Source organism: Mobula hypostoma, chromosome 1 (assembly GCF_963921235.1).
Source record: "Mobula hypostoma chromosome 1, sMobHyp1.1, whole genome shotgun sequence".
Classification (NCBI taxonomy): Eukaryota; Metazoa; Chordata; class Chondrichthyes; order Myliobatiformes; family Myliobatidae; genus Mobula; species Mobula hypostoma.
Genome location: NC_086097.1, coordinates 1,844,075 through 1,988,253, shown reverse-complemented (window position 1 = coordinate 1,988,253; position 144,179 = coordinate 1,844,075). Strand labels below are relative to the sequence as shown.

The 144,179-nt window shown below is 45.0% G+C and overlaps 1 protein-coding gene across 5 annotated transcripts; it reads right to left on the bottom strand.

Moving 5' to 3' along the window:
• Window positions 1–22,732: 22,732 nt before the first annotated feature.
• On the bottom strand, window positions 22,733–125,402 carry golga5 (golgin A5). 5 transcript variants are annotated; one of them, XM_063043100.1, is made up of 14 exons: window positions 125,215–125,402; window positions 90,282–90,619; window positions 85,393–86,010; window positions 78,637–78,864; window positions 62,421–62,640; window positions 59,862–59,985; window positions 56,553–56,756; window positions 50,500–50,670; window positions 42,044–42,172; window positions 33,985–34,083; window positions 29,335–29,557; window positions 27,324–27,426; window positions 27,092–27,155; window positions 22,733–23,109 (listed from the first exon to the last, which is right to left on the bottom strand). In XM_063043100.1, the coding sequence occupies exons 3-14, from the start codon at window positions 85,976–85,978 to the stop codon at window positions 23,023–23,025; spliced, it is 2,238 nt and encodes a 745-aa protein (XP_062899170.1). In that variant the 5' UTR covers window positions 85,979–86,010; window positions 90,282–90,619; window positions 125,215–125,402; the 3' UTR covers window positions 22,733–23,022. The 5 variants fall into 5 exon arrangements, with proteins under 5 accessions (XP_062899170.1, XP_062899159.1, XP_062899141.1 ...); XM_063043089.1 differs by lacking the exon at window positions 90,282–90,619 and adding an exon at window positions 87,384–87,556; XM_063043071.1 differs by lacking the exons at window positions 90,282–90,619; window positions 125,215–125,402 and adding exons at window positions 87,384–87,556; window positions 88,849–89,029.
• Window positions 125,403–144,179: the final 18,777 nt, after the last annotated feature.

Below are 144,179 nucleotides of genomic sequence, written 5' to 3'. Positions count from 1 at the left end.
ATAGGACATACATGGTAAATGGTAGGGCATTGAAGAATGCAGTAGAACAGAGGGATCTACTGTTACATAACCGGCAACAATGAATATCAGTCGAGACAGGTTATATAAAAACAACCAAACATTAATTAAACATGGATAAAAGATGAGGAAAAAAAAACAAACGAAAACTTCAACCGGAAGTTAACCGTTATGCAGCCGTTCAACAACTCGTCATTCGGCACTGGTTCTTAAAGTATTAAATGCAAAAACAGTTCTTAAAGCAATAAAATCAGATATAGTTCTTAAAATGGTAAATTCAAAAGTCCAACAGCTTTATACGTTCAATTGGGAGAGACTTCTCTGGAGAAGGATTTCTTCATAGATGCGACTTTCCTGCTGGTTCTGTCCAAAGGATTCACGATGCAGTAAATAAACAGTTTAAAACAACTGACCTTAAATTCCTTTTAGATAGAGCACCTTTCATGAACTCTTTTCTCTTTTGGCAAGAGTTATCTCGATGCAGGTCGCTACTCCTTCAACGAAGACTCAATATGGTCGATCCTCTGTTAAACTGCCGACCGATGCCGACTCCTCTCAATCCTTCGGTCCTGTACTTCGATAAAGCCTTCACTCTCCCTTCTACTGCTGGAATAGGGTAAATCAGCACATCTAGCCAAAAATTTCCAGTCCAATAATATTGTATCTTGCAACAGAACGCAACACTCCGTTTTAAAAATGAAACTGCGTCACAAAAACAAACACGCAACAGAAACGGAGACACAGCACATTCCACCTGGAAATCTACAAACTAAAAACTGACTGCGTCATCTGGGATCTTCCCTTTATATACCCGTGGTACACATGTCATCACGTGACCTCAGCGGTGGGAAAATTACATCAGGTGACCTCCAAAAGACCATTACATCATTCTCACACAAAAAAACAGATCTCCTTGAGCATGTAACACTAGGAATAATGGTGCATAGTTCCCTGAAGGTGGAATCTCATGTGGATAGGGTGGTGAAGAAAGCTTTTGGTATGCTGGCCTTTATAAATCAGAGCATTCAGTATAGGAGTTGGGATGTAATGTTGAAATTGTACAAGGCATTGGTGAGGCCAAATTTGGAGTATTGTGTACAGTTTTGGTCACCAGATTATAGGAAAGATGTCAACAAAATAGAGAGAGTACAGAGAAGGTTTACTAGAATGTTACCTGGGTTTCATCTCCTAAGTTACAGAGAAAGGTTGAACAAGTTGGGTCTTTATTCTTTGGAGCGTAGAAGGTTGAGGGGGGACTTGATAGAGGTATTTAAAATTATGAGGGGGATTGATAGAGTTGACGTGGATAGGCTTTTTCCATTGAGAGTGAGGGAGATTCAAACAAGACACGAGTTGAGAGTTAAAGGGCAAAAGTTTAGGGGTAACATGAGGGGGAACTTCTTTACTCAGAGAGTGGTAGCTGTGTGGAACGAGCTTCCAGCAGAAGTGGTTGAGGCAGGTTCGATGTTGTCATTTAAAGTTAAATTAGACAGGAAAGGAATGGAGGGTTATGGGCTGAGTGCAGGTCGGTGGGACTAGGTGAGAGTAAGAGTTCGGCACGGACTAGAAGGACCAAGATGGCCTGTTTCCATGCTGTAATTGTTATATCATTACATGGTTAAATCTCCCGGACCAGATGGAATGCACCCTCATGTACTGAAGGAAGTAGCTGTGGAGATTGCGGAGTCTGTGGTGGCCAGTGCTATCATGTTTGCTGTTGTGTGCTGGGGCAGCAGGCTGAGGGTAGCAGACACCAACAGAATTAACAAACTCATTCGTAAGGCCAGTGATGTTGTGGGGATGGAACTGGACTCTCTGACGGTGGTTTCTGAAAAGAGGATGCTGTCTAAGTTGCATGCCATCTTGGACAATGTCTCCCATCCACTACATAATGTACTGGGTGGGCGCAGGAGTACATTCAGCCAGGGACTCATTCCACTGAGATGCAGCACTGAGTGTCATAGGAAGTCATTCCTGCCTGTGGCCATCAAACTTTACAACTCCTCCCTTGGAGGGTCAGACACCCTGAGCCAATAGGCTGGTCCTGGACTTATTTCATAATTTACTGGCATAATTTACATATTACTATTTAACTATTTATGGTTTTATTACTATTTATTATTTATGGTGGAACTGTAACGAAAACCAATTTCCCCCGGGATCAATAAAGTATGACTATGACTATGACTATTAGCGATGATCTTTCAAAAGTCGATAGATTCTGTCATGGTTCCGGAGGACTGAGAGATTGCAAATGTCACTCCGCTATTTAAGAAGGGGGCAAGGAAGTAAAAAGGAAATTATAGACCTGTTAGCTTGACATCGGTGGTTGGGAAGTTGTTGGAGTCGATTGTCAAGGATGAGATTACAGAGTACTTGAAGGCATATGACAAGATAGGCAGAACTCAGCATGGATTCCTTAAAGGAAAATCCTTCCTGACAAACCTATTGCAATGTTTTGAGGAAATTACAAGTAGGCTAGACAAGGAAGATGTAGTGGATGTTGTATATTTGGATTTTCAGAAGGCCTTTGACAAGGTGCCACACATGAGGCTACTTAACAAGATAGGAGCCCATGGAATTACGGGAAAGTTACATACGTGGATAGAGCGCTGGCTGATTGGCAGGAAACAGAGAGTGGGAATAAAGGGATCCTATTCTGGTTGGCTGCCGGTTACCAGTGGTGTTCCACAGGGATCTGTGTTGGGGCCACTTCTTTTTACATTGTACATCAACGATTTGGATTATGGAATAGATGGCTTTGTGGCTAAGTTTGCTGATGATACAAAGATAGGTGGAGGGGCTGGTAGTGCTGAGGAAACAGAGAGTCTGCAGAGAAACTTGGATAGATTGGGAGAACGGCCAAAGAAGTGGCAAATGAAATACAATGTTGGAAATTATATGGTTATGCACTTTAGTAGAAGGAATAAATGGGCAGACTATTATTTAAATGGGGAGAGAATTCAAAGTTCTGAGATGCAACAGGACTTGGGAGTCCTCGTACAGGATACCCTTAAGGTTAACCTCCAGGTTGAGACGGTGGTGAAGAAGGTGAATGCAATGTTGGCATTCATTTCTAGAGGAATAGAGTATAGGAGCAGGGATGTGATGTTGAGGCTCTATAAGGTGCTGGTGAGACCTCACTTGGAGTACTGTGGGCAGTTTTGTTCTCCTTATTTAAGAAAGGATGTGCTGACGTTGGAGAGGGTACAGAGAAGATTCACTGGAATGATTCTGGGAATGAGAGGGTTAACATATGAGGAACGTTTGTCCACTCTTGGACTGTATTCCTTGGAGTTTAGAAGAATGAGGGGAGACCTCATAGAAACATTTCGAATGTTGAAAGGCATGGACAGAGTGGATGTGGCAAAGTTGTTTCCCATGATGGGGGAGTCTAGTTCGAGAGGACATGACTTTAGGATTGAAGGGCGCCCATTCAGAACAGAGATGCAAAGAAATTTTTAGCCAGAGGGTGGTGAATCTGTGGAATTTGTTGCCATGGGCAGCAGTGGAGGTCAAGTCATTGGGTGTATTTAAGGCAGAGATTGATAGGTATCTGAGTAGCCAGGGCATCAAAGGTTATGGTGAGAAGGCGGGGGAGTGGGACTAAATGGGAGAATGAATCAGCTCATGATAAAATGGCGGAGCAGACTCGATGGGCCGAATGGCCGACTTCTGCTCCTTTGTCTGATGGTCTAAGTGCAATTATGAAGAAAGCACCTCTACTTCTTTGAGAGTTTGCAGAGAATCAGCATGACATCTCAAACTTTGACAAACTTCTATCCATGTGCAGTGGAGAGTGTATTGACTGGCTGCATCATGGCCTGGTATGGAAACACCAACGCCCTTCAACAGAAAATCCTACAAAAAGTAGTAGATACAGCCCAGTCCATCGCAGATAATGCCCTCCCCACCATTCAGCACACCTACACAGAGCGTTGTCATTGGAAATCAGCATCTATCATCAGGGACCCCACCACCCAGGACATGCTGTCTTCTCAACACTACCATCAGGGAGAAGGCACAGACCTTCAGGACTCACGCTATCAGGTTCAGGAACAGTTATCAACCCTCAGCCATCAGCCTCTTGAACAAACGGGGATACATTCATTCAGCTTCACTTGCCCCATCATTGAAATGTTCCCACAACCTGTGGACTCAATTTCAAAGACTCTTCGTCACATTCTTGATGTTTACTTATTGTTATTATTTCTTTCTTTTTGTATTTGCACAGCTTGTTGATTTTTGCATTCTGGTTGAACACCCAAGTTGGGTGGTCTTTCATTGATCCTGTTATGGTTATTATTCTATGGATTTATTGAGTATGCCTGCAAGAAAATGAATCTCAGAGGCAGATGGAGTTCAACTCAGATAAGTGTGAGGTGGTTCATTTTGGTAGGTCAAATATGATGGCAGAATAGAATATTAATGGTAAGACTCTTGGCAGTGTGGAGGATCAGAGGGATCTTGGGGCCTGAGTCCATAGGACTCTCAAAGCAGCTGCACAGGTTGACTCTGTGGTTAAGAAGGTATACGGTGCATTGGCCTTCATCAACTGTGGGATTGAGTTTAAGAGCTGAGAGGTAATGTCACAGCTGTATAGAACCCTGGTCAGACCCCACTTGGAGGACTATGCTCAGTTCTGGTTGCCTCACTACAGGAAGGACTTGGAAACCGTAGAAAGGGTGCAGAGGAGATTTACAAGGATGGTGCCTGGATTGGGGAGAATGCCTTATCAGAATAGGCTGAGTGAACTCGGCCTTTTTTCCTTGGAGTGACGGAGGTTGAGAGGTGACCTAATAGAGGTGTATAAGATGATGAGAGGCATTGATCCTGTGGATAGTCAGAGGCTTTTTCCCAGGGCTGAAATGGCTAGCATGAGAGGACATAGTTTTAAGGTGCTTGGAAGCAGGTACAGAGGAGATATCAGGGGTAAGTTTTTTACGCGGAGAGTGGTGAGAGTGTGGAATGGGCTGCCGGCAATGGTGGTGGAGGCAGGATTTTTGTGTACTTTATGCAGTCCTGGGTAGGTCTGTAGTCTTGTGCAGTTTTTGTGTTGTTTTACATAGTTCAGTGTAGTTTTTGGATTGTTTCACATAGCACCATGGTCCTGAAAAACGTTGTCTCGTTTTTACTGTGTACTGTACCAGCAGTTATGGTTGAAATGACAATAAAAGTGACTTGACTTGACTTGAAACGATAGGGTCTTTTAAGAGACTCCTGGATGGCTACATGAAGCTTAGAAAAATAGAGGGCTATGGGTAAAGCCTAGGTAGTTCTAAGGTGGGGACATGTTCGGCACAGCTTTGTGGGCCGAAGGGCCTGTATTGTGCTGTATATTTCTATGTTTCTATGTATATGGTGACATATATGTACTTTGATAATAAATTTACTTTGAACTCTGAAGTTGTACAGTCAAAGGGGAAGCCACAGGACCAGCCCAGGAGAGAGGTCTCTGGCGAACTGCATCACTGGGAGTTTAACATCAAAGGATATACTTCGTATAGAAAGGACAGGGAGGAAGGCATAGGTGCTCCTGTGGCTCTGTTGGCAACAGATGGAAATAGATCTTTAGAAAGAGATGACATAAGGTCGGAGAATGTTGAATCTTTGTGGGTGGAGTTAAGAAGTTGGAAGGATAAAAAAACTATTATGGGAATCATATATAGGCCTCCAACTGGTAGCCAAGATGTGGGGTTGAGATTGAAAAGGGAGCTGGAAAAGGCCTGTAATAAGGGTAATGACGCAATTGTAATGTGGAATTTCAACATGCAAGGGGATTGGGAAAATCAGGTTGGTGTCGGATCGCAAGAGAGGGAATTTGTTGAATGCCTATGAGATGGCTTTTTAGAGCAGTTTGTGCTTGAGCCTACTCTGGGAAAGACCATCTTAGATTGGGTGTTGTGTAATAACCCAGATCTTATTAGGGGGCTTAATGTAAAGGAACCCTTAGGAGGCAGTGATCATAATATGACTAAATTCATACTGCAATTTGAGAGGGAGAAGCACAAGTCACATAGAAACATTGAAAACCTACAGCACAATACAGGCCCTTCAGCCCACAAAGCTGTTCCGAACATGTCCCTACCTTAGAAATTACGTAGGGATACCCATAGCCCTCTATTTTTCTGAGCTCCATGTACCTGTCCAGGAGTCTCTAAATGGTTCAAACAGCAGAGGTGCAGAGGGACTTAGGAGTCCTCGTCTAAGACTCTCAGAAGGCTAATTTACAGGTCAAGTCCGGATAAAGAAGGCAAATGCAATGCTAGCATTTATTTCAAGGAGAATAGAATATAAAATCAAGGAGATAATGCTGAGGCTTTATAAGACACCAGTCAGGCTGCACTTCAGAATCAGAATCAGGTTTATTATCATCGGCACAACGTGAAATGTGTTAACTTAGCAGCAGCAGTTCAATGCAATACATAATATAGAAGAAAAAAATAATAAATGAATAAATTACAGTATACATATATTGAATAGATTTAAATTGTGCAAAAGCAGAAAAATATATATTTAAAAAGTGAGGTAGTGTTCACGGGTTCAATGTTCATTTAGGAATTGGATGGCAGAGGGGAAGAAGCTGTTCCTGAATCACTGAGTGTGTGCCTTCAGGCTTCTGTATCTCCTACCTGATGGTAGCAGTGAGAAAAGGGCATGCCCTGGGTGCTGGAGGTCCTTAATAATGGACGCTGCCTTTCTGAGACACCGCTCGGGAGTATTGTCAACAGTTTTAGGCCCCATCTCATCTCAGAAAGGATGTGATGTCATTGGAGAGAGTCCAGAGGAATTTCACGAGGATGATTCCAGGAATTAAGGGGTTAACATATGAGGAGCATTTGGCAGCTTTGGGTCTGTACTCACTGGAATTTAGAAGAATGTGGGGGGGGGTCTCATTGAAACCTACCAAATTTTGAAAGGACCAGATAGGAAACATCCTCCCTACATCTGCCCCATGTGTCCTGAAGTAGAGGGCACAGCCTCAGAGTTGAGGTAGCAATCCTTTAGAACGAGGTAAGGAGGATTTTTTTTAGCCAAAGAGTAGTGAATCTGTGGAACGCTCTGCCACAGACTGTGGTGGAGGCCAAGTCTGTGAGAATATTTAAGGCAGAAGTTGATCATTTCCTGGTCAGTCAGGGCATCAAAGGACACGGCAAGAAGGCAGGTGTATGGGGCTAGTGGGATCTGGGAGCAGCCATGATGGAATGGCAGAGAAAATTCAATGGGCTGAATGGCCTCGTTCTGCTCCTATGTCTTGTCGTCTTACTCTTGCCTCTCTTTTACACTTTATTTATCTGAAGAAACTTCCAGTATCCTCTTTAATACTATTGGCTGGCTTACTTCTGTATTCTATTTTAACCTTTTTAATGTCTTTTTCTGTTGCCTTCTGTTGGTGTTTAAAAGCTTCTCACTAATTGTTGCTGTATTGTATGGCCTCTCTGTGGATTCTGTACTGACTCACTAAACTGTTACACAGTGGAATTATGTTTAATTAGTGCAGGAGAACTGCAAAAAGGAAGATTTTTTAAAATGTCCAGCAGATATTGAGGAAGTTGTACCAGATTTACAAACGTATAAAAAACCAAATGATTAAAAATAAATCTAGTCAAAGATAATAGAGACAATGACAGCAGAAAATTATTAAATATTTTGTGAAGGGGAAGATTCGGCACGGACGAGAAGGACCGAGATGGCCTTTTTCCGTGCTGTAATTGTTATATGGTTATGTGGTTGGAGGCATCGGATGAATGGGCAAGGGAAACTTAGACAAAATTTTCTTTTGCTCTCTTTTTGCACTAATTTTGTATTTATGTATTTATAGTTTTTATGTATTACAGTGTGCTGCTATCACAAAACAAACTTCATGACATATGCCAGTGATAGTAAACTGGATACTGATTATCTCCACTTTTGGCAATTGTTCTTTCTTACCAGTCTTAAGTGTCTTTAACGTTATTAGGTGGAGGCATGGTTACCACACTGAGTGTTTTTGTGTATTTTTCAGATTACACATCAGTGTAAAATTGGAGCCCACTGGAATCTGGGGAAGGACATGCACACAGCTGTGAATCCAACAGTAGTACCGTCATTGCCCACGTGAGGACAGCTGTGAGCACAGGAACATGAAATGACGAACAATGGGCACAAAATGCTGAAAAACTCAGCAAGCCTAAACCATCGACTGTGCTCTTTTCCTTATACGCTGCCTGGCCTGTAGAGTTCCTCCAGCACTTTGTGTGTGTTGCTTAGATTTCCAGGATCTGCAGATTTTCTCTTGTTTGTGATTAAATTGCTAGCAATGACAGGAAGACTTTCCTAATGAAGGCTGGAGACACAAAATCCATTCCTCTTTCCGCAGAAACTGCCTGACCTGATGAGTTTTGCCAGCATTTTTGATTTAAACTAACCATCTGTACATCCTCACTGGATTTAGCACTCCTGATGTCGGTGGTGGGGAAACTGCTGGAGTCAGTTATCAAGGATGTGATAACAGCACATTTGGAAAGCGGTGAAACGATCGGACAAAGTCAGCATGGATTTGTGAAAGGAAAATCATGTCTGACGAATCTCATAGAATTTTTTGAGGATGTAACTAGTAGAGTGGATAGGGGAGAACCAGTGGATGTGGTATATTTGGATTTTCAAAAGGCTTTTGACAAGGTCCCACATAGGAGATTAGTGTGCAAACTTAAAGCACACGGTATTGGGGGTAAGGTATTGGTGTGGGTGGAGAATTGGTTAGCAGACAGGAAGCAAAGAGTAGGAATAAACGGGACCTTTTCAGAATGGCAGGCGGTGACTAGTGGGGTACCGCAAGGCTCAGTGCTGGGACCCCAGTTGTTTACAATATATATTAATGACTTGGATGAGGGAATTAAATGCAGCATCTCCAAGTTTGCGGATGACACAAAGCTGGGTGGCAGTGTTAGCAGTGAGGAGGATGCTAAGAGGATGCAGGGTGACTTGGATAGGTTGGGTGAGTGGGCAAACTCATGGCAGATGCAATTTAATGTGGATAAATGTGAAGTTATCCACTTTGGTGGCAAAAATAGGAAAACAGATTATTATCTGAATGGTGGCCGATTAGGAAAAGGGGAGGTGCAACGAGACCTGGGTGTCATTATACACCAGTCATTGAAAGTGGGCATGCAGGTACAGCAGGCGGTGAAAAAGGCGAACGGTATGCTGGCATTTATAGCGAGAGGATTCGAGTACAGGAGCAGGGAGGTACTACTGCAGTTGTACAAGGCCTTGGTGAGACCACACCTGGAGTATTGTGTGCAGTTTTGGTCCCCTAATCTGAGGAAAGACATCTTTGCCATAGAGGGAGTACAAAGAAGGTTCACCAGATTGATTCCTGGGATGGCAGGTCTTTCATATGAAGAAAGACTGGATGAACTGGGCTTGTACTCGTTGGAATTTAGAAGATTGAGGGGGGATCTGATTGAAACGTATAAGATCCTAAAGGGATTGGACAGGCTAGATGCGGGAAGATTGTTCCCGATGTTGGGGAGGTCTAGAACGAGGGGTCACAGTTTGAGGATAGAGGGGAAGCCTTTTAGGACCGAGGTTAGGAAAAACTTCTTCACACAGAGAGTGGTGAATCTGTGGAATTCTCTGCCACAGCAAACTGTTGAGGCCAGTTCATTAGCTATGTTTAAAAGGAAGTTAGATATGGCCCTTATGGCTACAGGGGTCAGGGGGTATGGAGGGAAGGCTGGGTTCTGAGTTGGATGATCAGCCATGATCATAATAAATGGCGGTGCAGGCTCGAAGGGCCGAATGGCCTACTCCTGCACCTATTTTCTATGTTTCTATGTTTCTATGATGTGATCGCTTCTAGTGAGAGCAAGTTGCAGCGTGCACTGTCTGGAATGCCCAGCCCGAGTTCCCAGGCATGCTTCATTTCAACTTTGTTTCTCCACACTGACCTAACAGCCTTTGGTCTCCTCCACTGCCAGGGTGAGGCACCACCTCATACTCCACCGGGGCAGTGTACAACCCAATGGTATGAACATTGAATTTGTTATTTACTTAGTGATGAGGCCTCTCCGGCCCACCAGGCCTTGCCACCCAGCAACCCACCTATTTAACCCTGGCCTAATCACAGGACAATTTACAATGACCAATTAACATAAGAACATCTACTTCTATCTTATCTATCCCTTTCAAAATGTTGTATGTTTCTATAAGATCCCCTCTCATTCTTCTGAATTCCAGACAGTATAGTTCCAGGCGACTCAATCTCTCCTCATAAGTTAACCCCTTCATCTCTGGAATCAACCTGGTGAACCTCCTCTGCACTGCCTCCAAAGCCAGTATATCCTTCCTCAAGTATGGAGACCAGAACTGCACACAGTACTCCAGGTGCGACCTCACCAGTACCCTGTATAGTTGCAGCATGACCTCCCTGATCTTAAATTCAATCCCTCTAGCAATGAAGGCCAACATTCCATTTGCCTTCTTAATAACCTGTTGTACCTGCAAGACAACTTTTTGCGATTCATGGACAAGCACTCTCAAGTCCCTCTGCACAACAGCATGCTGCAATCTTTCACCATTTAAATAATAATCTGTTCTTCTAATATTCCTCCCAAAGTGGATGATCTCGCATTTACCAACATTATATTCCATCTGCCAGACCTTGGCTCACTCGCTTAACCTATCTATATCCCTCTGTAGACTCTTCACATCCTCTGTACAATTTGCTTTTCCACTCAGTTTAGTGTCATCAGCAAATTTTGCTACGCTACACTCAGTCCCCTCTTCCAAATCATCAGTGTAAATGGTAAACAGCTGCGGGCCCAGCACCGACCCCTGCAGCACCCCACTCACCACTGACTGCCAACCGGAGAAACACCCATTTATACCAACTCTCTGCCTTCTGTTGGTTAACCAATTCACTATCCATGCCAATACACTTCCTCCGACTCCATGCATCCGTATCTTATTTATAAGTCTCTTGTGTGGCACCTTGTCGAAAGCCTTCTGGAAATCCAAGTATACGACATCCACCTGTTTCCCTCTATCCACTGCACTCATTATGTCCTCAAAGAACTTCAGTAAGTTTGTCAAACAGGACCTGTCCTTTCTGAATCCATGCTGCGTCTGTCTAATGGAACTACTCTTTTCTAAATATTTTGCTACTTCTTCCTTAATGACAGCTTCAAGCATTTTCCCGACTACAGATGTTAAACTAACTGGCCTATAGTTGCCCATCTTTTGCTTACATCCTTTTTTAAAAAGTGACGTGACATTTACTGTCTTCCAATCCGCCGGGACCTGCCCAGAGTCTGGAGAGTTTTGATAAATGATTACCAACGTATCTACTTTGGCACTTTGGTTCCAGTGATCATAACACCATTAGTTTCAATTTGATCATGGACAAGGATAGATCTGGTCCTAGGGTTGAGGTTTTGAACTGGAAGAAGGCCAAATTTGAAGAAATGAGAAAGGATCTAAAAAGCGTGGATTGGGACAGGTTGTTCTCTGGCAAAGGTGTGATTGGTAGGTGGGAAGCCTTCAAAGGGGAAATTTTGAGAGTGCAGAGTTTGTATGTTCCTGTCAGGATTAAAGGAAAATTGAATAGGAATAAGGAACCTTGGTTCTCAAGGGATATTGCAACTCTGATAAAGAAAAAGAGGGAGTTGTATGAAATGTATAGGACACAGGGGGTAAATCAGGTGCTTGAGGAGTATAAGAAGTGCAAGAAAATACATAAGAAAGAAATAGGGAGGGCAAAAAGACATGAGGTTGCCTTGGCAGTCAAAGTGAAGGATAATCCAAAGAGCTTTTACAAGTATATTAAGAGCAAAAGGATTGTAAGGGATAAAATTGGTCCTCTTGAAGACCAGAGTGGTCAGCTTTGTGCGGAACCAAAGGAAATGGGGGAGATCTTAAATAGGTTTTTTGCGTCTGTATTTACTAAGGAAGCTGGCATGAAATCTATGGAATTGAGGGAATCAAGTAGTGAGACCATGGAAACTGTACAGGTTGAAAAGGAGGACGTGCTTGCTGTCTTGAGGAAAATTAAAGTGGTTAAATCCCCGGGACCTGACAGGGTGTTCCCTCGGACCTTGAAGGAGACTAGTGTTGAAATTGCGGGGGCCCTGGCAGAAATATTTAAAATGTCGCTGTCTACGGGTGAAGTGCCGGAGGATTGGAGAGTGGCTCATGTTGTTCCGCTGTTTAAAATAGGATCGAAAAGTAATCCGGGAAATTATAGGCCGGTGAGTTTAACGTCGGTAGTAGGTAAGTTATTGGAGGGAGTACTAAGAGACAAAATCTCTACAAGCATTTGGATAGACAGGGACTTATTAGGGAGAGTCAACATGGTTTTGTGTGTGGTAGGTCATGTTTGACCAATCTGTTGGAGTTTTTCGAGGAGGTTACCAGGAAAGTGGATGAAGGGAAGGCAGTGGATATTGTCTACATGGACTTCAGTAAGGCCTTTGACAAGGTGTCGCATGGGAGGTTAGTTAGGAAAATTCAGTCGCTAGGTATACATGGAGAGGTGGTAAATTGGATTAGACATTGGCTCGATGGAAGACGCCAGAGAGTGGTGGTAGAGAATTGCTTCTCTGAGTGGAGGCCTGTGACTAGCGGTGTGCCACAGGGATCAGTGCTGGGTCCATTGTTATTTGTCATCTATATCAATGGTCTGGATGATAATGTGGTAAATTGGATCAGCAAGTTTGCTGATGATACAAAGATTGGAGGTGTAGTAGACAGTGAGGAAGGTTTTCAGAGCCTGCAGAGGGACTTGGACCAGCTGGAAAAATGGGCTGAAAAATGGCAGATGGAGTTTAATACTGACAAGTGTGAGGTATTGCACGTTGGAAGGACAAACCAACGTAGAACATACAGGGTTAATGGTAAGGCACTGAGGAGTGCAGTGGAACAGAGGGATCTGGGAATACAGATACAAAATTCCCTAAAAGTGTCGTCACAGGTAGATAGGGTCGTAAAGAGAGCTTTTGGTACATTGGCCTTTATTAATCGAAGTATTGAGTATAAGAGCTGGAATGTTATGATGAGGTTGTATAAGGCATTGGTGAGGCCAAATCTGGAGTATTCTCTTCCTTCAGTTAGTCCTGACGAAGGGTCTCGGCCTGAAACGTCGACTGCGCCTCTTCCTATAGATGCTGCTTGGCCTGCTGCGTTCACCAGCAACTTTGATGTGTGTTGCTTGAATTTCCAGCATCTGCAGAATTCCTGTTGTTTCTGGAGTATTGTGTTCAGTTTTGGTCACCAAATTACAGGAAGGATATAAATAAAGTTGAAAGAGTGCAGAGAAGGTTTACAAGGATGTTGCTGGGACTTGAGAAACTCAGTTACAGAGAAAGGTTGAATAGGTTAGGACTTTATTCCCTGGAGTGTAGAAGAATGAGGGGAGATTTGATAGAGGTATATAAAGTTATGATGGGTACAGATAGAGTGAATGCAAGCAGGCTTTTTCCACTGAGGCAAGGGGAGAAAAAAACCAGAGGACATGGGTTAAGGGTGAGGGGGGAAAAGTTTAAAGGGAACACTGGGGGGGGCTTCTTCACACAGAGAGTGGTGGGAGTATGGAATGAGCTGCCAGACGAGGTGGTAAATGCGGGTTCTTTTTTAACATTCAAGAATAAATTGGACAGATACATGGATGGGAGGTGTATGGAGGGATATGGTCCGTGTGCAGGTCAGCGGGACTAGGCAGAAAATGGTTCGGCACAGCCAAGAAGGGCCAAAAGGCCTGTTTCTGTGCTGTAGTTTCTATGGTTCTATGGTATTATAACCTCTGCCAATTCCTTCAGTACCCTGGGATGCAACCCATCAGGACCAGGGGACTTATCTACCTTCAGGCCCTCTAGTTCGCTCATTTTATCGTGGTGCTCACCTCCCATTTCATCCATAACATCATTCTTTGGCATATTAGACGTGTCCTCCACCGTGAAGACCAACACAAAATAGCCATTTTATGCCTCAGCCACTTCCTTATCACCCAATATCAATCTCCCTTCTCGTCTTCCAAGGGACCTACGTTAACTTTAGCCACCCTTTTCCGCTTTATATATTTATAAAAACTTTTGCTATCCGTTTTTATATTTTGGGCTAATTTACTTTCAAACTCTATCTTCCCCTTCCTTATTTCTTGTTTCGTTGTTCTCTTGTTGCTTTTTAAAGTTCTCCCAATCCTCCAGTCTCCCACTACTCTTTGCGACTTTGTACACATGAGCTTTTAATTTGATACTATCTTTTATATCCTTAGTTATCCAGGGCTGGCTCTCCCCACTTACTATCCTTACTTTTGACTGGAATATACTTTTGTTGAGCACTGCGAAAAATCTCTTCAAGAGTATTCCACTTTTAAAGAACACAGAACATAGAACAGTACAGGCCCATCAGCCCACAATGTTGTGCTGACCCTCAAACCCTGCCTCCCAAATAACACCCCACCTTAAATTCCTCCATATACCTGTCTAGTAGTCTCTTAAACTTCACTAGTGTATCTGCCTCCACCACTGACTCAGGCAGTGCATTCCACGCACCAACCACTCTCTGAGTAAAAAACCTTCCTCTAATATCCCCCTTGAAATTCCCACCCCTTACCTCAAAGCCATGTCCTCTTGTATTGAGCAGTGGTGCCCTGGGGAAGAGGCGCTGGCTATCCACTCTATCTATTCCTCTTATTATCTTGTATACCTCTATCATGTCTCCTCTCATCCTCCTTCTCTCCAGAGAGTAAAGCCCTAGCTCCCTTAATCTCTGATCATAATGCATACTCTCCAAACCAGGCAAATCCTGGTAAATCTCCTCTGTACCCTTTCCAATGCTTCCACATCCTTCCTATAGTGAGGCGACCAGAACTGGACACAGTACTCCAAGTGTGGCCTAACCAGAGTTTTACAGAGCTGCATCATTACATCGCAACTCTTAAACTCTATCCCTAGACTTATGAAAGCTAACACTCCATAAGCTTTCTTAACTACCCTATCTACCTGTGAGGCAACTTTCAGGGATCTGTGGACATGTACCCCGAGATCCCTCTGCTCCTCCACACTACCAAGTATCCTGCCATTTATTTTGTACGCAAACAACAGGAATTCTGCAGATGCTGGAAATTCAAGCAACACACATCAAAATTGCTGGTGAACGCAGCAGGCCAAGCAGCATCTGTAAGAAGAGGTGCAGTCGACGTTTCAGGCCGAGACCCTTCGTCAGGACTAACTGAAGGAAGAGTGAGTAAGGGATTTGAAAGTTGGAGGGGGAGGGGGAGGGGGAGATCCAAAATGATAGGAGAAGACAGGACGGGAAGGGATGGAGCCAAGAGCTGGACAGGTGATAAGCAAAAGGGGATACGAGAGGATCATGGGACAGGAGGTCCGGGAAGAAAGACAAGGGGGGGAGGGACCCAGAGGATGGGCAAGAGGTGTATTCAGAGGGTCAGAGGGAGAAAAAGGAGAGTGAGAGAAAGAATGTGTGCATAAAAATGAGTAACAGATGGGGTACGAGGGGGAGGTGGGGCCTTAGCGGAAGTTAGAGAAGTCGATGTTCATGTCATCAGGTTGGAGGCTACCCAGACGGAATATAAGGCGTTGTTCCTCCAACCTGAGTGTGGCTTCATCTTTACAGTAGAGGAGGCCGTGGATAGACATGTCAGAATGGGAATGGGATGTGGAATTAAAATGTGTGGCCACTGGGAGATCCTGCTTTCTCTGGCGGACAGAGCGTAGATGTTCAGCAAAGCGGTCTCCCAGTCTGCGTCGGGTCTCGCTAATATATAAAAGGCCACATCGGGAGCACCGGACGCAGTATATCACCCCAGTCGACTCACAGGTGAAGTGTTGCCTCACCTGGAAGGACTGTTTGGGGCCCTGAATGGTGGTAAGGGAGGAAGTGTAAGGGCGTGTGTAGCACTTGTTCCGCTTACACGGATAAGTGCCAGGAGGGAGATCAGTGGGGAGGGATGGGGGGGACGAATGGACAAGGGAGTTGTGTAGGGAGCGATCCCTGCGGATGCAGGGGGGGGGAGGGAAAGATGTGCTTAGTGGTGGGATCCCATTGGAGGTGGCGGAAGTTACGGAGAATAATATGTTGGACCCGGAGGCTGGTGGGGTGGTAGGTGAGGACCAGGGGAACCCTATTCCTAGTGGGGTGGCGGGAGGATGGAGTGACAGCAGATTTACTTTGTACTCTGCTTTGGAGTTTATCCTTCCAAAGTGTACCACCTCACACTTCTCCGGGTTGAACTCCATTTGCCACTTCTCAGCCCACTTCTGCATCCTATCAATGTCTCTCTGCAATCTTTGACAATCCTCTACACTATCTACAACACCACCAACCTTTGTGTTGTCTGTAAACTTGCCAACCCACCCTTCTACCCCCACATCCAGGTCGTTAATAAAAATCACGAAAAGTAGAGGTCCCAGAACCGATCCTTGTGGGACACCACTAGTCACAACTCTCCAATCCAAATGTACTCCCCCCACCACGACTTTCTGCCTTCTGCAGGCAAGCCAATTCTGAATCCACCTGGCCAAACTTCGCTGGATCCCATGTCTTCTGACTTTCTGAATAAGCCTACTGTGTGGAAACTTGTCAAATGCCTTACTAAAATCCATATAGATCACATCCACTGCACTACCCTCATCTATATGCCTGGTCACCTCCTCAAAGAACTCTATCAGGCTTGTTAAGACACGATCTGCCCTTCACAAAGTCATGCTGACTGTCCCTGATCAGACCATGATTCTCTAAATGCCCAGAGATCCTATCTCTAAGAATCTTTTCCAACAGTTTTCCCACCACAGACGTAAGGCTCACTGGTCTATAATTATCCGGACTATCCCTACTACCATTTTTGAACAAGGGGACAACATTCACCTCCCTCCAATCCTCCGGTACCATTCCCGTGGACAATGAGGACATAAAGATCCTAGCCAGAGGCTCAGCAATCTCTACCCTCGCCTCATGGAGCAGCCTGGAGAATATTCCGTCAGGTCTCGGGGACTTATCCGTCCTAATGTATTTTAACAACTCCAACACCTCCTCTCTCTTAATATCAACATACTCCAGATTATCAACCTTACTCATATTGTCCTCACCATCATCAAGTTCCCTCTCATTGGTGAATACCAAAGAGAAGTATTCATTGAGGACCTCGCTCACTTCCACAGCCTCCAGGCACATCTTCCCACCTTTATCTCTAATCAGTCCTACCTTCACTCCTGTCATCCCTTTTTTCTTCACATAATTGAAGAATGCCTTGGGGTTTTCCTTTACCCTACTTGCCAAGGTCTTCTCATGACCCCTTCTTACTCTCCTCAGCCCCTTCTTAAGCTCCTTTCTTGCTACCCTATGTTCCTCAATAGACCCATCTGATCCTTGCTTCCTAAACCTCATGTATGCTGCCTTCTTCCTCCTGACTAGATTTTTCACCTCACTTGTCACCCATGGTTCCTTCACCCTACCATTCTTTATCTTCCTCACTGGGTCAAATTTATCCCTAACATGTTCCTCAACTGTCCTACCAAATAGCCTGTGCTCCCAATCCACATTAGCCAACTCCTCCCTCATCCTGTTGGAGTCTCCCTTGTTCAAGCATGATACACTGGTTTTAGATCTAACTATTTCATCCTCCACCTGTTTGCAAATTTCAGTCATACTATGATCGCTCTTTCCAAGAGGGTCCCTGACTACAAGATCGTTAATCTTACCTGTCTCATTGCACAGGACTAGATCTAAGATAGCATTTCCCCTTGTAGGTTCACTAACATGCTGCTCAGGAAAACCATCACGGATGCATTCTACGAAGTCCTCCTCAAGACTTCCTTGACCAACCGGATTCAGCCAATCTATGTGGAAGTTAAAATCCCCCACGACAACTGCCGTTCCGTTCCTACAAGCCTCAGTTATTTCTTGGTTAATTGCCTCTGCCACTGCAATATTTTTATTAGGTGCCCTGTAGACAACACCCACCAGTGATTTTTTTTCCCTTTACTATTCTTAATCTCTACCCAGGTGGACTCAACATTCTGCTCCGTAGATCTTATATCGTCTCTCACAATCGCCATGATCTCATCCCTAATCAAGAGCGCCACCCCACCTCCTCTGCCTTCCTGCCTATCTTTCCGTGTTACCTGATACCCTTGGATATTTAATTCCCAGTCATCTCCACCTTGCAACCAGGTTTCTGTAATGGCCACTAAATCATATGCCTTGGTACTGATCTGTGCCACAGGTTCACTAACCTTGTTTCTAATACTACGGGCATTTAGATAAACTGCCCTTATACTCATCGTCCTTTTAGAATTTAGTGACCTATGTGATTTTTGCTTTTTACTTTTATGCTCTCTACTCTTACTTTTTTCTACACTAACTCTAGCTTTGGTCTCTGCATCACTTCCCTCTTCTTTTCTGTGTGGGTTCCCATTCCCCTGCCATATTAGTTTAAAATCTCCCCAACAACCTACTAACCTAATTAACTTACTAACCTACTAATTAACCTGCTAACCAGCACGCCTTGGGACTGGGGGAGGAAACCAGAGCCCCCGGAGAAATCCCAGGCACTCGTGGGAAGGAGCGTACAAACTTGCTTACGGAGGATGTTGGAATTGAACTTTGAAGTCCTGAGCTGTAATACTCTCAGGCTAACTGCTACACTACCATGGCACTCCAAGAAAACACCTTATCCAACTTAGTGCTCAAACGCACAACTCTGAAATTAAACAGCTCACGCTCCACTGACTGAGCTACCTGGGCTTACAGGTAACTCCCTCCCTGGTGTTTTCCTCTCTATCTCTGCAATCCACCTCCCATCTTTTGTTCCATTTCTTACAATGCGTTCCGACCCCCCCCCCCCCCATCAGCCATTTCTGTCCCCTTCCTGACTCTGGTCCTCATCTCCTCCCCCTTCTGGGTCCACCTTCCCTTTACGGTTCCCATTATCACCTTCCTTACTGCTCAGGCTCGAGCACTTGTATCAACTTATCACCCAGGACGTGCCCTCTTCTCTCTGCAACCATTGAGGAGGAGGTACAGGAGCCTGACAACACACACGCAACATTTCAGGAACCATTTCTTCCCCTCCACTATCAGATTTCTGAATGGACAATGAACCCATCAACAACACCCATTTTCCTTGCTCATTTTTGCACTACTTGTTCTATTTCTTACATCCTTCACATACATGAGTAAAAATTTTTACATTACGTCTCCATCTAAATGTGCAATGAGCAATCATAGTAATTTATAATAATTTATAATAGATAGAACAGTCAATGTAATATAGAGTACACTCAGATCAGCGTGAATTAATCAGTCTGATGGCCTGGTGGAAGAAGCTGTCTCGGAGCCTGTTGGTCCTGGCTTTTATGCTGCGGTACCGTTTCCCAGATGGTAGCAGCTGTAATAGATTGTGGTTGGGATGACTTGGGTCCCCAATGATCCTACAGGCCCTTTTTACTCACCTGTCTTTGTAAATGTCCCGAATGACAGGAAGTTCACAATTACAGATGTGCTGGGCTGTCCGCACCACTCTCTGTAGAGTCCTGCGATTGAGGGAGGTACAGTTCCCATACCAGGCAGTGATACAGCCAGTCAGGATGCTCTCAATGGTGCCCCTGTAGGAAATTGTTAGGATTTGGGGGTCTATACCAAACTTCTTCAACCGTCTGAGGTAAAAGAGGTGCTGTTGTGTCTTTTTCACCACACAGTTGGTGTGTAGACCACATGAGGCCCTCAGTGATGTGGATGCCGAGGAACTTAAAGCTGTTCACCTTCTCAACCCCAGATCCATTGATATCAATAGGGGTTAGCCTGTCTCCATTCCTCCTGTAGTCCACAACCAGCTCCTTTGTTTTTGTGACATTGAGGGAGAGGTTGTTTTCTTGACACCAGTGTCAGAGAGATGATTTCTTCCCTGTAGGCCACCTCGTTATTGTTTGAGATAGAGCCGATCAATGCAGTGTCGTCGGCAAATTTAATTAGCAGATTAGAGCTGCGAGAGGTGATTATTGTACTTTATAGATTTTATTATATATTGCACTGTACTGCTGCCACAAAGCAAATTTCACAACATAAGCTGGTGATATTAAACCTGACTTTCCTCTCCCACTTGCTTCCACATCCATTTTTTTTAAACCCTCGTCTGATTTCATCTTTCATCCACCTGCCTTCGTCTTCCAATTCCACAGCTTCTCTCCTCCTGCTCCTGCTCGAACTGGCCATCATCGCTCTTTGATCCATTATTATCTACTGGCCTCTGTCTCCCCCCTCGCTCCCCCTTTAGATCGGCCCTTCCGCATGCCTCATGCTGTCGACAATTCCTTTCTCCCTGGAAATTCGCTAATGAAGGAACAGTTAAAATACTGCACTTAAGACATATGTCTACGATTTGGACTATGGGATTAATGGAATTGTGACTAAATTTGCCGATGATACAAAGATAGGTGGAGATGCGGGTAGTGTTGAGGAAACAGAGAGCCTGCAGAGAGACAGACAGTTTAGGGCAGTGATCCCCAACCACCGGGCCGCGAGGAAATGATATGATTTGGCAATATGAGTCAGCTGCACCTTTCCTCATTCCTTGTCATGCCCACTGTTGAACTTGAACACACGTGTCATCCATGTCAGCGCGGGAAGGAGATCAACTCCTCGAGCTTGCAAATGATGGCAGGCTGAAAAGTATGTTTGACATAACATCTCTGCCGGCATTCTGGATCAAAGTCAAGGCTGAATATCCTGAGATAGCCACGAAAGCACTGAAAACGTTGCTTCCATTTCCAACATATCTCTGCAATGAATACAACAAAAACTAAATTGTGGAATAGACTGGACATAAGGAACCCCCTTCGAGTATCGCTGTCTCCCATCACCCCTCGATAGGACCGTCTTGTTGCAGGAAAACAAGCCCAGGGCTCCCACTGATTCAGCTATATTGGTGTGTTGCAATGATTTTACATGTTCATACGGGGAAAATATGTGCTGTGTATTTAATATCCAAACGTTACTTAAAATGTTATGATGCTATTGACTTATAAGTGACTTATAATTGACTTATCACTATATTCATGCAAGGAAAATATGCGCTGTGTGTTTAATATTGAATTCGTTAGATAAACCCTTTTAAAACAAAATTGAGTGTATTAGCCACTTATAAGTGACTTAACACCTATATTCCGGTCATGATTAACACCACCACCCACCCCAACCAGGGTTGCCAACTGTCCCGTATTAGCCGGGACATCCCGTATATTGGGCGAAATTGGTTTGTCCCATACGGGACCGCCGTTGTCCCATATTTCCCTCGCTAAGGTACAGCGTTCCTATGAAACTATTCGTAAAATGAAATGGCGTCAAATGAAGAAGCAATTACCCTTAATTTACAGACGTTTGTATATGCGAACGGTTTTTGAGCGTTCCCAGACCCAAAAAATAACCTACCAAATCATAGCAAATAACACATAAAACCAAAAACAACACTAACATATAGTAAAAGCAGGAATATGATACACAGCCTATATAGAGTAGTTTCACTGAACAGAATCGCCAAAAACGACTTGTAGAAAAAAAATCGGCACGTACACGGCACGCATGTGCACACAGGTGCCCGCGCAAGGCTTCATGGTCATTGTAGTCTTTCTGAGGTAAACACAATGTATTTGACTGCTACTCTTGTACGTTGGCAACCCTACCCCCACCCGGTCAGCTGGTCCGCAAGAATATTGTCATTAATAAACCGGTCCGCGGTGCAAAAAAGGTTGGGGACCCCTGGTTTAGGGGAATGAGCAAAGAAGTGGCAAATGAAATAAAATGTTGGAAAGTGTATGGTCATGCACTTTGGTGGAAGAAATAAACAGGCAGACTATTATTTAGATGGGGAGAGAATTCAAAATGCAGAGATGCAAAGGGACTTGCGTATCCTTGTGCAGGATACCCTAAAAGTTAACCTCCAAGTTGAGTCAGTGGTGAAGGCGGCAAATGCAATGTTGGCATTCATTTCTAGAGGTATAGAATATAAGAGCAGGGATGTGATGTTGAGGCTCTATAAGACACTCGTGAGACCACACTTGGAGTATTGTGTGCAGCTTTGGGCTCCTTATTTTAGAAAAGATATACTGACATTGGAGAGGGTTCAGAGAAGATTCATGAGAATGATGGTTCAGAGAAGATTCACGAGAATGATTCCAGGAATGAAAGGGTTACCGTATGAGGAATGTCTGGCAGCTCCTGGACTGTATTCCCTGGAGTTCAGAATGAGACATTCCGAATGTTAAAAGGCCTGAACAGATCAGCAAAGTTATTTCCCATGGTAGGGGATTCTAGGACAAGAGAGCACGACTTCAGGATTGAAGAACGTCCATTTGGAACTGAGATGCAGAGAAATTACTTTAGTCATAGGGTGGTAAATCTGTGGAATTTGTTGCATGAGCAGCTGTGGAGGCCAAGTCATTGGCTGTATTTAAGGCAGAGACAGATAGGTTGTTGATTAGTCAGGGCATCAAAGAGTATGGGGAGAAGGCAGGGGAGTGGGGATGACTGGAGAAATTGGATCAGCCCATGATTGAATGGTGGAGCAGACTCGATGGGCCAAATGGCCTGCTTATGCTCCTATATCTTATGGCCTTATGGCCTTATGGTCTATTCAGGTCAGATTACAGAACAGAACCTAATGACATTGACATGTGCCACCTTTTCTCATTCCTGTATTATGGAATAATGTTGAACATATATTTAAGAAACAACATTTTTGGAATGAGTTTATTAAAAGATATTGCACAATCAAGTTGTTTCTGTCCCTCAGTATAACTACATAACCACTATATATGTACAGATTCTAATGTGTATGGCGATTGTGAAAATGCCAAGATAAGAGGCTGAAAATTAAAACTCTGAAACTACTGATTTGGTGATTAAAGCCAATAGTTAACTGGTTCTGCAATTTGCATCGACATGTTGGTATAGTTATGTGTGTACAGAGCAACCCAAATCCCTCTCTGATGGGTCCATATCCATTTCTTCTCACTTGCCGCCCGGTTGTGAGGAACCATGGTGGATCTCCGGGGTGTAAGTCAGGAGCACTATCATCACCCACAAGTGCAGCAGCACCTACAAGAGAAATAATCTTTTAACCAAACAGGGTAAGGAAATGTTGAGAGAAGCATCTACTCTATGATTTTGAGAAAATCAGAGAGTTTCACTAACAATCAGTTTTCAGTAGTTTGGGCTGCAGGATTTATTAGTGGGCCTCTTCACCATTCACACCCTGTAGCTGTGTCAAACCCAACAGGCCCATATAAAATCCAGCAAAAAGCATTAAGAGAGCTATGAGAAGGGAAAAGATGAAATGTGAGGGCAGTTTAGCCAATAATATAAAGCAGGATACCAAAAGTTTTTACAGTTATATCAAGAGTAAAAAGAAGGTGAGATTTGATATTGGACCACTGGGAAATGATGCTGGTGAGGTAGTAATGGGGGACAAAGAAATGGCCAATGAACTTACTGGGTATTTTGCATCTGGCTTCACTGTGGAGGACACTAGTAGTGTGTCAGAGGTTCATCAGTGTCAGGGAGCAGGAGTGAGTGCCATTGCTATTACATAGGAAAAAGTGCTAGGCAAACTGAAAGATGGTAAGGTGGATAAGTCAGCTGGGCCAAGTCTTGAGAGAGGTTGCTGAAGAGATAACGGATGCCTTGGTCATGATCTTTCAAGAATCACTTGATTCTGGCATGGTCCCAGAGGACTGGAAGATTGTAAATGTCACTCCACTCTTTAAGGAGGGAGGAAGATAAAAGAAAGGTAATTATAGGCCAGTTAGCCTAACCTCAGAGGTTGAGAAAGTCTATTATTAACGATGAGCTTTTGAGGTAGTTAGAGACTAATGACAAAATAAGCCAAAGTCAGCATGGTTCCTGTAGAGGGAAATCTTGCCTGTCAAATCTGTTAGAGTTCTTCAAGGAAGTAACAAGCAGGGTGGACAAAGGAGAGTCAGTGGATGTCATTTACTTGGATTTTCAGAAGGCGTTTGATAAGGTGCCACTCATGAGGCTGCTTAACAAGATAAAATCCTATCTTAGATACTGGCATGGATAGAGGAATGGCTGACAGGCAGGAAGCAATGATTGGGAATAAAAGGGTCCTTTTCTGGTTGGCTGCCAGTGACTAGTGGTGTTCCTCAGGGGTCAGTATTAGGACCACTACTTTTCACATTGTTTGTAAATGATTTAGATAATGGAATTGAGGGCTTTGTGGCAAAGTTTGCAGATGATACGAAGATAGTTGGAGGGGTAGGTAGTGCTGAGGAAGCAATGTGATTGCAGCAGAATTTAGACAAACTGGAAGAATGGGCAAAAATGTGGCAGGTGGAATACAGCATTGGGAAATGTATGGTAATGCATTTTGGTAAAAGAAACAACTGTGCGGACTATTGTCTAAATGGGGAGAAGGTTCAAACATCAGAGGTGCAGAGAGAGTCCTCGTGCAAGACTCCCAGAAGGTTAATTTACAGGTTGAGTCTGTGGTAAAGAAGGCAAATGCAACGTTGGAATTTATTTCAAGGGGAATAGAATATAAAAACAAGGAGATAATGCTGAGCCTTTATAAGACACAAGTCAGGCCTCACTTGGGAGTATTGTCAACAGTTGTGGACCCCATATCTTAGAAAGGATGTGTTGTCATTGCAGAGTCCAGAGGAGGTTCACAAGGATGATTCCAGGAATGAAGGGTTAACATATGAGGAGCATTTGGCAGCTTTGGGCCTGTACTCATTGGAATTTAAAAGACTATGGGGAGATCTCACTGAAACCTACTGAATGTTGAAAGGTCTAGATAGGGTGGATGTGGAGATGATGTTTCCTATGGTGGGGATATCCAGAACTAGAGGGCACAGCCTCAAAATTGAGGGGTGACCCTTTATAACAGAGGTATGGAGGAATTTTTTTAGCCAGAGTAGTAAATCTATGAAACGCTCTGCCACAGACTGCAATGGAGGCCAAGTCCATGGGTATATTTAAGGTGGAAGTTGTTAGTTTCCTGATCGGTCAGGGCATTAAAGGATATGGCGAGAAGGCAGGTGTGTGGGGTTGAGTGGGATCCAGGATCAGCCGTGATGGAATGGCGGGGCAGACTCAATGGGTTGTATGGCCTAATTCTGCTCTTATGTCTTATGGCCTGATGGTCTAAATTGAGTTCTGTATTGTGATTTTAATACAGATTTAAACTCACATTTTTTTCCTTTAAGTTAGTAGCCAGCACTGTGAGTCCAAACAAAAAGTGACTGAACCTGTCTGCAATGAGCAGGTAATCGGCAGGGTAGATTTTAGTCAGAACAGACTTTATCCTTCCTCACACTCAACTGTCCAAACGTGGAGACAAACAGAACTTCTCTCACCAGTTGTACCTTCCTCAGTAATGAATTCCAGAGCATTGTGTGTTGGTACGCTGAACAATATAATATCACAGCACTTCAGGATCATTAGTATTGAATTCCCCAGTTTCAAACACTTGTCAATTTATAACTAATAACAGACTACACCTGTGCAGCTATGCCGAAATGTTGCTGTGCAGGACAACCTCATTTCCCGTGTCCTTCAGTGCAGAATGCTGGGAAACAGAGACCAGAATGGACATATAGCTACTAACAGGCTGAGGGAAGATTTGATGGAAGTTTAAAAGATTATGAAAGGCAGAGAGTAGACAGACAGTACTTTTTTTCCCAGGCTAAAAAGTTATAATATCAGAGGGCATGCATTAAAGGTCAGAGAGGGTAACCTCAAAGGAGATCTGAGGAGTAATGTTTTTACAAACGGAGAGTAGTGAGGTGCCTGGAATACACTGCCGGGGTGGGGTAGAGGCAGATACACAGAGGCTTTTAAGAGATGTTTAGATAGGTACATGAACGTGAGGGAAATGGAGGGATATCGAGATTGTGTAGGCAGAAGGGATCAGTTTAATTGGCCATTTGATCACTAATTAAGTTGTTTGGTTGGGCCGAGGGGCTTGTTTCTGTGCTGGACTGTTCGATGCTCTATGTTCTAACCCTCGGCTTAGCAAGACTGCAATAAAAGAGTGATATTTATAAAGAGTATTTAGAATTTATCTCACTCTCATCTTTGCCTTCAGTCAGCAGCTCAAGAGAATAACTCATCATTCACTCAGACAGACAGACCATGAAGAGAGTTGACACAACACGGCCTGACGGGAATCCTTCAGACTTCTTGGGAGCCAACACCGAGGGTGAACACATCAGCCTGTGGTTTATGCAGCTGCATTTTCAGATCAGATTTTTCAATCTCCATTTCATTCAGTGTGACATCAGCAGCAGGAACATCGATGAAGAGTTCGGTGTAGTTGGAACATTTGTGGTTGTGTGACCCCCCCGGTTCAGTGTAGACAGAGCAGTTGTGTGACCCCCCCCCCCGGTTCAGTGTAGACAGAGCAGTTGTGTGACCCCCCCTGCCCGCCCCCGGTTCAGTGTAGACAGAACAGTTGTTGTGTCACCCCCCCCCCCCGGTTCAGTGTAGACAGAGCAGTTGTGTGACCCCCCCCCGCCCCCGGTTCAGTGTAGACAGAGCAGTTGTTGTGTGACCCCCCCGCCGGTTCAGTAAAGACAGAGCAGTTGTTGTGTGACCCCCCCCCCCAGTTCAGTGTAGACAGAGCAGTTGTTGTGTCACCCCCCCCCCCCGGTTCAGTGTAGACAGAGCAGTTGTTGTGTCACCCCCCCCGGTTCAGTGTAGACAGAACAGTTGTTGTGTCACCCCCCCCCCCCGGTTCAGTGTAGACAGAGCAGTTGTGTGACCCCCCCCCCGGTTCAGTGTAGACAGAACAGTTGTTGTGTCACCCCCCCCCGGTTCAGTGTAGACAGAGCAGTTGTGTGACCCCCCCCCCCCCCGGTTCAGTGTAGACAGAGCAGTTGGAAACACAGGTCTGAACTCAGTGTGGTATTAAAGGTTTTCCGTGGTGCTATTAACTCATCGGCCTGGCAGAGACCACTAATTCCAGTAGACGCTTTAAGCTAAGTCAAACCCTAAGCACTATGACATACTATAATACTTCAGTCATAAATTGTAACTGGTAAAAGAATAAACTCACCATATAAATAATTACAAATACCCTTGCGATTGGATATCTCCTCAGAAAAATTCCTAACCGGATGCTGTGAAAGACATGAGGTGTTATTTCGAATGCCATCAATAAAATGAAAATAAAACATTAAATCACCTTATGAAATATAAAGTTCCAATCAAATGTGCACAAAAAGTACACAATTACTGCGGATTCAGTAAAGAAATGTTAGAACAAATAGTTAGCAGCAGACACTTACCTGAATCGATCAATTGTGTTTGCAGCTTTGCGAACTTTCCCATACATTCCTACTGAACCATCTGGTTCACCAAAAAGAACCGGGACGCTTCTCAAACGAGCACCTAGTTCAAGTACAACTTATTCATTAAAATATTTCAGCAATTCAGACATTTGTGTCTTTTTTAAAGAAAGCAAAACTGAATGGAAATGTGAGTGAGATCTCCGTGGACCAAGGGGGATCATTGATTAACTGCACAGTGCACCAGTACAACAGGCCACCCACCCTGAGTCACCAACACAATGCAGCTTTGATGTCCTGTGGGGGTGAAATGCTGGTGCTGCTCCCCAGTGTCAGCTCGGTGCAAGACAAGCTGGACAGCCTTTGTCTGCAGCTGCTCTTACACAGGATGAGGAACTTATGTGGGCTCATTCTTGCAGAAACGTGGCCCCAGGACAACATCCCACACACCATCAATCCACAGGCCATGACACTCCGGGACTTGGGCTACATTACTATCATTTTATCGGTTTTTTTGTAACTTCTTTTCTGCTGTCATAATCATCCATGCTGTGTGATAGAAATACAATAGTAAATTTAACTTCAGTGAATTCAATTACAGATGCTCGCCTTGCAAGTAAATTAACTCAAACTAAGGGTTTAATATTAACTTTAGGGTTGGCACGGTTGTATAGCTAATAGTGTAACACTTCACAGTACCAGTGATCGCCAAACTGGGATTTAGTTCCTGCCGTTTGTGTGGTCTCTCTGTGATCAGTCCGTAAGGACCTTGTACGGTCTCTCTGTGATCGCACTGTAAGAACTTTGTACGGTCTCTCTGTGATCGCGCTGTAAGGACTTTATATGGTCTCTCTGTGATCAGGCTGTCAGGACTCTGTACGGTCTCTCTGTGATCGCACTGTAAGAACTTTGTACGGTCTCTCTGTGATCGCGCTGTAAGGACTTTGTATGGTCTCTCTGTGATCAAGCTGTCAGGACTTTGTACGGTCTCTCTGTGATCAGGCTGTAAGGACTTTGTACGGTCTCTCTGTGATCAGGCTGTAAGGACTTTGTACGGTCTCTCTGTGATCAGGCTGTAAGGACTTTGTACGGACTCTCTGTGATCAGGCTGTAAGGACTTTGTACGGACTCTCTGTGATCAGGCTGTAAGGAGTTTGTACGGTCTCTCTGTGATCTCACTGTGAGGACTTTGTACGGTCTCTCTGTGATCGCGCTGTAAGGACTTTGTACGGTCTCTCTGTGATCAGGCTGTAAGGACTTTGTACGGTCTCTCTGTGATCTCACTGTAAGGACTTTGTACGGACTCTCTGTGATCAGGCTGTAAGGACTTTGTACGGACTCTCTGTGATCAGGCTGTAAGGACTTTGTACGGACTCTCTGTGATCAGGCTGTAAGGACTTTGTACGGACTCTCTGTGATCAGGCTGTAAGGAGTTTGTACGGTCTCTCTGTGATCTCACTGTAAGGACTCTGTATGGTCTCTCTGTGATCGCACTGTAAGGACTTTGTACGGTCTCTCTGTGATCGCACTGTAAGGACTTTGTACGGTCTCTCTGTGATCGCACTGTAAGGACTTTGTACGGTCTCTCTGTGATCTCACTGTAAGGACTCTGTATGGTCTCTCTGTGATCTCACTGTAAGGACTCTGTATGGTCTCTCTGTGATCGCACTGTAAGGACTTTGTACGGTCTCTCTGTGATCGCACTGTAAGGACTTTGTACGGTCTCTCTGTGATCGCACTGTAAGGACTTTGTACGGTCTCTCTGTGATCTCGCTGGCTTCCTCCCACATTCCAACGCACGTTGTACATTCGCTACGCTGCTGCCGGAAGCATAGCGACACTTACGGGATGCCCAGCACAATCGCCACTGATCTGATTTGATGCAAACAATACTTGACACTGTTTCGATGTACTTGTGACAAATAAAGTTCATGTGAATCTGAAGAAACATGCCACCCACCAGTCAAGAACCCCAGAGGCAAGAAAATGAAAGCAATGACTACCTGCATACCTTCGTTAGTTTCCAATGCTGATACATTAATAACAGGGCCGTTAACATTGCTGCCCTGGCTATTTTTCAGTTGCTGCTCAAGACGTTCCAGCTGGAAGCAAAGTGAGTTCTTCTCAGTACTGAGGGCCTCTAACATAGTCTGCTTCTGGATCAGAGTTTCAGTCAGCTGGTGCAGCCGGTTCTCCAGTTCCGTGTGGCTGCTACTCAAAGTTTTGTTTGTAAGCTGAAGGTAAAACAGTAACAGAGAATTAAGACCAGTACTGCCAGCTCTTTGATAAAACTATCCATGAGACATAGGAGCAGAAATAGGCTATTTAGCCCATCGAGTCTGCTCCACCATTCCATCATGGCTGATTTATTATCCCTCTCAACACCATTCACCTGCCTTCTCCCCATAACCTTTGATCCCTCAACTAATCAACCTCCACTTTAAATACTCTCAATTACTTGGTCTGCACAGCTGTTTGTGGCAATGAATTCCACAGATTCACTACCCTCTGGCTAAAGAAGTTCCCCCTCAGCTCTGTTCTAAATGGACCGCTCTATTCTGAGGCTGTCCTAGACCTCTCCCACGATACAAACGTCCTCTCCACATTCACTCTATCTAGACCTTTCACTGTTCGATAGATTTCAATGAGATACCCCCCCCCCCCATTCTTCTAAACTCCAGCGAGTACAGCATCAGAGCCATCAAACGCTCCTTATATGTTAACCCTTTCATTCCTGGGATCATTCTTATTAGATTAGATTAGATTCAAGTTTATTGTCATTGTGCCGAGTACAGATACAAAGCCAATGAAATGCAGTTAGCATCTGACCAGAAATGCAAAGAATAGTATTATTTACAAAATAACTGCGAATAAAACGTAAGTGCTACAGCACACAAATATAAAAGTACTGAGACAGTACAATACGGGTGCAATACTGCTTAGCGCTGTGATGTGAGGTTCAGCAGAGTCACAGCCTCAGGGAAGAAGCTCTTCCTGTGCCTGCTGGTGCGGGAGTGGAGGCTCCTGTAGCACCTACCGGATGGGAGGAGAGTAAAAAGTCCATGGTTAGGGTGAGATGCATCCTTGATAATGCTTTTCACCCTGCCCAGGTAGCGTTTATGGTAGATGTTCTCAATGGTGGGCAATTGGGTGTCGATAATTCGCTGGGCAGTTTTCACCTCACGCTGGTTTGCTTTGTGGTCCGAAACTGGACAATTGCCATACCACACTGAGATGCAGTTGGTGAGTATGCTCTCAATGGTACGGCGGTAAAAGTCCTTTGGTATCCTGGGACAGAGGTGAGCTTTCTTGATACTCTGCAGGAAAGAAGGGTGCTGTTGCGTCTTTTTGATCAGGATGGAGGAGTTCAGGGACCAGATGAGATCTTCGGAAATGTGGACACCAAGGAATTTGAAGCTTGCTACACACTTCACTACAGTTCCGTTGATGTAGATGGGGACGTGAGTGTGACTCCTGGCATGCCTGAAGTCCACAATGATCTCCTTGGTCTTCTGGGTGTTAAGGGCCAGGTTGTTGTTGGCACACCACACGGCCAGGTGCTGGACCTCGTCTCTGTAGACTGTCTCGTCATCCTCCTCTATGAACCTCCTCTGGATCCTCTCCAATTCCAACACATCTTTTCTCAGGTAAGGGACGCTAAGCTGCTGACAATACACCAAGTGGGGTCTGACTAAGGCCTTATAAAGCCTCAGCATTACATCCTTTCTTTTATATTCTAGTCCGCTTCAAATGAATGTTAACATTCCTTCCTCACCACCAACTCAAGCTATAAATCGACCTTTGGGGAAGCCTCCACAAGACTCCCAAGTCCCTCTGCAGCTCTGAATATGGAATTTTCCCACCATTTGGAAAATATTCAATGCTTTTATTCCTTCTACCAAATTTGCAGATACAACTATTGCTGGCAGAACCTCAGATGGTGATGAGAGGGCCTACAGGAGTGGCATATACTGGTTAGCTGAGTGGTGTCACAGCAACAACCTGGCACTCAATGTCAGTCAGACCAAAGAGCAGAGGGAACACACACCAATCCTCACAGAGGGATCAGAAGTGGAGAGAGGGAGCAATTTCAAGTTCTTGGGTGTCAAGATCTCTGAGGATCTAACCTGGTCCCAACATATCAACACAGTTATAAAGAAGACAAGGCTGTGGCTATATTTCATTAGAAGATCAGCAGAAAGCCATTGATTAGACAATCAAGATTTGAATAGCTCAGACTCAGCAGAAAGCAGCTGATTGGGCAGTCGAGGTCAGGTGGTCAAGCATTTTGAAAAGCTCAAACAGATAAATAGAGGGATAGCTCAAGTGGAGTGGCCAGTGAGTGAGTGGGCCAGTGAAGGAGTGGAGCTTTGAGACTTTGACTCGAGAGGCTTCGACGAGAAGAGGCGGAGGACAAGCTTGCTTGCAGTTAGTTTTTACAATGCCTCCTGAGACGGTGATGTGCCTCTCATGTGAGATGTGGCAGTCTTGGGGGAACGACCCTCTCCCACAGAGTCTCATCTGCCAGAAGTGCATATAGCTGGGCGATCTGGAACACCGTGTAAGGAATCTGGTGCAGCAGCTGGATGATCTTCGACTCATAAGGGATGATGACACTCGGGAGGGCGCTGCCAGCGGTGACCCTCCGGAGGACACGGCCGACAGTGATGCTCGGGGGGACGCAGCCGACGGCGACCCTCGGGGGGACACGGCCGGCGGTGACTGTCTAGAGGATGTTACCATCAGTGACACTCTAAATAACGGACACTACCAATAATGACTCTGCAGAGGACATTCCCGGTGTTTTCCCTCCAGAGGATGTTACTGATGCTGGTGAGGTCGTAATGGGGACTAAGAAATGGCTGATGAATGTAATGGGTACTTTACATCTGTCTTCACTGTGGAAGACACTAGCTGTGTGCCAGAGGTCCGTGAGTGTCACTGCTGATAATAAGGAAAAAGTGCTGGGCAACTCAAAAGTCTTAAGGTGGATAAGTCACCTGGACCAGATGGACTACATCCCAGAGTCCTGAGAGAGGTTGCTGAAGAGGTAACAGATGAATTGGTCATGATCTTTCAAGAATCACTGGATTCTGGCATGGTCCCAGAGGACTGGAAGATTACAAATGTCCCTCCACTCTTTAAGAAGGGAAGAAGGCAATAGAAAGGACATTATAGGCCAGTTAGTCTAGCCTCAGTGGTTGGGAAAGTGTTGGGAGTCCATTATTAAGGATGAATTTTCAAGGTGCTTGGAGACTAATGATAAAATAAGTGAAAGTCAGCATGGTTCCTGTAAAGGGAAATCTTGCCTGACAAATCTGTTACATGTTCTCTAAGGAAGTAACAAGCAGGGTGGACAAAGGAGAGGCAGTGGATGTCATTTACCTGGATTTTCAGAAGGCATTTGATAAGGTGCCACACATGAGGCTGCTTAACAAGATAAAATCCTATGGCTTTACAGGAAAGATACTGGCATGGATAGTGAAATGGCTGACAGCCAGGAAGCAGCAAGTGAGAATAAAAGGGGCCTTTTCTAGTTGGCTGCCAGTGATTCAGGGGTCAGTATTGGGACTGCTCCTTTTCACATTGTTTGTCAGTGATTTAGATAATGGAATTGATGGCTTTGTGGCAAAGTTTGTGGATGATATGAAGATAGGTGGAGGGGTAGGTAGTGCTGAGGAAACAATGTGATTGCAGCAGGACTTAGACAAATTGGAAGAATGGGCAAAAAAAGTGGCAGATGGAATAGAGTGTTGGGAAATGTATGATAATGTATTTTGGTCAAAGGAACAATCGTGCGGACTATTGTCTAAATGGGGAGAAGGTTCAAACATCAGGTGCAGAGGGACTTGGGCGTCCTCATGCAAAACCTTCAGAAGGTTAATTCACAGGTTGAGTCTGTGGTAAAGAAGGCAAATGCAATGTTGGCATTTATTTTTTGCTCTCATTTTGCACTACATTTTCAATATATATATATATATCAAAAAATTATCTGCAATATATATCTTATTGTAATTCATAATTTGTTGATTATGCTTTGCATCGTACAGCTGTTGTAAAACTCCATTTCACGAGTTATGCCAGTGCTATTAAACCTGATTCTGAAGTGAACACAACCAACATTTCAGGCCAAAACCCTTTATCAGGATTTAGCAATCCTTGCAAGCTCGGCATATTTATTTGTTATTCGTTATTACTGGGCCACTACCTAATGGTACTTTCGGAATACCTGTATTATACAGACGGCTGCAGTTCTTGGTGGAAAATCCACCACAGACAGTCCCAACCCAGCTGTGAGAAGAGGCAGATTGGCCATGGGCTAGCAACCCTACTCCATAAACACCCAGAGCTACTGAAATGCCAACAGAAGCCCCGGAGACCTCATCCCTGGGAGAAGAAGGATCTTACCAAGCTGGAGAAACGTGAAAGACTGGCCCAGGACAGAGTATTCTGTCAAGCAGTGTTGCCAGTCTATGTCCCAGTGATCAACAATAGCAGTAATCAGCTCCTCGTGGGGATGAGGGCGGGAATATCAATACTGCCTTTGCCAGCCACACTTGCATTACAAAAATAAAGAGTACTTACTACATTACAATAGAATCTCTGAAAGAGAGAATAAAACTACTTCATGTGAATACAAACTAATCATCTGAAGCGCTACCTGATTCCGGAGTTTCTGAATTTCGTCCTCTCGATCCTTCACTCTCATCTGCAGTGTGTTCTTTGTACGGTGAAGTTCATCTTCTATATATTGAAACTCCTGAATTCAACAGGGAGGGAAAAATACAAGTAATTACTTACTAAAAATGCACAGGAACTTAACCTCTCACAGACTGATGATATTTACACACACCAATATTGTAGTTATCCTTCCGTGTGGTTACAGATGAACTCCATTAGAAACAGCTCTTAGCTAATTGTCGTCAACTATTTTGATATTTATGAAATAGTCTGACAGAACACAGTTCATATTCTTAAAAAGCAAAATCCTTTGCAAATGTTAGCATCCTGATGTGCTATTGTACCTACATTGAAGCCTTACAGAGTCTAGAAAAGCAGGAGGTTCACGGGAATGATTTTGGAAATGAAATGGTTAACATACGAGAAGCTTTTGATGGTTCTGGGCCTGTATTCACTGGAATTCAGAAGAATGAGGGGGCATCTCATTGAACCCTTTCAAATATTGGAAGGCTCAATATAGAGGATGTGGGGAGAATGTTTCCCCAGAATTAGGCCATTCGACCCACTGAGTCTACTCCACCATTCCATCAGGGCCAATTTATTATCCATCTCAACCCCATTCTCCTGCCTTTGATGCCCTGCTAATCAAGAACCTATCAACCTCTACTTTAAACATACTCAATGACTTGGCCTCCACAGCTGTCCGTGGCAATGAATTCCACGGTTCACCACCCTCTAACGAAAGAAGTTCCTCATCTCAGTCCTAAATGGGCGTTCCTCTATTCTGAGGCTGTGTCCTCTGGTCGTAGACATCCCCACAATCGGAAACATCGTCTCCACATCCACTCTGCCAAAGCCTTTCAATATTCAATAGGTTTCAATGACACTAGACTATAAATGCAAGGACGTTACGCTGAGGCTTAAAAGGCTTTGGTCATACCACACTTGGAATACTGTGTGCAGTTTTAAGAACGTTAAGAACTTAAGAAACAGGAGCAGGAGTAGGCCATCTCGCCTGTCGAGTCTGCTCTGCCATTCATAAGATCATGGCTGATCTGGCCATGGACTCATCTCCACCTATCTGCCTTTTCCCCATAACCCTTAATTCCCCTACTATGCAAAAATCTATCCAACCTTGTCTTGGATATTTTTACTGAGGTAGCCTCCACTGCTTCATTGGGCAGAGAATTCCACAGATTCACCACTCTTTGAGAAAAGCAGTTCCTCCTCATCTCTGTCCTAAATCTACTACCCCGAATCTTGAGGGTATGTCCCCTAGTTCTAGTCTCACCGACCAGTGGAAACAACTTTCCTGCCTCTGCCTTATCTATCCCTTTCATAATTTTGTATGTTTCTATAAGATCTCCTCCCATTCTTCTGAATTCCAGCAATTAATCCCAGGTGACTCAATCTCTCCTCATAGTCTAACCCCCTCATCTCTGAAATCAACCTGGTGAACCTCCTCTGCACCACCTGCAAAGCCAGTATATCTTTCCTCAAGTATGGAGACCAGAACTGCACAACGTACTCCAGGTGCAGCCTCACCAGTACCCTGTATAGTTGCAGCATGACCTCCCTGCTCTTGAATTCAATCCCTCTAGCAATGAAGGCCAACATTCCATTTGCCTTCTCGACAGCCTGCTGCACCTGCAAACCAACCTTTTGTGATTCATGCACAAGCACTCCCAAGTCCCTCTGCCCAGCAGCATGCTGCAATTTTTTACTGTTTAAATAATAATTCGCTATTTCATTTTTCCTTCCAAAGTGATTGACCTCGCATTTACCAACATTGTATTCTATCTGCCAGACCCTTGCCCACTCACTTAACCTATCTATATCCCTCTGCAGACTTTCCGTAACTTCTGCATAATTTGCTTTTCTTCTCAATTTAGTGTCATCAGCAAACTTAGGTACACTACACTCAGTCTCCTTTCCAGATCGTTAATGTAAATCATGTATAGTGTGGGTCCAGCACTGACCCCTGTGGCACACCGCTCACCACTGACTGCCAACCAGAGTAACACCCATGTATCCAACTCTCTGCTTTCTATTAGTTAACCAATCCTCTATCCATGCCAATACATGGAACCTTTTTCTCGGGCCCCTTATCTAACAAAAGATGTGCTGGCATCAGAGAGGGTCCAGAGGAGGTTTGCGTGAATGATTCTGGGAACAAAATGGTTAACGTACGAGGCCGCTGTTGGGTATGGTCCTTCATTGATTCTGCTGTGTTTCTTGGATTTACAGAGTATGCCCACAAGACAACGAATATATGTACCTTGATAATAAATTCCAAGTACAGGCCCAGAGCTAAATGCTCCCCATACATTAACCCTTTCATTCCAGTAACCATTCTCATGAATCTCCCCAGGACCCTCTCCAATGTCAGCACATTTTCTTAGCAAGGGACTCAAAACTGCTCACAATACTCCCAGTGCGGTCTGACCAATGCCTTATGAAGCCTCAGCACTACACGCTTGCATTTATATTCTAGTCCTTTCAAAATGAATGCTACCATTGCATTTGCCTTCCTCACCACAGACTCAACCTGCAAGTTAACCTTTAGGGAATCCTGCACCAGGACTCACAAGTCCTTTCACATCTCTAATTTTTGAATTTTGAATTTTCTACCCATTTAGAAAGTTGTCAGTGCCTTTATTCCTTCTACTAAAGTGCATGACCATACACTTCCCCACACTGTATTCCATCTGCAACTTCATCAAGTCTCCCAATCTGTCCAAAGCCTTCTACTTCCTCGACACTACCTGCCCCTCCACCTGTCTTTGCATCGTCTGCAAACTTGACCACAAAGCCACCAATACTGTCATCCAAATCGCTGACATGTACCATGAAAGTAAATGGTCCCAATACCAACCCCTGCACAACACCACTTGTCAGTGGAAGCCAATCAAAATAGGCCCTTTTACTCCCACTCTTTGCCTGCTACGAGTCAGCCAGTCATTTGTCCATGCTAGAATCTTTCCTGTAAAACCACAGGCTCTTATCTTGTTTAACAGCATCCTGTGTGGCACCTTGTCAAAGGCCATCTGAAAATCCAAGTAAACAACATCTACTGACTCTCCTTTGTCTATCCTGCCTGTTATTTCCTCAAAAAATTCCAACAGATTTGTCAGGCAAGATTTTCCCTTGAGAAACCATGCTGACTACGGCCTGTTTTCTCATGTGCCTCCAAGTACCCTGGGACCTCATCCTTAATGATCGACTCCAACATCTTTCCAGCCACTGAGGTCAGTCTAACTGGCTTAAGAAATCGATGTTCATGCCATCAAGTTGGTGGCAACCCAGACAGAACATAAAGCTGCTCCTCCAACCTGAGTGTGGCCTCATCGCAGCAGTAGAGGTGGCCGTGAACGAACATGTTCAAATGGGAACAGGAAGAGAAATGAAAATGGGTGGCCACTGGGAAATCCTGCTTTTTCTGGCGGACGGAGCACAGATGCTCGGCAACACGGACTCCCAATCGACCTCGGGTCTCATGGATATTCAGGAAGCACCGGATTCAGTAGATGACCCCAACAGGCTCACGGGTGAAGTGTCGCCTCTCTTGGAAGGACTGTTTGGGACCCTGAATGGTGGTGAGGAAGGAGGTGTAGGGGCAGGTGTAGCACTTGTTCTGCTTGCAAGGGTAAGTGCCAGGAGGGAGATCAGTGGGGAGGGACGAATGGACAAGGGAGTTACATAGGAAGCAATCCCTAAGGAAAGCAGAAAGTGGAGGGGAGGGAAGGATGTGCTTGGTGGTGGGATCCTGTTGAAGATGGTGGAAGTTTCAGAGAATTACGTACTGGATGCGGAGGTTGGTGGGGTGGTAGGTGAGGAAAAGAGGAACCGTATCCCTGGTGAGATGGGAGGAGGATGGCGTGAGGGTAGATGTGTGCGAAATGGAAGAGATGCAGGTGACAGCAGCATTGATGGTGAAGGAAGGGAACCCCCTTTCTTTGAAGGAGGAAGATATCTCCTTGGTTTTGGCCTATAGTTTCCTTTCTTCTTCCTCCCTCCCTTCTTAAAGAGTAGAGGAACATTCACAACTTTTCTCTGGAAACATTCCAGAATCTAGTGACTCTTGATGAAAGATCATTACTCATGCCTCCACAATCTCTTCAGACACCTCTTTCAGACCCAGTAGTATAGTCCATCTGGCCCAGGTGACTTATCTAACTTCAGACATTTCAACTTTCCGAGCACCTTCTGCTTGGTAATAGGAGCTATTCTCACTCTTGCCCCGACACTCGCGGATTTCTGGCATACGCTGGCGACTTCCACAGTGAAGATTAAAGCAAATTATTTACTAAGTTTGCCTACCATTTCTTTGTTCCCCATTACTACCTCATCAACATCACAGAAAAAGAACATAGAAAACCTACAGGCCCTTCAGCTTACAATCCTGTGCCAAACATGTACTTACTTTAGAATTTACCTAGGGTTACCCATAGCCCTCCATTTTTCTAAGCTCCATGTACTTATCCAGAAGTCTCTTAAAAGACCCTATCATATCCGCCTCCACCACCACCGCCGGCAGCCCATTCCACACACTCATCACATTCTGCGTAAAAATCTTACGTCTGATATCTCCTCTGTACCTACTCCCAAGCACCTTAAAACTGTGTCCTCTCGTGTTAGTCATTTCCACTCTCATATATATTTAACTCTTTATATATCTGGAAAGACTTTTGGTATCCTTTTCAATACTATTAGCTAGCTTACCATCATATTTTTTTTTCTCTCCTTACGGCTTTATTAATTGCTTTCTGTTGGTTTTTAAATATTTTTCAAATCTCTGAAGTCCCACTAATTTTTGCAATATTATATGCCCTCAAAAGACCCGGTTACCATATCCTGCCTTTAAAATATGTATCTATCCTGCATCTTCCAAGTTGCCCCGAGAAACACCAGCCATTGCTGTGTAGCTACCATTCCTGCTAGTGTTCCCTTACAATCAACTTCGGCCAGGTTCCCTCTCATGCCCCAGCAATTCCCTTTACTCCACTGTAATACTGATACATCTGACTCTATCTTCTCCCTCTTAAAATGCCGGGCGTATGCTATCATTTTATGATCATTGCCTCCCAAGGGTTCCTTTACCTTAAGCTCCCTAATCAAATCTGGTTCATTACATAACACCCAAACCAGAATTGTCTTTCCCCCTAGAGGGCTCAACCATAAGCTGCTCTAAAAAGATACCTTGTAGGCTAAGTTCCCTATAAGCTGTGCGCGTGCAACCAGCGCACAAAGGAAATTAATGTGCGCACAAAAGGTAAAATAACGTAGTAATTAATAATTATACTTATTGAAAATAATCTTTTAGCTAAATATTTCTGTTAACTAGTTAGGCAGTTTTTCAAATACCACAATGCACGTCACTCACTAATTTACGTCACCTCACCTTTCCCGTTCCGGTTTGTACAGCTGCATCACGGCGGCAGCCATCTTTGGCGGACAGTGTTCATATTGTAGTTTACAAAGATCGGTTTCAAATCCTGTAGATAACTTACTAAGTTTTTATTGAAAAAGATCAGTCAAGTGACCCTGTGGCTAAATACTGTCACAAGAAATTGATAAACATCACATACAAAGTTGCTTTACAGGTTTTAAGTGATGTCTTTGATGAACTGGCTGCACTGTGCAAGATTCTGCAAAAGGGTGGCCTGACACCGATTGATTCACTTCATTTTGCACGAGACAAAATTAACAAGATAATAAAGCAGTATCTGGGAGACAATGTTTCGTGGAGTGACAAAGTTAAAGTTTTGCTAAGCCAACAACGTGAAGAAAACGTGACAGTAGATACAAGTTCTCTGTTGTCTTTGTGTTCATTTAGAAGAAAGGTTTCCTGAAGTTGAGGTACAAGAAAGGTCAGCTTTTGATTTCTCCGCAATTGCAGATTGTGACCTCACATTTGGCGATAAACAAGTTAATGCCTTATGTCTAAAATATCATGATTTTCTAGTTGAAAATACTGTAATAGTTGGACAGCTTAATGATTTCAAATTTTCCATGCAAGAAAAAATTAAATCCAAACTGATTTCAAACTTTGCTCGAATGGTGGCATTTGTACTTCAAAATGAACAGTTTTGCGACCTCACACAGTTGATGGACATTGGGGGAACCTTTCTTGCGTCTAGTGCGGACTGTGAGCGAGGTTTTAGCCTAATGAATCAACTCAAAAACAAGCCGAGAAGCCATTTAGGTGAATGTCATTTGGATATGTTAATGAGAATCAAAAGCTATCAATTGGATGGAAGTTCTATTAGTCTAGATAGAGTTTACAAAGAATGGGTAAATGCCAAAGACAGGAGAGTTTTGCCTCCATGTTACAATTCAATTCATCCCATCGACTGCAATTTTGCTGCCACCTACCTGTCCTTTCTCAGTCTCAGTACACACTGCCTCCGCTTGTTTACCAACTGCCCCATCCTCAGCTCTGTCACTCTGATTTCCATTCATGTGCCAAATTTGTTTTAACCCTCCCAAACAGCTTACCTGTGAGGATATTGGACCACCTCGGGTTCAGGTGCAACCCATCCCTTTTGTACAGATCCCAATGATCCAGAAATCTGACCCCCTGCCCCCTGCACCATTTCCTCAGCCACTCATTTATCTGTCCTACCATCCTACTCCTACCCCGATTAAGCACGTTGCACTGGGAGTAATCCCAGTTTGACATCCTGCTCTTCAATCTCTTCCCTAGTTCCCTACACTTACTGCACAGGACCCCCTCTCTACCTGTCACTGGTGGCAAAGTGCAGCACGACATCTGGCTGCTCACCATCCATCTACTACCCGAAGCCTGCACGCTGGGCGTGACCACCTCGGTAAAAGACTCCACGATGGTCCTCAGTACATCCAGCGCCAGTTCCTTGGCCTTGTCAGTCAGGAGCTGAATTTGGGTGCAATTCCTGCAGAAGCCATCACCAGGGAGACTGTTAGATACCCTGAAATCCCACATCTCACAGGAGGGGGAGTCTAGGACCAGAAGGAACAGGCTCTGAATTGAGTAAGATCCATTTAGATGAGGAGGAATTTCTTTAGCCAGAGGGTGGTTAGTCTGTGGAATTTATCGCCCCAGGCATGCCAAGTGATTGGGTATATTTAAAGCAGAGGTTAATAGGTTCTTGATTGGTCAGGGCATCAAAGATTACCGGGAGAAGGCAAAGGAATGGGGTTGGGAGAGATAACAAGTCAACTGCGATGGAATGACAGAACAAACCAATGGGCCAAATGGCCTTGTGCTACTCCTATGTCTTATGCCGTTGAAATAAATAATTTTAACGCATCAATTTAATGTAAGCTTTATTTACTTAGGTGCTCTGTAAAAGGGGAACATCGTGGCATTCCACCACATAACTGTTCACAGCTTCTGACTTACCAGGTCCATTTTCAACAAGATTCAAGAAATGTAACGATGCATTGAACATTACGCCCATTACTGAGATGCTAAAGAACTATGATTTAATAGTTTTAAATACCTCTAGGTACATGTCACATCATTGAAAAAGTTAGAAACCATTTTATTTTGTTGATACTCACAATAATGATTTCACCTTTTTATAGAAACACTCTGAGGCCGCACACTGGATGGTGCTCAATAATCTGCTGGAGCAACTCGGTAGATGGAGCAGCATTTGCATAAGGAGTGGATTATCGACTTGTCGAGTCAAAACCCTGCTTCAAGACATCCAAAGAAAAGGTGGCCTTTCACCCTCTCTTATGCAGGGTTTCTACCCAAAACCACAGCAATTCACTTCCTCACACTGATGCCATTTGACCTGCTGAGTTCCAACAAACTGCATCTGCACACCCCTGTGGTCCATCACACAATCAAAGCTTTATCAAAACTAGTTAATATTTTGCATTTTATATTGTGTGAACTTATTTGTGTTAATATTTTGTTTTATCTGCTGTGTGTGATACGTATTGTGAGTCACCACAGCCTGGAGGAATTTTGTTTCATTTTGTTGTATACATGTACAGTGAAATGACAACAAACTTGGTCTTGAACCTGATTTTACTTTGACACATACCTGTTTCTGACGTTCTAGTTCAGCTTCCATTTCCTTTTTGGATGCCAGTAGTGAATGGATTTGTTCTTGTAGTTCTTGAATTTGTTCCCTGAACGATTCTACCTCACCTAACTGTTGAGCCTCAGTATCCTAAAATCAAATTCAAGTGTAGAAGTTGAATCAGTCAGCAATGCTTCATTACACAGACCATTCCAGGGTTCTAAATTGCACAAGACTTCTTTAAATAAATTTACATGGGATCAATTTCAGATCATTTCACCGTAAAGTGTATGCTTCATATCAGAATGGAATATAATTACAAATTTACCCCTGTCGCAAAATAAATCCCCACCCATCAAAATCAGCAATGATAATTAACAACTGCATTTACATTTGCCAAAATATTTACATCATGCATGTACAATAACCTATACTGGGATTTTTAAAATTTAAAACAATTTCTGTCAGACTGTGGTCTACAGTGGCAAAACTGTCATTTACTAATTATTCTAAAGTTAACATCAGTCTTCTTTATTTATCACAGAGGGAGAATAGTCCTTAAAGGTTCCAGGGCAAATTAACAAGGATCTAGATCAGGGGTTCCCAGCCTAGGGTCCATGGACGCTTCGGTTAACGGCAGGGTTCCCAGCCTAGGGTCCACGGACCCTTCGGTTAACGGCAGTGTTCCCAGCCGAGGGTCCATGGACCCTTCGGTTAACGGCAGCCTTCCCAGCCTAGGGTCGATGGACCCTTTGGTTAACGGCAGGAGTCCAGGGCATAAACGAGGTTGGGACCGCTGATCCAGATCAAGAAGAGCTTGAAATAATTGCCCCTTCCTGAACTATCAATGGACCACTGGTAGACTGAGAAATACTCAATTCAGTAGCAAATTTCACCCTTTTGCAATTCACAGTTAATACAGGGGATTTTTTGAGAACACACCAATTTCCTGAGTTCCCAACAATCTTTCTTTCTTTCTTTTCTTTTCTTTCTTTTTAAATCTTTTTATTGAGTAAGTATACAAAAAAGGTAAGCCATATAAACATTAATACAATGTTAAAGTATAATAAAATTCCAAAAGATAACAATACCAAAAAGAAAATACTACAAACAATGTAATTTAAGCATAAGAAACCAAGATAACATAATAGTATACTAGATTTTATATATATCAATGGAAAAAAAAGAAAAAAAAACCCAAAAAAAAACCCACCGTGCAACTAACTAAAAGCAAAGCAAAGCAATGGGCTAACTTGAAACCAAACAGAGTTAAACTTAAAATCACGTCCTCAATCCCGACCTCCATTAAAACAGTGAAGAAAAAACAAGAAGGGTAAATATTACATTAAATGAAAATATCGAATAAAAGGTCCCCAAATCTGTTCAAATTTAAATGAAGAATCATAAAGGTTACTTCTAATTTTCTCCAGATTCAAACATAAAATCGTCTGAGAAAACCAAAAAAAGGTAGTTGGAGCATTAAGTTCTTTCCAATGTTGTAAAATACATCTTTTCGCCATTAAAGTAAGAAATGCAATCATTCTACGGGCTGAAGGGGAAAGATTACTAGAAATTTTAGGTAGTCCAAAGATAGCAGTAATAGGGTGAGGAGAGATATCTATATTTAATACCTTAGAAATAATATTGAAAATATCTCTCCAAAAAGTTTCCAAAGTAGGGCAAGACCAAAACATATGAGTTAAAGAGGCTATCTGCCCCGAACATCTATCACAGAAAGGATTAATATGCGAGTAAAAACGCGCTAACTTATCTTTGGACATATGTGCTCTATGAACCACTTTAAATTGAATTAGGGAATGTTTAGCACAAATAGAGGAAGTATTAACTAATTGTAAAATCTGCCCCCAATCATCCACAGAAATGGTAAGCCCCAATTCCTGTTCCCAATCTACCCTAATCTTATCAAATGGAGCTTTCCTAAGTTTCATAATAATATTATAAATCATAGCCGATGCACCTTTCTGACATGGATTAAGGTTAATTATCGAATCTAAAATATATATAGGAGGAAGCATTGGAAAGGAAGAAAGTATAGTACTTAGGAAATTTCTAACTTGTAAATATCTAAAAAAATGTATTCTTGATAAGTTATATTTATTAGATAATTGTTCAAAAGACATAAGGGAACCATCTAAAAATAAATCCAAAAACCGTAAAATACCCTTAGTCTTCCAAGTTTGAAAAGCGCGATCCGTAAAAGAGGGAGGAAAAAATATGTTACCTAAAATAGGAATCGCTAACCCGAATTGATTAAGATCAAAAAATTTTCTGAATTGAAACCAAATGCGCAAAGCATATTTAACTATCGGGTTAGAGACCTGCTTAAGGCGTTTCGAATCAAAAGGAAGAGAGGAACCTAAAATAGAACCAAGTGTATAACCCTGAACAGATTGTAATTCCAATGCTACCCATTTAGGAATAGATAGTATGTCCCGGTCAAGTAACCAAAATTTCATATGTCGAATATTAATAGCCCAATAATAAAATCTAAAGTTAGGTAATGCTAAACCTCCATCTCTCTTAGCTTTCTGTAAATGTATTTTACCCAGTCTCGGATTCTTATTCTGCCAAATAAATGAAGAAATTTTAGAGTCAACTTTATCAAAAAAAGATTTAGGAACGAAAATTGGTAATGCCTGAAACACATATAAAAATTTTGGCAAAAAAAACATCTTAACTGCATTAATACGACCAATCAAAGTTAAATATAAGGGAAACCATTTAGATGAAAGTTGAGTAATATGGTCTATTAATGGTAAAAAGTTAGTCTTAAATAAATCTTTATGTTTACAAGTAATTTTAATCCCAAGATATGAAAAGTAATTATTAATCAATTTAAATGGAAATTTATAATATAAGGGAAGATGTTTATTAATCGGAAAAAGTTCACTCTTACTAAGATTTAATTTATAACCTGAGAAAAGACCAAATTGTGCTAATAACTCTAAAACAGCAGGAATGGATCTCTCAGGATTAGAAATATATAAAAGTAAATCATCAGCATAAAGTGATAATTTATGGGACTTTAATCCCCGAGTTATCCCAGTAATATTTAAAGATTCTCGAATAGCAATTGCAAGAGGTTCTAATGCAATATCAAATAATAGGGGACTAAGAGGACAGCCTTGTCGAGTACCACGAAAGAGAGGAAAAAAAGGTGAGTTTAAGGAGTTAGTACGAACCGAGGCTACAGGGGAGTGATATAACAGTTTAATCCAGGATATAAATTTCAAGCTAAAATTAAACATTTCAAGCACCTTAAATAAATAAGGCCATTCTACTCTATCAAAAGCTTTCTCGGCATCTAAAGAAATAACACACTCAGGAACATTTTGTGAGGGAGTATAAACGATATTTAACAATGTACGAATATTATAAAAAGAGTAACGACCTTTAATAAAACCCGTTTGGTCTTCCGAAATAATAGAAGGAAGTACTTTTTCTAGTCTATTTGCTAATAACTTAGAAAAAACTTTAGAATCAACATTTAATAAAGATATTGGTCTATAAGATGCACATTGAGCAGGGTCTTTATCCTTCTTTAGTATTAAAGAAATTGATGCTCTATTAAAAGATTCCGGAAGTTTACCAAGTTTCAAAGAAGCCTCAAAAACCTTATAGAGCCAAGGAATCAATAAAGAAGCAAAACATTTATAAAATTCAACGGTAAACCCATCAGGGCCAGGAGCTTTCCCCAGATTCATAGAAAAAATAACATTCTTAATCTCATCCATTGTAATGGAAGTATCTAATAAAGAAGACATATCCTGTGAAATCTGAGGGAAGTCTAACTTATCTAAAAAATCATTCATATATTTAGAATCTCGAGGAGACTCTGATTGATATAAAGAAGAATAAAAATCACAAAAGGTTTGATTAATCCCCACATGATCCAATATCAATCGATCATTTTGGTTATAAATCTGATTGATTTGAGATTTAACATAATTAGATTTCAATTGATTAGCCAGCAGCTTGCCAATTTTATCACTGTGAACATAAAAATCACTTCTTGTTTTCTTTAATTGGTTTACAATCGAGGACGAGAGTAGTAAACTGTGTTCCATTTGAAGTTCAGTTCTTTGTTTGTATAGCTCCTCAGAAGGAGCCATAACATATTTCTTATCAATTTCTTTAATCTTGTCCACAATTGCCATCTCCTCCTGCTTCTGTTTCTTCCTCAAAGCAACGGAATACGAAATAATCTGACCCCGAATATAGGCTTTAAAAGTGTCCCAAAGAGTGTTAACCGAAATATCTTCTGTATGGTTAATTGTAAAAAAAAGCTCAATCTGTTCATTCATAAAATTAACAAAGTCCGAGTCCTGAAGCAACAGCGAATTAAAACGCCATTGTCTATTGTTTGGTATATTGGCCATAATTTTAATAGAAAGCTTAAGTGGAGCATGATCCGAAATGGTTATAGAATCATAATCACATTTAATCACTGAAGGAATGAGACGAGAATCAATGAAAAAATAATCAATTCTTGAATAGGAATGATGAACATGTGAAAAGAAGGAAAAATCTTTTTCCTGAGGATGCAGAAAACGCCAAATGTCCGTCGACCCAGAATCAGAAAGGAAAAAATTAATCAAATTTGCAGATTTATTAGGTAAAGTCCGTAAAGGAGCCGAACGGTCCAAAGCTGGAAATAAACAGGTATTAAGATCTCCGCCCCAAATCAATGAAAACTCGTTCAAATTCGGAAACTGATCAAACAATGATTTATAAAATTCCGGACAATCCATATTAGGAGCATAAACATTAACCAAAACTACTTTTTTATTAAATAGTAAACCACTAACCAATAAAAATCTACCATTCGGATCAGAGATAATATCTTGTTGTATAAAAGTAACTGAGGAGTCTATAAAAATAGAGACGCCTCGAATCTTAGCATTGGAGTTCGAATGAAATTGTTGTCCCTTCCAGAATTTAAAAAAACGTAGTCTGTCCCCCCTCCGTACATGGGTCTCTTGTAAAAATAAAATTTGTGCTTTAAGTCTCCGGAACACTTTAAAAACTTTTTTTCTTTTAATAGGATGATTAAGACCATTAGTATTCCAGGAGACAAAATTAATAATAGACTCCATAAATCCTAAAGTCAACCCACAAGAAGGAGGATTGACAATAGGCGCGACCCACAAACCCGGAGAGGAAACAGAACATACAAAAGATACCGGGGAAAAGGACGCAACCAATACTTCAATAATGTATATAGCCCAAAGAGAAACGAACTAAAACGTGAAGCCCCTCCCACCACCCCCCACCCCAAGACCCCAAGGCGAAATCTAAAGCAGACCCGCCAGAAAGAAGCAAGCGCTAAAACTACCCCCATGACTTCCGGTATACGCTCCCTAAAAAAAAGGTATAAATATGAAAAGGATCAGCTAATTGTAAAACAGTAAAAAAATAAGTAAAAAAAAAGTTAGCTCAATTAAAATACACACAGAACAGAACAAAAGCCGGAAAGTATATATTAAAAAAAAACCACAATAAACCTCAAACTCATGAATAGACACAGCAACAAAAAAAAATAGGATTATTAACATAAAATGATTATAAAAAGCAAAACAGAATAAAATTTAAAAAAAACTACAAAATTTAAGGCCGCACAGGAAATACGTAAGATGACAAAAGGGAAGTAACCACCCAGAATCCCCTGAGAAAAGAAAGAAATGACGCAGTTAAAAAGAAAGTTTAGCAGCCATATTAAGAAATCGAAAGTAAACTTTTCTGCCCAAATAGGGCACAGAAAAGTTAAAACCAACCAATTCACAGCCTCCGATCAACGGAGAAAATTAAAAAAAGGCAATTAAGATGTTGAGGATGAAAGTTGATCCAGATAACTCTGGGCATCCGATGGAGAATCAAAAAAACGAAGGGCTCCATCTAACATGCGAATCCTTAGACGTGCAGGGTACAGCAGCGCTGGTCTTAAATCCATCTTATAGAATTCCGACATCACGGATCTGTAACGGACCCGTTGGTCCCAGATTGGTTTACTGAAATCTTCCACAAATCGGAACTTAAGATCCGAAAAATCAATGAAACCTTTAGATCGAGCGAATCGAAACAGTCTCTCCTTGTCTTGAAAGTAATGAAAACGTAAGATAACATGCCTAGGTCTATCTGACCTAGACGAGTATGATGGGATTCTGTGAACACGATCCAGTAGCGGTGGTTGGTCAGGAAATACAGTAGGGAATGCATCTTTTAAAAGTTGGGAGAAATATTTCATAGGGTTGTTAGCTTCCACGGCTTCCCTGACGCCAATCATTCGTAAATTCTGCCGTCGCATTCTAGATTCCAAGTCAGAGTTTTTAAAAGTCAAAAAGTCAAGTTTCTTCTTCATTACATTAATTGTTTCTTCGATTTTCCCCATCTTAAGCTCACCTTGTTGCGCGGATTTTTGAAGATCAGATATAGCCGACTGATGTTCCGCAATACATGTTTGCATCTTATCAATTAAATCGGCAATTTTCTGGAACTTAGTTGAGATTTCCGTATGAATCAGGTCTTTAACAAAGCCCATAATTTCTGTACGAATCATCTCCCTAACAGAGGTTGAAATTTCCCTCTGAATTAACTCCGATATCGCTTTCAAAGTCACCGGTGATTCAGTCGGAGGGAGATCCGTAGCTTTCGGTTTAACCGGAGGTTTACCATCCTTGCCGTCTTTCCCGTTCTTAGACATAGCCGATCTCAGTATCATCCAATTGTCAGAGAATTCAGTTTAATTCAAAGTATTGTAAAAATTGATGCCTTAATAGTTAATTAAAGTATAGCTGACCATAGAGAGAAAAAACTCAGAGGTAATGGAGCGAGTCAAGAACGCGACTTCACTCCATGAGCGCTACCGGAAGTCTCCCAACAATCTTTCAATAGAACGCTGGGCTCCCATTTAAAACCCCATCCAAACGTCGAACCACAGATATGAGGCAAAGAGTGGGAACAAAGGGAGCTGCCCGTGACTAGTGGTGTTCCACAGGGATCCGTGTTGGGACCGATTCTTCGTTGGGACAATACGAAGAGAGGTGATCCACAGGGATCCGTGTTAGGACCGATTCTTCGTTGGGCCAACACGAAGAAAGGTGATCCACAGTGATCCGTGTTGGGACCGATTCTTCGTTGGGACAACACGAAGAAAGGTGATCCACAGTGATCCGTGTTGGGACCGATTCTTCGTTGGGACAACACGAAGAAAGATGATCCACAGGGATCCGTGTTGGGACCGATTCTTCGTTGGGACAATACGAAGAAAGGTGAATGAGGTAGGTAGTGCTGAGGAAGTAGGAAGTCTGCAGAAAGATTTGGACAGATTGAAAGACAGGGTAAAGTGATAGATGGAAAAGAGTGTAGGGAGATGTTTGATCATGCACTTTGGTAGAAGGAATAGAGACGTAAACTATTTCCCGAATGGGGAGAAAGTTCAAGAATCAGAGGTACAGAGGGACTTTGGGATCCTTGTGCAGGATTCCTTAAAGGTTAACTTGCAGGTTGAACTGGTGGTGACGAAGCCAAATGCAACATTAGCATTCGTTTCTAGAGGAAAAGAATATAAAAGGAAACAGGAAGATCAAACAGTTTAGCACGTAGCTAAGAAGTTGGTGCAGGAGAGGGGGCTGTAGATTTTTGGATCATTGGGCTCTCTTCCAGGGAAGGTGGAACTGTAAACCTGTACAGAAAAGATGGTTAGCACCTCAGCTGAAGAGAGATTACTAATATCCCAGTGGAAGGTTTGCTAATGCTGCACTGGCAGGGTTGGGGGGAGTGTTAAACTAGAGTTGCAGGGGGATGGGAACCAGAGAGCCAGAGTAGACAGTGTTCATGGGTTAAGGGTGAAAGGTGAAGAGTTTACAGGGAACATGAGGGGCAACTTCTTCTCTCAGAGGGTGCTGACATTGCAGAACAAGCAGCCAGTGTGAGTGATGGATGCGCATTGATTTTAACATTTAAGGGAAATTTGGATGGGAGAGGTGTGGAAGGCGATGGTCAGGGTGCAAGTCCATGGGACTAGGCTTGGACTTGATGGGTCGAAGAGCTTACTCCTGTGGTGTGGGTGTTCTATCAATATGAAATTCTTCAGCCAGAGGGTGGTGAATCTCATTGCCACAGACAGCTGTGGAGATCAAATCACTGGGCATATATAAAGCAGAGGTTGATAGTTTATTGTTAGTCAGGGCATCAAAGGATACGGGGAGAAGGCAGGATAATGGGGTTGAGAGGAATAATAAATCAGCCACGATAGAATGAAAGGCCGAATGGCCTATTTCTGCTCCCAACTCACTGGGCTCCCATTTAAAATCCCACCCAAAAAGCACACCATGGAGAAACGCAGAGCCAAAATGCCAGGTTTTCCTGTCAGAGCCATTTCCATCTTGTGGTGCTTTGTTCAGTCACAGCTCAAGCAAGCAGGAAGAGTTTTACAGCTGATGACAAGAGGTACCTACCTGCAGTTCTGTCCTCAGTGATTGGATCTGACCCAACAGTCTCTGGATCTCTTCCCGCTGCATGTCACGTTCATGCCGCACCTCCTCCAGCTCCAGTGTGCTAATCGCATGGCTCTCAATACCTTCAATCCCTGAACCCTCCTTTAGGCTGTTAATCAGTTTCTCTTTGGACTGTGGAAGAACAGCATAAAGATTTGATAACAAGTTTGTGTTAAATAATTTTGGTATGGTAACAGAGAAAAACGATGAATATTCCTTATATAGGCCTATTGACACCTGCATTGTTGAAAGTTCAAAGTACAATTTATTATCACAGTGTATACATGTCACCACAGACAACCCTGAGATTCTTTTTCCTATGAGCTTACATAGAACATAGAATAGCACAGCACAGTACAGGCCCTTCGGCCCACACTGTTGTGCCGACCCTCAAACCCTGCCTCCCATATAAGCCCCCACCTTAGATTCCTCCATATACCTGTCTAGTAGTCTCTCAAACTTCACTAGTGTATCTGCCTCCACCACTGACTCAGGCAGTGCATTCCACGCACCAACCACTCTCTGAGTAAAAAACCGTCCACTAATATCCCCCTTGAACTTCCCACCCCTTACCTTAAAGCCATGTCCTCTTGTATTGAGCAGTAGTGCCCTGGGAAGAGGCGCTGACTATCCACTCTATCTATTCCTCTTAGTACTCAGCAAATCGATAGAACAGTAACTGTAAACAGGATCAATGAAAGAGCAAGACCATAGAAGAGAACAAACTGCAAATGCAAACATAAATAAATCGCAATAAAAAACGAGAGCATGAAATAACAAGATAAAGAGGCCTTAAAGTGAGATCACTGGTTGTGGGAACATCTCAATAGATGAGTGTCATTATCCTCTTTTGTTCAAGAGCCTGATGGTTGTGGGATAGTAACCGGGTGGTGTGTCCTGAGGCTCCTGTATCTTCTACCTGATGGCAGCAGTGAGAAAAGAGCATGGCCTGGGTGGGGAGGGTCTCTGACGATGGATGCTGCTTTTCTTCGACAGCATTTCATGTAGATGTGCTCAAAGGTTGAGAGGGCTTTACCCGTGAGGTACTGGGCCAAATCCAGTACGTTTTGTAGGATTTTCTGTTCAAAGGCTTTAGAGTTTCCATACCAGGTCATGATGCAACCAGTCTATTCAGTCCTCACTGCACATCAATACAAGTTCGTCAACAACTGGCAAACCCATGTTATGGGAGGGGGAATTGCTTTCAAGAAAATGGTCTACAAATGATTTTCCTCCACACACAGAACTGTAAGGGCAGAGTTTGGGTAGTGGTTTGTGAACTCTAAAGCAAATTTCTGACACCCAAACAGCTGTAATCTGGGGATCACCTGGACTACACTTGCTCCTCTTTGATGCAATTTTGACATCCTACTCAACGTGAACCATTCATTAGTCATGGAACACTCCAGCACAGAAATATGCCTTTCCTTCCTGAACTACTAATCTGGCTATTCCCATTCCATAGCCCTCCATACCCCTCCAATCCATGTGCCTATCCAAATTTCTCTTAAACGTTGAAATTGACTCTGCAACCACCAACTGCGCTGGCAGCTCATTCCACACCCTCAACATCCTCCAAGTGAACAAGTTCCCCTCACGTTCCCGTTGGGTGCAGTCTTTCACTGATTCTATTACCTTTCTTGGATTAATGAGTATGTACGCAAGAAAACAAATCTCAGGGTTGTACTGTGATAATAAACTTACTTTGAACTTTAAAGATTTCACCTTTCACCCTTAACCCATAATCCATAGGGTAGTCCCACCCAACTTTAGTGGAAAAAAACCTGCTTGCATTTACCCTATCTATGCCCCCTCATAATTTTGTGTACTTCTATCAAATCTCCTTTCAAACATAATATCAAATTAAAACACCTTGACTGTATATTTAGGAGTCTAATCTAAAATTGGCATTTTCTGCCGGGAAGTTGCAAAAGCATCTCATGATGGGATAAGGTAAATACAAAAATTACTCAATTAAAATTAAAAACTATCAAATAAAGCTCATTCTTGCCACCTAGTGACCACATTCCAGTATTGCAATGCACCAGTGAAAAACATTAAAGTTTAAATGAAGCAACATACATCCAAGTTGCTGGTGAACGCAGCAGGCCAAGCAGCATCTATAGGAAGAGGCGCAGTCGACGTTTCAGGCCGAGACCCTTCGTCAGGACTAACTGAAGGCTTCAGTTAGTCCTGACGAAGGGTCTCAGCCTGAAACGTCGACTGCGCCTCTTCCTATAGATGCTGCTTGGCCTGCTGCGTTCACCAGCAACTTTGATGTATGTTGCTTGAATTTCCAGCATCTGCAGAATTCCTGTTGTTTAAAGTTTAAATGAAAGTTTGTGTCCCCCCCTGTGAAAGTAGTTCAAAGGAGCCTAATGCTGTTGTTCAGTTCTGCCCTCTAACAGCAACATTCTGTTAACATAGAAACATAGAAACATAGAAAATAGGTGGAGTAGGCCATTCGGCCCTTCGAGCCTGCACCGCCATTTATTATGATCATGGCTGATCATCCAACTCAGAACCCTGCCCCAGCCTTCCCTCCATACCCCGGACCCCCGTAGCCACAAGGGCCATATCTAACTCCCTCTTAAATATAGCCAATGAACTGGCCTCAACTGTTTCCTGTGGCAGAGAATTCCACAGATTCACCACTCTCTGTGTGAAGAATTTTTTCCTAATCACAGTCCTAAAAGGCTTCCCCTTTATCCTCAAACTGTGACCCCTCGTTCTGGACTTCCCCAACATCGGGAACAATCTTCCGGCATCTAGCCTGTCCAATCCCGTTAGGATTTTATACGTTTCAATCAGATTCCCCCTCAATCTTCTAAATTCCAACGAGTACAAGCCTAGTTCATTCAGTCTTTCTTCATATGAAAGTCCTGCCATCCCAGGAATCAATCTGGTGAACCTTCTTTGTACTCCCTCTATGGCAAGGATGTCTTTCCTCAGATTAGGGGACCAAAACTGCACACAATACTCCAGGTGTGGTCTCACCAAGGCCTTGTACAACTGCAGTAGTACCTCCCTGCTCCTGTACTCGAATCCTCTTGCTATAAATGCCAGCATATCATTTGCCTTTTTCACCGCCTGCTGTACCTGCATGCCCACTTTCAATGACTGGTGTATAATGACACCCAGGTCTCGTTGCACCTCCCCTTTTCCTAATCGGCCACCATTCAGATAATAATCTGTTTTCCTATTTTTGCCACCAAAATGGATAACTTCACATTTATCCACATTAAATTGCATCTGCCATGAATTTGCCCACTCACCCAACCTATCCAAGTCACTCTGCATCCTCTTAGCATCCTCCTCACAGCTAACACTGCCACCCAGCTTTGTGTCCTCCGCAAACTTGGAGATGCTGCATTTACTTCCCTCATCCAAGTCATTAATATATATTGTAAACAACTGGGGTCCCAGCACTGAGCCTTGCGGTACCCCACTAGTCACCGCCTGCCATTCTGAAAAGGTTCCGTTTATTCCCACTCTTTTCTTCCTGTCTGCTAACCAATTCTCCATCCACATCAATACCTTACCCACAATACCGTGTGCTTTAAGTTTGCACACTAATCTCCTGTGTGGGACCTTGTCAAAAGCCTTTTGAAAATCCAAATATACCACATCCACTGGTTCTCCCCTATCCACTCTACTAGTTACATCCTCAAAAAATTCTATGAGATTCGTCAGACATGATTTTCCTTTCACAAATCCATGCTGACTTTGTCCGATGATTTCACCGCTTTCCAAATGTGCTGTTATCACATCTTTGATAACTGACTCTAGCATTTTCCCCACCACCGACGTTAGGCTAACTGGTCTATAATTCCCCGATTTCTCTCTCCCTCCTTTTTTAAAAAGTGGGGTTACATTAGCCACCCTCCAATCCTCAGGAACTAGTCCAGAATCTAACAAGTTTTGAAAAATTATCACTAATGCATCCACTATTTCTTGGGCTACTTCCTTAAGCATTCTGGGATGCAGACCATCTGGCCAGGGACTTCGGTGGTGCTGAACTAGCCTATGTTTTAGACAGTAAGATGCTTCACTTTTAATTCAGCTTTATTGAAGATGTTACACAAATGAATCTGGTCATTTGAATGGAACACAGGAATGGGAGCCCCAGTGAGAGAAGCCGGAGAGGGCCAGGTACAATTTTATTTACTTATTTAGACATGCAGTGTGGAACAGACCCTTGCGGTCCTTCAACCCGCGCCACCCAGCAACCCAGTCTAATCACAGGACAATTTGCAAACCTATTAACTGGTACGTCTTTAACTTGTGGGAGCTAACCCGCCTTCTCAAAGGGGATGCCAGAATTGAACTGCAAACTCCAATGCTCCGAGCAGTGAGCCAGATGCTGAACCATCGGGATTTTTGATTAGTTGGATAACTGTTCATCACCCTCTCCAAGAGCAATTCCAGGCTCTCTAAATACTTTCTACTCTACCTCAATGCTTTCGAGCCATAGAGCACTCTAACTCCTTATTCCCAAAGTGATCATCACAAATTACACATCTAAAAAAAATGACAAGGATGTTGTCGGGACCTGAGGGCCTGAGTTATAGGGAAACATTGATTAGGGTTAGGGTTCCATTCCCTGAAACACAGGAGAATGAGGGAGATTCGATAGGGGTATACAGAATTATGTGGAGTACGGAAACATAACACAATGAGGGAGATTCGATAGGGGTATACAGAATTATGTGGAGTACGGAAACATAACACAATGAGGGAGATTCGATAGGGGTATACAGAATTATGTGGAGTACGGAAACATAACACAATGAGGGAGATTCGACAGGGGTATACAGAATTATGTGGAGTACGGAAACATAACACAATGAGGGAGATTCGACAGGGGTATACAGAATTATGTGGAGTACGGAAACATAACACAATGAGGGAGATTCGACAGGGGTATACAGAATTATGTGGAGTACGGAAACATAACACAATGAGGGAGATTCGACAGGGGTATACAGAATTATGTGGAGTACGGAAACATAACACAATGAGGGAGATTTGACAGGGGTATACAGAATTATGTGGAGTACGGAAACATAACAGAATGAGGGAGATTCGATAGGGGTATACAGAATTATGTGGAGTACAGAAACATAACAGAATGAGGGAGATTCGATAGGGGTATACAGAATTATGTGGAGTACAGAAACATAACAGAATGAGGGAGATTCGATAGGGGTATACAGAATTATGTGGAGTATAGATAGGGTAAATGCAAATATCATGGGTTTAAGGGTGAAAGGTGAAATGCTTAAGGAGAACACATGGGGAACTTGGTCATTTAGAGGGTGGTGAAAGTATGGAACAAGCTGCCAGTTGTGGAAGCAGTGCTAATCTCAATATTTAGTACAAATGTGTAGAAGATGATGAGAGGCATTGATCGTGTGGATAGTCAGAGGCTTTTTCACAGGGCTGAAATGGCTAACTCGAGAGAGCACAGTTTTAAGATGCTTGGAAGTAGGTACAGAGTAGATATCAGGGGTAAGTTTTTTTACGCAGAGAGTGGTGAGCGCGTGGAATGGGATGCCAGTGACTGTGGTGGAGGTGGATACAATAGGGTCTTTTCAGAGACTCCTGGATGGCTACATGGAGTTTAGAAAAATAGAGGGCTATGGGTAAGCCTAGGTAGTTCTAAGGTGGGGACATGTTCGGCACAGCTTTGTGGGCTGAAGGGACTGTATCGTGCTGTAGGTTTTCTATGTTGAAGTACATGGAAGGGAGGGGTTTGGAGGGCTATGGCCTGGGTGCAGGTCGATGGGACTAGACAGGTTAATACTTGGTGTGGAGCAGAGAGCCTGTTGCTATGTTGTAGTGCTCTATGTTATGCTATTATGTGTTGTATATGTTTATAGGCTGTAATTTGTCTCCATTGCTGAGTTGGGACCCTCGTGGCTCAAAGTACGTTCCACATAATAAATTATCCATTTGACATTACTTAGCTAAATATACAAGTTTGTTGTACTTCTTCATAACTTTGTCCTCACTTGCAGGATTCGGGAGGCCTTTTGCTTGTACTCCACCAGTTCCTGTTTAGCAGAATCCAGGCTGGTCTTGGCAAGTTTGAGCTGCTGCTGGTGATCTTCTGCCCTCCTCTTCTCTTCAATCGCCTTTCTCTCAGCTGCTGTCAGCGCTTCTGCGAGACTTTGACGCTCACACTCTATCTTACTGAGGCGAGCTGCAAATTCACTCTGAACAGAAAGAACAAAAGTGTTTTATTTTCTTCAGAGATACAGTGCAGAACAGCCCTCTCTGACCCACTGAGCTCTACCCCCCAGCAACACACCTATTTAACCCTACCTCAATCACAGACAATTTACAATGACCTACTAACTGGTAAGTCCTTGGACTGTGGGAAGCAACCACAGCACCTGAAGGAAATGCACGCACTCACAGGCAGAATGTACAGAGGACACTGGAACTGAATCCCAGACTCCAACACCACAAGCTGCAACAGCATTGCAGTAACCACTATGCTACCGTGACAACCTTGCTCTTGATTTTTGATTTTTCAGCAAGTTCAAGTCACTGTGCTAAACAGATTCTGGGAAGAAGCCTGTATCACTTTATAACAGCTTTCCAGCACATTCAATTATAAGAATTTCTCTCTCACGTTTACCTACTTCATCTTTACTGTCCAGTCTCATAAATGACTGACTGTGTTGCACAGCACACTCAAATGCCCTCTTCATCCAGATGAGAAATAAAGTCACACACATTAAAACAAAAATACAGTGGACTCTGGTTAATTGGACAGCTGTTTATTTGGGACAACTCTTAAAGAGCAGAAACTAATCAAGAAAATAGGATTCCCTTGTTTATTTGGGACACTACACCGCCTAATTGGGACAGGAGACAATGACCGAACAGTTTCTAACTAGCATCAGTTACACACACTTGTGTGGTCATTAGACTCTACATCGTGTTTAGGACGAACAGTTTTTAAATAGCATCAGTTGTGTGCGTTTGTGTTACGTTATCTAATTGGGCCGATGGACTGCAATACAAAACATAGTGATTTTTTGATAATGTTATTCCTTTATTTTGACTTTAGAAAACTTCAGACACTTGCCAAGAAGTCACAAAAATATTTGACACAAGCCAAAGCACAACCCTAGGTATGTATCTGCGCTGATTTTGCTTATTTACAGTCAATCAAAAGAACACGGCAATGTACACTGGATGAATTCCTCCATGGGTAACTATTTGCAACTAATAACAGTTTTATAGTACTGTAGTGCTATTTGTACTGTTTTAATTTGCTCTGTATTTCATTTAAATACATAATTTGTTACTCAGTTAAATGGTAATTTGTCTTTCTATACCTTTTTAACTACTTCCATGAAAGTTCATCTAATTGGGGCATCCAACATACACTGGTTCCAACATGTCCCAGTTACCCGGAATCCACTGTATTAATTTTAAACGAGAGATACAAACATCATGAGTTGAGAATAAAGAAATAAGAGGTGAAACTGGGACAAGGGTGAACTCTGGTGGAATTCCACAAACACAATGAAAGGTTCAGTGCAGATGTTCTGCATGTCAGCTGTCATGGACAGTACACTACTTCAGTCCAAGGATTAGAAACACATCCTCAATTATGTATGGTAACTATATATTCACAGCTGGGAACTGTACTCTACTGCAGATTTCCAGTGGAATTGAGTTTCAGAGATGGAGAACCAATGTGATCGTACTTTTGCTAACAACAGGAATTTTGCAGATGCTGGAAATTCAAGCAACACACATCAAAGTTGCTGGTGAACGCAGCAGGCCAAGCAGCATCTGTAGGAAGAGGTGCAGTCGACGTTTCAGGCCGAGACCCTTCGTCAGGACTAACTGAAGGAAGAGTGAGTAAGGGATATGAAAGTTGGAGGGGGAGGGGGAAGATCCAAAATGATAGGAGAAGACAGGAGGGGGAGGGATAGAGCCGAGAGCTGGACAGGTGATAGGCAAAAGGGGATACGAGAGGATCATGGGACAGGAGGTCCGGGAAGAAAGACGGGGGGGTGGGTGACCCAGAGGATGGGCAAGAGGTATATTCAGAGGGACAGAGGGAGAAAAAGGAGAGTGAGAGAAAGAATGTGTGCATAAAAATGAGTAACAGATGGGGTACGAGGGGGAGGTGGGGCCTTAGCGGAAGTTAGAGACTTCCTGACGAAGGGTCTCGGCCTGAAACGTCAACTGCACCTCTTCCTAGAGATGCTGCTTGGCCTGCTGCGTTCACCAGCAACTTTGATGTGTGGTACTTTTGCTATGTGCTGCCAAGGACAAATTTCTATCCTATTGTACTTCTCTGCATCACAGACAAATTCTCCCTAATCACAATCAATGAAGTTTGTTTTAAACTGTTACAAGAAAAAAAAACATTTGCCTCTATGTGCTATGGCATAATGATAAAATACCACTTGTCACCATTACAAGTTTTAGAAAGCATGACTGCACCAGCCAATGAAATCTGTATTTATTCTGCTGAGCAAAGTGTGCGACATAAACAAAATCCATCGTGTGATTTTTGTGCTTTTTTATATAACGATTGACGCTTAAGGTACAGACACAAATAATATGAGAATTAACTACTTATATAAGTCTTCATACTTTATGCTTGGATTTACATATTTAATCTTTCCTCTCTTAATTGCTTGGAAAGCAAATGGACACAAAATAAAAACGCTTTTGTCCATTTCAGCTTCATAGAGCATAGAACAGTACAGCACAGGAACAGGTCCTTCGACACACAAGGTTGTGCCAAACCAATTAAATTAGTAATCAAATTGCCAGCTAACTTAATCTCTTCTGCCTCAACAATGTCAATATCCTTCCATTTTACTCACTTTCATGTGTTTATCTAACAGCCTCTTAAATGCCTCTGCTATAACTGCCTCTATCACCACCCCAGGGAGCAGATTCCAGGCACCCATTCACTCTCCATGTGAAAAACTTTCCCCTCAGATCTTTAAAATTACCCCCTCTCACCTTAAATTCACACCCTCTGATATTAGACATTTCAACCCTGGGAAAAAGATACAGTCCATCTACTCTATCTATGCCTCTCCTAACTATATAAACATCTATCCAATCTCCCACCAGCCCTCACCACTCCAGAAAAGCAGTTTGTCCCACCGCACGTTACAGCGCATGCCCTGTAATCCAGGCAGCTTCGAAAGTGCGTCGTCCAACAAACCAGTTAAAATAGCTCCATAATCTGATTTAATGCAAATTACAAATCAGACCAAGTTAAATCCTAACTGGAATTCAGCTTCCCGTTCTGGGTACCTTTTGTTCAGACCAACCTGCATCTGAGCATAATTCTCTTGTTCTCTTTTAAGGGTTGATTCGGCATCCAGAAGCCTCTCTTGCATCGTCTGGTAGGCTTGGTTATGCAAACTGCTGCCTTCATTATGATCCTGCAGAATCCTTTCAGTAAAACAGGAGTGTCACTATAAAACTCTCCTTGGGATTTGATAGATGTAATGTGTAAATACACAGCACAACAACATGGATTAGTCTATATTATCTCACTTCCATAACATTTAGGAATTTTCAATTTGCTCACCATTTAATACTGCCAGTTAGAGGCACTAACAATCACCTTATTACATCAACAAGGATGTATGTCAACAGCAAAACTTACTTAACCCCCAGTAAATGGGCAATTAACTTGAAGCTCCAGCATGCATAATGAGGAAAGTCTCAATGCCAAGAGGAACAATAAACCCAGCACATGGTAATATACATTAAATATGGAAAAAAGGCAACACTTTGGATATTGAAGTACAGGAGCTATACAGTTATGCTAGCTTAATGAGGAAAGTGAAATCAGGAAACTAGCACATTCTTTGACATAACTGATTAGAATGGATGTGAAATATGTTAACTTGTAATGATGTACCTTGGGCATACAACAATTTAACACATTTATTCCGCAAACCAACATCACCACAGATAGTAGCATAAACATTTGAGCATAAGTAGTGAACTCTAATATACATATCACCTTCACTCTTGTATTCATCACCCTTTTTGATTTTACCCCCATGATACACTGCAACGATTGGCCATTGTTGTTCGGCACGCCAAAGGCTCGGCCTAAGAGTCTGGCTCAGATTTGAAAGCCTAGGATCTCGGGGCTCTGCAGACGGGCAGATCAAGGGTCGGTGTCACGACAGGAGACCCATGTGTCTTTGGTGGATCAGGTTATCCGCGACTGTGTGCCTGGAGACCCGGGATCTTTGCGAAAAAAGCGTTGTAACGAACTTTTAACATTGTAAACCAGCGAGTTGTTTGTTATGTCTCCCCGCCCACTGGGAAAATTGAGACACCTCTTCCTCCCTTAATAGGGAAGGAGAGAACCTGTCATATGTCGTATACCGGGTGAAACGCTAAGTCTTTGGGATAACTGCAAGTCTCTGTCTTTGCTGTTGCTTTGCTCATGCTTGAGTGCTTGGTGGCAATGCTGATGCTTTTTTTGCCGATGGTGGGGGGAGGGGAGATTGTTGCTTGCTGCTGTTTAACATGGGAGGGGAGAGCTGCGGGAACTTTGGGTTCTAACATTTAACTGTCATTCATTCTTTGGGGCACCCCTCTGTTTTCGTGGATGGTTGCAAAGAAAAAGGATTTCAAGATGTACAGTGGCATGCAAAAGTTTGGGCACCCCTGGTCAAAATTTCTGTTACTGTGAATAGCTAAGCGAGTAAAAGATGAACTGATTTCCAAAAGGCATAAAATTAAAGATGACACATTTCTTTAATAGTTTAAGCAAAAAGCTTTTTTATTCCCATCTTTTACAGTTTCAAAATAACAAAAAAGGAAAAGGGACTGAGGTAAATTTTGGGCACCCTGCATGGCAGTACTTAGTAACACCCCCCCCCCCCCACCCTTTGGCAAGTATCACAGCTTGTAAATGCTTCTTGTAGCCAGCTAAGAGTCTTTCAATTCTCGTTTGGGGGATTTTCATCCATTCTTCCTTGCAAAAGGCTTCTAGTTCTGTGAGATTCTTGGATAGTCTTGCATGCACTGCTCTTTTGCACCAGGAATTGAACCTGGGTCACTGGTACTGTGAAGGGCTAAGCTAACCATCGTGCTACCCAGCCAGACGTGAAGTGTTGCACCTTGGCAGGTCAAATGTAAAGAGACAGTACACTGTTAAGGACAAGACCCTTAACAGTCTTGATGAGGTCCAAGTTCTTAACTTTCTAAAAGTGGCAATGCAGGCTGATAGGGTGATTAAGAAGGTATACGGCAGGCTGATAGGGTGATTAAGAAGGTATACAGCAGGCTGATGGGGTGATTAAGAAGGTATACAGCAGGCCGATGGGGTGATTAAGAAGGTATACGGTGGGCTGATAGGGTGATTAAGAAGGTATACGGTGGGCTGATAGGGTTATTAAGAAGGTATACGGCAGGCTGATGGGGTGATTAAGAAGGTATACGGCAGGCTGATGGGGTTATTAAGAAGGTATACGGCAGGCTGATGGGGTTATTAAGAAGGTATACGGCAGGCTGACCTTTATGAGTTGAGACACTGAGCTCAAAAGTTAGGAAGCTGCTCTCCACATCGTCCTGCCCAGGCTTGCATATTTAGACAGCTAAGAACAATATCCATGGTCAGCTCTGAGCAACAAGGGCCCTCACTGTGAACTGCATCCTTGATTTCACTAAATGTTATAAATGAAGAGCTGCATGTTTTTCCTTTCAAAAACGCCATGAAATAAATAAAAATCTCATGAAAGGAACAAGTGTTAAAATCTTTTTTTCAGTCTGTTTCTCATCCAAATTCAGTGCCTTTTGGAAGCTTTATGGAATAAACTTTATCTAATGAACAGCATGCATGCCAGCAGAGTCATTGCTACCTGTTCTTCTCACTCTGCAGCACGTCTATCACTTCAGTGCGCGTCTTCAGCAGCTGATCTGCCTCTTCCAGCCTCACTTTCAGCACTGCCAGCTGAGAGTCCTTGGCGCTCAGCACCTCGTTCAGGTCGTCCACCTGAGAGCGCAGCTCCCGGCTGATCCTGTCTGTCTTCCAGTTTTCCGTATTCCATTTCTCAATCTGTTTCCTGGATTTATTTAACTCTATAAACACAAAAATTACCATGACATGAAAGTACAGATCACAGAGGCTGTTCACCCCAACCAACTGCATCTGGAATAATGCAATGTTTTTTGCGCAAATTTCCAAATTAAAGGACTATTGTAAAACAAAATATCATGGCTCTTGAGATCTTTGGCTTCTCTTACTTGTTTAATCCTTTCAAATTTAACTTCCCTCATTGCTGTATTTGAGTTCACTTAGGAATAATTAATATAACCCTCATCAGTTTAATACCTTCTCTACTTATTGTCGCTCAGGCTGTCTATTGGAACGAGTGTCAGAAAAATTCCAACTTTTCCTTGTACGTACAACCCCTGGTTCTGGAAATCAGTCAGGAATTTGCTTAGGCCTCACGTCACCCCCTACTCACCGCGTTTCCCCCCACTTCCTGCATCAAACCCACTCCCCACATCGCCCCCACACCACTACTCCTCATGTCGCAGCCACTTTCCGCGTTTCCCCCACTCCCCGTCGCCCCTACTCCCCGCATCGCACCTATTCCCCCACTCCCCATGTCGCCCACACTCCTCACGTTGCCCCCACATAGAACATAGAATGGTACAGCACATTACAGGCACTTCAGCCCACAATGTTGTGCCGACCCTCAAACCCTGCCTCCCATATAACCCCCCACTTTAAATTCCTCCATATACCTGTCTAGTAGTCTCTTAAACTTCACCAGTGTATCTGCCTCCACCACTGACTCAGGCAGTGCATTCCACGCACCAACCACTTTCTGAGTAAAAAACCTTCCTCTAATATCCCCCTTGAACTTCCCACCCCTTACCTTAAAGCCATATCCTCTTGTATTGAGCAGTGGTGCCCTGGGGAAGAGGCGCTGGCTATCCACTCTATCTATTCCTCTTAATATCTTGTACACCTCTATCATGTCTCCTCTCATCCTCCTTCTCTCCAAAGAGTAAAGCCCTAGCTCCCTTAATCTCTGATCATAATCCATACTCTCTAAACCAGGCAGCATCCTGGTAAATCTCCTCTGTACCCTTTCCAATGCTTCCACATCCTTCCTATAGTGAGGCTACCAGAACTGGACACAGTACTCCAAGTGCGGCCTAGCCAGAGTTTTATAGAGCTGCATCATTACATCACAACTCTTAAACTCTATCCCTCGACTTATGAAAGCTAACACCCCATAAGCTTTCTTAACTACCCTATCTACCTGTGAGGCAACTTTCAGGGATCTGTGGACAGGTACCCCGAGATCCCTCTGCTCCTCCACACTACCAAGTATCCTGCCATTTACTTTGTACTCTGCTTTGGAGTTTGTCCTTCCAAAGTGTACCACCTCACACTTCTCTGGGTTGAACTCCATCTGCCACTTCTCAGCCCACTTCTGCATCCTATCAATGTCTCTCTGCAATCTTCGACAATCCTCTACACTATCCACACCACCACCAACCTTTGTGTCATCTGCAAACTTGCCAACCCATCCTTCAATCCCCACATCCAGGTTGTTAATAAAAATCACAAAAAGTAGAGGTCCCAGAACCAATCCTTGTGGGACACCACTAGTCACAATCCTCCAATTCGAATGTACTCCCTCCACCACGACCCTCTGCCTTCTGCAGGCAAGCCAATTCTGAATCCACCTGGCCAAATTTCCCTGGATCCCATGCCTCCTGACTTTCTGAATAAGCCTACCGTGTGGAACCTTGTCAAATGCCTTACTAAAATCCATGTAGATCACATCCACTGCACTACCCTCATCTATATGCCTGGTCACCTCCTCAAAGAACTCTATCAGGCTCGTTAGACACGATCTGCCCTTCACAAAGCCACGCTGACTGTCCCTGATCAGACCATGATTCTCTAAATGCCCAGAGATTCTATCTCTAAGAATCTTTTCCAACAGCTTTCCCACCACAGACGTAAGGCTCACTTGTCTATAATTACCTGGACTATCCCTACTACCTTTTTTGAACAAGGGGACAACATTCACCTCCCTCCAATCCTCCGGTACCATTCCCGTGGACAACGAGGACGTAAAGATCCTAGCCAGAGGCTCAGCAATCTCTTCTCTCGCCTCGTGGAGCAGCCTGGGGAATATTCTGTCAGGCCCCGGGGACTTATCCATTCTAATGTATTTTAATAACTCCCTGCATTTCCCCCACTCCCCTACTCCTTGCATCACCCCCACTTCCCTACTCCCCATGTCTTCCCTAAAATCGCCCCTATACCCTACATCGCCCCCTACGCCCCCACTCCCTGCGTCTACCTCTCGACTCCTAAATTCAGTCCCATGGTTGATGAAGGTCAATGCACCGTACGCCTTCTTAACCACAGAGTCAACCTGCGCAGCTCCTATGGACTCGGACCCCAAGATCCCTCTGATCCTCCACACTGCCAAGAGTCTTATTATACTACATTCTGCCATCATAAGAGCAGAATGAGGCTATTGAAAATGCACCACCACTCCATTAATTCGAGAAATGTGTAGTTTTGTGGCAGCAGTATATTGCAATACATAATGAAAGGAGCGCAGAGTGGGGACTCAGGACAGTGTGATCACAGGACCGTCGCGGCAGGGGGAGGAGCGAAGGGTTCGGGACAGTGTGATCGCGGGACTGTCACAGCAGGACGAGGAGCGAGGGGCTGGGGAGAGCGCTGAGTGCTGGGAAACAGCTGAGGAGCTGAGGTGAGTGTGATTTAAAAGAAGTGCGGAGGGCAACTGAAGGGTTAAACAGAGTGTTGATTAGTTGATTAGAGGGAGTGAGTACTGGAGATAATTGGCAGGGACAAATAAAAGGAGGGGTAACTGAAGAGGAGTGGCCAGTGTGTGAGTGGCTCAGGGTAGGAGTGGAGCTTTGAGGCTTTGGCGAGCAGAGGCTGAGGATGAACCTGCTCCCAGTGAGGTAAGGCTGGGTAAGTTGCTTTAATTACTCTAATTACCTTAGGAGTAGGAAATGGAGGCAGCAGTTAGGGCAGTCGAGTGCTCTGATTGCAGTATGTGGGAAGTCAGGGTGAGCACAATTGTCTCTGATGACTACACCTGTAAAAAGTGCATCCAGCTGCAGCTCCTGACAAACTGAGTTAGGGTACTGGAGCTGGAGCTGGATGAACTTCGGATCATTCGGGAGGCAGAGGCAGACAGGAGTTGCAGGGAGACAGTCACCCGTAAAAGTCAGGAGGCAGGTAGCTGGGTGACTGTCAGGAGAGGGAAGGGGAATAGACAGAATGAGCAGAGCACCCCTGTGGCCGTTCCCATCAATAATAAGTATACCATTTTGGATTCTGTTGGTGGGGACAACCTACCAGGGACAAGTTGCAGTGGTTGCGTCTCTGGCTCTGAGATGGGATCCTCAGCTCAGAAGGGAAGGAGGGAAAAAAGAAGAGTAGTAGTGACAGGGGATTCGATAGTTAGGGGACAGATGAGAGGTTCTATGGGAGAGATCGAGAATCCCGGATGGTCTGTTGCCTCCCTGGTGCTAGGGTCCGCGATATCTCGGATCGAGTTCTCAGTATTCTCAGGAGGGAGGGTGAGCAGCCAGATGTCGTGGTCCATGTAGGGACCAATGACGTAGATAGGAAGAAGGAGGAGGTCTTGCAAAGAGAGTTTAGGGAGTTTGGTGCAAAGTTGAAGGATAGGACCTCCAGGGTTGCAATCTCAGGATTGCAACCCATGCCACGTGCTAGTGAGGCTAGGAATAGGAAGATAATGAAGCTAAATATGTGGCTCAGGAGTTGGTGCAGGAGGGAGGACTTCATGTTTCTGGACAATTGGGCCTTGTTCCAGGGAAGGTGGAACCTGTTACGACGGGATGGGTTGCACCTGAACTGGAGGGGGACTAACATCCCTCCAGGTAAGTCTGCTAGTGCTGCCCCGGGGGGTTTAAACTAGATTTGCAGGGGGAGGGGAACCAGAGTGTTAGAGCAGATAGTGAGGTGGAGGAGGGTAAAGGTCATGAGAGGACTGCATGTATAGACAGAAATCAAAGGTTTGTACGAAATAGAAATGTTCTCAGGTGCATCTATTTCAATGAAAGAAGTATTGTAGGTAAGGCAGATGAATTTAGAGCATGGATTGACACATGGGATTACGACATTATTGCTTTTAGTGAGACTTGGTTGCAGGAGGGGCAGGACTGGCAGCTTAATGTTCCGGGGTTCAGTTGTTTCAGATGTGACAGGGGGAGGGATGAAAGGGGGAGGAGTGGCATTACTAGTCAGGGAGACTATCACAGCTGTGCGTAGACAGGACAGCCCAGAGGGCTCATCTACAGAGGTCATATGGGTGGAGCAGAGGAACAGGAAAGGTGTGACCACACTAATAGGGTTGTATTATAGATTTCCCAATAGTCAGAGCGAATTGGAGGCGCAAATCTGTGGAGAGATAGCAGACCGATGTAAGAAACAGGAAGTTGTAATAGTAGGGGATTTTAACTTTCCACATATTGACTGGGACTCCCACACTGTGAAAGGGCTAGATGGCTTGGAGTTTGTCAAATGTGTTCAGGAAAGTTTTCTAAATCAATATATAGAGGTACCTACGAGAGAGGATGAAATACTTGATCTCCTATTAGGGAACCAGACAGGTCAGGTGACAGAAGTATGTGTAGGCGAACATTTTGGATCCAGTGACCGTAATGTCATTAGTTTCAAGTTAATTATGGATAAGGATAGGTCTGGTTCTTGAGTTGAGGTTCTAAATTGGAGAAGGGCCAATTTTGAGGAAATGAGAAAGGATCTAGGACGAGTGGATTGGGAAGTTGTTTTCTGGCAAGGATGTGTTCAGTATGTGGAAGGCCTTCAAAGGCAAAATTTTGAGAGTGCAGAGTTTGCATGTTCCTGCCAGGATTAAAGGCAAAGTTAACAAGCATAGGGAACCTTGGTTTTCAAGGGATATTGGTGATCTGGTTAAGAAAAAGAGACAGGTGTATAGCAGGTATAGGCAACAAAGAACAAATGAGGTACTTGAAGAGTATAGAAGATTTAAGAAAATACTAAAGAAGGAAATCAGGAAGGCAAAAAGACATGAGGCAGATGATGTGAAGGTAAACCCGAAGGGTTTCTACAAGTATATTAAGAGTAAAAGGATAGTAAGGGACAAAATTGGTCCCCTAGAAGATCAGAGTGGTTGTCTGTGTGGAGCCTCATGAGATGGGGAAATCTTAAACAGTTTTTTTTTTGCATCAGTATTTATTCAGGAAACTGGCAATGTGTATATGGAAAGAAGGGAAACAAGCAGCAGTGTCATAGAACATATAGAGATTAAAGAGGAGGAGGTGCTTGCTGCCTTACAGCAAATAAAAGTAGATAAATCCCCCGGGCGTGACATGGTATTTCCTCGATCTTGAGAGAGACTAGTGTAGAAATTGCAGGGGCCCTGGCAGAAATATTTAAAATGTCCTTAGCCACGAGTGCGGTGCCAGAGGATTGGAGGGTAGCTCATGTTGTTCCGTTGTAAAGCAAGGCTCCAAAAGTAAACCAGGTAATTACAGGCCAGTGAGCCTGACATCAGTAGTAGGTAAATTATTGGAGAGATCAGATATACAAGTATTTAGACAGCCAAGGGCTGAGTAATGATAGTTAGCATGACTTTGTGCGTGGTAGATCGTGTTTAACGAATCTTGTAGAGTTTTTCGAGGAGGTTACCAAGAAAGTAGGTGAAGGAAAGGCTGTGGACGTTGCCTACATGGACTTTAGTAACGCCTTTGACAAGGTGCCACATGGGAGGTTAGTTCAGAAGGTTCAGACACTAGGTATCCATGGAGAGGTTGTAAACTGGATTCGAAATTGGCTGTGTCGGAGAAGACAGTGGTAGTGGATGATTGCTTCTCAGACTGGAGGCCTGTGACTAGTGGTGTGCCTCAGGGATCTGTGCTGGGACCATTGTTGTTTGTTGTCTATATCAATAATCTAGATGATAATGTGGTAAATTGGATCAGCAAGTTTGCTGATGACACTAAGATTGGAGGTGTTGGAGACAGCGAGGAAGGCTTTCAAAGCTTGCAGAGGGATCTGGGCCAACTGGAAAACTGGGCCAGAAAATGGCAGATGGAATTTAATGCAGACAAGTGTGAGGTGTTGCATTTTGGAAGGACAGATCAAGGTAGGACATGCACAGTAAATGGTATGGTACTGAGGAGTGTGGAGGAACAAAGGGATCTGGGAGTTCAGATATATAATTCCCTGAAAGTGGCGTCACAGATAGACAGGGTTGTAAAGAAAGCTATTGGTATCCTGGCATTCATAAATCAAAGTATTGGGTATCGGAGTTGGGATGTTATGGTGAGGTTGTATAAGACATTGGTGAGACCAAATTTGGAGTATTGTGTGCAGTTCTGGTCACCTAACTATAGAAAGGATATCAGTATGAAGATTTACTAGGTTGCTGGGTCTTCAGGAGTTGAATTTCAGGGAAAGATTAAACCGGTTAGGACTTCATTCCTTGGAGCGTAGAAGAATGGGCGGGGGGGGGCGGATTTGATAAAGGTTTACAAAACTGAGGGGTATAGACAGAGTAAATGCAAGTAGGCTCTTTCCACTTAGATTAGGAGAGATATGAGAGGACATGGCTTTAGGATGAAAGGGGAAAAGTTTAGGGAGAACATCTTCATTCAGTGGTGGGAGTGTGGAACAAGCTGCCATCTGACGTGGTAAATGCGGGCTCACTCAAGTTTTAAGAATAAATTGGATAGGTACATGGACGGGAGAGATCTGGAGGGTTATGGACTGGGTGCTGGTCAATGGGATTAGCAGAATAAAGTTTCGGCACAGACTAGATGGGCCGAACAGCCTGTTTTCTGTGCTGTAGTGTTCTATGGTTCCAATAAATAACTATAAACAGAAAATTCAAATTACATAGTACAGTACTACACTAGGTGCTAGTAGGTTATCAGAAGTTCTAGATAGCGGAAGGAGGCAGTGAATAGAGAACACACACTTCAGCAGGTAAGTTTTTTTTATAAAAAAACAAAATATACAAAATATTTACATGAATAAGAACAAATCAAAATTCCAACATTCTGTTAGGTTCCAAATCTACCAAATTCCTTTTCAGTTAGAATCAGTAAGATTCATTAGAATAACCTTTATTACTCCAATTTCTCTAATTAGATCTAGTGTTATTCCCTATTCAAAAGTTTACAGACTAACCTTTCCTTTTTATTTATCCCTAGTTAGAAAACTAATTGAATTCCTATTCCTGAGTATAATGGTTAGCTTTAGTTCTAGTCAGTATGTCTACATTTTCAAATTCAAAAATTATATATAAACAACTTAACTCCTTTCACAGCAATTCTCCAACATCATAACTTTTAAACAAAGTAAATCTCCTTCAGTAAGTTATTAAAGTCTTTGCAAAAATAATCAGTTCTTGCAGAAAATCAAATTCAGATCCTTCGAATGAAAATAAACTTGAACATCCAACCGTACTAAATCTTCTACATCATTAAACATTTCATTCCCATGCAGGTTCTTCAGTCTTGGTAGGTTCACCATCTTGTTTATTGTTTTGTTGGATGAAATAGTTGATCATCCACAGAAAGTCAATTCATAAAACAATACAAAAAAAAACTTGACCATTTCCCTTGGTGTGGTTTAACAGAACGAATTCCTGGTTATACAGTAAAGATCTTAGACACTCATCTGTGCTGATACTGTCTCATTACAGCTGATACTTGTCATAGCTGTAGCTTCAATAAATCTTTTATCGCTATCGTCTCTCCTCCAGGAGTTTCACCCTTCGGTTTTCAAGTGAGGTAGAGATACTCACTACTAATTCCACTTTTAACAGTTGCTATCTTTAGTTTCTAATAGTTTGCTGCATTTCTCTCGCTTTCCCATGCTGTGTCAGCCACACCTTGTTCTCACATAGCTTCCCCCCACCCCCATCTTTTTTTTTAATTCTGTAATACCTCGTTTTCATCCGTCCACAGGTGGAGCTTTCTAACATTACATCTTTCGGTTTAATTAACCTGGGTCATATCTAACTATACCCTTATAGTTTTGTATGGCTCGGTCAAATCTCCTCTCAACCTTTGACATTAGAAAAAATACAGTCCTAACCTATTTAATCTTTCCTTATAACCCAGATCCTCCAGACCCAGCAACATCCTTGTAAATTTTCTCTGTACCCGATACATTGATTTATGAAGGCCAATGTGCCAGAAGTTTTCTTTACAACCCTGTCTACCTGTGATGTCACTCTCAGTGAATTATGTACCTGTATTACCAGAACCCTTTGTTCCACCACACTCCTCAGTGCCCGACCATTCACTGTGTAAGACCTACCCTGGTTAGTCCTACTGAAGTGCAAACCATCGCACGTGTCTGCATTAAACTCCATCCGACACTTTCCAGCCCATTTTTCTGCAGATACAGATCCTACTGCAAGCCATGATAGCTTTCCTCAGTGTCCACTACACCTCCAAAACTTGGTGTCATCCGCAAATCTGCTGAACAAGTTAACCACATTATCATCCAGATCACTGATATAGATGACAAGTAACAAAGGACTCAGAACCAGTCCCTGTGGCACACCACTAGTCACAGGCCTCGAGTCAGAGAGGCAACCATTTATCACCACTCTCGGGGTTCTCCCAGAAAGCCAATGTCTAATCCAATTTACTACCTCATCCTGAATGCTGAGTGACTGAACTGGTCTTGACCATCTTCCCATGTGGGACTTTGTCAAATGCCTTTCCAAAGTCTACATGCTTTACAACATCTACTGCCTTGTCTTCATCAACTTTCCTAGTAACTTCATTGAAAAACTCTGCATGATTGGTTAGACATGACCTATCACGCGCAAAGCCACGCACACTATCCTTAATCCATCCATTTCTATCCAAATACTTATATCCAGTTCATTAGAATACTTTCCAATAACTTTCCTACACTGTTGTCAGACTCACTGGCCTATAATTTCCTAGTTTGTTTAGAGCTTTTTTTTTAAAACAGTGAACAACATCGGATATCCTCCAAACCTCTGGTACCTCACCTGTTGCTAAGGATGTTTTAAATACCTCTGCTAGGACCCCAGCAATTTCTGCCTCCCATTGGGTCAGAGGGAACAAATGGTCAGGACATGGGGCTTTAGCCAACCTCATTTGCCTCAGGGTAGCAAACACCTTTTCTGTAATCTGTACAAACTCCATGAAATTGGTGCCTCTTTGCCTCACTTCTATAGACTCTGTATATTATCTCCTGAGTAAAGAGGCAAATAATTCATTTAAGATCTCCCTCATTTGTTTTGGCTCCATTCTGGTCTTCCATAGGACCAATTTTGTCCCTTGTAATCCTTTAGCTCTCAACATGCTTACAGTATCTCCTTCTCCTGGCCTATAAGTTCCTTTCTTCTGCTTCCCTCCCTTAATTGCAATTTTCCGGTCTTACGGAACCATTCCAGAATCTATTACCTCCACAATCTCTTCAGCCACCTCTTTCACAACCTTGGGATGTATACCATCTAGTCCAGATGACCCAATTACCTTCAGACCATTCAATTTCCCAAACACCTTCATCCTAGTAACATCTGGCATTCTACTAGTGTCTTCCACAGTGAAGACTGATGCAAGATAATTAATCAGTTTGTCCACCATTTCCTTGTTCCCCATTACAACCTCTCCAGCATCATTTTCCAGTGGTCTGATATCTACTCTCTCCTTTCTTTCACACTGATTGTACCTGAAGAAACTTTTTTGTATTCTTTTTAATATTATTGGCTAGCTTACCTTCATTGTCCATGTTTTCCTCCTTTATGACTTTTTTAGTTGCTTTCTATTAGTTTTTAAAAGCTTCCCAATTCTCTCACTTCCCACTAATTTTTGCCCTCTTTGGCTTTTATGTTAACTTTGACTTCCCTCGTCAGCCATGGTTGTGTCATCCTGCCTTTAAAATATTGGCACAACATTACCCTCCCTCAGAGACATTTATACTGGCAGACTTCAAAAGAAGGCTACTTTTATTTCAAAGGATCCCACTCATCCTGGACATCACCTGTTTTCCCCTCTGCCTTCTGGGAAGAGATACAGAGCATTAAGGTCGAAAACAGAGACTCCTTAACAGCTTCTACCCACAAGCAGTGAAATGTATAACACCTCCTTCCCTTCTCCTGCCCCCCTCCTAAGACGGTGACAGCTAAATGCATCACACTTCCAGGAATGGCAGGTGTGCAATAGTCCTACCACCCCCCCCCCCCCATCCATATTATTAATTTTGGACTGCACTCCTGAGGTTTTAGAGTTGATTTTATGTATATATTCTTTGTCATGCTGCAAAACGTTGAGCTGCTAAACTGTGTTTCATTGCTCCATAACAATGAGAATAAAGATATTAAATCACAATTACTTTTTTGGGAAGTATCTATCCTATGCCTCCTGACTTGCTCCCAGAAAGTACAGCCATTGATGCTCTGCTGTCATCCCAGCTGGTGTTCCCTTCCAATCAATTTTGGCCAGCTCCGCTTTCATGCCTCTGTAATTTAGTACCTCTGGTGGGGGAACATGTCGCGTCCTTTTCAGGGTGGCTTGTCCACCTTTGGTCCCCACCTGGCACTCAGCTCTCACCTGTGGCTCCCTGTAGCTGTTTGCATGTGACAGCGGCCACACCCCGGGCAACGGCTTCAACAAGCCGGCTAAACCAGGTGAGGGTAGCTGACGGGTCTCAAACCCTCGGTGAGATAGGGAGTTGTCTATCCCAGCATATGAAGGCAGACTCCAGCGGATTGAGCGGACAAGACTAACGGAAGGTCCAACGGTCAAGAAGGCGGTCTCTGACAGCGTCGTGGAAAGTGTAGAGCAGAACAAGACACAGAAGACGTCCTGGTCATCCACTGCGCCTAGTCCCATCTCCAGCCGTCTCGACTCTTGTCTTGCCGCTGGATCCAGAAGGGAATTGGGAAGACAGAGTGAGGCTGACGCTGCGCAACTCTCCCTCACTTAAATCCAAATCGCGCGCTAGTCTCGACACCATCATAATGGTGTCGAGGTCCTCATCGACGTCAACGATGGACGAACAACAACAACAACAACAACTCCATTCTAATACTGACTTTAGCTCCTTCTCAAATTGCAGGGTGAATTCTAACATTATGTACACTGGTCCCTAAGGGTTCCTTTAGCCCATGCTCTCTAATCAATTCTGGTTCATGCATAACAACCAATCCAGAATAGCTGATCCCCTGGTGGGCTCAATCACGAGCTGCTCTAAAAAGCCAATCCAGCACTAAACTGATTTTCCAATCTACCTGCATATTGGGGTACTCCTGTTTTTGTGGATGTTTGCAAAGAAAAAGTTCCAGGATGTATATTATATACATTTCTCTGACATTAAATGTACCTATTGAATTCCCCCATGACTATTGTAACATTGCTCTTTTGGCACACATTTTCCATTGCCCATTGTAATTTGCAGGCCACATCCTTACTATTGTTTGAGGGGCCTGTACACAACTCCAATCAGGGTCTTTTTACCCTTACAGTTCCTTAGCTCTACCCACAACGATCCTGCATCTTCTGATCCTACGTCACTTGTTTCTAATGATTTGATTTCATTTTTTCCCCAACATAGCCACCCCATGCCCTCAGCCTACCTGCCTGTTCTTTCGATACAATGTGTATCCTTGGACATTAAGCTCCCAGCTATAATCTTCTTTCAGCCACGATTCAGTGATGTCCATGTCATACTTGCCAATCTGTAACTGTGCTACAAGATCATCTACCTTATTCTGTATACTGCGCACATTCAAATGCAACACCTTGGAGTCCTGTATTCATCCTTCTTATTTTGTCCCCCTTTTACATTGCAACTCATCCCATTGACTAAAATTTTGCCCTATCACCAGCCTTCCCTCGCTAGCAGCCTCACAATATACTGCCTCTGTTTGTGAACTAACTACCTCATCGTCAGCCCTTCTCTCCAGTTCCCACCCCTCTGCCAAATTAGTTTAAACCCACCCAAACAACTCCAGCCAACCTGCCCAAAGGGATTTTGGTCCCCTCAGGTTCAGGTATAACCTGTCCCTTTTGCACAGGTAGTACCTTCCGGAGTAGAGATCCCAAAGATCCATAAATCTGAACTCCTGCCCCCTGCACCAGCTCCTCAACCAAATCATCCTATTCTTGCCCTCACAGATGCGTGTCACAGTCAGCAATCCAGAGATTACTACTCTGGGGATCCTGCTATTTGACTTGCTACCTAGCTCCCTAAAATCTCTCTTCAGGACTTCCTCAGTTTTCCTATCTCTGTCATTAGTGCCAATATATACCAAGACTTCTGGCTGCTCACCCTCCTCCTTGAGAATGCTGTGGTCCTGATCCTGGAACCCTGGGACCTGGAAGGTAACATACCACCTGGGTGTCTCTATATTGTGTCCACAGAATTGTCTCTGTTCCTCAAACTATAGAATCTCCTATCACTACTGCAGTCTGCTTCAGCTCCTCTTCTCCGCCACAGTGCCAGAGAGCAGTCGCTGCAGCTCCCCTCTGGTACGTCGTCCTGCTCAGGTGTCCAAAACTGTCTACTTGTTATTGAGGGGAACGGCCACAGGGGTGCTCTGCACTAGCTGTCTGTCTCCCTTTCCTCTCCTGACACTCACCCAGTTACTTGCATCCCACAACCTTGGGCTGACTACCTTCCTGTAGCTCCCGTCTATCATTTCCTCAGTCTCCCATATGAGTCAAAGGTCTTTGAGCTGTAGCTCCAGTTCTTTAAAATGTTCTGAGGAGCTGCACCTGGTGTAGATGTGGCTATCTGGGAGGCACTAACAGATGAGGAATGAGAAATAAAGAGGATGAAGAAACTTATCAGATACTTAGCTCACACAAGCCTAATAAGCCAAAGCCACTCCAACAACGGTCCAGCCACACAACGGCTTCTCCGCTTACCCTGCCTTATTTTTGCCTTTTCTAGTGAACACCTAGATAGAGTGGCCATGGAGATGTTTCCTATGGGGGGAGTCTAAGGCCAGAAAGCACAGCATCACAATGCAAGGATGTCCCTTTACAACAGAGATGAGGAGGAATTTTTTTAGCCAGAGGGTAGTGAATATGTGCAATGCAATGCACTGCCACAGACACCTGCGGAGACCAAGTAGGTAGGTACTGTATACTTAAGGCAAAGGTTGATAAGTTCTTGATTAGTAAGGATATCAAAGGTTATGGGTAGAAGGCAGGAGAACAGGGTTGAGAGGGATAATAAATCAGCATGATGGAATGGCGGAGCAAACTCGGTGGGCTGAAACACTGATTGTTTATTCATTTCCACAGATGATGCTGTCTAATGTTTTATGGTCTTATAATTTGTCACTGTGGTGTCAATTTCCATACTTTCAGATAATAAATTCTTTATTTTTCGTTTGTTTTCAGCCAGGCTTTGTGTTGGTGGAGCATATCCACATCCAAATGACACTCATTCACACGTTTGAGCCGACAACACACTCTGGAATTCTGCGTCATTCAATGCTCTTTTCAGACTGCAGCTGCCAAAAATAGATTCCATCTTCCCCTCCGAGACACTGACTCACCTGTGCCGGATATTCCTCAGCTGCTTATTAGCTGTTAATAAGTGCTGTATAAAGAAAGACTGCAGGGGAGTTCAGTCTCTCACACAAGGTCCAAATCTGTACTGAACTCCTGTCAAAATCAGTAGCCCCATTAGTGCTTTTCCCTCTTACTTTAGCTCAGGAATACAGACGTCAATGTTGTCAGTATGAAACAGTGAAGCTGTCTTTCATTGAAGATGGTGCCTGCAAAGAAAGCGACCAAGGGCAACATCCTTCAGACAGTTCAAGAAATTCAAACAAGAGACAATCTGCAGATGCTAGAAATCCAAGCAACACAACAAAATGCTGAAGGAATTCAGCAGGCCAGGCAGCATCTATGGAAAAGTGTACAGTTGATATTTTGGGCTGAGAACCTTCGGCAGCACTGGAGGAAAACAGATGAGTAGATTTAAAAGGTGGGGGAGGGGAGAGAGAAACACAAGGTGGTATGTGAGGAGGGATGAAGTACTGAGCTGGGAAGCTGTTTGGTGACAGCAACAGACAGCCATGGAAGAAACAAAAGGGGGAGGCGATGGGCAGGCAAGGACTTAAGGTGAGAGAGGGAAAAGGGGATGGGGAATGGTGAAGTGGGGGGGGCATAACCAGAAGTTCAGGAAATCGATATTCATGCCATCAGGTTGGAGGCTACCCAGACTTCCTCCACCATCTCTCGCAATTCCTTCGTCTCCGCCGCATCTGCTCTCAGGTTGAGGCTTTCCATTCCAGGATGAGGGAGATGTCCTCCTTTTTAAAAGAAAGGGGCTTCCCTTCCTCCACCATCAACTCTGCTCTCAAACGCATCTCCCCCATTTCACGCACATCTGCTCTCACTCCATCCTCCCGCCAGCCCACTAGGAATAGGGTTCCCCTGGTCCTCACCCACCACCCCATCAGCCTCTGGGTCCAACGTATTATTCTCCGTAACTTCTGCCACCTCCAATGAGATCCCACCACTAAGCACGTATTTCCCTCCCCCCTCTCTCTGCCTTCCGCAGGGATCGCTCCCTACGCGACTCCCTTGTCCATTCGTACCCCCCATCCCTCCCCACTGATCTCCCTCCTGGCACTTATCCTTGTAAGCGGAACAAGTGCTACACATGCCCTTACACTTCCTCCCTTACCACCATTCAGGGCCCCAGACAGTCCTTCCAGGTGAGGCGACACTTCACCTGTGAGTCAGCTGGGGTGATAAACTGCATCCGGTGCTCCCGATGTGGCCTTCTATGTATTGGTGAGACCCAACGCAGACTGGGAGATCATTTTGCTGAACACCTATGCTCTGTTCGCCAGAGAAAGCAGGATCTTCCAGTGGCCACACATTTTAATTCCACATACCATTCCCATTCTAATATGTCTATCCACGGCCTCCTCTACTGTAAAGATGGGGCCACACTCAGGTTGGAGGAACAACACCTTATATTCCGTCTGGGTAGCCTCCAACCTGATGGCATGAACATTGACTTCTCTAACTTGTGTTAATGCCCCACCTCCCCTTCGTACCCCATCCATTATTTATTCATATACACACATTCTTTTTCTCTCTCTCTCTCCTTTTTCTCCCTCTGTCCCTCTCACTATACCCCTTGCCCATCCTCTGGGTTCCCCCCCTCCCCCTTTTCCTTCTCCCTGGGCCTCCTGTCCCATGATCCTCTCATATCCCTTTCACCAATCACCTGTCCAGCTCTTGGCTCCATCCCTCCCCCTCCTGTCTTCTCCTATCATTTTGGATCTCCCCCTCCCCCTCCCACTTTCAAATCTCTTACTAGCTCTTCCTACAGTTAGTCCTGACGAAGGGTCTCGGCCTGAAACGTCGATTGTATCTCCTCCTAGAGATGCTGCCTGGCCTGCTGCGTTCACCAGCAACTTTGATGTGTGTTGCCAGAATATAAGGTGTGGCCTGATCGTGTCAGTAGAGCAGGCCATGGATTGACATATTGGAATAAGAATGGGAAGTGGTATGTCAGAGGGCTGCAGAGATCACAGAGGGGGAGCAGTGAGAGAGGGGTTCACTGCACTCCCGTTAAAGGGAAGATTTAAGAGAGAGAATGGGTAGAACAGACCGCGGCAACTGACACCGAACCAGGATGGCAGACTGTGGGTATTTTGGTCAATTGGAGAATTCGTGAAGATATTTCTCCGTCCGTCTTTGAACAGAACCTCTGGAACCATATCTCAGAAATAATTATCTATTGTAACATGCACAAAATGCTGGAGGAATTCAGCAGGTCATGCAGCATTAATGCAGTGGAATAAGTGGTTGCCATTTTGGACCAAAACCTGATGAAGGTTACGACCCAAAACATCAACACTTTATTCCTCTCCATGGATGCTGCCTGTCCTGCTGACTCCTTTATCAACTTGTGCGTGTTGCGTTAGTTTTCCGTCATCTGCAGAATCTCTTGTATTTACAATTATCTATACATGGAAAGGAGAACCAGCACTTGCCACATACCTAAAGTTTAAATTCCCTTCTTACCTTCTTGAGTTTGCACTGATTTCTGAATCACTGAAGCCATTTCTTGGTTTAAGGAGTTCACCTCATTCCGCAACAACTGGTTTTCAAGCCGAAGGTTCGATAGCTCTTGTGACTGATTCTCATCCTTATTCAAGAAAGTTGTGCCTCCTGCATTCCCCAATGCTTCTTCCTTTGATGGCTCTATTTGGGTACTCTGATTCACACTGGAGCTTTCCGACCTTTCTGAATCTTTTAAAATAACAATTAATAAATCAATCTAATAGTATACATGGAAATTCAGTTTACAATTCAAAGTTTTCCAATATTTATACAAATAAATTGTAAGTCAATGATTTGCCTGTCGGCAGTTGTTGTGATGAGGAACAGGCCCTTCCAGGCCGTCACCTCAGCAACACCCCACAACCCCGCTTCAACCCAGATCTAATCACCGGACAATTTACAATGACCCAGCATATCTTTGGATTGTGGGAGGAAACCGGAACATCCAGGAAAAATCATGGGAAGGACGTACAGAGACTCCCTACAGGGAATGCTGGAATTTGACTCTGAACTACAACATCCTGAGCTGTAATAGCATAGCACTAACCGTTATTTGCTATTACCACTTCAAAATCTGTTTCAGTGAATCAGTTTACTAAAGTTCCAGTACAAAATATTTATGATAGATTCTTCAGGATTTTACGTGTACAGCATTCCTTATTAGGATTGCAGATCAGTAGTTTCGGAAGCCTTCGTGACTAAATAATCGTATTGACAGAATTCATTTTAACGATCAAAAATTGTATGCAACTCCAATTTGGGTTAGTTGACCTTTGTGCCCATTGGCCCAACATGGTGCCTAGTTCAAGGAGGCCCACTGGTTAGAAACATAGAAAACCTACAGCACAATACAGGCTCTTCGGTCCACAAAGCTGTGCCAAACATGTCCCTACCTTAGAAATTACTAGGGTTACCCATAGCACTCTATTTTTCTAAGCTCCACGTACCTATCCAACAGTCTCTTATAAGACCCTAGGGAATTGAGTACAAGAGCAAGGAAATCCTTTTGCATTTGTACAGGCCCCTGGTGAGACCACACCTGGAGTATTGTGTGCAGTTTTGGTCTCCAGGGTTAAGGAAGGACATCCTGGCTGTGGAAGAGGTGCAGCATAGGTTCATTCCTGGGATGTCCGGACTGTCTTACGCAGAGAGGTTAGAGAGACTGGGCTTGTACATGCTGGAATCAAGGAGATTGAGGGGGGATCTGATTGAGACATATAAGATTATTAAGGGATTGGACAAGATAGAGGCAGGAAATATGTTCCAGATGCTGGGAGAGTCCAGTACCAGAGGGCATAGTTTAAGAATAAGGGGTAGGTCATTTAGGACAGAGTTGAGGTGGAACTTCTTCTCCCAGAGAGTTGTGGAGGTGTGGAACGCGCTGCCTCAGAAGGCAGTGGAGGCCAATTCTCTGGATGCTTTCAAGAAGGAGCTAGATAGGTATCATATGGATAGGGGAATCAAGGGTTATGGGGACAAGGCAGGGGACAAGGCAGGAACCGGGTATTGATAGTAGATAATCAGCCATGATCTCAGAATGGCGGTGCAGGCTCGAAGGGCCGAATGGTCTATTGTATCCGCCTCCACCATCGTTGCTGGCAGCCCATTCCACGCACTCACCACTCTGAGTAAAAAAACTTACCCCTGACATCTCCTCTGTACGTGCTCCCCAGCACCTTAAACCTGTGCCCTCTTATGGCAACCATTTCAGCCCTGGGAAAAAGCTTCTGACTATCCATACGATCAATCCCTCTCATCACCTTATACACCTCTATCAGGTCACATCTCATCCTTTGTCGCTCCAAGGAGAAAAGGCCAAGTTCACTCAAACTGTTTTCATAAGGCATGCTCCCCAATCCAGGCATCATCCTTGTAAATCTCCTCTGCACCCTTTCTATGGTTTCCACATCCTTCCTGTAGTGAGGTGACCAGAACTGAGCACAGTACTCCAAGTGGGGTCTGACCAGGGTCCTATATAACTGCAACATTACATTTCCACTCCTAAGTTCAATTCCACGACTGATGCAGGCCAATACACCATATGCCTTCTTAACCAGAGTCAACCTGCGCAGCTGTTTTGAGCGTCCTATGGACTCGGACCCCAAGATCTCTCTGATCCTCCACGCTGCCAAGAGTTTTACCATTAATAATACATTATGGTTGTAATGAAAAAATCTCAAATTATTTTCCTCCACTGCACAACTAGAAAATAAATCCACACTCTAATATGCAAATCCATCTATTTTTGAAGTGTCAAGATCCAGCAAAAGAAAAGAATATTTCTGGCATAAATCAAGTAGTGTGTAGATTGTATATCGGTCACCCGGAACAGCACAGTCAATAATTTCTTCTACTCTGCTTTATTTCTATGGCAACAGATTCTAAATGTATTACTACCAATTTCAAGAGAAAACATTTCTCTGTCCATTATCAGAACTTCTCCTGCAGCCTCCCATCTGATTTGAAAACCTACTCCAAGCTCAAGCAAGATTCACTCTTGCATTACCAGTTCTTCTGCCACTCTCTATCCACTCCCTCGCCAAACTTCACAATGCTCGAGATTCCTATTTTCATGTTGTTTTTCCTAACTACATTCCATAAGACCATAATATATAGGAGCAGAATTCGGCCATTTGGCCCATCATATCTGCTCCACCATTTCACCATGGCTGATCCATTTTTCCTCTCAGTCCCAATCTCTAGCCTTCATTCTGTATCCCTTCATGCCCTGACTAATCAAGAATTTATCAACCTCTGCCTTAAATATACATAAAAACTTGGCCTCCACAGCTGCCAGTGGCAAAAAAAATCCAGATTCACCACTCATTGATTAAAGAAATTTCTCCTCATCCCTGTCCTAAGAGGACGCCCCTCTATTCTGAGGCGGTGACCTCTGGTCTTAGACTCTCCCACCACAGGGAATATCCTCTCCACAACCACTCTATCAAGACCCTTCACCATTCGATAGGTTTCAATTAGGTTGAAACTCCTCATCCTTCTGAATTCCAGTGAATACAGGCTCAGAGCCATCAAACATTCTTCATATGTCAAGCCATTCACTCCTGGAATCATCTTCATGAACGTCCTTTGAACCCTCTCCAGTTTCAGCACATCCTTTCTAAGATGAGGGGCCCAAAATTGTGCACAATACTCCATGTGAGACCTCATCAATGCTTTATAAAGTCTCAACTTTATATTTTTGTCCTCTTGAAATTAATGTTAACATTGCATTTACCTTCTTCACCACTGACTCAACCTGCAAACTCCCAAGTCCCTTTGCACCCCAGTTTTGTATTTTCTCTCCATTTAGAAAATAGTCAACCCTTTCATTTCTTCTACAAAGTGCATGATCATACACTTTCCTGACACTATATTCCATCTGCCGCTTCTTTGCCCATTCTCCTAATCTGTCTAATCCTTCCGTAGCCTCTCTACTTCCTCAAAACTACCTGCCCCTGCACCTTTCTTTGTATTGTCTGTAAACTTTGCAAAAAAGCAATCAATTCCATCATCCAAATCATTGACATATAATGTAAAAAGAATCGGTCTCAACACAGACCCCTGTGGAACACCACTAGTCACTGGCAGCCAACCAGAAAAGGCTCCCTTTATTCCCACTCTTTGTCTCCTGCCAATCAGCCGCTGCTTTATCCATGCTAGAATCTTTCCTGTAATACCATGGCCTCGTAGCTTATTAAGCAGCCTCATGTGTGGTACCTTGTCAAAGGCCTTCTGAAAATCCAAGTACACATCAACTGATTCTCCTTTGTTACTTCTCTATCTTACTTGTTATTTCTTCAAAGAATTCCAACAGATTTGTCAGGCAAGATTTTCCCTTGAGGAAAGCATGCTGACTATGGCCTATTTAGTCATGTGCCACAAAGCACCAGAAACCACATCCTTAACAATCAACTCCAACATTTTCCCAGATCAATGAAGTCAGACTCACAGGCCTAAAATTTCCTTTCTTCTGCCTCTCTCTCTCTCTCGAAGACTGAAGTGACATTTGCAATTTTCCAGTCTTCCAGAACCATTCCAAAATCCAGTGATTCTTGAAAGATCATTACTAACACCTCCACAATCTCTTCAGCCATCTCTTTCAGAACTCTGGTGTAGACACCATCTGGCCGGGTGACTTATCTATAGACCATAAGACATAGGAGCAGAATTAGGCCATCTGGCCCATCCAGTCTGCTCCGCCATTCAATCATGGCTGATCCTTTTTTTCCTCTCCTCAACCCAGTTCCTGGCCTTCTCCCTGTAACCTTTGATGCCATGTCCAAAGGTTAATCTCTGCCTTAAGTACACCCAATGACCTGTCCTGCACAGCTGCATGTAGAACAAATTCCACAAATTCACCACCTTTTCAATGGGCGCCCCTCTATCCTGAGGCTGTGCCCTCTTGTCCAAGACTCTCCCACCATGGGAAACATTCTTTCCACATCCACTCTGTCTAGGCCTTTCAACATTTAAAAGGTTTTTGATGGTGATACTTTGAACAATATCCTAATCTCTGAAATTCTACTTACTTCCTTTCTTTCTGTCTTTCTTTCAGAATACAGTGGGCAACAGGCCCTTCTCTCCCTATGAGCCACACTGCCCATCTATTTAACCCTCACCAAATCACAGGACAATTTACAATGACCAATTAACCTACTAACAGGTTTGACTTTGGACTGTGGGAGGAAACTGGAGCCCCTGGAGGAAACCCACACACGCTCCCAGGAACATGGGGTGCTACCATGGTGCCCCACACAGTAATGAGAAGAAATTTTCGAATGAAAGAAGGACACTACCATGGCTGACAAGTGAAGTCAGAGCCAAAGTAAAAGCAAAAGAGAGGGTATACAAGGAAGCCAGAGCTGGTGGGAAGATAGAGGATTGGGAAGCTTTTAAAAACTTGCAGACAGAAACTGAGAAGGTCATTAGATGAATTATGAAATGAAGCTGGCAACCAATATCAAAGAAGGGTTGTATTCCCTGGAGTTCAGGAGAATGAGGGGGGATCTCATAGAAACATTCCAAATGTTAAAAGGCCTGAACAGATTAGATACGGCAAAGTTATTTCCCATGGTAGGGGAATCTAGGACAAGAGGGCGCGACTTCAGAATTGAAGGACATTCATTTAGAACAGAGGTGCGGAGAAATTACTTTAGTCAGAGTGTGGTAAATCTGTGGAACTTGTTGCCATGAGTGACTGTGGAGGCCAAGTCATTGGGTGTATTTAAGGTAGAGATAGATAGGTTCCTGATTAGCCAGGGCATCAAAGGGTATGGAGAGAAGGCAGGGGAGTGGGGATGACTGGAAGAATTGGATCAGCCCATGATTGAATAGCGGAGCAGACTCGATGGGCCAAATGGCCTACTTCTGCTCCTATATCTTATGGTCACACTGTATTCTACTTCCAGATTCAAGATTGTTTAACCTCATTTCCAGTAAACAAATGTCAATAACAAAATAATTGTTACTCCAGATCCGATGCAGCACAAAAGGTAAAGAACAGAATCAGATTCTGCCGAACAACCCTACAGCTTAGAAAAGTAACTGTTCCTGAGTCTGGTGGCCCTGGTGTGGATACCACACAGCCTCCTCCCTGATGAGAGTGGCACAAACAGTCCACGAGCAGGGTAGGTGAGGTGCCCATGATGTGACTGGCCCTTTTCCAGCATCTTTCTCTATAACTGTCCTCAGTGCTTGGCTGGTGCCTGGTGATGTCTTAACCATTGGCTGCAGTGCAGCCTGTACACTAATCAGAGATGTGGCTTGTTAGAATGCACTTTCGTCCTTAAACCCGAGCCCTCTCCCCACCAGGGAGCCAGGTTCATCCCACATCACCAGTTTAATACTACCCGCGGCAGCCCACAAGAGACATCCCCAACCCTAATCCTAACTTCCAATGGACCAACTAAACCGGACAGCACCCCAAATAAACCAAGCCACACCCTCACAAAGGGCTTATGTAACACCAGGCCCCACCATCCCCTCTCACATCCCCAGTCCTCAGCCCTACCCCTAAACCTAACATCTCCAACACACCCCCATAAACCCAAGCCCTCTTCTCCCCCCCCCCCCCCCGGGGGCCAAATTCACCCAACATCACCAGCAGTTCAGTTCCTCTTTCAAACATCCCCCTCCCCCACACTGTCAATTCCCACCCCACCTTCCTTCAGCGTGAAACCTCCACCCCTAGTTGGCAATCAGTGGTGAGCATGTGGTCCAAAGGAATGTGAAGCAGTACATTTGGCATCAGCTTGGCTGCAGGAGCTGCCGGGAGGTGACGTGATACGTCATCCAACCGCCTTAGGGGCTCCACTCTGGATTTGTGTAGGGTTTACTCCTTAGCCTTCTCTTCTCCCGAAGACACCCACAAGGCAGTGGGATCCGTAACCCTGGATAGGGGCCCATACCGGGTACTGTCAGCTGGAGCCAGCTGAGCCCAGGACTCGTGTACGGCAGGGTCGTCACGCCCTGTATAGTGACATATGGAGCCACTACCCACTACCTACACTATTTAAGCCTGGCCTAATCACTGTCCTGTGATTAGGCCAGGCTTAAACAGGCGGGTTGCTGCACGGTACGATTCAGTGGACTCGAAGGAGCTCTTCTTTGCTGTATCTCTAAAGAAAATACATCCATAAAACGTTCTATCTGCATAACTGAAATTGTGTATAGAAAATTAGTAAACAATAATTTGTTTTCATTGAAACTTTTTCTTACCATATCCAGAAGCAGAACTGTCCTTGATAAAGCTCTCCTCAGCCGTCTTACTATTGGTGCCCAATTTTACTGAACTGTGACTAGAAGTCCGAGAATGAGTCTTTGGTGTGGTAGGCTTTGCTACCTCTTGCTTAGTGTCCACCTTTCCATTTAATAATTTTTCTGAACTATTTAGGAAATCAAAAAGTTGGTCATCATTAGGCTCATTCCGTTTTGGTCGCACGAACTGCACCGAGGGCCTGCTTTGAGAAGAGCTTGCAGGCACACCAGCCGAGGTGTCAACATTCGATGGTGATGATACATTAGAAACTCCAGCCAAAAGGGTGGCCTTCTGTCTCTTAATGTTACTGGCAGCGGAGGAGACATAATCAGGGCTTGTGTGGATCTGCTGATCAGATTTACGATTCAGCTGGTTCAGGGCCGAATACTGGCTCTGAGAAGTAGCTCCGTCGCTACCGCTGTGCGGGTGTGTGGCTGTGGCTGTGGCGGCATTATGGGGTGCATTCTGCAGTGCAGCCGCAGCCCCCTGGTCCACTTTGTTCAGGAAGTTTTCCGCCTTCCCTGCCAAATCAGCAAACCATGACATTCTGAACTGAGATCAAAGATTTATAACATGACCTGATAACAAAAGAACAAAAAGCACATCTTAGTCCACAAACTGACAATCCACACACACCTTAATTAGTTGATATGAAACAAAGCTGGTGGCCAAACATTTTAATTCCGATTCCCATTCTCATTTCCAAAGCCTTCTCTCGTGCCACCCTCAGGGTGGAGGAGCAACAGCTTATATTCCATCTGGGTACCTTCCAACTTGATGGCATGATTACTGACTACTCTTCCAGTAAACAAATGCAACCCCTCTCACCATATTCCCCACTCAGGGCAGTATGTGGAGATGTGTAAGCACTCTGATAATAAATTTTAGATTTAATACATTATTTGTTACTGAGTTCAATGATAGTTTGCCTTTTTTATGCCTTTTTAACTACTTCCATGAAACCTCTGCTAATTGAGGCAGCCACTGAATTGGGCCAAAATATACTGGTCCCGACTGGTCCCAATTAACGGGAATGCACTGTATAATAAATCGACAAATAGGACCATTTCATATTTTAGCTCTTCTCACCTTCCTATCATTTCCCCCTGGGTCCTGCAGCTGTACAGGGCCCTGGTGACACCACACCTGGAGTACCGTGCGCAGTTTTGGTCTCCAAATTTGAAGAAGGGCATTCTTGCTATTGAGGGAGTGCAGAGTAGGTTCACAAGGTTAATTCCCGGGATGGCGGGACTATCATATGTCGAAAGATTGGAGCGACTGGGCTTGCATACTCTGGAATTTAGAAGGCTGAGAGGGGATCTTATTGAAACATATAAGATTATTAAGGGATTGGACACACTGGAGGCAGGAAGCATGTTCCTGCTGATGGGTCCAGAACCAGAGGCCACAGTTTAAGAATAAGGGGTAGGCCATTTAGAACGGAGTTGAGGAAAAACTTTTTCACCCAGAGAGTCGTGGATGTATGGAATGCTTTGCCCCAGAAGGCAGTGGAGGCCAAGTCTCTGGATGCTTTCTTGAAAGAGATGGATAGAGCTCTTAAAGATAGCGGAATCAAATGTTATGGGGATAAGGCAGGAACTGGATACTGATTGTGGATGATCAGCCATGATCACAGTGAATGGCAGTGCTGGCTCGAAGGGCTGAATAGCCTACTCCTGCACCTATTGTCTATTGTCCTGGGTCCTTCCCTCGCTCCCCTTCTATCAGATTCTTTCTTCTCCAGCCCGTTACCTTTCCCACCCACCTGGCTTCACGTAGCACCTTTCAGCAAGCCTCTTTCGCTTCCTCCCCCCCTTCTTGCAGGCGTATTCAATAAATCCAATAACCATAATAGAATCAATGAAAGACCACACCAACAGGGCGGACAATGTGTGCAAAAAAACAACAAACTGTGCATTTACAAGAAGAAAGATTAGAAAAACAGTAATACCAAAGAAAGAAACAATAAATATTGAGAACACGAGATGACGAATCCTTGAAACTGAGTCCAGAGTTTACGGGAAAAACCAGTGTCCGGGTGAGTGAAGTTATCCCCTTTGGTTGAGGGGTAGTAACTGTTCCTGAACTTGCTGGTGTGAGTCCTGAGTCTCCTGTACCTCCTTCCTGATGGCAGCAATGAGAGGCGATAATTGCATCCTCCAAATCTTGATTTTCATTGTAATATTCAAAATGATTTTCGATACCTTTAAATTCTTCATAGCTTAAAAACAACAGAAGGCAACTAAAAAAGCCATGGGGGTGGGGGGGGGGGGAGATGAAAAATGAAGGCAAGATAGCCAATATCAAAAAGGATACCAAACATTTTTTGAGATATTTCAAGAGTAAAAGAGGTGAGAGTATACATTGGACCACTGGAAAATAAATCAGAATCAGGCTTATTATCACCGGCATGTGACGTAAAATTTGTTAACTTAGCAGCAGCAGTTCAATGCAATACATAATCTAACAGAGAGAGAAAAAAAAACAAATAATTTTTTTTTAAGTAAATCAATTATGTATATTGAATAGATTTTTTTAAAACATGCAAAAACAGAAATACTGTATATTAAAAAAAAGTGAGGGAGTGTCCAAAGATTCAATGTCCATTTAGGAACGGGATGGCAGAGGGGAAGAAGCTGTTCCTGAATCGCTGAGTGTGTGCCTTCAGGCTTCTGTATCTCCTACCTGGTGGTAACAGTGAGAAAAGGCCATGCTCTGAGTGCTGGAGGTCCTTAATAATGGACGCTGCCTTTCTGAGACACCACTCCCTAAAGATGTCCTGGGTAATTTGTAGACTAGTACCCAAGATGGAGCTGACTAGATTTACAACCTTCTGCAGCTTCTTTCGGTCCTGTGCAGTAGCCCCTCCATACCAGACAGTGATGCAGCCTGTCAGAACGCTCTCCACGGTAGAGGTTTTGAGTAGATTTGCTGACATGCCAAATCTCTTCAACCTCCTAATAAAGTCTAGCCACTGTCTTGCCTTCTTTATAACTACATCGATATGTTGGGACCAGGTTAGGTCCTCAGAGATCTTAACACCCAGGAACTTGAAACTGCTCACTCTCTCCACTTCTGATCCCTCTATGAGGATTGGTATGTGTTCCTTCGTCTTACCCTTCCTGAAGTCCACAATTAGCTCTTTCGTCTACCGGGCGATAGATACTATGGCAGCCACATTATTCTTCTTCTCACTGGTATAATTGTTGCCTTTTTAAAGCAAGTGGGAACTTCCGCCCGTAGCAGTGAGAAGTTGAAAATGTCCTGAAGAGTTTATTTTAGGTATATATTCTTTGTCATACTGCAAAACGTTGAGCTGCTAAACTGTGTTTCATTGCTCCACAACAATGACAATAAAGATATTCTTATTCTTAATACTCCCGCTAGTTGGTTGGCACTGGTTTTCAGAGCCTTACCAGGTACTCCATCGGGACTTTACGCCTTGCGAAGGTTCACTCTTTAAAGACAGCCTAACATCGGCCTCTGAGACAGAGATCACAGGGTCATCAGGTGCAGCAGGGATCTTCACAGCTGTAGTTATATTCTCCCTTTCAAAGCGTGCATAGAATACATTGAGTTCATCTGGTAGTGAAGCATCACTGCCATTCATGCTGTTGGGTTTCGCTTTGTAGGAAGTAATGATGCTGGAGAGGTAGTAATGGGAGATAAGGATTGGCAGATAAACTGAATAAGTATTTTGCATCAGTTTTCACTGTGGAAGACTGTGGCAGCCTGCTGGAACTCCAGAGTGTCAGGGGTTAGAAGTGTATGAAATTGCCATTACTGGAGAGAAGGTTCTTGGGAAACTGAAAGGTCTGAAGATAGATAAATGACCTGGACTAAATGGTCTACACCCCAGAGTCCTGAAACTGGTGACCGAAGAGACGGTGGAGGCATATTAATGATCTTTCAAGAATCAATTGACTCTGGCATAGCTCCAGAGGACTGGAAAATTGCAAATGTCACTCCACTCTTCAAAAAGGGAGGAAGCAAAAGAAAGGAAATTATAGACCAGTTAGCCTGACCTCAGTGGTTGGGAAGATATTGGAGTTGATTATTAAGAATAAAGGTTTGGGGTACTTGTGATGAAGTTTAAGGGAATGGGGGATTCTCAAGATTCCTGTAAACAATGGATTCGGAACTGACTATGTCTGTGACTGCAGTGTGTTTGAATAATGTCTCACAGCTGCCTTCTTTGGAGCAAGATGATTAAAGTTCGCCCAGATCCACATAGATGTCTCTGGGCTTTTCACACCTTTTGATTTTGACAAAAAGCAGTACCTAATGGAAATTAGACAGAACATTCCTTTCTTAATTAAAGCATAAATTTGACGGATGTTCTTATCTTTGTAATTAAGTTGTGGCTCCAGCAAACCAGGTAGGACATTTCTTTCTTTAATTAAGGTGGCTGGAGTGTCCAACAAATTGATTGTACTTTTGTATCAATAGTCCATTGACTTGGCCGGAATGGTTATCAAACTGATTGTTCTCTGTATCAATAGTCTATTGACTTGGCCGGAATGGTTATCAAACTGATTGCATGAACATTGACTTCTCTAACTTCCGCTAAGGCCCCACCTCCCCCTCGTACCCCATCTGTTACTCATTTTTATGCACACATTCTTTCTCTCACTCTCCTTTTTCTCCCTCTGTCCCTCTGAATATACCTCTTGCCCATCCTCTGGGTCACCCCCCCCGTCTTTCTTCCCAGACCTCCTGTCCCATGATCCTCTCGTATCCCCTTTTGCCTATCACCTGTCCAGCTCTCGGCTCTATCCCTCCCCCTCCTGTCTTCTCCTATCATTTTGGATATTCCCCTCCCCCTCCTACTTTCAAATCCCTTACTCACTCTTCCTTCAGTTAGTCCTGACGAAGGGTCTCGGCCTGAAACGTCGACTGCACCTCTTCCTATAGATGCTGCTTGGCCTGCTGCGTTCACCAGCAACTTTGATGTGTGTTGATTGAATTTCCAGCATCTGCAGAATTCCTGTTGTTTGCGATCAAACTGATTGTTCTCTGAATCAATAGTCCACTGACTTGACCGGAATGGTTATCAAACTGATTGTTCTTTTGTATTGGTGGCCTTATAACTTCTGACAATTCGGACATTGGGCAGTGAACTTGTAGAACCGCCGGGGAGATGAGAAAGGGTCTCTCCCGGATGTCGGGTCCAAGTTCACTCGCCAGCTGAGCTCGAAGAAATAAACAGGTGAAAAGATAAGTAATGATCTTTTTGTGCTGTTGTTATTTGATCCAGCAAAGTTACGTTTACACTTGGAGGCAGATGATAAAATATGCCAAAGTCAGCATGGTTTCCTTAAAGGAAAATATTGCCTAACAATTCTGTTGGAATTCTTTGAAATAACAAGCAGGATAGACAAAGAAGAAACAGTTGAAGTTGTGTACTTGATTTTTAGAAGGTCTTTGACAAGGTGCCACACATGAGGCTGCTTAACAAGATAACAGCCCATGGTATTACAGGGAAGATTCTAGCGTGGATAAAACACTGGCTGATTGGCAGGAGACAAAGACTGGGAATAAAGGGAGCTTTTTCAGGTTGACTGTCGGTAACCAGTGATGTTCCACAGAGGGTCTGTGTTGGGACTGCTTCTTTTTATGTTATATGTCAATGATATTGATGACAAAATTGATGGCTTTATGGCCAAGTTTGCAGATGATACAAAGATAGGTGGAGAGACAGGTAGTGTTGAGGAAGCAAGGGGGCTGCAGAAGGATTTTGACAGATTAGGAGAATGGCAGGAAGTGTATGGTCATGCACTTTGGTAGAAGGAATAAAAGTATAGAATATTTCCCGAACGGGGAAAATATTCAAAAATCTGAGGTGCAAAGGTTAACTTGCAGGTTGAATTGGTAGAAAGGAAGGCAAATGTAATGTTAGCATTCATTTCGAAAGGACTAGAATATATAAAGCTTTGGTCAGCCTACATGGAGTACTGGGCTCCTTATCTGAGAAACGATATGCTGACATTGGAGGGAGTTCAGAGGAGATTCATGAGAATGATTACAGGAATGAAAGGGTTATCATATGAGGAGCTTTTGATGGCTCTGCACCTGTACTCACTGGAATTTAGAATGTGAGGGGGAGCTCATTGAAACCTATCAAATGTTGAAAGGCCTCGACAGAGTGGATATGGAGAGGATGTTTCTTATAGTGGGGAGTCTCGGACCAGAGGGCACAGCCTCAGAATGGAGAGACATCCACTTAGAATGGAGATGACAAAGGATTTCTTTAGCGGGAGGCTGATGAACCGATGGAATTTCTTGCCATAGGCAGCTGTGGAGTCCAAGTCATTGGCTGTATTTAAGGGAGAGGTTCATAGGTTCTTGATTAATCAGGGTGTGAAAGTTTACGAGGAGAAGGCAGGAGACTGGGGTTGAGAAGGATGCAGAGCAGCCATGATGGGCCAAATGGCCTAATTCTCCTTCTATGTCTTATGGTGTTGTAGCTTCTAACTTGAAAAGCAGAGAAATTTTTCATTCACCCCCGGCCGTTTCTGGCATCTCCAAGCCTGAATGCTTGAAACCACACTGCACAGAACAGATCTGAATTGTCTTACCGCTTATTTCCCGCCAACTGTCAGTGACAAAATTCACTGCTTTTTGAGCACAAACATACACTATTTAAAAACTGTTTGCTTGAAGCACTGAGTGCTAATGACCATGCAAGTGCACATGACTGATGTTTGTTAGAAATTCCTTGGCAACAGTCTCCTGCCCCAATGAAGTGACATAGTGTTACAAATAAACAAAGAGAATCCCGGCAATTTTCTCCGTTAGCCCCTCACCTCTACTGAAAAAAAACATCAGGATTCGGTTTAATGTCACCACATATATCATGAAATTTGTTTTTCCGCAGTACATTGCAATAAACAACGATAAATTACAAAAATATAATGTACATTCAAGAAATTAAATAAGTTGTGCAAAAAGAGAGCAAAAGAAGAAAAAATATTGAGGAAATGTACACGGGTTCATTGTCCGTTCAGAAATCTGATGGCGGGAGGACTGAGGTAGGGTACACGGGTTCACTGTCCGTTCAGAAATCTGATGGCGGGGGGACTGAGGTAGTGTACACGGGTTCATTGTCCGTTCAGAAATCTGATGGCGGGAGGACTGAGGTAGGGTACACGGGTTCATTGTCCGTTCAGAAATCTGATGGCGGGAGGACTGAGGTAGGGTACACGGGTTCACTGTCCGTTCAGAAATCTGATGGCGGGGGGACTGAGGTAGTGTACACGGGTTCATTGTCCATTCAGAAATCTAATGGTGGAGGAGGAGAAGAAGCTGTTGCTGAAATGTTGAGTGTGTGCCTTCAGGGCATGTGCTAGATGATGGGCCACCTCTGAGGCACCACCTTTCGAAGGCATCCTTTATGCTGGGGAGGCCAGTGCCCACAGCAGAGGTGGAACACTTCAGATGCAGCTTTCTAAGATTAACCAACTGACCCATATCCAACTTCCCATTTTTTAAATCACCAGCAAACAATGAAATAAAACACGCTAAAGTGGTGCAGAAAGGTGCTGTTGCAATAAATCACATAACATTAGTAAACAATGACCAGTAGTTCCAACACACACAATAGCTTCGTCTTAAGGCAGTAATCATTGGAGGATCAGAGATGGAGTGGGTCAGTAACTTTAAATTCCTGGGTGTCACTATCTCAGAGGACCCGTCCTGGACCCATCATATAAACGCAATTGCAAAGCAAGCACGACAGCACCTCTGTTTCCTTAGGAGTCATAAGGAAATTTGGCATGACATCAAAAACCTTGGTAAACCTATAGATGTGTGGCGGAAAGTGTGCTGACTGGCTGCATTACAGCCTGGTGTGGGAACACCAATGCTTTTGAAAGGGAAATCCAACAAAAGGTGGTGGATTCGGCCCAGTACAACCTTTCCAAACATTGAGCATATCTACATGAAACACCATGTAGTAAAGAAACATTCAGCATCACAGATCCTCAGCACCCAAGCCATGCTCTTTTCTTGCTGGTAGAAGGTACAAGGAAAGGAAAAGGAAATTGCCTTTTAAACTCACAGAGAGCAGAGGCCATTAGCTTTTTGCTGTTGATGTTTCTGTAGCAGGCAATTTCTTTTTTACGAGGTCGAGTTGCTAGCTCGATGCTCAACGCAGCACCAATGGAAAGCATGCCTGGGCAACCGGCTGGGTTCAAACTCGGGAGCCTTCACTCCAAAGTCCGGTGCTGATGCCACTACGCCACCAGCCAGCCAGGTAGAAGGTACAAGAGACCCAAAATTCGCACCACCTGGTTCAAGAACAGTTACTACCCCACAACCAGCAGGCTCTTAAACAAAAGAGGATAATGACACTCATATACTGAGATGTTCCCACAACCAATGATCTCACCTTAAGGACTCTATCTTGTTATTTCGTTCTCTCGTTATTTATTGCTATTTATTTATGTTTGCATTTGCAGTGTGTTGTCTTCTATGGTCTTGCTCTTTCATTAATCCTGTTCACAGTTTCTGTTCTATAGATTTACTGAGCATGCCCACAGGAAAACGAATATTAGAGTTCCATGTGGTGACATGTATGTACTCTGATATTAAATTTTACTTTGAACTTTTGAACTTTGAGAACACTTCATAAGACCATAAGACATAAAGCAGAATTAGGCCATTCAGCCCATCAAGTCTGTTCCACCATTCCATCATGGCTGATCCTGGATCCCACTCAACCCCATACTCCTGCCTTCTTGCCATATCCCTTGATGCCCTGACTGACCAGGAAACGATCAACTTCCATCTTAAATATACCCACGGACTTGGCCTCCAGCAATCTGTGACAGAGCATTCCACAGATTTACTACTCTTTGGCTGAAAAAAAATTCCTCCTTACCTCTGTTCTAAAGGGTCACCCCTCAATTTTCAGGCTGTCCCCTCTAGTTCTGGATACCCCCACCATAGGAAACATCCTCTCCATATCCAGCCTGTCTAGTTCTTTCTATATTCAGTAGATTTCAAAGAGATCACACCATATTCTAAATTCCAGTGAGTACAGGCTCCAAGCTGCCAAACGCTCCTCACATGCTAACCCCTTCATTCCCGGAATCATCCTCGTGAACCTCCTGTGGACTCTCTCCAAAGACAACACATCCTGAGATATGGGGCCCAAAACCGTTGACAACACTCCAAGTGTGTCCAGACTAGTGTCTTATAAAGGCTCAGCGTTATCTCATCTCTCTTATATTCTATTCCCCTTGAAATAAATGCCAACATTGCTTTAGCCTTCTTTACCCCAGACTCAACCTGTAAATTAGCATTCGGGAGTCCTGCACAAGGATTCCCAAGTTCTTCTATACCTCGAATATTTGAATTTTCTCCCGTTTTAGATAATAGACCACACTATTTTTCCTTTTAGCAAAATGCATTATGGTACATTACCCAACACTAGTCCATCTGCCAGTTTTTGTTCATTTCTCCAATTTGTCCAATTCCTGCTGCAATTGCATTGCTTCCTCAGTACTACCTACCCCTCCATCTGCCTTCATATCATCTGCAAACTTTGCCACAAAGCCATCAATTCCATTATCTAAATCATTGACAAACAATGTGAAAAGTAGCAGTCCCAATACCGACCCCTGAGTCACTGGCTGCCAACCAGAAAAGGTCCCTTTTATTCTCACTCACTGCCTCCTGCCTGTCATCCATTCCTCTATCCAGCATCTTTCCTGTTACCCCATAGGATTTTATCTTGTTAAGCAGCCTCATGTGTGGCACCTTATCAAATGCCTTCTGAAAATCCAAGTAAATGACATCCACTGCCTCTCCTTTGTCCACCCTGCTTGTTACTTCCTCGAAGAACCCTAACAAATTTGTTGGGCAAGATTTCCCTTTACTGAAACCATGCTGACTTTGCCTTATTTTATCATCCGTCCACAAGCACCCCAGAACCTTATCCTTAATAATAGACTCCACCATTTTCCCAACCATTGAGGTTACGCTAAGGCTGTCTACAAGAAGGGTCAGAGCCGTCTCTATTTCCTGAGGAGACTGAGGTCCTTTAACATCTGCCGGACGATGCTGAGGATGTTCTACGAGTCTGTGGTGGCCAGTGCTATCATGTTTGCTGTTGTGTGCTGGGGCAGCAGGCTGAGGGTAACAGACACCAAGAGAATCAACAAACTCATCCGTAAGGCCAGTGATGTTGTGGGGATGGAACTGGACTCTCTGACGGTGGTGTCTGAAAAGAGGATGCTGTCTAAGTTGCATGCCATCTTGGTCAATGTCTCCCATCCACTACATAATGGACTGGGTGGGCACAGGGGTACATTCAGCCAGAGACTCATTCCACCAAGATGCAGCACAGAGCGTCGTAGGAAGTCATTCCTGCCTGTGGCCATCAAACTTTACAACTCCTCCCTTGGAGGGTCAGACATCCTGAGCCAATAGGCTGGTCCTGGACTTGTTTCATAATTTACTGGCATAATTTACATATTTACATAGGGGGACCAATATCCTGGCAGGGAGATTAGCGGGGGCTACTGAGGTGACTTTAAACTGGAACGGTTGGGGGGTGGGAATCAAATTAAAGAGGCTAGGCGTGAGGAGGTTAGTTCACAACAGAGGGATGGGAACCAGTGCAGAGAGACAGAGGGGTGTAAAGTGAGGGTAGAAGCAAAAGGTACAAAGGAGAAAAGTAAAAGTGGCAGGCTGACAAATCCAGGGCAAGCATTAAAAAGGGCCACTTTTCAACATAAGTGAACCAAATTGGTAAAGGTGCTGAGGAAGAGGATTTCTTGGAATGTATGCGGGATGGTTTTTTGAACCAACATGTTGAGGAACCAACTAGAGAGCAGGCTATTCTGGACTGGGTTTTGAGCAATGAGGAAGGGTTAATTAGCGATCTTATCGTGAGAGGCCCCTTGGGTAAGAGTGACCATAATATGGTGGAATTCTTCATTAAGATAGAGAGTGACATAGTTAATTCAGAAACAAAGGTTCTAAACTTAAAGAGGGGTAACTTTGAAGGTATGAGACGTGAATTAGCTAAGATAGACTGGCAAATGACACTTAAAGGATTGACGGTGGATATGCAATGGCAAGCATTTAAAGGTTGCATGGATGAACTACAACAATTGTTCATCCCAGTTTGGCAAAAGAATAAATCAAGGAAGGCAGTGCACCCGTGGCTGACAAGAGAAATTAGGGATAGTATCAATTCCAAAGAAGAAGTATACAAATTAGCCAGAGAAAGTGGCTCACCTGAGGACTGGGAGAAATTCAAAGTTCAGCAGAGGAGGACAAAGGGCTTAGTTAGGAAGGGGAAAAAAGATTATGAGAGAAAACTGGCAGGGAACATAAAAACAGACTGTAAAAGCTTTTATAGATATGTAAAAAGGAAAAGACTGGTAAAGACAAATGTAGGTCCCCTGCAGACAGAAACAGGTGAATTGATTATGGGGAGCAAGGACATGGCAGACCAATTGAATAATTACTTTGGTTCTGTCTTCACTAAGGAGGACATAAATAATCTCCCAGAAATAGTAAGGGACAGAGGGTCCAGTGAGATGGAGGAACTGAGCGAAATACATGTTAGTAGGGAAGTGGTGTTAGGTAAATTGAAGGGATTGAAGGCAGATAAATCCCCAGGGCCAGATGGTCTGCATCCTAGAGTGCTTAAGGAAGTAGCCCAAGAAATAGTGGATGCATTAGTGATAATTTTTCAAAACTCGTTAGATTCTGGGCTAGTTCCTGAGGATTGGAGGGTGGCTAATGTAACCCCACTTTTTAAAAAAGGAGGGAGAGAGAAACCGGGGAATTATAGACCGGTTAGCCTAACATCGGTGGTGGGGAAACTGCTGGAGTCAGTTATCAAGGATGTGATAACAGCACATTTGGAAAGCGGTGAAATGATCGGACAAAGTCAGCATGGATTTGCGAAAGGAAAATCATGTCTGACGAATCTCATAGAATTTTTTGAGGATGTAACTAGTAGAGTGGATAGGGGAGAACCAGTGGATGTGGTATATTTGGATTTTCAAAAGGCTTTTGACAAGGTCCCACACAGGAGATTAGTGTGCAAACTTAAAGCACACGGTATTGGGGGTAAGGTATTGGTGCGGGTGGAAAATTGGTTAGCAGACAGGAAGCAAAGAGTGGGAATAAACGGGACCTTTTCAGAATGGCAGGTGGTGACTAGTGGGGTACCGCAAGGCTCAGTGCTGGGACCCCAGTTGTTTACAATATATATTAATGACTTGGATGAGTGAATTAAATGCAGCATCTCCAAGTTTGCGGATGACACGAAGCTGGGTGGCAGTGTTAGCAGTGAGGAGGATGCTAAGAGGATGCAGGGTGACTTGGATAGGTTGGGTGAGTGGGCAAATTCATGGCAGATGCAATTTGATGTGGATAAATGTGAAGTTATCCACTTTGGTGGCAAAAATAGGAAAACAGATTATTATCTGAATGGTGGCCGATTAGGAAAAGGGGAGGTGCAACGAGACCTGGGTGTCATTATACACCAGTCATTGAAAGTGGGCATGCAGGTACAGCAGGCGGTGAAAAAGGCGAATGGTATGCTGGCATTTATAGCGAGAGGATTCGAGTACAGGAGCAGGGAGGTACTACTGCAGTTGTATAAGGCCTTGGTGAGACCACACCTGGAGTATTGTGTGCAGTTTTGGTCCCCTAATCTGAGGAAAGACATCTTTGCCATAGAGGGAGTACAAAGAAGGTTCACCAGATTGATTCCTGGGATGGCAGGACTTTCATATGAAGAAAGACTGGATGAACTGGGCTTGTACTTGTTGGAATTTAGAAGATTGAGGGGGGATCTGATTGAAACGTATAAGATCCTAAAGGGATTGGACAGGCTAGATGCAGGAAGATTGTTCCCGATGTTGGGGAAGTCCAGAACGAGGGGACACAGTTTGAGGATAGAGGGGAAGCCTTTTAGGACCGAGATTAGGAAAAACTTCTTCACACAGAGAGTGGTGAATCTGTGGAATTCTCTGCCACAGGAAACAGTTGAGGCCAATTCATTGGCTATATTTAAGAGGGAGTTAGATATGGCCCTTGTGGCTACGGGGGTCAGGGGGTATGGAGGGAAGGCTGGGGCGGGGTTCTGAGTTGGATGATCAGCCATGATCATAATAAATGGCAGTGCAGGCTCGAAGGGCCGAATGGCCTACTCTTGCACCTATTTTCTATGTTTCTATGTTTCTATATTACTATTTAACTATTTATGGTTCTATTACTATTTATTATTTATGGTGCAACTGTAACGAAAACCAATTTTCCTTGGGATCAATAAAGTATGACTATGACTAACTGGCCTATAAGTTCCTTTCTTTTGCCTTCCTCCCTTCTTAAAAAGTGGAGTGACATTTGCAATCATCCAGTCCTCCAGGACCATGCCAGAGTCAAGTGATTCTTGAAAGATCATGACCAATCAATCCATTATCTCTTCACTAACCTCTCTCAGGACTCTGGGATGTAGTCCATCTTGTCCAGGTGACTTACTGACCTTAAGAGATTTGAGCACTTTTTCCCTTGTAATAGAAAAGGCACTCACTCCTGCTCCCTGACACTCTCAGACCTCTGGCACACTGCGAGTATCTTCCACAGTGAAGCCAGATGCAAAGTACCCATTAAGTTCATCTGCCATTTCTTTGTCCCCCATTACTACCTCACCAGCATCATTTTCCAATGGTCCAATATCAACTCTCATCTCCCTTTTACTCTTTATAAAACTGAAAAAACTTTTGGTATCCTGCTTTATATTATCAGCTAATCTGCCCTCATATTTCATCTTTTCCCTTCTTATAGCTTTTTTTAATTGCCTTTAGTTGGATTTTAAAAGGTTCCCAACCATCCAATTTCCCACTCACTTTTGCTACCTTATGTGCCCTTTCCTTGGCTTTTATGCAGTCCTTAACTTCCCTTGTCAGCCATTGTTGCCTACCCCTGCCATCTGAGAACTTTTTCTTCAGTGGGACCTATCTATCCTGTGCCTTGTGAACTATTCCCAGAAACTTCAGCCATCTCTGCTCGGCCATCATCCCTGACAATATCCTCCTCCAACCAACCTGGACAAGCTCCTCTCTCATGCCTCTATAATTCCCGTTATTCCATTACAATACAGAAACATGTGATTTAAGCTACTCTCTCTTAAGTTGCAGTATGCATTCAATCATATTATGATCACTGCCTCCTAAGGGTTCCGTTACATTAAGCTCCCTAATAAGATCTGGGTTATTACACAACACCCAATCTAAGATAGCATTTTCCAGAGTAGGCTCAAGCACAAACTGCTCTCAAAAGCCATCTCATAAGCATTCAACAAATTCCCTCTCTTGTGATGCAACACCAACGTGATTTTCCCAATCCCCTTGCATTTTGAAGTCCCCCAACATAATGCCTTTTCCAGCTCCCTTTGCAATCTCAACACCACATCTTGGCTACTATTTAGAGGCCTATATATGATTCCCATAAAGGTATTTTTACCCTTGCAGTTTCTAAACTCCACCCACAAAGTTTCAACATTCTCTGGTCTTATGTCGTCTCTTTCTAAAGATGTAATTCCATCTGTACCAACAGAGTCACACCACTGTCTCCGCCTTCCTGCCCGTCTTTTCGATACAAAATATATCCTTTGAAGTTCAGCTCCCAATTATGGCCTTCTTTCAGCCACGACTCAGTGATGCCCAGAAGGGTCTCTCTCCCTCTCGCTGTTCTGGAGGAAGGTGCCCGCGTGTGTCCGATCTCTCTCACTCTCGCTGTTCCTGGAGGGAAGTGCCTGCGTGTGTCCGGTCTCTCTCCCTCTCGCTGTTCTGGAGGAAGGTGCCTGCGTGTGTCCGGTCTCTCTCCCTCTCGCTACCCACAGAGGAAAGTGCCCGCATGTGTCCGGTCTCTCTCCCTCTCGCTACTCCCAGAGGAAAGTGCCTGCGTGTGTCCGGTCTCTCTCCCTCTCGCTGTTCCTGGAGGAAAGTGCCTGCGTGTGTCCGGTCTCTCTCCCTCTCGCTGTTCCTGGAGGAAGGTGCCCGCGTGTGTCCTGTCTCTCTCCCTCTCGCTGTTCCTGGAGGAAAGTCCCTGCGTGTGTCCGGTCTCTCTCCCTCTCGCTGTTCCTGGAGGAAGGTGCCTGTGTGTGTCCGGTCCCTCTCACTCTCGCTGTTCCTGGAGGAAAGTGCCTGCGTGTGTCCGGTCTCTCTCCCTCTCGCTACCCACAGAGGAAAGTGCCCGCATATGTCCGGTCTCTCTCCCTCTCGCTACTCCCAGAGGAAAGTGCCTGCGTGTGTCCGGTCTCTCTTCCTCTCGCTGTTCCTGGAGGAAAGTGCCTGCGTGTGTCCGGTCTCTCTCCCTCTCGCTGTTCCTGGAGGAAAGTGCCCGCGTGTGTCCTGTCTCTCTCCCTCTCGCTGTTCCTGGAGGAAAGTGCCCGCGTGTGTCCTGTCTCTCTCCCTCTCGCTGTTCCTGGAGGAAAGTGCCCGCGTGTGTCCGGTCTCTCTCCCTCTCGCTGTTCCTGGAGGAAAGTGCCTGCGTGTGTCCGGTCTCTCTCTCTCTCTCACTACCCCCGGAGGAAAGTGCCTGCGTGTGTCCGGTCTTCTCCCTCTCGCTACTCCCAGAGGAAAGTGCCTGCGTGTGTCCGGTCTCTCTCCCTCTCGCTACCCCCAGAGGAAAGTGCCTGCGTGTGTCCGGTCTCTCTCTCCCTCTCGCTGTTCCTGGAGGAAAGTGCATGCGGGTGTCCGGTCTCTCTCCCTCTCGCTGTTCCCGGAGGAAGGTGCCTGCGTGTGTCCGGTCTCTCTCCCTCTCGCTACTCCCAGAGGAAAGTGCCTGCGTGTGTCCGGTCTCTCTCCCTTTCGCTGTTCCTGGAAGAAAGTGCCTGCATGTGTCCGGTCTCTCTCCCTCTCGCTGTTCCTGGAGGAAGGTGCCTGCGTGTGTCCGGTCTCTCTCCCTCTCACTGTTCCTGGAGGAAGGTGCCTGCGTGTGTCCGGTCTCTCTCCCTCTCGCTGTTCTGGAGGAAGGTGCCTGCGTGTGTCCGGTCTCTCTCCCTCTCGCTACCCACAGAGGAAAGTGCCCGCATGTGTCCGGTCTCTCTCCCTCTCGCTACTCCCAGAGGAAAGTGCCTGCGTGTGTCCGGTCTCTCTCCCTCTCGCTGTTCCTGGAGGAAAGTGCCTGCGTGTGTCCTGTCTCTCTCCCTCTCGCTGTTCCTGGAGGAAAGTCCCTGCGTGTGTCCGGTCTCTCTCCCTCTCGCTGTTCCTGGAGGAAGGTGCCTGTGTGTGTCCGGTCCCTCTCACTCTCGCTGTTCCTGGAGGAAAGTGCCTGCGTGTGTCCGGTCTCTCTCCCTCTCGCTACCCACAGAGGAAAGTGCCCGCATATGTCCGGTCTCTCTCCCTCTCGCTACTCCCAGAGGAAAGTGCCTGCGTGTGTCCGGTCTCTCTTCCTCTCGCTGTTCCTGGAGGAAAGTGCCTGCGTGTGTCCGGTCTCTCTCCCTCTCGCTGTTCCTGGAGGAAACTGCCCGCGTGTGTCCTGTCTCTCTCCCTCTCGCTGTTCCTGGAGGAAAGTGCCCGCGTGTGTCCTGTCTCTCTCCCTCTCGCTGTTCCTGGAGGAAAGTGCCCGCGTGTGTCCGGTCTCTCTCCCTCTCGCTGTTCCTGGAGGAAAGTGCCTGCGTGTGTCCGGTCTCTCTCTCTCTCTCACTACCCCCGGAGGAAAGTGCCTGCGTGTGTCCGGTCTTCTCCCTCTCGCTACTCCCAGAGGAAAGTGCCTGCGTGTGTCCGGTCTCTCTCCCTCTCGCTACCCCCAGAGGAAAGTGCCTGCGTGTGTCCGGTCTCTCTCTCCCTCTCGCTGTTCCTGGAGGAAAGTGCCTGCGTGTGTCCGGTCTCTCTCCCTCTCGCTGTTCCTGGAGGAAGGTGCCTGCGTGTGTCCGGTCTCTCTCCCTCTCGCTACTCCCAGAGGAAAGTGCCTGCGTGTGTCCGGTCTCTCTCCCTCTCGCTGTTCCTGGAAGAAAGTGCCTGCGTGTGTCCGGTCTCTCTCCCTCTCGCTGTTCCTGGAGGAAGGTGCCTGCGTGTGTCCGGTCTCTCTCCCTCTCACTGTTCCTGGAGGAAGGTGCCTGCGTGTGTCCGGTCTCTCTGCCTCTCACTGTTCCTGGAGGAAGGTGCCTGCGTGTGTCCGGTCTGTCTCCCTCTCGCTGTTCCTGGAGGAAAGTGCCTGCGTGTGTCCGGTCTCTCTCCCTCTCGCTGTTCCTGGAGGAAAGTGCCTGCATGTGTCCGGTCTCTCTCCCTCTCGCTGTTCCTGGAGGAAGGTGCCCGCGTGTGTCCGGTCTCTCTCCCTCTCGCTACCCCGAGAGGAAAGTGCCTGCGTGTGTCCGGTCTGTCTCCCTCTCACTGTTCCTGGAGGAAAGTGCCTGCGTGTGTCCGGTCTCTCTCCCTCTCGCTGTTCCTGGAGGAAGGTGCCTGCATGTGTCCGGTCTCTCTCCCTCTCGCTGTTCCTGGAGGAAAGTGCACGCATGTGTCCGGTCTCTCTCCCTCTCGCTGTTCTGGAGGAAAGTGCCTGCGTGTGTCCGGTCTCTCTCCCTCTCGCTGTTCCTGGAGGAAAGTGCCCGCATGTGTCCGGTCTCTCTCCCTCTCGCTGTTCCTGGAGGAAGGTGCCTGCGTGTGTCCGGTCTCTCTCCCTCTCACTGTTCCTGGAGGAAAGTGCCCACGTGTGTCCGGTCTCTCTCCCTCTCGCTGTTCCTGGAGGAAGGTGCCTGCATGTGTCCGGTCTCTCTCCCTCTCGCTGTTCTGGAGGAAAGTGCCCGCGTGTGTCCGGTCTCTCTCCCTCTCGCTGTTCCTGGAGGAAAGTGCCTGCGTGTGTCCGGTCTCTCTCCCTCTCGCTGTTCCTGGAGGAAGGTGCCTGCGTGTGTCCGGTCTCTCTCCCTCTCGCTGTTCCTGGAGGAAAGTGCCTGCGTGTGTCCGGTCTCTCTCACTCTCGCTGTTCCTGGATGAAGGTGCCTGCGTGTGTCTGGTCTCTCTCCCTCTCGCTGTTCCTGGAGGAAAGTGCCTGTGTGTGTCCGGTCTCTCTCCCTCTCGCTGTTCCTGGAGAAAAGTGCCCACGTGTGTCCGGTCTCTCTCCCTCTCACTGTTCCTGGAGGAAGGTGCCTGCGTGTGTCCGGTCTCTCTCCCTCTCGCTGTTCCTGGAGGAAGGTGCCTGCGTGTGTCCGGTCTCTCTCCCTCTCGCTGTTCCTGGAGGAAAGTGCCTGCGTGTGTCCGGTCTCTCTCACTCTCGCTGTTCCTGGATGAAGGTGCCTGCGTGTGTCTGGTCTCTCTCCCTCTCGCTGTTCCTGGAGGAAAGTGCCTGTGTGTGTCTGGTCTCTCTCCCTCTCGCTGTTCCTGGAGGAAAGTGCCCACGTGTGTCCGGTCTCTCTCCCTCTCACTGTTCCTGGAGGAAGGTGCCCGCGTGTGTCCGGTCTCTCTCCCTCTCGCTGTTCCTGGAGGAAGGTGCCCGCGTGTGTCCGGTCTCTCTCCCTCTCACTGTTCCTGGAGGAAAGTGCCTGCGTGTGTCCGGTCTCTCTCCCTCTCGCTGTTCCTGGAGGAAGGTGCCTGCGTGTGTCCGGTCTCTCTGCCTCTCACTGTTCCTGGAGGAAGGTGCCCGCGTGTGTCCGGTCTCTCTCCCTCTCACTGTTCCTGGAGGAAAGTGCCTGTGTGTGTCCGGTCTCTCTCTCCCTCTCGCTGTTCCTGGAGGAAGGTGCCTGCGTGTGTCCGGTCTCTCTCCCTCTCGCTGTTCTGGAGGAAAGTGCCTGTGTGTGTCCGGTCTCTCTCCCTCTCACTGTTCCTGGAGGAAAGTGCCTGTGTGTGTCCGGTCTCTCTCTCCCTCTCGCTGTTCTGGAGGAAGGTGCCCGCGTGTGTCCGGTCTCTCTCCCTCTCACTGTTCCTGGAGGAAAGTGCCTGTGTGTGTCCGGTCTCTCTCTCCCTCTCGCTGTTCCTGGAGGAAGGTGCCTGCGTGTGTCCGGTCTCTCTCCCTCTCGCTGTTCTGGAGGAAAGTGCCCGCATGTGTCCGGTCTCTCTCCCTCTCGCTGTTCTGGAGGAAAGTGCCTGTGTGTGTCCGGTCTCTCTCCCTCTCACTGTTCCTGGAGGAAAGTGCCTGTGTGTGTCCGGTCTCTCTCTCCCTCTCGCTGTTCTGGAGGAAGGTGCCTGCGTGTGTCCGGTCTCTCTCCCTCTCGCTGTTCTGGAGGAAGGTGCCTGCGTGTGTCCGGTCTCTCTCCCTCTCGCTGTTCTGGAGGAAGGTGCCTGCGTGTGTCCGGTCTCTCTCCCTCTCGCTGTTCTGGAGGAAGGTGCCTGCGTGTGTCCGGTCTCTCTCTCCCTCTCGCTGTTCCTGGAGGAAGGTGCCCGCGTGTGTCCGGTCTCTCTCCCTCTCGCTGTTCTGGAGGAAGGTGCCTGCGTGTGTCCGGTCTCTCTCCGTCTCGCTGTTCTGGAGGAAGGTGCCTGCGTGTGTCCGGTCTCTCTCCCTCTCGCTGTTCTGGAGGAAAGTGCCTGTGTGTGTCCGGTCTCTCTCCCTCTCACTGTTCCTGGAGGAAAGTGCCTGTGTGTGTCCGGTCTCTCTCTCCCTCTCGCTGTTCTGGAGGAAGGGGCCTGCGTGTGTCCGGTCTCTCTCCCTCTCGCTGTTCTGGAGGAAGGTGCCTGCGTGTGTCCGGTCTCTCTCCCTCTCGCTGTTCTGGAGGAAGGTGCCTGCGTGTGTCCGGTCTCTCTCCCTCTCGCTGTTCTGGAGGAAGGTGCCTGCGTGTGTCCGGTCTCTCTCTCCCTCTCGCTGTTCCTGGAGGAAGGTGCCCGCGTGTGTCTGGTCTCTCTCCCTCTCGCTGTTCCTGGAGGAAAGTGCCTGCGTGTGTCTGGTCTCTCTCCCTCTCACTGTTCCTGGAGGAAGGTGCCCGCGTGTGTCTGGTCTCTCTCCCTCTCGCTGTTCCTGGAGGAAAGTGCCTGTGTGTGTCCGGTCTCTCTCCCTCTCACTGTTCCTGGAGGAAGGTGCCTGTGTGTGTCCGGTCTCTCTCCCTCTCGCTGTTCTGGAGGAAGGTGCCTGCGTGTGTCCGGTCTCTCTCTCCCTCTCGCTGTTCTGGAGGAAGGTGCCTGCGTGTGTCCGGTCTCTCTCTCCCTCTCGCTGTTCCTGGAGGAAGGTGCCTGCGTGTGTCCGGTCTCTCTCCCTCTCGCTGTTCTGGAGGAAGGTGCCTGCGTGTGTCCGGTCTCTCTCCCTCTCGCTGTTCTGGAGGAAGGTGCCCGCGTGTGTCTGGTCTCTCTCCCTCTCGCTGTTCTGGAGGAAAGTGCCTGCGTGTGTCCGGTCTCTCTCCCTCTCGCTGTTCTGGAGGAAAGTGCCTGCGTGTGTCCGGTCTCTCTCCCTCTCGCTGTTCCTGGAGGAAGGTGCCTGCGTGTGTCCGGTCTCTCTCCCTCTCGCTGTTCTGGAGGAAGGTGCCTGCGTGTGTCCGGTCTCTCTCTCCCTCTCGCTGTTCCTGGAGGAAAGTGCCTGCGTGTGTCCGGTCTCTCTCCCTCTCGCTGTTCCTGGAGGAAAGTCCCTGTGTGTGTCCGGTCTCTCTCTCCCTCTCGCTGTTCTGGAGGAAAGTGCCTGCGTGTGTCCGGTCTCTCTCCCTCTCGCTGTTCTGGAGGAAGGTGCCTGCGTGTGTCCGGTCTCTCTCCCTCTCGCTGTTCTGGAGGAAAGTGCCTGCGTGTGTCCGGTCTCTCTCCCTCTCGCTGTTCCTGGAGAAAAGTGCCTGTGTGTGTCCGGTCTCTCTCCCCCTCGCTGTTCTGGAGGAAAGTGCCTGTGTGTGTCCGGTCTCTCTCCCTCTCGCTGTTCTGGAGGAAGGTGCCTGCGTGTGTCCGGTCTGTCTCCCTCTCGCTGTTCTGGAGGAAGGTGCCTGCGTGTGTCCGGTCTCTCTCCCTCTCGCTGTTCTGGAGGAAGGTGCCTGCGTGTGTCCGGTCTCTCTCCCTCTCACTGTTCTGGAGGAAAGTGCCTGCGTGTGTCCGGTCTCTCTCTCCCTCTCGCTGTTCCTGGAGGAAGGTGCCTGCGTGTGTCCGGTCTCTCTCTCCCTCTCGCTGTTCCTGGAGGAAGGTGCCTGCGTGTGTCCGGTCTCTCTCCCTCTCGCTGTTCCTGGAGGAAGGTGCCCACGTGTGTCCGGTCTGTCTCCCTCTCGCTGTTCCTGGAGGAAGGTGCCTGCGTGTGTCCGGTCTCTCTCCCTCTCGCTGTTCCTGGAGGAAGGTGCCTGCGTGTGTCCGGTCTGTCTCCCTCTCGCTGTTCCTGGATGAAAGTGCCTGCGTGTGTCCGGTCTCTCTCCCTCTCGCTGTTCTGGAGGAAGGTGCCCACGTGTGTCCGGTCTGTCTCCCTCTCGCTGTTCCTGGAGGAAAGTGCCTGCGTGTGTCCGGTCTCTCTCCCTCTCGCTGTTCCTGGATGAAGGTGCCTGTGTGTGTCCGGTCTCTCTCCCTCTCGCTGTTCTGGAGGAAGGTGCCCACGTGTGTCCGGTCTCTCTCTCCCTCTCACTGTTCTGGAGGAAGGTGCCTGCGTGTGTCCGGTCTCTCTCTCCCTCTCGCTGTTCTGGAGGAAGGTGCCTGTGTGTGTCCGGTCTCTCTCTCCCTCTCACTGTTCTGGAGGAAGGTGCCTGCGTGTGTCCGGTCTCTCTCCCTCTCGCTGTTCCTGGAGGAAGGTGCCTGCGTGTGTCCGGTCTCTCTCCCTCTCGCTGTTCCTGGAGGAAGGTGCCCGCGTGTGTCCTGTCTCTCTCCCTCTCGCTGTTCCTGGAGGAAAGTCCCTGCGTGTGTCCGGTCTCTCTCCCTCTCGCTGTTCCTGGAGGAAGGTGCCTGTGTGTGTCCGGTCCCTCTCACTCTCGCTGTTCCTGGAGGAAAGTGCCTGCGTGTGTCCGGTCTCTCTCTCACTCACTTGTTGCTGCTGGAAGGTGGTGGCGGAGTCCTGGGCTTTAGGTAAGGTTTAAGTGACCCTGTTGGTGGATTGTACTCTGTAAGTTGGCGTTATGATGTGTTTCTGATTTCTGTTCACCCCTTTTTCGTTGCAGCTTTGTGCGGTTTTGGTCTAGCTGGACTGATTCTGCGGCCTGAACTCCAGAGACGACAATGCGCTGGACTGAACTGAGATAAATATTCCTCAACTCTTCTGATGACTTGTGGTTTGCTATTTTATATTCTGCGGGTTTTGCTTCTGTTTTTATTGGTGGTTTTTTTTGCACATTGGGGGTTTGATACGTCTTCTTTCAACAGGATCCACGATATTCTTTGTTTCGTGGCTGTCTGTAGAAAGATAAATCTCAGGGTTGTCTACTGCATATGCACTTTGAATCTTGGAAAGGGAGAAAGAAACTCTGATCTTAAACCTCCACTGCCTTGTCGCTACACCCACTCACAGAAAAGATTTTGGATGTAAAGCAAGGGAAAAATCCAGAGCTGGTGTCCTATGTTGACTGGCAGCTCCTGCGACACTGCTGGTGCCAGACTGTATGATTCTCTGCTGTTCCTTTGGATTCATCAGCTACGTGGCTAGCAATTTGCTCTCCATATTGCACAGCATATCAACAGACAGCTAGAATACAAACCCATGGTCAGTCCTCTGAGGCAGTGAAAACTACATGTTAACGGTTTAGGTGTATTGAAGGTTGACTTTAATAGTTCATTCTCCAAACATAACATGGCCAGAACTCTACTTTACAAACTGCTGCAGTTTATTTTACAGATGGCCACATAGCACTGAAACTTACGATATCCTGCAATGACCTCATTTTAAGTCCTAGAAATCTGACCAAGCAACACATCCAAATGAGAATGGTCTTTGACTTGGCGTTGATTCAATTCCCTCACCAATACGATCAATGTCATGATTAGCAGACAGGAGTCACGGTTTCAGTGGCGCTGTTAAAGAGCTGATGCTCTGCATTCTACGAGCTATTTGTAATGCAGCACCATCAACTACAGGAAAGGAGTAACCATTCCCAATGGTGCTGACAGCCAGATGCCAGGAATTCAACTCTGGAGACCAAGAAAGCTACAAGAAGTACAGGCATGCTACCCGGAAAGCCACCTCATGGGCGAGGTGGAGATTCCAGACCACGCCTGAATCAACGAGGGATGCCTGACAGTGGCAGGGCACCTCCTACAAAGTGAAATCAAGCGATATGGCAGACAGCAGGGCTTCGCTTGGATGACCGCGGAGGTGCGTGCGCTGCTGAGGACCCGTGACTCCGCCTTCAGAGCAGGAGACAAGACAGCCCTAACAACAGCGAGGGCCAAATTGCCCCGGGCCATCAGAGAGGCAAAGCGTGCACACGCCCAGCGAATCCACAGCCACTTCCAGGACAGTGGAGACACACGGCGCATGTGGAAGGGCATTCAGGACATCACCAACTACAAGACGACAACACCTGCCTGTGCTGGTGATGCCTCCCTCCCAGTTGCGTTGAACAACTTCTACACTCGTTCTTAGGTGGAAAATGACGTGGCGGCGAGGAAGACCACCCCTCCTCCAAATGACCAGGTGCTGTGTCTTACCGTGGCCGATGTGAGGGGAACCCTGTGCAGGGTCAACCCACGGAAGGCTGCTGGACCAGACAATATTCCTGGCAGAGTGCTCAGAGGATGTGCAGACCAGCTAGCTGAGATTCTCACTGACATCTTCAACATCTCCCTGAGCAGCGCCGTTGTTCCAACGTGCTTCAAGGCTACCACCATCGTCCCCGTGCCGAAGAAGTCTTCAGTGTCCTGCCTCAACGACTACCGTCCCGTTCACTCACATCCAACATCATGAAGTGTTTCGAGAGGCTCATCATGAGGCACATCAAGACCCTGCTGCCCCCCTCACTGGACCCCCTGCAGTTCGCGTACCGTCCCAACCGTTCAACAGACAACGCCGTCGCCATCACCCTCCACCTGGCCTTAACCCACCTGGACAAAAAAGACACGTTCGTTCAAATGCTGTTCATAGACTTCAGTTCAGCATTCAACACAATCATTCCTCAGAAACTGATTGGAAAGCTGAGCCTGCTGGGCCTGAACACCTCCCTCTGCAATGGGATCCTAGACATCCTGACTGGGAGACCTCAGTCAGTCCAGATCGGGAGCAGCATCTCCAACACCATCACACTGAGCACGGGGACCCCCAGGGCTGTGTGCTCAGTCCACTGCTGTTCACTCTGCTGACCCACGACTGTGTTGCAACACACAGCTCGAATCACATCATCAAGTTCGCTGATGACAGAACCATGGCGGGTCTCATCTGCAAGAACGATGAGTCAGCATACAGAGAGGAGATGCAGCGGCTAACGGACTGGTGCAGAGTCAACAACCTGTCTCTGAATGTGAACAAAACAAAAGAGATGGTTGTTGACCTCAGGAGGACACGGAGTGACCACTCTCCGCTGAACATAGACATCTCCTCTGTTGAGATCGTTAAGAGCACCGAATTTCTTGGTGTTCACCTGGCGGAGAATCTCATCTGGTCCCTCAACACCAGCTCCATAGCAAAGAAAGCCCAGCAGCGTCTCTACTTTCTGCGAAGGCTGAGAAAAGTCCATCTCCCACCCCCCATCCTCACCACATTCAACGGAGGTTGTATTGAGAGCATCCTGAGCAGCTGCATCACTGCCTGGTTCAGAAATTGCACCATCTCGGATCGCAAGACCCTGCAGCGGATAGTGAGGTCAGCTGAGATCATCAGGGTCTCTCTTCCTGCCATTACAGACATTTACACCACACGCTGCATCCGTAAAGCAAACAGCATTGTGAAAGACCCCACGCCCCCCTCATACAAACTCTTCTCTCTCCTGCCATCTGGCAAAAGGCACCAAAGCATTCGGGCTCTCACGACCAGACTGTACAACAGTTTCTTCCCCCAAGCCATCAGACTCCTCAATACCCAGAGCCTGGACTGACACCAACCTACTGCCCTCTACTGTGCCTATTGTCTGGTAGGGGAACATGTCGCGTCCTTTTCAGGGCGGTTCGTCCACCTTTGGTCCCCACCTGGCACTCAGCTCTCACCTGTGGCTCCCCGTAGCTGTTTGCATGCGACAGCAGCCACACCCCGGGCAACGGCTTCGACAAGCCGGCTAAACCAGGTGAGGGTAGCTGACGGGTCTTAAACCCTCGGTGAGATAGGGAGTTGTCTATCCCAGCATGTGAAGACAGACTCCGGTGGATTGAGCGGACGAGACCTATGGAAGGTCCAACGGTCAAGAAGGCGGTCTCTGCAAGCATCGTGGAACGTGTAGAGCAGGACAAGACACAGAAGACGTCCTGGTCATCCACTGCGCCTAGTCCCATCTCCAGCCGTCTAGACTCTGTCTTGCCACTGGATCCAGATGGGAATTGGGAAGAGAGAGTGAGGCTGACACTGCGCAACTCTCCCTCACTTAAATCCAAATCACGCGCTAGTCTTGACACCATGATAATGGTGTCGAGGTCCTCATCGACGTCAACGATGGACGAACAACATTTATTGTAATGTCTGCACTGTTTTGTGCACTTTATGCAGTCCTGGGTAGGTCTGTAGTCTAGTGTAATTTTACGTAGTTCAGTGTAGTTTTTGTATTGTTTCATGTAGTACCATGGTCCGGTGATGCCTACACCGAAGAAGTTTAGATCCTCTCTTCGACGGGAGTTCAGTGAAACCATCTCTCACTGCTCCCCATCTGTAATTTCTTCGGCTCTTCAACTTTTCGACCACATTTTGACTCATCTCCCCCTCCCCCTCCAGCTTTCAAATCCCTTACTCACTCTTCCTTCAGTTAGTCCTGACGAAGGGTCTCAGCCTGAAACGTCGACTGCGCCTCTTCCTATAGATGCTGCTTGGCCTGCTGCGTTCACCAGCAACTTTGATGTATGTTGCTTGAATTTTCAGCATCTGCAGAATTCCTGTTGTTTGCGTTTAAATTCACTACTGCGAAGCCTCTTCCGGTGATGCCTACACCGAAGAAGTTTAGATCCTCTCTTCGACGGGAGTTCAGTGAAACCATCTCTCACTGCTCCCCATCTATAATTTCTTCGGCTCTTCAACTTTTCGACCACATTTTGACTCATCTCCCCCTCCCCCTCCTATAGATGCTGCTTGGCCTGCTGCGTTCACCAGCAACTTTGATGTATGTTGCCTGAAAAACATTGTCTCATTTTTACTATGTTCTGTACCAGCAGTTATGGTCAAAATGACAATAAAAAGTGACTTGACTTGACTAAATGACCTGGATGAGGAAGTGGAGGGATGGGTTAGTAAATTTGCTGATGACACAAATGTTGGGGGTGTTGTGGAAAGTGTGGAGGGCTGTCAGAAGTTACAGTGGGACATTGATAGGATGCAAAACTGGGCTGAGAAGTGGCAGATGGAGTTCAACCCAGAAGTGTGAGGTGGTTCATTTTGGTAGGTGAAATATGATGGCAGAATATAGTATTAATGGTAAGACTCTTGGCAGTGTGGAGGATCAGAGGGATCTTGGGGTCTGAGTCCATAGGACGCTCAAAGCAGCTGCGCAGGTTGACTCTGTAGTTAAGAAAGCATACGGTGTATTGGCCTTCATCAACTGTGGGATTGAGTTTAGGAATCGAGAGGTAATGTTCCAGCTATATAGGACCCTGGTCAGACCCCACTTGGAGTACTGTGCTCAGTTCTGGTCACCTCACTACAGGAAACATAGAAACATAGAAAATAGGTGCAGGAGTAGGCCATTCGGCCCTTCGAGCCTGCACCGCCATTTATTATGATCATGGCTGATCATCCAACTCAGAACCCCGCCCCAGCCTTCCCTCCATACCCCCTGATCCCCATAGCCACAAGGGCCATATCTAACTCCCTCTTAAATATAGCCAATGAACTGGCCTCAACTGTTTCCTGTGGCAGAGAATTCCACAGATTCACCACTCTCTGTGTGAAGAAGTTTTTCCTCATCTTGGTCCTAAAAGGCTTCCCCTTTATCCTCAAACTGTGACCCCTCGTTCTGGACTTCCCCAACATCGGAAACAATCTTCCTGCATCTAGCCTGTCCAATCCCTTTAGGATTTTATACGTTTCAATCAGATCCCCCTCAATCTTCTAAATTCCAATGAGTACAAGCCCAGTTCATCCAGTCTTTCTTCATATGAAAGTCCTGCCATCCCAGGAATCAATCTGGTGAACCTTCTTTGTACTTCCTCTATGGCAAGGATGTCTTTCCTCAGATTAGGGGACCAAAACTGCACACAATACTCCAGGTGTGGTCTCACCAAGGCCTTGTACAACTGCAGTAGTACCTCCCTGCTCCTGTACTCGAATCCTCTCGCTATAAATGCCAGCATACCATTCGCCTTTTTCACCGCCTGCTGTACCTGCATGCCCACTTTCAATGACTGGTGTATAATGACACCCAGGTCTCGTTGCACCTCCCCTTTTCCTAATCGGCCACCATTCAGATAATAATCTGTTTTCCTATTTTTGCCACCAAAGTGGATAACTTCACATTTATCCACATTAAATTGCATCTGCCATGAATTTGCCCACTCACCCAACCTATCCAAGTCACCCTGCATCCTCTTAGCATCCTCCTCACTGCTAACACTGCCACCCAGCTTCGTGTCATCCGCAAACTTGGAGATGCTGCATTTAATTCCCTCATCCAAGTCATTAATATATATTGTAAACAACTGGGGTCCCAGCACTGAGCCTTGCGGTACCCCACTAGTCACCGCCTGCCATTCTGAAAAGGTCCCGTTTATTCCCACTCTTTGCTTCCTGTCTGCTAACCAATTCTCCATCCACATCAATACCTTACCCCCAATACCGTGTGCTTTAAGTTTGCACACTAATCTCCTGTGTGGGACCTTGTCAAAAGCCTTTTGAAAATCCAAATATACCACATCCACTGCTTCTCCCCTATCCACTCTACTAGTTACATCCTCAAAAAATTCTATGAGATTCGTCAGACATGATTTTCCTTTCACAAATCCATGCTGACTTTGTCCGATGATTTCACCGCTTTCCAAATGTGCTGTTATCACATCTTTGAAGGATGTGGAAACTATAGAAAGGGTGCAGAGAAGATTTACAAGGACGTTGCCTGGATTGGGGAGCATGCCTTGTGAGAATAGGTTGAGTGAACTTGGCCTTTTCTCCTTGCAGCAATGGAGGATGAGATGAGACCTGATAGAGGTGTACAAGATGATGAGAGGCATTAATTGTGTGGATAGTCAGAGGCTTTTTCCCAGGGCTGAAATGGCTATCACGAGAAGGCACAGTTTTAAGATGCTTGGAAGTAGGTACAGAGGAGATGTCGGGGTAAGTTTTTTTACACAGAGAGTGGTGAGTGTGTGGAATGGGCTGCCGACGGTGGTGGAGGCGGATATGATATGGTCTTTTAAGAGACTCCTGGACAGGTACATGGAGCTCAGAAAAATAGAGGGCTATGGGTAACCCTAGTAATTTCTAAGGTAAGTATATCTTTGGCACAGCATCATGGACCGAAGGGCTTGTATTATGCTATAGGTTTTCCATGTTTCTTCCCCTCTGCCAACTGATTCCTAAATGGACACTGAACCCTTGGAGACTACCTCACTTTTTTTTTAATATATAGTATTTCTGTTTTTGCATGATTTTTCATCTATTCAATATACATATACTGTATAAAGTATAATGAATAAGATTTTTTTTTCTTCTAGATCATGTATTACATTGAACTGCTGCTGCTAAGTTAACAAATTTCACGTCACATGCCGGTGATAATAAATCTGATTCTGATTCAATTGTGCCCCTGTCAAAAATTCTTAGGATTTGGGGTCCATACCAAACTTCCTCAACCGGCTGAGGTGAAAGAGGCGCTGTTGTGCCATTTCCAGCACACAGTCGGTACGTACAGACCACGCGAGATGTATACAAGGAACTTAAAGCTGTTCACCCTCTCAACCCCAAATCCATCGATATCAATAGGGGCTAGCCTGTCTCCATTCCTCCTGTAGTCCACAACCAGCTCCTTTGTTTTTGTGACATTGAGGAAGAGGTTGTTTTCTTGACACCACTGTGTCAGGGCGGTGATTTCTTCCCTGTAGGCTGCCTCATTATTATTTGATATAAGGCCAATCAATGTAGTGTTGTCAGCAAATTTCATTAGCAGATTGGAGCTGTGGGTGGTGACACAGTCATGGGTATACAGAGCGTAAAGGAGGGGGCTTCGTACACAGCCCTGAGGGGTTCCGGGGCAGAGGGGCAGAGGTGAAGGAGCCCAGTCTTAGCAGTTGTCGGCGATCTGACAGGAAATCCAGGATCCAGCAACTCAAGGCAGGATCAAAGCCGAGGTCTCTGAGCTTCTTGTCAAGCATGGAAGGAATTATGGTGTTGAATACAGAACTGTAGTCCAAAAACAGCATCCTTCTCCAGATGTGTAAGGACAGTCTGTGGATCTGTGGCTATTGCGTCATCTGTCCATCAGATGTGTCGGTGGGTGAATTGTAGGGGTCCAGTGTGGGTGGTAGCAAGCTGCAGGTGTAGTCGTTGACCAGCCTCTCTAAGCATTTGCTTAGTATTGAGGTGAGTGCGACAGGACCCCAGTTGTTCAGGCATGTTACCTTGATCTTGTTGGGTCCAGGAACAATGGTGGACGTTTTGAAGCAGGAGGGCACTCTACGCTGGGAGAGGGAGAGATTAAAAATGTCTGTAAACACACCTGCCAGTTGTGCCGTGCACATCCTGAGTACCCGCCCTGGGATGCGGTCCGGCCCCGCAGCCTTGCGACTCATTGGAAACAGCTGCGTACCTCAGCCTCAGAGATGACCAAGGTGCAGATCACTTCAGCAGCTCTCCTGGGGGGCTCAGTGTTGGCGACATCAAACTGAGTGTAAAAATGATTTAGCTCATCTGGGAGAGAGGCAGCGATGTTGGAATCTCCACTGTGTTTAGCTTTGAAGTCTGCGATGGTGCGCAGACCCTGCCATAAGCTGCTTGTGTTGTTGGTGGAGAGTTGAGTCTGGATCTTGTCCCTGGATTGTTGTTTCACTGGCTTGATGACTTTGTGTAGATCGTAGCTGCATCTCTTGAGCTCCTGTTGGTCACCGGCAACATAAGCTCTGTCTCGCATGGTTAGTGCTGATCACTGGGAGCAGTTCCTCCAAGGTTTCTGGTTTGGGTAGACCCTGACCGATTCCTGAGGGACAATATCCTCGATGCACTTCCCGATGAAACTCGTGACCCCTTCCGTGAACTTGGAGACATCCTCATTATGGAAGGCATTCCAGTCAACGTCATCAAAGCTGTCCTGTAGCATGGAGACTGATTGGTCGGACCAACAGTGGACGGTTTTTAACTATGGCTGCCTCTTGTTTCAGCTTCTGTCTGTACTTTGGCAGCAGCAGATGGAGGAGTGATCCGATTTTCCAAATGGGGGGTGGGGCATGAAGGAATGCTTTGTAAGCGTTGCGGAAGGGAGAGTAGCAGTAGGCGAGTATGCTATCTCCACGAGTGCTCACCTGGATGTGTTGGCAAAACTTTGGAGAGACTTTAGTCAGCGATGCTCTGTTAAAGTCTCTGGTGACGATGAAGGCAGCCTCCAGGGTGCTGATGGTCTCCTACAGTTCCTTGAGAGCCAGGTCAGTAGCAATCTGCAGCGAAGTATGCAGTGAGATAACAGCCGTGAACTCCCTCGGCAGCCAGAAGGATCTACACAGCAGCACCAGTCACTCCAGATCCGGGGAACGAAAGGATTTGAGGGCATGCGCGTTCTGGGGGTCGCACCAAGCATATTGACCATGAAGCATACCCCTCCTCCTTTACTCTTCCCAAAGAGGTTATTCGACCTGCCCACCCGGAACAGGGAGAACCCAGAGGGTTCGATGGCATGATCCGGCATCTCCTCCATCAGCCAGGTCTCCACGAAGCACAAAACGTTACATTCCTTTGTTTCCCACTGGAAGGAAATTCTGGCTCTCAGTTCAAACAGCCAGAAGTTGTGGTTCATGTCAGTACCAGTGACGGGTAGGAGGAATGACGAGGTTCTGCATAGGGAGTTCAGGGAGTTAGGTGCTAATTTACAAGACAAGACCTCCAGGGTTGTGATCACAGGATTGCCACCCATGCCATGTGCTAGGAAGATTATAAAGTTTAACATGTGGTGTAGGAGGGAGGGCATCAGATTTTTGGATCATTTCTTCCAGGGAAGGCCTCTACAGAAGAGATTGTTTGCACCTGAACTGGAGGGGTCTGCTATCCAATTACTATAATTATGCTGTCAAGTATTTTCTTTGTGGGCACGTGGCCAAGTGGTTAAGGCATTGGACTAGCGACCTGAAGGTTGTAAGGTCGAGCCCCAGCCAAGGCAACGTGTTGTGTCCTTGAGCAAGGCACTTAATCACACAGTGCTCTGCGATGACACCGGTGCCAAGCTGTATGGGTCCTAATGCCCTTCCCTTGGACAACATTGGTGTCGTGGAGAGGGGAGACTCGCAGCATGGGCAACTGCTGGTCTTCCATACAACCTTGCCCAGGCCTGTGCCCTGGAAAGTGAAGACTTTCCAGGCACAGATCCATGGTCTCGCAAGACTAACGGATGCCTTTAATTTTATTTTAAACAGCTTTTCTGTAAAACGCAGTGTTCTGTTCAAACTTTACACAATACTCCAAATGGAATTTAATGCAGAACAAGTGTGAGGTGTTGCATTTTGGAAGGACAGATCAAGGTAGGACATGCACAGTAAATGCTAGGGCACTGAGGAGTGTGGAGGAACAAAGGGATCTGGGAGTTCAGATACATAATTCCCTGAAAGTGGTGTCACAGGTAGACAGGGTTGTAAAGAAGGCTTTTGGCATCCTGGCATTCATAAATCAAAGTATTCAGTATAGGGGTTAGGATGTTATGGGGAGGTTGTATAAGACATTAGTGAGGCCAAATTTGGAGTATTGTGTACAGTTCTCGTCACCTAACTATAGGAAGGATATTAGTAAGATTGTAAGAGTGCAGAGAAGATTTATTAGGATGTTGCCGGGTCTTCAGGAGTTGAGTTACAGGGAAAGATTGAACAGGTTAGGACTTATTCCTTGGAGCGTAGAAGAATGAGGGGAGATTTGATAGCGGTTTACAAAATTATGAGGGGTATAGACAGAGTAAATGTGAATAGGCTCTTTCCACTTAGATTAGGAGAGATAAATACGAGACGACATGGCTTTAGGGTGAAAGGGGAAAGTTTTACAGGGAACTTCTTCACTCAGAGAGCGGTGGGAGTGTGGAACGAGCTGCCATCTGACGTGGTAAATGCAGGCTCACTCTTAAGTTTTAAGAATAAATTGGATAGGTACATGGATGGGAGAGGTCTGGAGGGTTATGGACTGGATGCAGGCCAAGGGGACTAGTGGAATAATGTTTCAGCACAGACTAGAAGGGCCGAATAGCCTGCCTTCTGTGCTGTAGTGTTCTATGGCTCTAGTATTTGGGTTTTTGTTAAAATAAGGAGACATTTGATCTGCTTAGGAATGTTGTGTCAGCCAGTTGGGTTTGTCTTGATAACATTCTGTCCAGTGGGATTCCGTAGAACATACGAGAGAGATTGGCTGCATCAGATTTGTAGAACATGGGTTGGTTTTGGGGTCTTTTTGCAGGAGTTAGTGGAGAACTGAGTGCGGCAAGCACAAATGGAAGGCGCTTGTGGAATACTGCCTGAAGGACAGGCACAGTTGTAGGAAGCTTTTTGTGCAGACAAATGGTTCCACAGAGGAAGTGCCAATTAGTTAGATACAAATTTCGAAGGAAGTTTAAATTGTGGCTGGTGTCATCCAAGCAGAACGTAGGTTCAGCGCCATGAGTAATTAAAGCGAAGCACCCGACTAGCCGGCAATGAGTTCCAATGTTTATGTGCACATTACAGACTAGTTTAACTGTAATGGGTCCTTTCTCTGTTAACTGTTTGTTAAGTTGAAATATTTGTAAATATACTTCCACTTTAAGTTTATGCCGGTGTATGTTCCGTTATTTTCTGGTGAATGATAACTTTGCATAAGACAATATTTACACAACATTCACCATAATTTTCATTGCCTCAAGGGAACGTTCCAACTTACCTGCTTGGTTGAACCTGAATCATAATGTGTGTTGCTTATTGGAGATGGCTGCCTCACTGTTACCCATGTATTGCTGAGTCATGTGGCTGCCAGCCAGAGATAGCTAACAAGCCTAATTTGTTACGAGCCACGGTGAGAGAGTTACAATAGCAATACAAAAGTCTAATAAAACAAGGTGTATAGATGCTCCTCACACAAAATACAAGAGGAACTCAGCATGTCAGGCAGCATCATCCATGGAAATGAATAAACAATCGATCTTTCAGCCCACTGAGTTTGCTGCGCCATTCCATCATGGCTGATTTATTTTCCCTCTCAACTCCATTCTCCTGCCTTCTCCCCATAACCTTTGATGCCCTGACTAATCAACAACCTATCAACCTCTGCTTTAAATATACCCAATGACTTGGCCTCCATAGCCACCTATGGCAATGAATTCCACAGATTCACTACCCTCTGGCTAAAGAAATTCTTCCTCAATTCTGTTCTAAATAGAGGTTCCTCTATTCTGAGGTCGTGCCCTGTTGTCCTAGATTCCTGTGAGCTTTTGGAGTTACAAAACATAATTGAAAGAAAAACACGGGAGCCAGGGATAAAACATGTTCATTTCATTTTACTTTAGTGAGGCGCATACATATGACGCGGTGCCACAATGACGTATGTCGTTCCCATACTTTTACATATAACCTGTAATGAATTCTGTAACAAGAAATGCTTCAAACAAAACATTTACAATATTACTCAAATATTAAATGCATAACACTCTTCCCTGCTTAGTTATAAACTCCAACTCAATGTGTCTCAACTCAAATATGTAATTTGTATTTGCACACAGTATTCAACCACCACAGCTTTCCACATTTTACTGTCTCATTTTCTAAACTTAAAAAAATTGAAGTAGGATTTTTGAGCAAATCTACAAAACATTGTGTCTCATGTCAAATCAAAAGAAAAATTCCAAAACCTGTCAATAATTTACTAAAATTTAAAAAACCAAAGTCATGAGGCTGAAAAAGTATTCATCCTCTTTGTAATTACAAGACTAACTTTCCTCAGATACCATACTGTATATCACCTTACCAACTCACCCAATTTGTTGATGTAGAAAATTAGAGGATCACCTGTTTTCAATGAATTCATAAGAATAAATACCTCCTCTGTCTATAAAGTCCAACAGTACGGTAGATTGTCAATAGAACAAACCAAAATGAAGACAAAAAAGTATTCAAGACAAGTCAAGAAAATGAGAGAGAAGCACAGATCTGGGTAAGTGTACAAGACCAACTCAAAGGCACTGAACATACCCCAAACCTCAATGCAGTCCATCATAAAAAAAGAGAGGGCATTTGAATATCAAAATGATATTTTGATATTCAAAATGAGCGGTCACAGTTTGAGGATAAAGGGGAAGCCTTTTAGGACTGAGATGAGGAAAAACTTCTTCACACAGAGAGTGGTGAATCTGTGGAATTCTCTGCCACAGGAAACAGTTGAGGCCAGTTCATTGGCTATATTTAAGAGGGAGTTAGATATGGCCCTTGTGGCTACGGGGGTCAGGGGGTATGGAGGGAAGGCTGGGGTGGGGTTCTGAGTTGGATGATCAGCCATGATCGTACTGAATGGTGGTGCAGGCTCAAAGGGCCGAATGGCCTACTCCTGCACCTATTTTCCATGTTTCTACGTCTTTTTATGTTTTATTGATTTCACTAAAGCATTCGACAAAGTGCAACATGAAAAATTATTTCAAATTCTCGCTAAACTAAACATTGATGGAAGAGACCAACAACTCCTTCAAAATTTATATTGGAACCAAACGACAATGGTAAAAATTGATAATATAAGCAGTTGGACTAAAATTCAAAGAGGAGTTAGCCAGGGATGCGTTGCCTCACCAGAATTATTTAATATCTATAGTGAAATGATTCTCAGAGAAAAAGACCTAGATGGGATAAAAATTGGAGGTGTTAACATTAACAATAAAGGATACGCAGACGATACTACCCTAATTGCAAGTGCTGCAGAAGACCTACAAATCCTCCTAGACAAAGTAGTACAAACAAGTGCAGATTCTGGTCTAACCAACTGTAAAAAAAAACAAATGTATGGTAATATCAAAACAGCAGGATACTCCCAACTGCCAATTGTACATCGGTAACCAAGAGATTGAACAAAAGACCAGCTTTATTTACCTTGGTAGCTTTTTAATCACAAGATGCTAAAAGTAAAGTAGAAATAAAAAGAAGAATTGCCATTGCCAAAACCAACTTCCAAAAAATGAAACCCATTTTTACCAACAGACACATTTCCATAACAAGGCTTAGGCTACTAAAATGTTACATCTGCTCTATCTTACTGTATGTTTCCGAAACATGGACTATAACACCAGAACTCCAAAGAAACTTAGAAGCAACAGAAATGTGGTTTCTTAGAAGAATGCTGAAAATATCATATAGAGACAGGGCAACTAATGAGACAGTACTCCAACGTGCCCATACAAAAAGATCTTTAATGAGAACATTAAATGAGAGGAAACTTAAATTCCTGGGCCACGTCATCAGAAAGGGAGAAATAGAATGCCTTACGTTACAAGGCCGTATGTCTGTGAAACGCGGAAGAGGAAGGCAAAGAAGAAAATATATGGACACTGTGAAAGAACTAACAGATCTAGGTGTGCGAGATATCACTGACGCGGCGTGGGATCGTTCAATGTGGAAAGCCATGATCACCCAAGCATGTAACGCGCAAGGCACATGAAGAAGAAGAAGAAAAAAAGCCATTTAATGAAAAATATCACTGGCTGTATTAGCTGTGAGAGGTGGTTCAACTAGGTATTGATCAAAGGGGAATGAACTTTTAAACTGCTGACATTGAAGTCTTTGAATTTTTAGTTTTTCATGCTTTACAATCTTCCCTGTTTTTTGAACTCTACTGTGAAAAAAGGAGCATGTGATTCACAAATAAAAATTCTCAGTTAAATTGATAAAATCCCTGGTTGTAATACTTATTTATGTGAACAAAGGGCTGGGGGCTGAATACTCGGACAAGTCAGTGTATATACACACATACATAATCGCGAAATTCAGCTACAGATTGGTAAGTATAATGTTGTGGCCATCTCTGAAACTTGGCTAAAGGATGGCTGCCATTGGGAGCTGAACGTCCAAGGATATACAGTGTACCGGAAAGATAGCTTTGTAGGCAGAGGGGGTGTGGCTCTGTGTATAAGAAATAATATTAAATCATTAGAAAGAGATGACATAGGATCGGAAGGTATAGAGCCTCGATAGGTTGAGTTAAGAAATGACAAGGGTAAAAGGACCCAAATGGCAGTTGTATACAGGCCTCCAAACAGCAGCCGGGATGTGGATTACAAATTACAGCAGGAGATAGAAAAGGCATGTCAGAAAGACAGTGTCATGATAATCATTGGGGATTTTAACATGAAAGTGGATTGTGAAAACCAGGTCAGTACTGGACCTCAAGAGAGAGAATTTGTAGAATGTCTAAGGGATGGTTTTTTCGAACAGCTTGTTGTTGAGCCCACTGGGGGATCAGCTGTGCTGGATTGGGTGTTGTGTAATGATCCGGAGGTGATAAGAGAGCTTAAGGTTAAGGAATACTTAGGGAACAGTGATCACAATATGATCGAGTTCACTTTGAAATTTGAGAGGGAAAAAATAAAATCCAGTATGTCGGTATTTCAGTGGAATAAAGGAAATTACATTGGCATGAGAGGGGAACTGGCCGAAGTTGACTGGAAAGAGACATTTGCAAGAAGGACTGGGGTTTCTGCAAAAAACGAGGGAAGTGCAAGACAGATATATTCCAAATAAGAAGAAGAAATTTCAAAGGGAAGAAAGACACTACCATGGCTGACAAGTGAAGTCAGAGCCAAAGTAAAAGCAAAAGAGAGGGCATACAAGGAAGCCAAAGCTAGTGGGAAGATAGAGGATTGGGAAGCTTTTGAAAACTTGCAGAAGGAAACTAAGAAGGTCATTAGGAAGGAAGAGATAAATTATGAAAGGAAGTTGGTAACTAATATCAAAGAAGATACTAAAAGCTTTTTTTAAGTATATAAAGGGTAAAAAGGAGTCGAGGGTAGATATAGGACCAATACTAAATGATGCTGGAGATATTGTAATGAGAGATGCAGAGATGGCAGAGGAACTGAATGTGTATTTTTCATCAGTCTTCACAGTGGAAGACGTCTGCAGTATACCAGACATTCAAGAGTGTCAGGGAAGTGAAGTTTGTACAGTGAAAATTACGACTGAGAAGGTGTTGAGGAAGTTTAATGGTCTGAGGGTGGATAAATCTCCTCGACCTGATGGAATGCACCCTCGGGTTCCGAAGGAAGTAGCTGGAGAGATTGCGGAGTCACGAACAATGATCTTTCAAGAATCGATAGATTCCGGCATTGTACCGGATGACTGGAAAATTGCAAATGTTACTCCACTATTTAAGAAGGGTGGCAGGCAATAGAAATGAAACTATAGACCTGTTAGCCTGACATCAGTGGTTGGGAAGTTGTTGGAATCGATTGTAATGGCTGAGATTATGGAGTATCTGTAGGCACATGACAAGATAGGCCAAAGCCAGCATGGTTTCCTGAAAGGAAAATCCTGCCTGACTAACCTACTGATTTTTTTTGAGGAAATTACAAGCAGGGTAGACAAAGGAGATGCAGTAGATGTGATGTACTTGGATTTTCAGAAGGCCTTTGACAAGATGCCACACATGAAGCTGCTTAGCAAGATAAGAGCCCATGGAATTACAGGGGAGTTACTAGCATGGGTGGAGCATTGGCTGGTCGGCAGAAAGCACAGAGAGGGAATCAAGGGACCCTATTCTGGCTGGCTGCTGGTTACCTGTGGAGTTCCACAAGGGTCAGTGTTGGAACCATTACTTTTTACAATGTTTGGACTACAGCATTAAGGGATTTGTGGCTAAATTTGCTGATGATACAAAGATAGGTGGAGGAGCGGGTAGTGTTGAGGAAACAGAGAGCCTGCAGAGAGACATGGGAATAGGCAAAGAAGTGGCAAATGAAATACAATGTTGGAAACTGTATGGTCATGCACTTTGGTGGAAGAAATAAATGGGCAGACTATTATTTAGGTGGAGAGAGAATTCAAAATTCAGAGATGCAAAGGGGCTTGGGAGTCCTTGTGCAAGATACCCTAAAGGTTAACCTCCAGATTGAGTTGGTTCTGAAGAAGGTGAATGCAATGTTGACATTCATTTCTAGAGGTATAGAATATAAGAGCAGGGATATGATGCTGAGGCTCTATAAGGCACTCGTGAGACCACACGAAGTACTGTGTGCAGTTTTGGGCTCCTTATTTTAGAAAGGATATACTGACATTGGAGAGGGTTCAGAGGAGATTCACAAGAATGATTCCAGGAATGAAAGAGTTACTGTATGACGAATGTCTGGCAGCTCTTGGGCTGTATTCCCTGGAGTTCAGGAGAATGAGGGGAGATCTCATAGAAACATTCTGAATGTTAAAAGGCCTGAACAGATTAGATATGGCAGAGTTATTTCCCATGGTAAGGGAGTCCAGGACAAGAGGGCACGACTTCAGGATTGAAGGACGTCCATTTAGAACAGAGATGTGGAGAAATTACTTTAGTTAGAGTGTGGTAAATCTGTGGAATTTGTTGCCACAGGCGGCTGTGGAGGCCAAGTCATTGGGTGTATTTAAGGCAGAGATAGATAGGTTCTTGATCAGCCAGAGCATCAAAGGGTATGGGGAGAAGGCAGGGGAGTGGGGATGACTGGAAGAAATTGAATCAGCCCATGATTGAATGGTGGAGCAGACTTGATGGGCCAAATGGCCTACTTCTGCTCCTATATCTTATGGTCTTATAAATACATATCACCCACTATAGTAAACAACCCTCCCCAAGCACACTTTCAATATTCGATAGATTTCAGTGAGATTCTACTCGTCCCCTCAGTCTCTATAACTCCAGTGCATACAGCTCAGAGCCATTAAACGCTCCTCATTCGTTAATCCTTTTATTACCGGAATCATTCTTATCAATCTCTTCAGGATCCTTTCCTATGCCAACACATCTTAAGGCAGACAAGGGATGGAAAACTGCTAGACATGCGTGCTCCTGGAAGAGGCAAGGTACTCAATGCTTTCTCAAATCCATTCTGAGTTGTGGGCCAGAGATTCCTATAAACTGGTGGAGATGTCACACTTTCTGAGAAAAGCTTTGAGATGATCCAATTGTTTTCCTGTGACTACATGTAATCTCCTCCAGTGAAGGCGTTTGACAGATGTTTACCGAGTCACCACACATCCTGCCACATTGCACATTCCAGCGGGTTTATTTGCATTAAATAAACCAGCCCTTGGTAATGTTCCAATACCCTAATGAAAACATATCGCCGTTGTCTGCTCGCAAGAATCCCTGCACCTCAACCCGAAACCTGCAGAATTCAGGATACTTTCAAAGGAAACCAAAGCTGTTAGTTAGCCCATGAATCTGGACCTGACTTCCAGCGAACACGAAACGCGCAGCGATTCCCTGAAAAGGGCCTCACCAAGCGGGGAGAGAGGTCAGCTTCGGCAGGCCCGCGTCCGGCCGGTCGAGGGGGAGAGAGGTGCAGCTTCAGCGGCCCGAGGATCAGACCCGAGCCCGGCCGATACGACCCCCTCCTCCGATCGCACCTGCCTGGCCCAGCCCGGCCCGGTCCCGGAGAGACGGACACCTCGGGACGGGGACGGGGACGGGGAGCGAGCTGTCACAAGCCCCGGCCCGAGGATGACACTTACCGGGTGCAGACAAGACAGGACCGGCCCGGCCCCGGAGAGACGGACACCTCAGGACGGGGAGCGAGCTGTCACAAGCCCCGGCCCGAGCGGGGCAGCAGACGTGGAGCTGAACCCGGAAATGCTCACTCAGGACCCCGCGGCCAGGAGTCCGTATAGAATGCCGGTGGACGACTCCTCTCGGGAGGAGGGCGAGAATGGGGCTTGGAAGGTGTTGACCGCCCCTGCTGCTGGGAGGACCGTCTCCAGCCGCTGGGAGGACCAAGAATACAGCCCCAGCTGGTTGGGGACCGACTTCACCGCCCCTGCTGGCGGGAGGACCGACATCACCTCCCCTGGCATTACCGGGAGTTTGAGAAATTGATGTTCTTGCCATCAGGTAAGAGGCCAAATGGAATATAAGGTGTTGTTCCTCCAACCTAAGTGTTTCCTGCTGGAGGGTTTCGGCCTAAAACATCAGCCTGCCCTGCTGAGTTCCTCCAGCGTTTTGTCTGTGTAGCTTGAATTTCCAGCATCTGCTGGTTTTCAACTGTTTGGACCAATATCACCGCCCACTGGTGATGGGAGGGTCACACTCCGCACTTCCCATTTAGTCATAGTCATACTTTATTGATCCCGAGGTTTCTACCTCCTACCCAAGTTCCACAAACCTGCCTGTCCTGGCAGACCTATTGTCTCAGCTTGCTCCTACCCCACCGAACTCATTTCTGCATACCTTGACACTGTCTTATCCCCCCTTGTTCAATATCTTCCTACCTATGTTCATGGCACTTCTCAGGCTCTTAAACTTTTCGATGATTTTAAGTTCCCTGGCCCCCACCGCTTTATTTTCACCATGGATGTCCAGTCCCTATATACTCCCATCCCCCATCAGGAAGGTCTCAAAGCTTTCTGCTTCTTTTTTGATTCCAGACCGAACCAGTTCCCCTCTACCACCACTCTGCTCCGTCTAGCAGAATTTGTCCTTACACTTAATAATTTCTCCTTTGGCTCCTCCCATTTCCTCCAAACTAAAGGTGTAGCTATGGGCACCCGTATGGGTCCTAGCTATGCCTGCCTTTTTGTTGGCTTTGTGGAACAATCTATGTTCCGTACCTATTCTGGTATCCGTCCCCCACTTTTCCTTCGCTACATCGATGACTGCATTGGCGCTGCTTCCTGCACGCATGCTGAGCTCGTTGACTTTATTAACTTTGCCTCCAACTTTCACCCTGCCCTCAAGTTTACCTGGTCCATTTCCGACACCTCCCTCCCATTTCTAGATCTTTCTGTCTCTATCTCTGGAGACAGCTTATCCACTGATGTCTACTATAAGCCTACTGACTCTCACAGCTATCTGGACTATTCCTCTTCTCACCCTGTCTCTTGCAAAAATACCATCCCCTTCTCACAATTCCTCCGTCTCCACCGCATCTGCTCTCAGGATGAGGCTTTTCATTCCAGGATGAGGGAGATGTCCTCCTTTTTTAAAGAAAGGGGCTTCCCTTCCTCCACCATCAACTCTGCTCTCAAACGCATCTCCCCCATTTCACGCACATCTGCTCTCACTCCATCCTCCCGCCACCCCACGAGGAATAGGGTTCCCCTGGTCCTCACCCACCACCCCACCAGCCTCCGGGTCCAACATATAATTCTCAGTAACTTCCGCCACCTCCAACGGGATCCCACCACTAGGCATATCTTTCCTTCCCCCCCCCTCTGCTTTCCACAGGGATCGCTCCCTACGCGACTCCCTTGTCCATTCGTTCCCCCCCCCCTCCGTCCCTCCCCACTGACCTCCCTCCTGGCACTTATCCTTGTAAGCGGAACAAGTGCTACACATGCCCTTACACTTCCTCCCTCACCACCATTCAGGGCCCCAGACAGTTCTTCCAGGTGAGGCGACACTTCACCTGTGAGTCGGCTGGGGTGATATACTGCATCTGGTGCTCCCGATGTGGCCTTCTATATATTGGCGAGACCCGACGCAGACTGGGAGATTTCGCTGAACACCTACGCTCTGTCCGCCAGAGAAAGCAGGATCTCCCAGTGGCCACACATTTTAATTCCACATCCCATTCCCATTCTGATATGTCTATCCACGTCCTCCTCTAATGTAAAGATGAGGCCACACTGAGGTTAGAGGAACAACACCTTATATTCCGTCTGGGTAGCCTCCAACCTGATGGCATGAACATTGACTTCTCTAACTTCCGCTAATGCCCCACCTCCCCCTCATACCCCATCCGTTATTTATTTATATACACACATTCTTTCTCTCTCTCTCCTTTTTCTCCCTCTGTCCCTCTGACTATACCTTTGCCCATCCTCTGGGTTTTTCCCCCTCCCCCTTTTCCTTGTCCCTGGGCCTCCTGTCCCATGATCCTCTCATATCCCTTTTGCCAATCACCTGTCCAGCTCTCGGCTCTATCCCTCCCCCTCCTGTCTTCTCCTATCATTTTGGATCTCCCCCTCCCCCTCCCCCTCCAACTTTCAAATCTCTTACTCACTCTTCCTTCAGTTAGTCCTGACGAAGGGTCTCGGCCTGAAACGTCGACTGTACCTCTTCCTAGAGATGCTGCCTGGCCTGCTGCATTCACCAGCAACTTTGATGTGTGAAGCTTGAATTTTCAGCATCTGCAGATTTTCAACTGTTTGGATCAATATCACCGCCCACTGGCAGTGGGAGGACCTACAAGTGGAAGAACCAACAACACTGCCAATACACACAGATTGATTGTATGTCCATAAAGTGACACACAGCACAGGAGTGTCTGTGCATAAGGTGACTGACAGAAATTGATAAAGTAGTGATGGCGGGTTACTGGGTGGAGGTGTTGATCAGCCTCACTGCTTGGGGAAAGTAGCTGTTGTTGAGTCTGTTGTTCCTGGTGTGGATGCTATGTAGTTTCCTCCCTGATGGGAGTGGGACAAACAGTCCAAGCAGGGTGGGTGGGATCCTTTAAGATGTTACTGGCCCTGTTCCAATACATTTGTGTGTCCTTGATGGTGAGTAGGCTGGTGCCGGTGCCAGTGATGTGCTGGGCGGTTCTGACTACCTGTTGTAGAGTCTCCCAGTCCACCACAATTGCAGATTCCATGCAGCTTGTTAGGATGCTGTCTACTGCACATCTGCAGAAGGACATGGTTATAGATGTGCATAATCAAACTCTCTTCAAGCTCCTCAGAAACCAGAGGCACTAGAGAGAGAGAGAGAGAGAGAATGTGTGGGAGGGTGGATGAATGGAAGTGGAGGGGAACAAATGAGGGAGAGGGAGAGAAAGAGATAGATAGATCTCTCAAAAGCAGGGGTGGAGGAGTATGCCCTATGATCAACTATTCTTGATGCACAAATATATCAGTGCTGTCCCAATACTGCTCACCAGAACTGGAATATCTTGCAGTTAAATGCCGTCCATTTTACCTGCCACGGGAGATTTCTGGGAACATTTTGGTGGCAGTAAACATTCCACCTCAGGCCAAAGTCAATCAGACTTTAGATGATCTGAGCAATGGGATCAACATGCACAAAACAGTGCACCCTAACACCTTCACTATCGTTTTGGGAGATTTTAACCAGGCCAGTCTGAAAAAATCACTAAGCAATTACCATCAACAGATCACTTGCAATACCAGAGGAAACAACACACTGGACCATCGCTACACCACCATCAAAACCACCTACTGTACTATTCCACGCCCTCACTTAGGGAAGTCTGATCACCTGGCTGTACTTCTACATCCTGAGTATAGGCAGAGACTGAAGACTGCAGCAGCAGTAGTGAGGACCAAGAGGTATGGACAAGGGAAAAACAGGAGCGCCTACAGGACTGCTTTGAATCAGTAGACTGGACTGTATTCAGGGATTCATCTTCGAACCTGGATGAGTATGCTGCAGTTGTCACCGACTTCATTAAAACCTGTGTGGATGAGTCGGTGCCTACAAAGACTTGCTGTACATTCCCAAACCAAATGCCATGGATGAACCAGGAGTTACGTCACCGACTGAAGGCTAGATCTGTGGTATTCAAGTCTTGCGACCCAGGCCTGTACCAGAAAACCAGGTATGATTTGCGGAGGGCTATTTCAATAGACAATAGACAATAGGTGAAGGAGTAGGCCATTCAGCCCTTCAAGCCAGCACCGCCATTCACTGTGATCATGGCTGATCATCCACAATCAGTACCCTGTTCCTGCCTTCTCCCCATATCCCTTGACTCCACTATCTTTAAGAGCTCTATCTAACTCTTTCTTGATAGAATTCGGAGAATTGGCCTTCTGAGGCAGAGCATTCCACAGCTCCACAACCCTCTGTGTGAAAAAGTTTTTCCTCAACTCCATTCTAAATGGTCTACCCCTTATTCTTAAATTGTGGCCTCTGGTTCTGGACTCCCCCAACATCAGGAACATGTTTCCCGCCTCTAGCATGTCCAATCCCTTAATAATCTTATATGTTTTAATCCCCTGTCATCCTTCTAAATTCCAGCGTATACAAGCCCAGTCACTCCAATCTTTCAACATATGACATTCCCGCCATCCCTGGAATTAACCCAGTGAACCTACGCTGCACTCCCTCCGTAGCAAGAATGTCCTCCCTCAAATTTGGAGACCAAAACTGCGCACAATACTCCAGGTGTGGTCTCACCAGGGCCTTGTACAACTGCAGAAGGACCTCTTTGCTCCTATACTCAACTCCCCTTGTTATGAAGGCCAACATGCCATTAGCTTTCTTCACTGCCTGCTGTACCTGTATGCTTACTTTCAGTGACTGATGAACAAGGACACCTAGATCTCGTTGTACTTCCCCTTTTCCTAACTTGACACCATTCTGATAGTCATCTGCCTTCCTGTTCTTGCCACCAAAGTGGATAACCTCACATTTATCCACATTAAACTGCATCTGCCCATTCACCCAGCCTGTCCAAGTCACCCTGCATTCTCATAACATCCTCCTCACATTTCACACTGTCACCCAGCTTTGTGTCATTTGCAAATTTGCTAATGTTACTTTTAATCCCTTCATCTAAATCATTAATATATATTGTAAATAGCTGTGGTCCCAGCACCGAGTCTTGCGGTACCCCACTAGTCACTGCCTGCCATTCTGAAAAGGACCTGTTAATCCCTACTCTTAGTTTCCTGTCTGCCAGCCAATTTTCTATCCATGTCAGTACCCTACCCCCAATACCATGTGCTCTAATTTTGCCCACTAATCTCCTATGTGGGACCTTATCAAAGGCTTTCTGAAAGTCCAGGTACACTACATCCACTGGCTTTCCCATGTCCATTTTCATAGTTACATCCTCAAAAAATTCCAGAAGATTAGTCAAGCATGATCTCCCCTTCGTAAATCCATGCTGACTTGGACCGATCCTGTTACTGCTATCCAAATGTGCCGCTATTTCATCCTTTATAATTGACTCCAGCATCTTCCCCACCACTGATGTCAGAGTAACTGGTCGATAATTGCCTGCTTTCTCTCTCACTCCTTTCTTAAAAAGTCGAGGGCGAAGAGACAATTTTGAACAAGGTTGGAGGCAATATCAGTTATACGACAACTCTGGCAGGGTTTGCAAGACATTACTTCCTACAAAGTGAAACCCAACAGCATGAATGGCAGCGATGCTTCACAACCAGATGAACTCAATGCCTTCTATGCATGCTTTGAAAGGGAGAACACAACTACAGCTGTGAAGATTCCTGCTGCACCTGATGACCCTGTGATCTCTGTCTCAGAGGCCGATGTTAGACTGTCTTTAAATAGAGTGAACCTTCACAAGGCGTAAAGTCCCGATGGAGTACCTAGTAAGGCTCTGAAAACCAGTGCCAACCAACTAGCGGGAGTATTCAAAGACATTTTCAAACTCGCACTGCTACGGTTGGAAGGTCCCACTTGCTTCAAAAAGGCAACAATTATACCAGTGCCTAAGAAGAGTAATGTGAGCTTCCTTAATGACTATCGCCTGGTAGCACTCACATCTACAGTGATGAAATGCTTCGAGAGGTTGGTCATGACTAGTCTGAACTCCTGCCTCAGCAAGTCCTGGACCCACTGCAATTTGCCTCTTATCACAATAGGTCAACGGCAGACACAATCTCAATGGCTCTTCACACAGCCTTAGACCACCTGGACAACACAAGCACCTAAGTCAGGATGCAGTTCATCGACTATAGCTCAGCATTTAACACCATCATTCCCACAATCCTGATTGAGAAGGGCCTCTGTATCTCCCTCTGGAATTGGATCCTCGACTTCCTAACCAGAAGACTATAATCTGTATATCTGTATGGATAACATCTCCTCCTTGCTGATGATCAACACTGGTGCACCTCAGGGGTGTGTGCTTAGCCCACTGCACGACTCTCTCTATACCCATCACTGTGTGGCTAGGCATAGCTCAAATACCATCTATAAATTTGCTGATGATACAGCTATTGTTGGTAGAATCTCAGGTGGTGACAAGAGGGTGTACAGGAGTGAGATATGCCAACTAGTGGAGTGGTGTCACAGCAACAACCTGGCACTCAATGTCAGTAAGATGAAAGAGCTGATTGTGGACATCAGGAAGGGTAAGACGAAGGAACACATACCAATCCTCATAGAGGGATCAGAAGTGGAGAGAGTGAGCAGTTTCAAGTTCCTGGGTGTCAAGATCTCTGAGGACCTAACCTGGTCCCAACATATCGAAGCAATTCTAAAGAAGGCAAGACAGTGACTAGACTTCATTAGGAGTTTGAAGAGATTTGGTATGTCAACAAAAACACTCAAAAATTTCTGTAGTCGTACCGTGGAGAGCATTCTGACAGGCTGCATCACTGTCTGGTATGGAGGGGCTACTGCACAGGACCGAAAGAAGCTGCAGAGGGTCATAAATTTAGTCAGCTCCATCTTGGGTACGAGCCTACAGAGGACACCTTCAAGGAGCGGTGTCTCAGAAAGGCAGCGTCCATTATTAAGGACCTCCAGCACCCAGGACATGCCCTTTTCTCACTGTTTCCATCAGGTAGGAGATACAGAAGCCTGAAGGCACACACTCAGCGATTCAGGAACAGCTTCTTCCCCTCTGCCATCCCATTCCTAAATGGACATTGAATCTTTGGACACTACCTCATTTTTTTAATATATGTTATTTCTGTTCGTTTGCACAATTTTTAATTTCTTTAATATATGTATACTGTAATTGGTTTACTTATTTATTTATTTTTATTTTTTTATATTATGTATTGCATTGAAATGCTGCTAAGTTAACAAATTTCATGGCACATGCTGGTGATAATAAACCTGGTTCTAATTCTGAAGAGAGACAGTGGGGGCGGTGGGGGGGGCGGAGTGAGAGAGGGGGAGAGAGATGAGTGAGAGGGGAGGACAGACAGGGAACTGCTATTGCTGCTTCAAACACCAGAGGGCAGTGCTAGTTACAGGGACGGTCACAAGCAGACTGAATGAAAGTTCCTCAGTGCGGTATCTGTGCAGGGAGAGGAATGGTCAGTGTTTCAGGTAGAAAACCTGCCACAGCAATAAGAGTATAGAGGGAAGAGAACCAGGGTAGTTCAGGGTGAAGGACCAGGGTAGTTCAGGGTGAAGAAACTGATGGCTTTGTGGCCAAGTTTACAGACAATATGAAGTTAAATGGAGGGGCAGGTAGTGTTGAGAAAGCAAAGAGACTGCAGAAGGACTTAAAAATATTAGCAGAATGGGCAAAGAAGTGACAGTTGGAATATAGAGTAGGGAAGTGTATGCTCATGACCTTTGGTGGAAGGAATAAAGGTGGAGACTATTTTCTAAAGGGATGATTGCTTCTCAGACTGGAGGCCTGAGAGTAGTGGTGTGCCTCAGGGATCTGTGCTGGGACCATTGTTGTTTGTTGTCTATATCAATGATCTAGATAATAATGCGGTAAATTGGATCAGCAAATTTGCTGATGACACTAAGATGGGAGGCGTTGTAGACACCAAGGAAGGCTTTCAAAGCTTGCAGAGGGATCTGGACAAACTGGAAAAATGGGCCAGAAAATGGCAGATGGAATTTAATGCAGACAAGTGTGAGGTGTTGCATTTTGGAAGGACAAATCAAGGTAGGACATACACAGTAAATGCTAGGGCACTGAGGAGTGTGGAGGAACAAAGGGATCTGGGAGATCAGATACATAATTCCCTGAAAGTGGCGTCACAGGTAGACAGGGTTGTAAAGAAGGCTTTTGGTATCCTGGCATTCATAAATCAAAGTATTGAGTATAGGAGTTGGGATATTATGGTGAGGTTGTATAAGACATTGGTGAGGCCAAATTTGGAGTATTATGTGCAGTTCTGGTCACCTAACTATAGGAAGGATATCAGTAAGATTGAAAGAGTGCAGAGGAGATTTACTAGGATGTTGCTGGATCTCCAGGAGTTGAGTTGCAGGGAAAGATTGAACAGGTTAGGACTTTATTCCTTGGAGTGTAGAAGAATGAGGGAAGATTTGATAGAGGTTTACAAAATGATGAGGAGCATAGACAGAGTAAATGCGAGTAGGCTCTTTCCACTTAGATTAGGAGAGATAAATACGAGACGACATGGCTTTAGGGTGAAAGGGGAAAGTTTTAGGGGGAACTTCTTCACTCAGAGAGTGGTGGGAGTGTGGAACGAGCTGCCATCTGATGTGGTAAATGCAGGCTCACTCTTAAGTTTTAAGAATAAATTGGATAGATACATGGATGGGAGAGGTCTGGAGGGTTATGGACTGGATGCAGGCCAATGGGACTAGTGGAATAAAGTTTCAATGCAGACTAGAAGGGCCGAATGGCCTGTTTTCTGTGCTGTAGTGTTCTATGGTTCTATGGAAAAAAATTCAAAAATCAGCATTGAAAAGGGATTTGGGAATCCTTGTGCAGGATTCCATAAAGGTTAACTTGCAGGCTGAGTCGGTGAGTATGGTTAGTGTTCATTTCGAGAGGACTAGAGTATAAGAGCAAGGATATAACATGTTCTCTTAGTCTGTTGTTGCCAGTACAATCTTCTATGCAGTGATGTGCTGGGGCAGTGGCATCAACAGAGGTGATGCCAACAGGCTCAATAAACAGATTAGAAAGGCTGGCTCTGTTACAGGAGTCAAACTGGACACTTTGGAGACTGGTAGAACAAAGGACCTTATGGAAAATCCTGGCAATTCTGGACAATGTTTCTCACCCTCTGCATCCACCTTGGCTGAGCAGAGGAGCACTTTTAGTAATAGACTAAGACAACTGTGCTGTCCCGAAGAGTGCCATATGAGGTCATTCTTGCCCTTGGCCATTCAGCTCTATAATGAGTCAACCTATAGCCGGAAAAGTGATGACCTCCTCCTGTTAGACTGTTTGTGGTAAGTTAATTTTTATTCTTTCTTACTTCTCTTCTGTTTGTATATCTGTGCATTTGGAAGGCTAGCATGACACTGTAATTTCCTTTGGGATCAATAAAGTATCTATCTTTCTAAAACGGAGGCTTTATAGGGCATTGCTCAGACTGCATCTAAAGTATCTATCTATCTATCTATCTATCTAAAACGGAGGCTTTATAACTCATTGGTCAGACTGCACTTGGAGTATTGTGAGCAGTTTTGGCCCCTTTTCTAAGAAAAGATATGCTGGCATTGGAGAGAGTCCAGAGGAGGTTCACAAGAATGATTGCAGGAAAGGAAGGGTTAACGTATGAGAAGCATTTGATAGTTCTGAGCTTGTACTTACTGGAGTTTAAAAGAAACAAGGGGGAGCTCACTGAAATCTATTGAATATTAAACTCGAGTTGCAGGGGGATAGGAACCAGAGTGCTAGAACAGTTAGTGGAGAAGTTGTGGAGACAGATGTTGGTGAAACCTTTGTCAAAGTCAGAAATCAAAAGGTTGAGCATGGTGTGACTAATTTCCTGAGCTGTGTATATTTCAATGCAAAAAGTATCGTAGGAAAGGCAGATGAACTCAGGGCATGGATCAACACATAGAATTATAATATTGTAGCCATTAGTGAGACCATGTTGCAGGAGATGACTATCGCCCATTGGCACTTACATCCACAGTGATGAAGTGTTCTGAGAGGTTGGTATTGAAGTATATCAGCTTCTTACTGAGTGGCAACTTGGATCTGCTCCATTTTGCCTACTGAAGCAACAGATCCACAACAGATGCCATCTCATTGACTTTTCACACAACCCTGGAACATCTGGACAGCAAAGATGCATACGTCAGGATGCTCTTTACCATTTACAGATCAGCATTTAATACCATCATCCCTCAAAACTAATCAGTAAACTCCAAGACCTGGGCCTCAACACCTCTTTGTGCTATTGGATCCTGGATTTCCTCACTTGCAGATCCTTGTTTGTTCGGATCGGCAAAAACACCTCCTCCACAGTCTCCATCAGCACGGGTGCACCACAGGGCTGTGTACCTAGTCCCGTCACTTTACACTTAATGACCGTGTGGCTAAGCAAGCTCCAATGTCATATTCAAGTTTGCCGATGACACCACTGTTGTGGTGTGATGAATCGGCAAACAGGAGGGAGATTGAAAACTTGGCTGAGTGGTGTAATAACAACAGCTCAATGTCAGTAAGACCAAGGAACTGATTGTAGACTTCAGGAGAGGGAAATCAGAGGTCCGTGAACCAGTAATCATCAGAGGATCAGAGATGGAGTGGGTCAGTAACTTTAAATTCCTGGATGTCACTATCTCAGAGGACCTGTCCTGGACCCATCATATAAACGTAATAGTGAAGAAAGCATGACAGCACCTCAACTTCCTCAGGAGTCTGTGGGGATTTGGAATGAAATAAAAAACCTTGGCAAACTTTGATAGATGTGTGGAGAATGTGCTGACTGGCTGCGTTATGGCCTGGTATGGGAACACCAATGCCTTTCAGCGGGAAATCCGACAAAAGTAGTGGATTCGGCCCAGTACGTCATAGGTAAAACCCTCCCAACCATTGAGCACATCTATGTGAAACATTGCCGTAGAAAAGCAGCATGCATCATCAAAGATCCTCGCCATCGAGGCCATGGTCTTTTCTCACTGCTGCCATCAGGTAGAAGGTACAACTGCCTCAGGACTCACACCAACAGGTTCCCTAACAGTTACAACCAACCCCTCAACCATCAAGCTCTTTAAGAAAAGGGATAGCTATACTCATTTAAGGACTCTTGTGTCTTGTTATTTCACGCTCGTTATTTATTGCTATTTATTTATATCTGTGTTGGCACAGCTTTTTCAGTTTACAGTTCCTGATGTTTACAGATTACAGATCCTGTTTACAGTTACAGTCTATAGATTTGCTAAGTATGCCTGCAGAAAAAGAATCTTAGGGTTGTATATGGTGACATGTATGTACTCTGATAATAAATTTTACTTTGAACTTTGATGCTAGTACAGATAGATTTGTGTTTCGATCCATGTTTCTGTAGCAAGCCCTGTATCATTGTCTGCTGTTCACAATGTACACAAGGATGATCCTTGGGTCAACATAGTCTTGGCAGAATTTGGAGTTTGACCATTGCTGGCCTAAAAATTAAAAAAAAACATTCAGAATTGCTCTTCCTGATTGCTGTTGTTTGTTTGTGGAATGAATTTGAGCATGAACAATGATTATTCTAAACATGAGAAATTTTGCAGATGCTGGAAGTCCAAAGCAACACACACATGCTGGAGGAACTCTGCAGGTCAGGCAGCATTAATGGAACATTTCGGGCTGAGACCCTTCTTCAGGATGTTTTTGTTGGATTTCTCGGTGCTAATTAACCTGTAAAAGTAATCACTTAGCAAGTGCCTGATCAGAATCAGGTTTATTATTACCGGCATACGTTGTGAAATTTAAAGGTATAATCACTTTAGTAAAGTACTAGTAGTCTGTGTTCCTAAAAACTTTATCCAGTATATATCTGAAAAGGATCAAATAAAAAAAAACAAATAAAAAAAACAAAAGAAATATGATTTGGACATGTTTGCCAAAAATACATTTGTAGTTCTTAAAAACTTTTAAGGAGTATTTTGTAGCATAAACTGTATATTAAAAGAACTAACCGTTTTCCAAAATTCTCACTGCACAGTTTGTTTACAGTTTACAGTTCCTGATGTTTACAATTTACAGATCCTGTTTACAGTTACTGTTCTATAGATTTGCTAAGGATGCCCGCAGAAAAAGAATCTCAAGGTTGTATGTGGTGACATGTATGTACTCTGATAGTAAATTTTACTTTGAATTTTGAAATTAATCAGTACATAGAAGTCCCAATGAGAGAGCGTGCAATACTTGATCTGCGATTGGACAATGAGACAGGGCAGGTGACAGAAGTTTATGTAGGGGAACACTTTGCATCCAATGATCACTGTGCCATAGATTCAGAGTAAATACTGTATGGAAAAAGATGGATCTGGTCGACGGGTTGAGATTCTAATCTGGAGAAAGGCCAATTTTGATGGTATCAGAAAGGATCTGGCAAATAGATTGGGACAGGCTGTTTTCTGGCAAAGGCCTGCTTGGTAAGAAGGAGGCCTTCAAAAGTGAAATTTTGAGAGTACAAAGCTTGAATATGCCTGTCAGAACAAAAAACAAGCATAACAGGTGTGGGGAACCTTGGTTTTTGAGAAATATTGAGGTCCTGGTTAAGAAGAAAATGGAGGTGCATAGCCAGTACAGGCAGGAAGGAACAAATGAGGTGCTTATGGAGTACAAGAAATGCAAGAGAACTCAAGAAAGAAACCAGGAGGGCTAAAAGAAGGCACGAAGTTGCCTAGCAGACAAGGTGAAGGAGAATCCAAAGGGATTCTGCAGGTATGTTGAGATTAAAGGATTACAAGGCAGAAAATTGGTCCTCCAGAAGATCAGAATGATAATGTATGTAAGGAGCCAAAACAGATGGGAGAGATCTTGCACCTTGAAAATGAATTCTTTGCACCTGTATTTACTCGGGAGATGGATACAGAGTCTATAGAGGTGAGGCAAAGTAGCATCAACTTCACGGAGCCTGTACAGATTACAGAGGAGGAGAGTTTGCTACCCGGAGGTAAATCAGAGTGGATAAATCCCCAGAGCCTGATAAGGTGTTCCCTCTGATCTTATGGGAGGCAAGTGTAGAAATTGCCAGGGCCCAAGCAGAGAAATTTAAATCATCCTTGGTGACAGGAGAGGTACCAAAGAATTGGAGGATAACCAACTTTGCCCAAAAAGGCTGTAAATGTAAACTAGGAAATTTTTGGCTGATGAGTCTGACATCAGTTGTGGGAAGGTTATTGGAAGGTATTCGAAGGGACCGAATGTATGAGAATTTGGATAGATAGGGACTGATTAGAGATAGTAAGCATGGCTTTGTGCATGATAGGTCATGTCTAACAATCTATTTTCGAGAAAGTTACCAGGAAAGTTGATGAAGCTATGCAGTGGATGTTGACAAGGTCCCGCATGGGAGGATAGTTGAGACGGTCACTTGGCATTCAGGAGTACATAGTAAAATGGATTAGACATTGGCTTTATGGGAGATGCCAGAGCGTGGTAGTAGAGGGCTGCTTCTCTGACAGGAGACTGGAGGCCTGTGACTAGTGGTGTGCCACAGAGACTGGTGCTAGATGTTTGTGGTTAACTGGATCAGCAAATTTGCAGTTGACACCAAGATTGGGGAAGTACTGAAGAATGAAGAAGGCTATCATGACCTGCAGCAGGATCTGTTCCAGATTGAAAAGTGGGCTGAAAAATGGCAGACGGAATTTAATGCAGACAAGTGTAAGGCTTTGCACTTGGGTGGGACCAGCCAGGGTAGGTCTTACACAGTGAACGGTAGGGTGCTGAAGAGTGTGGCAAAATAAAGGGATGTGGGAATACAGGTCATAATTCATTGAAAGTGGTATCACAGATAGAGAGTTGGAAAGAAAGCTATTGGCACATTGGCCTTGATAAATCAATGTATAGAGTACAGGAATTGGGATGTTATGTTGAAATTGTCTAAGACATTGGTGAATAACACACACAAAGTGCTAGAAGAACTCAGCAGGCCAGGCAGCATCTATGGAAAAGAAGGGTCTCAGCCTGAAACGTCAACTGTATTCTTTTCGATAGATGCTGTCTGGCCTGCAGAGCTCCTCCAGCATTTTGTATGTGTTGCTCGGATTTCCAACATCTGCAGATTTTCCCTTGTTTGTGAAGACATTGGTGAGGCCTAATTTGGAGTATTGTGTGCAGTTTTAATCACCTAAATACAGGAAAGATGTAAATAAGGTTGAAAGAGTAGAGAGAAGACTTACAAAGATATTGTCAGGTCTGGAGGACCCGAGTAACAAGGAAAGATTGTATAGGTTAGGACTTTATTCCTTGAAGCACAGAAGACTGAGGGGAAATATGATGAGAAATATGCCCACCACGGTGAGCTTCACAGCTGAACAGGTGAGAAGACAGCTGAAACGTCTCAACCCAAGCAAGGCTGCAGGACCGGATGGTGTCAGTACAGAGTGCTCAAAGCCTGTGCCCCTCAGCTATGTGGAGTATTTCACCATGTATTCAACCTGAGGCTGAGGCTCCGGAGGGTTCCTGTACTGTGGAAGACATTCTGACTCGTCCCTGTGCCGAAGACGCCGCGCCCCAGCGGCCTCAGTGACTACAGACCGGTGGCATTGACCTCCCGCATCATGAAGACCCTGGAGAGACTTGTTCTGGAGTTGCTCCGGCCTATGGTCTGGCCACACTTAGATCCCCTCCAGTTCGCCTACCAGCCCCAACTAGGAGTTGAGGATGCCATCGTCTACCTGCTGAACCGTGTCTACGCCCGCCTGGACAAGCCAGCGAGCACTGTGAGGGTCATGTTTTTTGACTTCTCCAGTGCGTTCAACACCATCTGCCCTGCTCTGCTGGGGGAGAAGCTGACAGCGATGCAGGTGGATGCTTCCCTGGTATCATGGATTCTTGATTACCTGACTGGCAGACCACAGTACGTGTGCTTGCAACACTGTGTGTCCGACAGAGTGATCAGCAGCACTGAGGCTCCACAGGGGACTGTCTTGTCTCCCTTTCTCTTCACCATTTACACCTCGGACTTCAACTACTGCATAGAGTCTTGTCATCTTCAGAAGTTTTCGGATGACTCTGCCATAGTTGGATGCATCAGCAAGGGAGATGAGGCTGAGTACAGGGCTACGGTAGGAAACTTTGGCACATGGTGTGAGCAGAATTATCTGCAGCTTAATGTGAAAAAGACTAAGGAGCTGGTGGTAGACCTGAGGAGAGCTAAGGTACCGGTGACCCCTGTTTCCATCCAGGGGGTCAGTGTGGATATGGTGGAGGATTACAAATACCTGGGGATACGAACTGACAATAAACTGGACTGGTCAAAGAACACTGAGGTTGTCTACAAGAAGAGTCAGAGCCATCTCTATTTCCTGAGGAGACTGAGGTCCTTTAACATCTGCCGGACGATGCTGAGGATGTTCTACGAGTCTGTGGTGGCCAGTGCTATTATGTTTGCTGTTGTGTGCTGGGGCAGCAGGCTGAGGGTGGCAGACACCAACAGAATTAACAAACTCATTCGTAAGGCCAGTGATGTTGTGGGGATGGAACTGGACTCTCTCACGGTGGTGTCTGAAAAGAGGATGCTGTCTAAGTTGCATGCCATCTTGGACAATGTCTCCCATCCACTACATAATGTACTGGGTGGGCACAGGAGTACATTCAGCCAGAGACTCATTCCACCGAGATGCAACACAGAGCGTCATAAGAAGTCATTCCTGCCTGTGGCCATGAAACTTTACAACTCCTCCCTTGGAGGGTCAGACACCCTGAGCCAATAGGCTGATCCTGGACTTATTTCATAATTTACTGGCATAATTTACATATTACTATTTAACTACTTATGGTTCTATTACTATTTATTATTTATGGTGCAACTGTAACGAAAACCAATTTCACCCGGGATCAATAAAGTATGACTATGACTATGATAGAGGTGTACTAAATTACGAGATGTATAGATAGGGAACATGTAAGCAGGCTTTTTTCACTGAGTTTGGGTAGGAATATAACTAGAGGTCATGGTTTAAGGGTGAAAGTTGAAGAGTTTAAGGGGAACATGAGAGGAAACTTCACTCAGACGATTGAGAGAGAGTGGAACAAGCTGGCAGCACAAGTGGTGCATGTGAGCTGGATTTCAACGTTTGAGGGAAGTTCAGCTAGGTACCTGTGTTAGGGTGTGGAGGGCTATGGTCCCAGTGCAGGTCAGTCGGAGTAGACGGTATAAGTGGTTCAGCATGGACTAGATGAGCCAAATGGCCTGGTTTTGTGCTGTACTTTTCTATGTCACTATTACACTAATATGCAAAGGCCTAGACAGAGTAGTTGAGGAGAAACTGTTTCCAATAGTGGGGGAGTCTGGGACCAGAAAGCACAGAGTCAGAATAGAGGGAAATCCATTTGGAATATAGAAACGTAGAAAACATACAATACAGGCCCTTCGGCCCATAAAGTTGTGCCGAACATGTCCCTACCTTAGAAATTACTAGGGTTACCCATAGCACCCTATTTTTGTAAGTTCCATGTACCTATCCAAAAGTTTCTTAAAAGACCCTATCGTATCCGCCTCCACCACCATTTCCGGCAGCCCATTCCACACACTCACCACTCTCTGAGTAAAAAAACTTACCCGTGACATCTCCTCTGTACCTACTCCCCAGCACCTTAAACCTGTGTCCTCTTGTGGCAACCATTTTAGCCCTGGGAAAAAGCCTCTGACTATCCACACGATCAATGCCTCTCATCACTTTATACACCTCTATCAGGTCACCTCTCATCCTCCGTCCCTCCAAGGAGAAAAGGCCGAGTTCACTCAACCTATTCTCATAAGGCATGCTCCCCAATCCAGGCAACATCCTTGTAAATCTCCTCTGCATCCTTTCTATGGTTTCCACATCCTTCCTGTAGTGAGGCGACCAGAACTGAGCAGAGTACTCCAAGTGGGGTCTGACCAGAGTCCTATATAGCTGCAACATTACCTCTCAGCTCCTAAACTCAATTCCACGATTGATGAAGGCCAATGCACCGTATGCTCTCCTAACCACAGAGTCAACCTGCGCAGCAGCTTTGAGTGTCCTATGGACTCGGACCCTAAGATCCTTCTGATCCTCCACACTGCCAAGAGACTTACCATTAATACTATATTCTGCCATCATATTTGACCTACCAAAATGAACCACTTCACACTTATCTGGGTTGAACTCCATCTGCCACTTCTCAGTCCAGTTTTGCATCCTACCGATGTCCCACTGTAACCTCTGACAGCCCTCCACACTATCCACAACACCTCCAATCTTTGTGTCATCCGCAAATTTCCATACCCATCCCTCCACTTCCTCATCCAGGCCATTTATAAAAATCATGAAGAGTAAGGGTCCCAGAACAGATCCCTGAGGCACACACTGGTCACTGACCTCCATACAGAATATGACCCATCTACAACCACTCTTTGCCTTCTGTGGGCAAGCCAGTTCTGGATCCACAAAGCAATGTCCCCTTGGATCCCATGTCTCCTTACTTTCTCAATAAGCCTTGCATGGGGTACCTTATCAAATGCCTTGCTGAAATCCATATACACTACATCTACTGCTCTTCCTTCATCAATGTGTTTAGTCACATCCTCAAAAAATTCAATCAGGCTCGTAAGGCACGACCTGCCCTTAACAAAGCCATGCTGAGTATTCCTAATCATATTATACCTCTCCAAATGTTCATAAATCCTGCCTCTCAGGATCTTCTCCATCAACTTGCCAACCACTGAAGTAAGACTCACTGGTCTATAATTTCCTGGGGTATCTCTACTCCCTTTCTTGAATAAAGCAATAACATCTGCAACCCTCCAATCCTCTGGAACTTCTCCCATCCTCATTGATGATGCAAAGATCATCACCAGTGGCTCAGAAATCTCCTCCCTCGCCTCCCACAGTAGCCTGGGGTACATCTCATCCGGTCCCAGCGACTTATCTAATTTGATGCTTTCCAAAAGCTCCAGCACATCCCCTTTCTTAATATCTACATGCTCAAGCTTTTCAGTCCACTGAAAGTCATCACTACAATCACCAAGATCCTTTTCCATAGTGAACGCTGAAGTAAAGTATTCATGAAGTACCTCTGCTATTTCCTCTGGTTCCATACACACTTTCCCACTGTCACACTTGATAGATCCTATTCTCTCACGTCTTATCCTCTTGCTCTTCACATACTTGTAGAATGCCTTGGGGTTTTCTTTAATCCTGCCCACCAAGGCCTTCTCATGGCCCCTTCTGTCTCTCCTAATTTCCTTTATAAGCTCCTTCCTATTAGCCTTATGATCTTCTAGGTCTCTAACATTACCTAGCTCTCTGAACCACTTGTAAGCTTTTCTTTTCTTCTTGACTAGATTTACAACAGCCTTTGTACACCATGGTTCCTGTACCCTAACATAGCTTCCCTGTCTCATTGGAACGTACCTCTGCAGAACTCCACACAAATATCCCCTGAACATTTGCCACATTTCTTCCGTACTTTCCCTGAGAACATCTGTGTCCAATTTAAGCTTCCAATTTCCTGCCTGATAGCCCCATAATTCCCCTTACTCCAATTAAACGCTTTTCTAACTTGTCTGTTCCTATCTCTCTCCAATGCTATTGTAAAGGAGATAGAATTGTGATCACTATCTCCAAAATGCTCTTCCACTGAGAGATCTGACACCTGACCAGGTTCATTTCCCAATACCAAATCAAGTACAGCCTCTCCTCTTGTAGGCTTATCTACATACTGTATTGTGTCAAGAAACCTTCCTGAACACACATAACAAACTCCACCCCATCTAAACCCCTTGCTCTAGGGCTATGCCAATCGATATTTGGGAAATTAAAATCTCCCATCACGACAACTCTGTTATTATTACACCTTTCCAGGATCTGTTTCCCTATCTGCTCCTCAATATCCCTGTTACTATTGGGCGGCCTATTAAAAACACACAGTAAAGTTATTGACCCCTTCCTGTTCCTA

Coding starts and splice junctions, on each gene's coding strand:
- golga5 (XM_063043100.1), bottom strand. CDS start 85,978: ATGTCATGGTTTGCTGATTTGGCAGGGAAGGCGGAAAACTTCCTGAAC. Junction 50,671..56,552: donor AGGCCTCCCGAATCCTGCAA/GTGAGGACAAAG, acceptor GTTCTTCCACAG/TCCAAAGAGAAACTGATTAA. Junction 27,427..29,334: donor AGCATTGGAAACTAACGAAG/GTATGCAGGTAG, acceptor TACTTGAACTAG/GTGCTCGTTTGAGAAGCGTC.